Consider the following 144,179-nt stretch of genomic DNA (forward strand, 5'->3'; position numbering starts at 1 on the left):
CGGGATTAAGCATATATTGCGATATCTGAAGGGAACTAGCGATATGGGTCTGTTTTATACTAACAAAGGTAGTACAGATCTTGTTGGTTATGCAGATGCAGGTTATTTATCTGATCCACATAAAGCTCGATCTCAAACGGGCTATCTGTTTACATGCGGAGGTACTGCTATATCATGGTGATCGACCAAGCAGTCCATTATTGCTACTTCTTCAAATCATGCTGAGATAATCGCTATTCATGAAGCAAGTAGAGAGTGTGTGTGGTTGAGATCAGTGATACATTTCATCAGAGAAAGATGTGGCTTGAAGTGTGATACAAAAATACCCACAGTATTATATGAAGATAATGCTGCATGCATAGCTCAATTAAAAGGAAGTTTCATAAAAGGAGATAGAACAAAGCACATTTCACCAAAGTTATTTTTCACACATGATCTCCAGAAGAATGGTGATATTGATGTGCAACAAATCCGTTCAAGTGACAATCCTGCAGATTTGTTCACTAAATCTTTGCCAACTTCAACTCTTGAGAAGATGATATTCAAGATTGGAATGCGAAGACTCCGACATCTGAATCTTGGTCTTCGTCAGGGGGAGTGAAATACGCGTTGTACTCTTTTTTCCTTAACCAAGTTTTGTCCCATTGGGTTTTCTTGGTGAGGTTTTTAATGAGGCAGCTCTCAAACCGTATTTCTAGATATGTGCACTCTTTTTCCTTCATTAGGACTTTTTCCCACAGGGTTTTTTTTAATAAGGTTTTAACGAGGTACATCATCTATTAATGGACATCCAAGGGGGGGGGGGGGTGTTATAAATATCCCAAGTAGTGGATATCCATTAAGTTATATATCCCAAAATATCCCAAAATATCTCAAAATATCCCATGTCCTGTTGCTCCTATAAATAGGATGCACAGATGCAATGTTGAAAGAGCAGAAGTAATATAATCTGATATATCTCTACATATTTCTTCTGTGTATTTACTTCATAGTTTTATTTCATACTATTAGAAGACAATAAATATCACTCCCTCTATCTCAATTTATGTGATACATTTCCGTTTTAGTCTGTCTAAAAAAGAATGATACACTTTTATATTTTGAAAATAATTTAACTTTGAAACTTTTTCAATATCTCATAATGAAATGAATTAGAGCAATACAAAAATATATAACTTATTTTAATTCATAAGTTTTAAAAGTCTTTTTTCTTTAAATTTCGTGTCAAGTTAAACTACAGCGGAGGGATCAAATTGTCTTTAGATTCTTGTGATCGTAAGATAATTCAAGTGATAATGTTAAGTATCAAAGACTTTCTTTTCGTACAAAAGACGATCTTATTCTTATCGTTACTGATTTTCTTATGAGTTAGGTCCCCGTAATCGAATTTCTTGGTAAGCATCACATTCTTATTATTGAAGAGCCTTTAGAACTATTATACCTCTTTAGTTTACCAAGTGCTTAACTATTTCTTGTAAATATTCCTGTCATAAATGGAATTTCTCCGGATTCTAAATTGCAAAATCCGCCACGTCACTCCAACTGGGTCCCACTCCTTATATAAAGCTGAAGAAAAAAACAAACATTTCAGCTTTCCTTTATTTCAGATTAGAGATCATCCAAACATGGCCTTCTCTTCACCGAGCCAAATAACTCCACCCCTACCCAACCCCCACCGTTTCTCCTCCTTATCCCAATCACAAATACCCTTGAAACTCATCAAAATTACGTCTTTACCCTCCAAGAAACCTGTCATAGCTTGTGTCCTCACCGGGCAATCAATGTCAGGTCAGGTCGCTCAACGACCCGATTCGTTTGGCCGGTTTGGGAAATTTGGAGGCAAGTATGTACCGGAAACCCTAATGCACGCTCTTGATGAGCTCGAAACTGCATTCAAGACTTTCAGGTGTTTGATTTAAGCATTGTCGAATTGCTGGTTTGAATGAAATGGTGGCAAATTAGAGCGAAATGTATATAATGATTCATATAGCTAAGAAAATTTAGTTAATATTGTTGTATTTTTGACCGCATTGTGCATTATGTAATAAGATTAGATCTAATTGATTCGACGTTACAACAAGCTAGTATATTTTCCCAGGATTTAGCCACGTATTATTAGATCTCTGACTCTTTTTAAAATTTTCTTTTATACTTCGAACTATGAATAGTGAAGCTGAAAAAAAAAAAAAAACTTGTTCTTTTAGTTATTCAATCATATGAAATGATGAAACTAGTTTTCTAGTAATTTTTTTGATCTTCGAAATCTGTGTTTTTAAACGTGTTGAAAGAATTGAATGTGAGTTAACCAATTCTTTGAGAACTAGCTTCAACTGCAATTTTTTTGTTTTGTTTTTGTGTGTGTGTGTTTTAAATAAATGTTACATATCTGCCTCAAGCATAGTTTCTTTGGAAATTGCAGGAGCTAAAATTTTGTTGGAAATTTAGCACAATTGAAGTGTTTCTTCTGATATAAAGAGTTGTAGTTATGACTTATGTATGAGCTTTATATAATCCTCTGCTTTGTTGTTATATCACGTGTAAACCGGGTTTCCTTCTCCAACATCAATAAAATTATGTTACCTTATGAAAAATAAAAAACAAAAGAAACTTTTTAACCCCCCATTTTCTTTTTCTTTTTTCGTTTGCGTTGGGATTTAGAGAACTCCTAATTTCAGTAATTTCCTTGTAAGAGAAATTATTAAGTCTTCGAATGAAAGGGACTTGAATAGATAGAAAGGGATATAGAGGATTCATAAGCTTGACACCAAATGTTTCAGAATTGAGGCATAGTTGTTGGATTGATTAATTTCATTTGCTTTGCGTTATGAAGAGACTTGTTGACCCCTATAAAACTTCTAACTTGTTTATACACCATTTATGCGGACTGCAGAAGGAACTAGATGGGATATTGCGAGATTATGTTGGCAGAGAGAGTCCTCTTTATTTTGCAGAGTGACTTACTGAGCATTATAAACGTCCAGATGGTGAAGGGCCACTGATCTACCTGAAGAGAGAAGATCTAAACCACACTGGTGCTCATAAAATCAATAATGCGGTTGCCCAAGCTTTGCTTGCCAAGCGTTTGGGGAAAAAATGCATTATTGCTGAGACAGGGGCCGGTCAGCATGGTGTTGCCACTGCAACTGTTTGTGCCCGCTTTGGTTTGGAGTGCGTTATTTATATGGGTGCTCAAGATATGGAGAGACAATCACTGAATGTCTTCAGAATGCGACTGCTTGGAGCTGAGGTCCGTATCCTACATTATGGGTTGTCCTGTCTGTTCTTAGCTTACTTGAAGAGAGAGATTTCGAAATTTATCCAATGAATTCACTTATTAACTTTGTGATTTCACTGAAATCTCGGCAACCTTTTATTAACTGACTCAGCTACCTGCAATGACACTAACTTGTTCAATAAAATCGTGTGGTTTCTTCTCTATCTGTGATGGTACTATGTTTTTCTTGCATTCATAAATTCTCAATTTCAGGAGTGATTAATAGGTACAAGGAACAAAAGTTTGAGTGCAAAATATTACATAATTAGCAATTCCCCAAAATTAACATTCAGGTTAGAGCAGTCCACTCAGGAACTGCTACGCTCAAGGATGCTACTTCAGAAGCTATAAGGGATTGGGTTACAAATGTTGAAACAACTCATTACATACTTGGATCTGTTGCAGGACCTCATCCTTACCCAATGATGGTTAGGGAATTCCATGCAGTGATCGGTAAAGAAACAAGGAAGCAAGCTTTGGAAAAGTGGGCTGGGAAACCAGACGTGCTTGTTGCATGTGTTGGAGGAGGTTCAAATGCTATGGGACTGTTTCATGAGTTTGTTGATGACAAAGATGTGAGGTTGATTGGGGTTGAAGCAGCAGGTTTTGGTCTCGATAGTAGTAAACATGCTGCCACTTTGACTAAGGGAGAGGTAGGAGTTCTTCATGGAGCCATGAGCTATCTCCTGCAGGATGGAGATGGGCAGATAGTTGAGCCTCATTCTATCAGTGCAGGGTAATAACTTGAACTTTGCTTATTACTAACGTGCTTGTTTTGCTATTACAGAATCCTGAGTGGGTACACTTGACGCTACTGAAATAAGTATATCGTTCAAAATCAAATTTTACATCTCTTAACTGGTTCTACTCCCCTAATGGATTATTAGATTGGATTACCCTGGAGTTGGGCCAGAACACAGCTTTTTGAAAGATTTGGGGAGAGCAGAATACCATAGTATCACAGATGAGGAGGCTTTGGAAGGTGATAAATCATAAATGACTTCGCTTATCCTTAGTTCTAAAGCTTTACATATGATTTGGTTTCCCTTTGAAGTTATTATTTTCTAGTTTGTAATTGGCTCACTTTTGCTGCATGTTTATGATGTATCTTACAAACCCGCTCATGTTTCACTTATTTCTTCATGGTTGCAGCCTTCAAAAGGTTATCGCGGTTAGAGGGCATTATTCCCGCTCTGGAAACATCTCATGCTTTGGCATACCTGAAGAAGCTGTGTCCAACCCTACCCAATGGAACTAAGGTTGTGCTTAACTGCAGTGGTAGAGGAGATAAGGATGCTCAAACTGCCATTAAATATTTGAAGGTTTGACGGAATTCTTTGGTAAAGCTTAGCCTAAAGGATTCTTTGTAGTCTTACAAAGGCAAAGGCCGTGTGGAGTATTTTCTGTTTTATGGGCAGAACAAATTTTGCAAGTTAAATGAAGATTTTCCTAAACAAAATCGTTACAAAATCATCTTCACGCAAGTGTCTCGTCAGTGTTCGTTTAATACATTTCTCCAGGAAACGTGTGTTTTGTTCAGTTTCATACAAGATTCATGTTATCGTTTAGTTTTGGCCCTCAGACTATACCAATGCCAACCATGGGAACGCAAGCAAAACCAACCCTGCCTCTCTATTTGAGCCAAATTATGGAAGGTGTTATAAAACAAATCTGCATCAATGAACTAATTTATACCACTCTCAATCAAGTATTCAGTTTATTAGTACAGTCTTTGATGTCTCTATCAAGTTTGATGAATAGCAAAACAAGGAAACCAGCCTTAGTAACTCTATAGGATTTGAGTTAATTTTTAACCCATTATTGCTATCTACATACTCATTAAGTACACAAAGTAAGGGTAGACTGAGAATCCTCAGAGATGTTTTCTCAACACCTCACCTCAAGGTTTTCTTCAACGCCTGTATCCCTAATGCGCTATGCAAATTGCACTCTTCACTGTTTTGCCTGCATATGATTCGGAAGAGTTTTAAGTTAGTAGAGGGCCGCAATGAAAATGATGAAAACATGGAACCTTGGAACCAACGCAAAAACACGAGAAACAATATCATATACCTCATCTAAGTTACAGGATTATCAGGAGCAAGAATAGGTTTGAGACAGGAAATATTACAATTCTTCACATTTTGGAATCAGTTTTACCTTACCCTCAAGGAAAAGTCAAAAAATTTAGAGTTGGATCATTTTGATTTTTTACACAACTGGTGCTAACAAAGCAAATGGATCATTTTGATCATCTATAATGCAGTTCCTACCCCATCACAATACAACAAAAAAATTTGAATCCTGAAGCTAGCTATATGAATCTTTTACTATCCATTTTGCTCTATTTGAACCCATTCTGTTCCAATATTCAATAAAGAAGCTCTCTAATATATGCCTTAATCCCAAATTGCTCGGGGGCGCAGAACGCTTTATATTAATTTCACACTATTCATTTCAGCACTAAATCATATTAGGAGTTCTCTAAATCCTAAATTAAAATTAGCTTAAATATGAAGCGTGCACACAAAAATAGGAACTAAAAGATCCGAGCGAAGATTGGCATGGGAAGAAAAGGAAGACAGTTGTTTCTCATTCCCATTTTATAGTGGCGATAGACGATAGTTATCGATTCAATACTTTCCACCACTAAATGATAATAATTAGGGTTCTCTGAATCTTGATTAAAAAATAGTCGAACTATGATGAATCTTCCCAGTTCTTCCTTCCAAATCAAAAGTAGAACACACAGAAAAAGAGAGAACTAAAAGATCCAAGTGAAGGTTGATGTGGAAGGAAAAGGAAACCGTTATTTCTCATTCCTGTGTCTATAATGACAAAAAATAGTTATGGAGAAAAATTATCTTGCTTGCATGCATACTCGAAAGCAGAAAAGACTAAATAGGCTTCAGAAAAACATATCAAGGAAGCACAATCAATCACATCTGGTAGAGAAAGGCAAAAAATGAAATTATCACCTGTGAGTACAAGAAAGTTCCAAGAATTGCAATGGCAGCTCCAAGAGCGTTGACTGGCTGGACGGGTGTACGGAAGATGATGATGGAGGAGACAATTACAGATATACGTTTCATGGTGTTTCCAATACTAAACGTCAAAGGAGATATCTCATCTAGGGACATGTATGACACCTGATTGTAGAGGTGATAAAATACACTCTGGGCCGCCATCCACCTGTCATCAACATATATTCACCACATTAAACATTAGTTTAATTGGGTCAAACAAAATTAGCTCTGGAGCAGTTTGTGGACTTTATACTTTCACAGTGGTTGTAAAGTATGTGATGCAACTAATATCTTCCTTGTCACAATCTGACACAGCTCAAACTAATGGATTAAAAGGGAATCGATTCACTTATTCACATATCAGTTATTCTTTATACAACTAGTGTTACAAATGAAGTAAAATATATATTTCTCTCACACAACAAATTACGGCAATCAATAACAACAAATATGTCTCAATCTCAAGCAATTTAGGGTCGACTATATGAATTCTCACTGAACTTGTCACTCTATTTACCTAGTTTCTCTAGCACTAACAGTTCTCTACATTTTCAATCGACATATTAATCTCTAATATGATTAAAACTACTGCAATCAAACGTAGTACGCTCTCAGTTCCAATTTATGTGGTAATATTAGTATTTATGGAGTTAAATAGGTTCTTCCTTGACCACACCTTTCTTAAATATTTTGATTATTAACTATTAACGACATATAATAACTTTTATATAGTTTCCAAATATGTAAATTTTATTTCCAAAAGCTTAAAGACATTGTGTCGGAATCCACACCAAAAATTGAATAGTTTGACCCTCATACTCCGAACCTCGCCACATAAAGTGGAATGGAGGGAGTATTATTTAACTAGACCAATTTTTGGCAAAATGCAGATGACACAAAATGTAAAATAAGATAAGATGGCAGTCATGTAATTACCAGACTATTTGGGGTCCAATTGTAGAGACAGCCTTTTCAAATCCTAGTGCCCACATTTGTGGTCCCTCAACAGCAATGGCAAATGGTGTGAGAAGCAACAAAGAAAGCATAGACAAGCAAGCATAGTAGTTCATCCCACTAACAGACTTCCCCTTCATACCCTTCTTGGAGAATATATTTCTGAAGACAAATGCCACATTCGAGATCATAGCCCCCGAGAAACCTAACGTGGACAAACCAACAAAAACAGATAAAAATTTCAGCAAACAAATTCATAAGCAAAGTTTGTCTTCAACACTCAAAACAATCTTAATTGTCAAAGACATCACAAAATGCCAAAACCACTGTCACCTGATTAAACAAGAAACATGTCAGCCTAACAAAAACTCAGATGCTATTTCATCCACAAGGGAGGTCTCCCAGAAATATAAAGTGATCAAATGCATCACATAACAATCTTTCCATTAATCGGAGAATTATCAAACTCGAGAAGTCAGAATTAAATGATGCACTATACGGTGTAAGTAGAATGACGAAAGTCATTTTTCAGAAAAATGTGTTCCATGAATAAGTCAAATGCTGATATTTTGGGTTACCAGAAAATGTTGACAAAAGTCATTTTTCTTATAGCACTAAAGTTTTTTTTTGTGATAAGGAACACTATCAAAACTTTAACTTTATATCAGGCAGTTAGACATTGTTATTAAATCTTACTACCCCAAAATTTCATTAAAACACTCTTCGATTTACTAATTAAATATTTTCCATTCAAGCACTGAAAGATATTTTTCATGGAAAACATTTATAGAACACCGAACACAGTCTAATATTCAAGCTGTTACAGCTAGGAGTATAAATCATTTTTCTTATGCTACGAAAGATTTAGCCGAGGGTCTTTCGGAAACAGCCGCCCTACCTTTCAAGGTGGGGGTTAGGTCTGCGTACACTCTACCCTCCCCAGACCCCACATGGTGGGATTATACTGGGCTTGTTGTTGTTGTTGTTGTTGTACGAAATATTTGCCATCAAATTTTCAGAAAATTCTGTGTATACGAGTATAATGACATAATAAATGTCTTACCATGCAAGCGGGGAAGAGATTCAATACAAATGATGAGGAAATCAAGTCTTAACAACTAGTAAAAGTTAAGCTAATTTACCAATCCAGTTGAAGTTCAACTCTGTAAGAGCAGAAAGACCACAACCACCAATGATGGGAATAAGAGATAAGTAAACGGCCGTAGGGAAAGTCTCTCCCAAGAGGAACCTTGATACCAACACGCTAAATGCAGGTTCACCACTCTTGATGATGTGAGTGAATGAAACTGCCACCTTTGACATGCTCACTGTAGCTGCCACATGCCCAATTGTATGTGCAACGGCAACCTAGAATACAAAACGTGAAAAAAAAATAGAGACTGATTAAGACTCTATACTGCATAAAAAAACAATTTTTTTCATTATGGTAATATCGAAGCTAGCTTGTATTTAAGGCTCTATTCGGCACAACCAAACAACCTTTTTTTTTATTAGCTTGTGTACATACTATCTCTCACTAGCACAAGCAAAGATACCAAAATAACTCTGACCACAAGAAACTTAGGAAGAAAAGAAAACACTTAGCATTGAAGGTCTATAAACAAACAAAACTTTGTTTTCAGAAAACAATTGTTTGTACTCCAAAACCAATATTTTTGTTGTTTTGTGATCTCTATCAACAAACCCAGAAGATATTAGACAAAATGGGTAGGTAGGTTTTCTCTTAAATCCATGATTAAACCAAACCCATAGAAACCCAACAAAAATAACACCAACATACAGCTTGTCAGGCAGGTAATAAATTCACTATTACAAACAAGACTAGATCCCGGTAATTGAATGAAAATTTCAAAGTAAACCAAACATTAGAAAATAGATCACAAGTACCAGTAGCAACCTAAAAACAAGACATAAAAGACCAAAATTATGGCCATGAAGATCATCAAAAACAAGAAAATAAGCAAAAAGTTGTTGCCTTTCAGAACAAATATGGCCACAAAGATCGTCAAAACAAGAAAATAAGCAAAAAGATGTTGCCTTTCAGAACAAATATGGCCACAAAGATCAGCAAAACAAGAAAATAAGCAAAAAGTTGTCCATTTAAGAGCAAAGTTATGGCCACAAAGATCATCAAAACTAGAAAATAAGCAAAAAGCTGTTGTCTTTATGGCCACAAGGATCATTAATACAAGAAAATAAGCAAAAAGTTGTTGTCTTTATGGCCACAAGGATCATTAAAACAAGAAAATAAGTAAAAAGTTGTTGCCTTTGGCATATTGGGTGTCCTAAAATTCATTTTTTTCTTAGAAAATAAGCAAAAAGAGCAAATTGGGTATCCTAAAAATTCAATTTTCCTTACCGGGAATAAAGTTTTCCAGAATTCAAGATCAGTTTTGGGTGTCTCAGCAATTCTAACAGCCCAAGAAATCAACATAATAAGTGAACCAGCAGCAAGTGACAAAGTTGATGTTAACCAAGGGAATGGAAATGCATTCAACACTTTCTTATTATATATATTAAATATCACATTCAAGAACCACCATGTAGCAAAATAAACACCAATCTTCAACCTCCTTGCCACCTCGGTTTTCGTTTCCGGTCCCTCAATCGGGTCGACCCGATCCGCTTCATATGCCTTACACTTAACCAAACTACTCCTCCTCTTCTCCTCTTCAACCGGGTCGACCCGATCCGATCCGAAGCTTTCGATTTTAGAAACAAAAATGGGTTTTGACAGCGCTACGCCGGAGCTCCGGCGTGACGTCATCGCCGGTAACGGAGGGATAACGGAGAAACGCCGTGAAGAAGTCAAAGATTGAGACTTTGACCGAATGAAATCACACCCATTGATTGTAAAACCTGATTGTTTCACTGTTGAAATCATAGTGCAAAAAAATAAAATATTAAACTTTGAGCTGGCAAGCGAAAATTTGGGATTTTTTTTTGACTAAAACTTGACGAAAAAAACAAGAAAGATTAAAATATATTACTATTAGCAAAAAAAGAAAAACCCAGATCAAGATTTTGCAAGTAGAAACAAAAAGTTGAAAAACTTGGAAAGATCACAAATGGTATTAATATTCAGCAAAAACAGAAAAAAACCCCAGATCAAGATTTTAAAAAAAAAAAAAAAAATAGAAAACCTGGAAAGATTATAATACTTATCAGCCAAAACCCAAAATCAAGATTTTAACAAACAAATGGGTTTTTCAAGGCTCTGTCTACGTATAGAGAGCCTGAAAAACCATGCGCACTTCGTGAGAATATTTATGAGCAGAGAGAGAGAGAGAGAGAGAGAGGGGATTGAAATCTGAGTGCAAAAAGAAAAGATTTGATCAAAAAAAGGTAAGTAGGAAACGAGGCTTTATGGAAATTGGAATAGTAGAAAACTAGGGTGGCTGCCAAAAAGTAGTACTACTATATTATGTTACGGTAGAATAAGAAGAGTTTGTTTGAAAGTGGGGTCTTTTTAATATTGTTTTGTTCCCTCTATTATAACGCCTGCCCTATGATATTTCAACAAGCATATCAGGGTTTTCTATCCGTTTATGTTATATATTTCGACTAATTACGACATTTAAGAAGAAAAGTAACACTTTTAAAATTTATGATTTAAAATAAATTATAAATATTTATGTGGTTATAAATTATTTTATTAAGATAAAAAAAAAGTTTTAAATTGAATTATTTTATAAAAAAAATGTATAATATAAATTGGGACAGAGCAAGTATCTTTTACGGGTATCAATCAAGACTCGAACAAGTTGATAAAAATCACATACTCCTTCGTCCTAATTTATGTTGTCGTGTTGGACCAAGCACAGACTTTAAGAAATAAATGAAGAGTTTTTAAAACTTGAGGACTAAAATAAGCTATTTGTGTGGTTATAAATTATTTCATTAAATTTAAAATTAAATGAAATGTTTAAATTTAAATGAATTTTAAATAAAAAAAAAGTATGACTTTTTCTTTAATATACTAAAAAGGAAAGCATATTAGGTAAATTAAGACGAAGAAAATAATATTTTTGCTTCCATTATATTTGAATGTAAAATAAGTTGGAAAGAAAATGGGGAAATGGTGGTTGGTGCGATCCAAACTGTTCATTTAATGGGGTGTTGAGTATTGACCGTGAATTTTGTTCTGTGAATGTTTATGCACCAAAGTCTAACGTGACATGAGTGTGGTGCATTGGTAGGTAGATTGTGACCCTGTATTTCTTAATCATGTATTCTTTTAAGCTCTAAAATGGAAATCTTTTCGACAGGGAACAATTTAACCCTTCACTGGCTATCTAGCATGAAATCAAATTAAACTAATCGGGTCAAATAATTCAAGAACCTAGTTAAACTAGAAAAATATTTCAATTTATTGTTATTCAAAACGAAGTGCACAAATAGCCGTTTTTAGAATCTCTATTTAGAGAATTTTTTCTTGAGCGGACAGTCTATTGAAAATAGTTTTTCTACCTCCCAAAATAGAGATAAGATATGCGTACACACTACCCTCCTCAAATTCGACTTGCAGGATTACACTCATATGTTGTTGTTATTGTATTTAAGGACTTTTAAAATTTCATAATCAACTTCACTACTTCAAATATGCATGTCTGAAGTTTCGAAAACTTGATTATTGGAAAGGATGAGGTTCAGTTTGAAGTTTATCAAAATCGATTAAATTTTAAATAATTTTTAAATTTTTAAAGAGGAGTACTACAAGAAGCTGTTTGGTGTCATTTCTACTTGCCACTCACCTATGGCTTAACTCGTCAAAATAGAGAAATTCTCCCAACTAAGTTTAGGTGACATTTTCGTTTTTCTTTTGTGTCACAGAAGAAAAGATAACATCTCTTAGTAATTAATAATGGAGCACCTAACATGCTGTTGACTTCTAGCAAGATATAAAACCTTCTAACTTTGAAAAAAAAGTATGTACGGAAGAGGCAATACTTTTAAACAGTGTTTTAAAAGGCGAGGGCGTAAGGCGGGACGTTTTACGTCTGCCTCAATGAGGCGTAAGCCCCGTGGGGTTTTAATTTTTAGTATTTTATAAAATGATATAATTATAATAAATACTTTTAAATAGGTGAAATAGCATAAAAAATTGAAGAAAACTATAAATAAGTGATATATATATATATGCTCCACCCCCACAAAAAAACTAATTAGAACAATCTATTATATGCTACTTACAAGTACAAGTGACTGCTCGTTACTTTTTTGAGATAGTAGAAGACAAGATAAATAATTGGAAAAGAATATATATTAGGCATTCTAGCAATAAAAAAAGGTCTTGACTTTTAAATTTAATGTTCCAGTTCCTTTTTATAACATTTGAGTAATTACATGTTGACTTTTGAGAATTTGGGCATTATATTAAGGACTTATTTAACAAATTTTGTTTTAGTTTGAAGAAGTTTTCTGGGCTTACGCCCAAACAAAAAACTCGCCTCAAACGTCCGGGCGTACGCCCCGAATTGCTGGGCGTACGCCTTTGGAAACTTTCGTCCCGACTCATCGCCCAGGACATTTTTGGTACGCCCCACCCCGGGGCTCGCCCGAAAACGCCTTTTAAAACAATGCTTTTAACAACTCCAACAATTATTTGTAAGGTATTTGGATAGTGATTAGTTTAAAATATGATGTGATAAAACAACTCAGCAATTATTGGAAGGACTTGGGGAAAATAGCCTTCACCTTGAATAGAAGCCGTCCTGAAGGTAGTTTTTACCTGAATATAAATGATAATAGAAATCTCCTTAATTCATTTATGCGTGTTACTTATTAGATGACTGACTATTATTTCAAGAGAGCCGTCGTTATTCTTGTTGTTTACTCACACTTGATTAAATTTTTCATTTTGACATTGGAAGTATCAGGGTTCGTCACATTGCGTGAACATCTGTGAGAACTATTACAATGCTCTATTTTAATTAAACAGTTGAATTCCTCTTGTTCGTACCAATTCTGAGTTGGTTATTTGATGCCCAGAGCAAATCTCCAAAGTAACCGTTCTTTAGTCTATCCTTCGATCTGTAACATCCCGTAAATCTGATATAGGTGTGAATGTATGAAACTAGTATAAAGATGATATTTTAGCTATATGAATCCATTCAGGTGATAAACAGTCGTTTTGAAGTCAAACCAAAAAGTGAAGTTCTTAAGGCCTTCTAAATTCATCTAAGTCTGAGACTGTCTGTACTTATGACCAGTTTTTGGGTATTTGCGTTAGGAATTTGAGAAAACGCAAAACATGAAAGTTGTAGGCCTTTGAAATACTTTTCCATACATATATTATGGAGCTCAAGCAGAGATGTGTGTTATAAGTTATGACCGTTTTACTGGACGTTGCGCAGTCTGCGCGAAGTGCCCTTCAAGTGCGCGATCGCGCAGCAGAGGCAGTGTTACTGCCTTTGCTGCGCGATCACCTGCGCAAAGTGGGCCTCCAGCTGCGCGGCCGCTCACCGAACACGACCTATTAAAAGCCCAACTTAGTTATATTCATTCTCACTTCGTTTTAAACCATTCTTTCTAAAGAAAAGAACCCTAAAGAAGTCTCTCAAGCCCTAAGGACGAAGTTCTTCTCCTCCAAACCATTTCAAGGCATTAAGGTAAGTGTATTCCAATCCTTCCAAGTCAATTCTAACAATTATCCTTGTAATCTAAGACAAGAAATTATTGTCCTTAACTTAGGGTTTTCAAGAAAACCTAATTAAAGGGAATTCAGGACTAGGCTATGGCATTCTTCTTTCAAGTTCGGATTTTTAATACAAGTTGGACCATTACCAGGTATGTAGAGTTTCTATCCACGTGTTGGAACATCTTTGTTCTTCCCACGCCATTCTTCCATGATTGTATGCAAGTTCTCTAAAAACTAGGGGTTTAGCCATGTTCATGATAACCCTAGGTCCATGTACTATATTATATTAAACTTTGTGATATAATCTCGTTGTTGTGTTCTTGATATTTCATTTTGATTATTGAGAATTTGTCTGTAATCCATGAACACCCATATCTCGTATTCCATGGGTTCTTGCATGCATGTTTTTAAATAAAAGTGCTTATTTCATGAATATCCTACATGTCTACAAGTTTTCATTCAATTGTATTATATTATCTTCATGCCATGATTCAAGATACATACATGCGAAATACAAGTTATTTCATGAAACTATATTTACAAGTTATTTCGTGAAATCATGATTACAAGTTATTTCACGAAAATCATGGGCTTCTTAGCCAATTATATCATGTTTATGTTTTTGGGAATTGCACGAATTACCGAGAAGGCTCAGATAGCCTGAAACTACGTAGCCACTGTAGGACAAGGATCGCTCCTCCCAGTTAGGACGATTCCTTAATTTTACACTGAATAGATCCATCAGGCACATTACCACCTTATACCCTGGCAACGTATGGGGGCTCTGCTGGTCCGGCGAGGTACCAGACTCCACGTACCCACGTGGTGATATTATATTGTCGGTTTATGAAATGCTCTCCCTACTTACCATGTTTTACTCATGTTATATATATATATATATATATATATATATATATATATATATATATATATATATATATATATATATATATATATATATATATATATATATGTATGTATGTATCCATGCTCATGTCCAATTTCAATTCTTATCATGTTATCCCATGTCCCATGTTATTTCATTCAGTTGTTTTACATACCAGTACATTCAATGTGTTGACGTCCCCTTTCTATTGTCCGGGGGCCTGCATTTCACGATGCAAGTATTGATTTACAGGACGACACATTTACTCAGTAGGACAGCATTCGTATCAGCTTATTGGTGAGCCCCATCTCACTCGGGGTTTAGTCAACTTTTTTTTTGTGTTATGATTAGTTGTGCATCTAAGGTATGCTAGGGGTCTTGTCCCAGTAAGTACGTTTTCCAGTCAGACTCATGATAGAGGTTTCATAGACTAGACAAGTCAGTTATGTTATGTCAGACATTCGGAGTCGTATAGTCATTTTGGCTCATTCATGTTATTTCAGCATTCATGTTTAAACAAGTATTTTTATTAAGTATTATGACTTAGTACGTTTTATAAAGGCTTATCATGCATTCACGTTATATTCCGCTCATGTTATGCCTCATGATAATTCAGCAAGCCACGTGATTCGCTCGGTCACATGCAGTAAGGCACCGAGTGCCGTGTTTCGCCCAGGCTATGGTTTGGACCGTGACACGATCGATTCGCGGTGACCCAGTCTCACTATAGGAACAGCTCAAACAGTCTACCGACATCCCATAAGCTGGGATTGAGACCCATGCCCAACCTGAAAACAAATCCTTCTTCCAAAATTACAGGTTCATCTTGCGGACTTTGATTATTCTGTCAACCGAATTAACATATCTTTTATTACAAAGAAGTGAATAGTGTTATCACTTTTTTTTTTTTATTACACTTAGAACTATCTATGTTATCAAATCTAACTCCAGACAAAAGTTATATAGCTAAATTTTAGGTAGAATGGAGTATAACTTTAGATATTTATGTCTGAAGTTAAAAGTTATATAATATCCAAATAAGATACACCATCACAAAGACGACCCCTCACTATCAAAGCTTACCCACAAGTCTCAACTCTTGAAGAGCAAGGGGCACCCCATGTGTTCAGTTGAGTAGATTTAGTTAAGTGTTATGTATCATTAAAGAAATAGTCTCATTCTTTTAATAATGACGATCATAATGAAAGCAGCACTGGATTCAGTGCATCGTAATTGCTCTTGATAACGACAAAAAGAAACATAAATTTATAATATCAGTGCAAAAGTTTGACCATGTAGTATTAAGAAAAAGTTATCTGAATTGGCATATTCTTGTTAGATTATGTAAATGCTGTGCCATTTAATAAATGTATATCTGAGAATTTTTTGCAATTGTTCTCTGCCCCTTGTCTGGTTTTCTCTATGGGGACAGAACAAGTCTTATAAGTGGCTTTTTATTGGAATAAAAAGACATTTTTAGCCAAAGGGTATAATAACAGCCCTCCACAGTATTTATAAGTCAAGATGAAAAAAAAAAAGCTTTTTCGAGCAATTATTCTTTTCCTTTTTCTTTATACTTTTCCTCGCTCCCCCCACACAACCACCAAAAGTTTTACCCACTGAAAACGTAATATACTATCAGAACTTATAAACAGCTAACTACAGGTAACATTATTTAATACAGTGAGATTTGTACATAAAAAAGTAAGTTAAGTCACCTGCTATTACAGATTCAAATGTACTGATAGTGTAAAAACTCTTCAGGTCTGTGTATGAGTAAAATTTTAAGAACTCGTGTACAAAGCGAGGGCAATCCATGTAAATCGATCTTTTTCTTGCTCATACAATGAACTATTTATTGGCAACTTGGACAACTTATAACGATGTTTGTCCTGCGAGCTTCAGCCACGGAGGGTGAGCCAGGGCCTGAGATCAGGTCGAATCCGTAATCGATGGACAGTGAATATTCATGTAAGAGATAATTATCGGTGTAAAAAGAGAACAGGCCATGCCACTGATTAGCAATGACTTAGGAAGGTCCGATAGAACAATACTGAGCAGTGCGTACTAAGTAAATGGATAAATGGGAATAGAGAACTTTGTCCCTTTTATAAAAACTCAACCCCTCTGATATTTCTATTTTTTTATTTTTTTCTGACATTCTGAAAAGGACTTATCAGCAGAGTATCCCCGGTGTAAAAAAAAATAAAAAACTCAATTTCTCCAATTGTGAAATGAAACATAATGCATAAAAGTTTGAAGTACCACACAAAATAGCAGACATAGGAACTTGATATATGCATGTGCAACTTTCTTTCCCAAAAACCAAAATATCATACAATATTTTCCCTATCCTTGTTGTTCATATGCCTGAGTCAGCTATCAGCTATAGTAGATTTACAATGCTTGATTCCTTTTGAATAAAGAACAATCACAAAATCATCTTTCTAGCATCTATACCCATCCCCCACAAAATAAAAGACAAAAGAGGCAAAGGGTCCTAAGCTGAGCTAAATGTTTACCTGTTCCACTACAGTCAGATTCCACTACTTCAGAAAGCCAAAAGAAGTTCCAACTGATTTACATGAATCTGGAGAAGTCATTAGCAAAAATAACTGATCTATGAAGTACAAAAATTGTACTAAAGCATGGCGTTGCACTTGTAAAAGGAACCAAAAACTCATAGCCAGCAATCTGTCAGATCCACAGTTAATGCTTGCAAGCTAACTGCTTGTTGGAGACTGCATCACATAAAAATGTCATTATCAGGTTTACACACCAGCTTAAATGCTCTGTAACAGTCTATGACTCGTAAATGCAATACTGCAGCACTACCAAGTGTCTGGAAGCAGCAGCCATCATGTTGGGTCCAGCCCCTATTTTGAAGAAGAAAACATCTCCCTTATTTTAAGGAAGAAAACATCCCCCTTGATTTGAGGAAGAAAACATATTCTTTGTATTTGGCAAATTGTCAAGTGCTTGCTTGAGTCACTAATGACATCAATAGGTTCATTTCATCTCTATAAATAGGGAAGCTTTCTATCATTTGTAGACACACTAAAAATCTCATACAATACATCTGAGTGTGTAGTGATCTTTGGAGTATTTATACTCGTGACTACACAGTGTTAAAATTTCTTACTATAGTGATATTAGCTGCTCCTCTTGGAGGTGATTTTTTCCCTTATTCAGAAGGGTTTCCACGTAAAATCTTGGTGTCTTTATTGCTGCATTTTATTCTTACTGATTTAACCATAACTTAGTGTTCCGCGTTTATCACTAATACCGTGAATATTATTTTTGCGGGGCTATTTTATTCCCAACAAGTGGTATCAGAGCCAAGATTCTGTCTGAGTATGCTCTGTGGTTGCAGCACAGTCTGAACTTCCACATCAGAAAAGAATTACTTTGGTCTTCGAATAAAATAGTATTTGTATTTGTGATAAACGATGGAAGCCAACACTAGTAGAATGGTTACTTTGAGTGGCGTAAATTATGCCATTTGGAAGGGCAAAATGGAAGATTTGCTCTATGTCAAGAATTTTCATCAACCTGTCTTTGCAAATAAAAAGCCTGATAAGTGGAATTTATTGCATCGGCAGGTTTGCGGCTTTATTAGACAGTGGGTTGACGATAATGTGTTGAACCATATTTCTGGGGAGACATGCTCGGATCCTATGGGAGCATCTTGAAAGTTTGTATGCTCGGAAAACTGATAACAACAAGATGTTTCTGATAAAGTAAATGCTGGGTTTAAAATACCACGATGGTTCCGCAATGACAGATCATCTGAATATTTTTCAGGGGATCATGAACCAGTTATCTGCTATGGGCATTAATTTTGATGAAGAAATTTAAGGGTTGTTTCTACTTGGTTCCCTACCAGATTCTTGGAAAATCATTAGAACTTCATTATCAAATTCTGCTCCGGATGGTGTGATCTCTATGGATCTTGCCAAGAGCAGTCTTTTAAATGAAGAGATGAGAAGAAAATCTCAAGGTTTCTCCTCATCAGATGTCTTAGTGACCGACACTAGGGGCAGAGGCAAGAATCGTGGTTCTCAAAATAGAGAACATCATAGAAGCAAATCCAGAAGCAGACTTAAAGATATTGAGTGCTATCATTGCGGGAAGAAAGGGCACACAAAGAAGTTCTGCCGGATTTTGAAAAAAGAGAATAGAGAAAAGGAGGAAAAGAAAGAAGATGGCAATCATGTTGCCGCTGTCACTACAGAAGATCTTGTTACTGTCCTTGATGCGGATCTGATAAATATTGCTTGTGATGAGTCAAGCTGGGTTGTGGACAGTGGTGCCGCATCTCATGTGACATCAAGGAAGGAACTTTTCTCATCCTATACTCCGGGTGACTTTGGAACTTTGAGTATGGGTAATGAGACTGTATCTAGGGTGGCTGGTGTTGGAACGATTTGTTTGAAAACTAGTATTGGAACTAAACTAGTTTTAAACAATGTAAAGCATGCACCTGATGTTCATTTGCACTTGATCTTTGTTCGTGTTTTGGATGATGAGGGATATGTCAGTACCAATGGTGCTGGAAAGTGGAAGCTTACTAAAGGTTCCATGATTGTGGCTCGTGGCGAAAAGCGTCGTGGTCTATACTGAACTACGGCCTCTACCTGTGTTGATATGGTGAATGCAGTTGAGAGCAATAGCTCTTCAACGTTATGGCATAAGAGGCTTAGCCACATTAGCGAGAAAGGACTAAATGTTCTGGCCAAAAAGAAATTATTGTCAAATTTCGAAAGTGCTAAATTAGAAAAGTGTGAGCACTGCTTGGCTGGAAAACAAAATAGAGTTTTTTTCAAGTCTCATCCTCCTTCAAGAAAGACAGAGTTGCTTGAGTTGGTGCATTCAGATTTATGTGGTCCAATGAAGACAAGGACTTTGGGTGGTGCACTTTACTTCGCTACCTTTATTGATGATCGCTCAAGGAAACTTTGGGTCTACGTCTTAAAGACTAGAGACCAAGTGTTGGGTGTCTTTAAGCAGTTTCAGGTTTCAGTTGAAAGAGAAACTGGAAAGAAGCTGAAGTGTATTCGTACTGATAACGGTGGTGAATATTGTGGACCGTTTGACGAATACTGCAAGCAACAGGGTATCAGACAACACCAGAAGACTCCTCCTAAGACTCCTCAGCTTAATGGTTTAGCAGAGAGGATGAACAGGACCTTGATGGAAAGAGTTAGATGTTTGCTTTCTGAAGCAAAGTTGCCGAATTTCTTTTGGGGTGAGGCATTGTTGACCGCCGCACATGTTATTAATGCGGTTGCTTTGCAAAGTGATGTTCCAAACAGAGTTTGGTATGGCAAGGATGTCTCCTATGACCACTTGAAAGTGTTTGGTTGCAAAGCTTTTGTACATGTGCCTAAAGATGAGAGGTCAAAATTAACTGCCAAGACAAGGCAGTGCATCTTCATTGGTTATGGCCTTGATGAGTTTGGTTACAGGCTATATTATCCAATTGAAAAGAAGGTCGTGAGAAGCCGTGATGTTATCTTCGTGGAGGATCAAACCATTGAAGATATCAACAAAGCAGAGAAGATAAAATCTTCAAGTTCTGAAGGTTTAGTTAATCTTGATCAAGTCCCTCATACAAATGTTGATGACGTTAGTGGGCTCAATGACGATGGTGATGCCCAGAATCATGTTCCAGATCAGCATGTTAATGATGATAACGATGCTCCTACTCATGAAGTCGTGGATGAGTCAGATATTCCACTTAGAAGGTCCACTAGACAACATGTTCCTTCTTCCCGTTATTCACCTAATGAGTATGTATTACTCACTGATGGGGGAGAACCTGAATGTTATGAGGAGGCCATGGAAGATGAGCACAAGGATCAATGGATTGAAGCCATGCAAGATGAGATGAAATCTCTGCATGAGAACCATACTTTTGAGTTGGTGAAATTGCCTAAGGGCATGAGAGCTTTGAAGAACAAGTGGGTGTTCAAAGTTAAAGATGAAGAACACAGCTTGAAGCCCAGATACAAAGCTAGATTGGTTGTTAAGGGATTTGGTCAAAGGAAAGGTATTGACTTTGACAAAATATTTTCTCCTGTCGTGAAAATGTCCTCCATTCGGACAGTTCTTGGTTTAACTGCTAGTCTTGATTTGGAGATTAAGCAGATGGATGTGAAGACTGCTTTTCTTCACAGTGACTTAGAAGAGGAGATCTATACGGAACAACCTGAGGGCTTCAAGTCAAAAGGTAAAGAAAATCTTGTATGCAAACTTAAAAAGAGTCTATATGGATTGAAGCAGGCTCTCAGACAGTGGTACAAGAAGTTTGAGTCTTTTATGGGGGAGCAAGGCTACAAGAAGACTTCTTCAGATCAGTGTGTGTTTGTACAAAGATTTTCTGATGATGACTTTATCATCCTCCTGCTATATGTGGATGATATGTTGATTATAGGCAAGAATGCTACCAAGATTGACGAGTTGAAGAAACAGTTGAGTAAGTCTTTTGCAATGAAAGACTTGGGTCATGCTAAGCAGATTTTGGGCATGAGAATCACTCGTTCAAGAGATAAAAAGAAGCTTTATTTGTCGCAGAAAAAGTATATAGAACGTGTACTGGAGCGCTTCAATATGAAGAATGCTAAGTGGGTTAGCACACCTCTTCCTGGTCATCTGAAACTGAGCAAAGAGATGTGTCCTACAACAACGGAAGAAAAAGAGAGAATGGCCAAGATTCCTTATTCCTCTGCCGTCGGAAGTTTGATGTATGCAATGGTATGCACTCGACCAGATATTGCTCATGCAGTCGATGTTGTTAGCAGATTTCTCGAAAATCCAGGGAAAAAGCATTGGGAAGCTGTGAAGTGGATACTCAGGTATCTAAGAGGAAGCTCAGATGAATGCTTGTGTTTTGGAGGATCAAATCCAATTTTGAAGGGCTATACAGATTCGGATATGGCAGGTGACCTTGATAACAGAAAATCCACTACTGGATATCTGTTTACTTTTACAGGGGGAGCTATATCATGGCAGTCGAAGTTGCAGAAGTGGGTCGCACTGTCTACAACTGAAGCGGAGTATATTGCGGCTACTGAAGCTGGCAAGGAGATGATATGGCTCAAGAGATTTCTTCAAGAACTTGGATTGCAGCAAATGGAGTATGCTGTCTATTGTGACAGTCAGAGTGCAATACACTTGAGCAAGAACTCCATGTACCATGCGAGAACAAAACACATTGATGTCAGATATCATTGGATTCGTGAACAAGTGGAGAACGAATCATTTCAGGTCAAGAAGATTCACACGAATGAAAATCCTGCAGATATGATGACCAAGGTGGTTCCCAAAGAAAAGCTTGAGCTTTGTATAAAGCTCACTGGTATGAATTCTACCTGAGAAGACTGAGATACCTCCTTCAGGTGTATGGGTCTGGAGGGGGAGATTTGTTAGGACCAGCCCCTATTTTGAGGAAGAAAACATCTCCCTTGATTTGAGGAAGAAAACATATTCTTTGTATTTGGCAAATTGTCAAGTGCTTGCTTGAGTCACTAATGACATCAATAGGTTCATTTCATCCCTATAAATAAGGAAGCTTTCTATCATTTGTAGACACACCAAAAATCTCAAACAATACATCTGAGTGAGAGCAAAGTGAGATATACCATAGACTGTGTAAGAAAATAGTCTGTGAAGAAAAATAGAGTTTGAATGATATTGTAGTGAGGTGAGAAAAATCAAAAGAGTGTTTTTTCTTTTTGAGTGTGTAGTGGTCTTTGGAGTATTTATACTCGTGACTACACAGTGTTAAAATTCCTTACTATAGTGATATCAGCTGCTCCTTTTGGTCGTGATTTTTTCCCTTATTCAGAAGGGTTTCCACGTAAAATCTTGGTGTCATTATTGCTGCATTTTATTCTTGCTGATTTAACCATAACTTAGTGTTCCGCGTTTATCACTAATACCGTGAATATTATTTTTGCGGGGCTATTTTATTCGCAACACATCAGATGATCGAATTGTCAACTAATTTCATTTTTAAGCGAGCACAAGACTTTAACTACTGTAATCTTGCAGAGCAAACATGAGTTTGATATCGAAATATGTGATGTTACTTAGTACATCAAGAAGTTTAAGTGCAACATGAAACTCTTCAAAGTCCAAGTTAAATAATAATAATAATAATAATAATAATAATAATAATAATAATAATACATACATACATACATACATACATACATACATACATACTTAAATTGAGGAAAATCTTGGCCAGCTGAAAGAGAAGAAAAATCAAATTTCAACAGGCCCAAGTAGATTTGCATATTGAAATCACTCTTGCCGCCTTTAGCTCCTTGAGGAAAGAAGAAATTCTTTGATGTTTCCCGTCATAAAAGTCCAAAGAGGTTCTAGTTCAACAATTTCTTAGCAACACTGCTTTTTAAAATAAGAAACTCCGTGAATGTGCATCCTAAGTCCTAACTAGAGAAACCAGATATTCAATAAGAGATTACCACTCCCATTTAACCATGTTATAATAATGGTAGTCTAATTTAATACAGAGTCTCATGTGCAGAAGTTCAGTTAAGCTGCTGAAAGATGGAAGTTGATGGAACAATTGGGTCTGGATATAGTTGTCCAGTCAAACCTTAACCAACGCGGTGAGCTTTTAGTGCAAGCATGCGTAAATCTTTAAAATACAATATAAAGAGACATTTTCATTTGGTGACCATGGATACACAAAATTAGGAGTGTTATAATAATGGTAGTCTAATTTAATACATAGTCTCATGTGCAGAAGTTCAGTTAAGGTGCTGAAAGATGGAACAATTGGGTCTGGATATAGTTGTCCAGTCAAACCTTAACCAACACAGTGAGCTTTTAGTGCAAGCATGCGTAAATCTTTTTATACAATATAAAGAGACATTTTCATTTGGTGACCATAGATACAAAAAAAATTAGGAATAAGTGAGAGATCTTATTTTGAGCTGGATAGCAACTAAAAAAAGTATTATAAATGAACTTTGAAATGTCGATTAATAGGACAACATATGTGTACTTCTATGTGGTTTTCAAGCACTAGGTACTAAGTTAAATCAACTCCATGATAGATGTACTTCTATGCTATTCTGAAACATGCATAACCTTTCCTCTTTTTGTATTCCCGACTTATAACTAGCTCCTTGCAACTTGCAAGTAACTCATGTATAGTCCACGGAAGACTGACCATCTAACAATGACGAAATATTAAGCATTCTTCATGCTTGCTTAGTAAAACTCAAGTTCATATCTCAAAGGGAAGAATCTGATATTTAAACTCATTACCGTACTCAGCAGTCTGATTCAGATACTTAGCTAGTAAATTGAATGATGAACCAAAGCAGAAGGGATAAAACAGATGCCACAGTTTTGCATAGAAAGAAAAATAACACGAAAAAGCTAACTAGCTTCTTGATGGAAAAGGAACTCACATGTAAAAGCTGGTTTTACATAAACTTGATAGCACAAGACACTGATCCTCCATGCCGACTCTGCAGTTGATCTTTAACTTCCTTTTGCTTCTTTGGATCTCCAAAAGGTCTCTTTGAACAAACTATGTTCAGCTCCTCCAAAACTATTGCAATTTCCAGCAAATTTCTTAAAAAAGATATTTCTGTATCATTACCATGAAAATTGCTGTATTTCACTGTCTTGAGACTAGACAAGAAACAGGGTGGTACAGATCTCAGGTTCCAGTCATCTTCACAAAGGTGCATGCAGGGTTCAAGTCCCTGAATGGAAAGAAAAATGAGAAATAGGAAAGAACTCATGTGACTTGAAAAGAATTTATAAACAAGTCCACAATGCCAAAGGTTCTACTTCTACCTCAGAAAAATGAAGCGATTCCAACTTTGGCAGACATTGAAGCAGTTCCTTCAATGGTCCAATGGTATGATTTTCAAGTTCCATACTCAACTCCAAATGCGTCAAGTTATAAAATATTGGAAGTCGGTCTTTCCCTATTTCTGCGATGAAGAGAGACTTTGCCAAGCAACAAGTGGGATCACAGAAAGGAAAAAAAAAAAATCAGTACTGCATATTTAGACATTCAACATTCTAGACTGTGAGGTTCTATAACTAATTTCCATCCTGTTAGTAATTACCTCAATAGCTCTGCTAGATATTCTTGCAGCGCTAATCTTGCGCAGCCCTCTAAAGAGCTTAACAGCACGAAAAGCAATTTGATTTCGCTTCTCATACAGAATGGGTATGTGAATTGATGCATTGACTGAGGGGGATATATTATACAAACATATCTCATTTGAGAGATAACCACTGTACTTAAGGAAACTAAGACTTGCCGCATCAATCTTGATTTTGCAGCCATTTAGATCATCGGTGGAGCCAAAGAAAGGTAAATCATCGATTATCAAACTGTTTAATGAAGAGATCGAAATCGCAACTTGCTTCAAGTTCATCCATTCACAATCTAATATAGCCAACTCTCGAAGCATAGGGCAGCCAGAAAACAGCCTCTGGGTTGAGCTATCATCCCGAAATGTGACAAGACATAGGTGCAAGGTTTTAAGTAAAGGAAAATAAGTAGTAGAAGGTAGTTCCAGAACACAATTCATTTCAAGTTTTAGAGAAGTAAGTGTCTTGCTACTGAAAACACATTGAGGCAACATAAAAGGTTCTTCCACAAAAAGACAAAGATCAAGATCTTGAACATTATGCCTAATAACAGCTGCAAGCCATGAACAAACATGAGAGGCACTGAAGCAGACACGGCAGGAAAGGCGAAACTTTTTTATGTCTGATTGTTCTCGGAGTTGAAGAACTCTGTGGACAAAGTGCATGAAACAAGTGACCTTCATCGGATAACCAAAAACCCCACTTGAGTAAAGAAATGAATCATCAAAGTCAATGTTTTCAATACAAGTCCAAAGATTCTTCCACCTTGTTGATAGTATACATGTCCCCACAACATCTCTGGTAGGAAGACATGAAAGAATGTGAAGAAGAATGGAATCAGGTAAATTGCTGATCTCATCTTCTCCAACATCAGTGTTATGCACTTCCAAAGCATTCTTCCGTTTGAAGCTGCTAATTGTGTGCCACCCACTACCTGGGCAGGGAAAAAAGCAATTAGTAGGTTGAACTTAGCAGTAAAGAAGTAGAAATGGACAAACATCTATACAAGTTGAAGCATAAGATTCTCGTATGCTAACGTGTTCTAGCCAAATTAAAGAAGACTTGGATCTCTAACACCATAAATGATTTATTTAGCGCGTAACAATCAAAGTACTTACAAGTTCGTAGAGACATCCAAATCCTACCTTACATGAAAAATTAGACGAATCCATAATCAGCCTAATGCATTAGAAGTCTCACTAATGAATTATGCCCTTCAAATGAAATTGACCCTCTATCCCAACAGAAGAAGGAAATAATATGGTTGATACGTCATAATATTGACATTAAAAGAAACCCACTTGGCCATTGTTCGGCCGAGCTTAGGGGTAGATCAATCGATCCAAGACTTCAGCTGAGACAAAGACCAGTTCAGCCGAGCCGAGTATCAATTCAGCCCAAACAATGAGACAAAGGCCAGTTCAACCGAGTTGAACACAAAACCTCCGTACCTACGTGAGCCAATCAACTGGATAACGATTTTGGTCTTAACTATGACAGGTTAAGCTTAAAACGGGTCTGAGTCAATTACATTAGCATGAACTAAGTCCAAGGAGTTATGCTTGAGAAGCAATCAAGGTCCAAGTTTCCGTGGAAGAAATTACTGTACTTGACCAAGTCCAAAGAAACTTACAGGCAAAGGATCTAGTTAGTAACCAACTTCCCAAGGAATGAGGAACAAGGAACAAACCAATTACTTGATACAATAACTATCAACTATCCCCATAATATGTGGGCATGATTCACTTATACAAAACTTAAGGAGCAAGTATAGAAGAATATGAAAAAAATAGTTAGTGTAGCATAATTTCCATTGAATATACAAATGACAACTACTTTTACAGTAGGTAATCAGGCATCCAACACAACACATCCACCAACTCTAGTTATCCTTTTTTGTCAATTCAATTCAATACAGTTTACTTTAGCTCAATTATCGTTTTCATATTATATCCAGGTTTTACAACTTTTTAAGCTTTCCTGAAAGTTAAGTTCATTCCCTTAACAACGTCAATTTGCTTCTACACAAGTGTTGGAACTTTCACTTGGTAGTATTTACCATTAAGAACTCTATTAGAGTTTCAGGAAATAGGTCATTGTCACTCATGAGCTATTTTTTTTTTTTTAGGGTTGAGTTAAACCTAAGATGATTTTCTTGTCAGTTTGTCTAATAAAATGTCACATTTCTTTTCAACTCATGGATTTTACCTTTTACTCCCTCACTTTCTTTTCAGTTTGTCTAATAAAATGTCACATTTCTTTATTTAAAAATAATTCTTACAGCATAAATTTTCAAAAAAAAATTCTTTTCTTATTAAACTCCATGGATTAATATAAATTGAGACAGAGGAAGTAGGTTATAAGCTATTTTAAAAAACTCAATCGAAACACCCTCGAAATCAAGAAGAGTAATATGAGGAAATGGAACATTAAGAAGGCAGTTAATAAAGGGAGAACTTACTAGTGATCATATTTGAGGAAAGATAAGTTAAGCAAAAAGCAGAGAGCGCTATGGGCTTTGTTACCGGCGAAATTTGGTCATCGGACAAGTAGTGAATATGGCAATATCTGACTCGGGTCGTGTGTGTATATAAGTAGTAAATAAAAGCAGCCAGTAGCAATGATGGGAAGCACGAGCTTGTCACGTGACCCCAAAATCGTGTGTTGTCAAATCGCAAATCCTACTTTCTACGTTTGGATGGAGCGGATTTGGTATTCGTTTTCTTTTTTTGTTTTTTGGGTTTAGTTTTTGTCAAATTTAAGGCCCGTTTATTCATAGATACTAAAAAAAAAAAAAAAAAAAAAATGGAATTTTGGAGTTAGAGTTGTATTTGGCTATAATCTTTTAAATTGTAATTTTTGGTGATATGTAGTTGTAAAAAAGTGAAAAAAAATGATTTTTTTTTTTGAAAAATAAGTTTTTTGAGTTTTTGGTATTCCGGAATATAACTTCAAGTTGTATTCGAAATTTTCATGGTCAAACGCTGATTTTGGAAAAATGTGAAAAAAAAATCCGGAATATAGTGAATAATTCTTACGGCCAAACGGGGGCTGAGTTTCATGTTTGGATTTAAGACCCGTTTGGCCAAAATAATTATTCGCTTTTTGGGAATTTTTTTCATTTTATTTGAAAATTAGCGTTTGGTCATGAAAATTTCAAACAGCTAAAACCCCATTTTTTTTTTCACTTTCAATGAATTCAAACAACCAACTATTTTTTGCAAAAACTATAACCAAACACAACTCCAACTTGAAATTCTAAATAAAGTTAAAAAATATTTGCCTTTCATAGCCAAAGGCCTACTAGTTTTTCTCAAACTTCCATGTTTGGATTTAGTTTGGGAAATTCGCAGAATTGCCCTTCTTTTGGGGTGGTCTTTAAATTTTGCCCCTCATATTTGCGCTCTTTAAATTTTACCCCTCATATTTGTGGTCTTTAAGTTTTGCCCTTAGCTTGAATATCTGAGGTTCTGGGTTCGAACCCCCGCTCAGGCATAAAATAAAAAAATAATTTCGCAAGGCAGGCCCGGAGGGAGTGTATGCCGGATCCGGCATAAAGTCCTTAAGGAAAAACTAAAGTTATGCCGGAGGGGGCGTAACTTTTCCTCAAGGCATAATTTAGTTATGCCTTATGGGGCAAAAATTTTCCTTAAGGAACTATGTCTTATGGAGCAGACTTTTAATTAAGGCATAACCAAAAGTATGCCTCATAAGGTAAAACTTTTCCTTAAGGCAAACTTTTAGTTATGCCTTAAGGAAAAGTTCCGCCTTATAGGGCATACTTTTAATTATATTTTATGGGGCACACTTTTAATTAAGGCATAACTAAAAGTATGCCCCATAAGGCGGAACTTTTCCTTAAGGCATAATTAAAAGTTTACCTTGAAAAGTAAAATAAAAATAAAAATATATGTCTCAAGGCAAAGTCTGTCCCCTCCGGCATAACTTTAGTTTTTCCTTAAGGATTGTATGCCGGATCCGGCATAAAGTCCTTAAGAAAAAACTAAAGTTATGCCGGAGGGGGCATAACTTTTCCTCAAGGCATAGTTTAGTTATGTCTTATGGGGCAAAACTTTTCCTAAGGAACTATGTCTTATGGGGAAGACTTTTAAGTAAGGCATAACGCCTTATAAGGCAGAACTTTTCCTTAAGGCAAACTTTTAATTATGTCTTAAGGAAAAGTTCCGCCTTATGGGGCATACTTTTAGTTATATTTTATGGGGCACACTTTTAGTTAAAGCATAACTAAAAGTATGCCCATAAGGCGGAACTTTTCCTTAAGGCATAATTAAAAGTTTGCCTTGAAAAGTAAAATAATATATATATATATATATATATATATATATATATATATATATATATATATATATATATATATATATATATATATATATATGTCTCAAGGCAAAGTCTACCCCCTCCGGCATAACTTTAGTTTTTCCTTAAGGATTGTATGCCGGATCCGGCATACACTCCCCCCAGCCCTGCCTTGCAAAATTATTTTTTTATTTTATGCCTGAGCGAGGGTTCGAACCCAGAACCTCAGGTATCCAAGAGAAGGGCAAAACTTAAAGAACACAAATATGAGGGGCAAAATTTAAAGACCACCCCAAAAGAAGGGCAATCCGTGCAAAAAAATGATTTAGTTTTCTGATATAAAAGGGACCTTGATATGAGAGTGTGGCGGTCGAAGATTAAGGTAGAAGATTAATAGGTAGTCGAGCGTCGTTCTTTTCCATTCGTAGAGTACATACTAACTTTTATCCTTGGATACTTAAGAGTTTTGTCAACACGCAAAATAAATTTACTAATGTGAGAAATTTGAATAAGAATGATTTTGATTTATTTTTTTGTTGATTAGTTAATTCAAAATTTAAATTATTTGCTCGCAACATCAAAGGAAAAACATATTTTTTATTAATTCAAATTCTTGATATTATTTCATCCCAAATTTTAGATAATTGACTGTTATTTTGATTTTAGTCCATCAGAATTTCATAAAATCTTTTTACATGAAAATTGTTCTATTTAAAATCAAATCGCTTATATCCAAAAGTAAACTCTTACTCTTTTAGTCATATGAACAATTTTTAAATATTTTATTGCATCCTATTAGTTGTGGCAACTTCAAAAATAATTTTACTAATAACATGAATGTGTAAACGATTGAATTGAATTCTTTTGAACTGAATTTTTTTTAATTCAAAAACTTATTGGAGCATGTCGAATTTTATTTATTTAAGTGAAATTAATAGTTAATCTAGTAAGACTTGTATTTTCAAAAGGTAAAAGAATCATCATCATTTAGTTTTGAATCTATGTGTTTGCCTTTGATTCCCCTGAAATCCTGGACTCTCGATGTTAAAGTGTCTCCTCCAATTTAATCTCGGTTCGTAGTAAAGAGACAAACTCTTTTTAAAAACAATCATTGCAAACTTTTTGGTCCTTACCCTCATTGGTTGTTTGATTGTTAGCTAAAATTATCCCGAGATTATAATGCCGAAATTAATTTATTCTGTATTTTGGGATCATTTTATCCCATCTAGGAGATGGGATAAAATAATTTCAGGATAAGTGGAATAAGAAGAGATATCCCAACTTATACCATGAGATTCATTTTATACTTTATTTGGTACAACTTACAAAGTATAAATTTATTTCAGGATAAATTTATACCTTCTACCAAACATGGTACAAAAATAAGTGCTGGAATATCCCAGCTTATACCATGCACCAAACGACCCCTTACTGATCTATAGGGTCTTTCAGAGAATTAGATATACAGAGGAAACAATCAATAAAGTATTAATAAATATTAAAACAAAGAAAAATTTTATTACTTAAAATTTAGTTAATTTCAAAGTCCTAAATATAGCGTAGTAATTAAATGACTATTTTATCTAGTGTGAAATCTAGTTTTAAAAGACAAAAAAGACGAATACTAAGGACCTTCATGCTTTATAATTGAAATTAGTATTTTGGTTGAAAAATAAATTGGAGCAAGATTTTGCACAAAGGCTTTAGAAGAACCAATCAATCATAAACAACGTCAACATATAGGAGTGTGAATAATAACTTATTATTTTGGTTAAAAAACACAAGTCTTCTCCGGCAGATAAATTAGAACAAAATTCTTGCACAAAATTACGGTTTTAGAAAAAGCAATCATAAACGTCACAAGTAGGAAAAAACGTCCAATGGACAACTAATAAATTTTGAGCTTTAGAAGATGAAATCCCAATGTCTCGTTGAACGTTTGATATTTGTAAACAAAGAAAACAAACAAGAAGACAAAAGGACAAAATTGCTTCAAGCAACTCTTGATTCCACGGCTTTAGCTCTAGTCAGTGAAGAAAATTGTGTTCTACGAATTAACATTAGGGTTGGACATAAATATCGAAAACCGAAAATTGGACCGAACCTAACTAAATTTTAAAAAATCAAAATCGAAAGAATCAAACCGAACTGAACTAGTTTGGTTCGGTGTTCGATGTCCACCTTCAAAAAATCGAAACCGAAATAGTCGAACCGAAGTTTGATAAAACCGAACGCACACGGAAATTAAATACATTATCCAAAAAAATCCAATTGTAACAAGCCCTCTTTTGCTTTTGTATTCCTAATTTTTCACTTCAAATGAGAAAATCAAATATCCTTAACAAAGTAAGGTGACTAGAATATGTCTTTAGGATTAATGTATGTCCTTTATGTGTTTTATTAGTTATTCTTACTGTATGTATATAACACCTAGTAATCCTATATCATGGTTATGGTTTTCTGTTCTTGTGTATCCGGTTTGTTTGATTTTGATTTCAATTTATCAGTTTTATTGCTTTTGAGAATATGAATTAGTGTAAATGAAATCGCTTCTAATATTATATCAAAAAAATAAAAATCGAACCGAACTTCAAAAAACCGAAACCGAAAGAACCAAACCAAATTAGTTGGGTTCGGTGTTCGATGTCCACCTTCAAAAAATCGAAACTGAAATAGCCGAACCGAAATTTCATAAAACTAAACCGAAAAACCGAACGCCCACCCCTAATTAACATAGCCATCCTTATGACATAATGAGATTGTGAATTTTTATGCAATTAAAATCCAGGAAATGGTATTTGTATTAAACTCTATACCATATTTGAGTTCTACTACTGATCTAATTAAGGTAATAACATCTGTTATTAATTACTTGTATGATATTATTTCGTATCTCCTTAATTAAAGATATTTTTGAATGTTGACATTAAAAGACTTCTATTTTCAGCACACTTCTTACCAAAATAGCGTATATTTTTTTCTTTATAAAATCATACATATTTAATATTTAAGTAAACGATTTTTTTGTCTATTATAGAGTCTTTTAATAAAGGGCAAAAAGTTCAATCAACATTTCTAAGACCCTTCATACTTTTAATATAGTATAGATATAGATAATGCATTATCCAGCTAAACTCCTAAACATATGTACCAGTACAAATCAAGAAAAAAAAAATCTTCCTAAAGATTAAAAAATTAAAAAAAAATTGCAACAAAAAGGAAAAATACTGGGCAAAAGTGTAATTTTGACAAACTACAATGATTAGGGTACTATGATACCACTACACCAGATGCGCCTTCATGTTACACCTGCTATGTTACGTTGTAATTATATAATTACGAAGTAACTCACTAAGTGTTTATCAATAGTTCTTTTTCTTGTTTAGTCAAAAGTGGGACGTGCACACTTTGGTAGATACAGAAATTTTTGATACTGCAGTTTGAGTATTGCAGTAGCTGATATGCATTTTATGAAATTCAGTATTTATCTTGGTGTTTAATATTTATAAATTCGTACCGAATATCGTACCAAAATATTTAATTGCATATGCAATTCATATATATAATATCATTAACAAGTATATAAAAAAGTATCAGAACAAAGCTACACATCTCACTTAGAGCCCGTTTGGATTGGCTTATAAGTTGCTTATAAGCTGTTTTCAGTTTTTTTGAGTGTTTGGCTGGTCAGCTTAAAGTCATTTTGTGCTTAAAATAAGCTCAAAAAAATAATTGGGCCCATTTGACTTAGCTTATCTAAAGCAGTTTATAAGCTGTTTGCTTATAAGCCAAAAAAAATAAGTTAGACTACCCAACTTATTTTTTTTAGCTTATAAGTTGTTTGCAGCTTATAGGCATAAGTCCATCTAAACAGGCTCTTAATGGCATTTTGTATCTAACAGAGGATTGACTAATGTTGTTTAGACCTTGTAACTTTGATTACTCTATCTTTATTTTGACTGAAATGTCATTTTTGTGTAATTGATTAACGAACGGAATTGTTTGCACCTTCTTTTGAATATTTTATAAAGACGATTAATGGTTATATTATCAAAAAAAATAAGATAGTTGTTATGGGGTAATTTTCACAAATAGCGTAATGTTATAAAGATGATTGTTGTTGTTATAGGTAAAATGTTATTATAGAGGATTGAGATATAACATGAAAAATCGATTTTGAAAATACTTAGCTGGTATAGAAATGTGATGTTATGTGGGTAGTACCGTAGTAGAGTTGTCGTTACACAAGGATGTTGTTAGAGAGATTGTTTTTCATCCAACTGTTACATTATTTTATATTATAAACATATGGAATATAAAAGTAACATTTGCATATTTACGGGATAAATATATTGCATAGAAAATATTTTTCAGTTGATACATGGTATATTTTTATTTACGGTATAATATATTTTTGCAAAATTGCCATGTGTATATATATATGATATAAATATATATTTCGAAAATACCAATGTAAATTTATGCTGTAAATATATTTTTGCAAAAATACCAAGTATATTTATGGTATAAAATATTTTCGAAAATACCATGCATATTTACGCTAATTCCTCCTTTTCTAGTGTTTTTTCGAAGAGGTTGCAGATCAGCTTTTTGGCATTTTCGTAGAAGCTTAACAACCATGGTTTGTTCTCTCACTTCTCCATTTTTTTTTTTTATTTTGCATGTGTTTTTTTATAATTATTTGGTTTAGACTCTGTTTAGGTGTTGTGATCAGAGTCATTTTTAAGTTTATTCGCCTCTTTTATGGTAAGTATTGGCTTGACTTGTTGATTGGTTATGTTTTGTGGAGTAACTGCAAATGACAGTGACTTAGGTGTGTCTTTATAGCCGAATTGCGGGCTAGTTTTAATTTACTGTTCGTTTTGAGGTTATTTTAAGAAATATACAGCTTTTGAAAATATTTGCGCCACATAGCCTAGTATACAATATTATACAACATTATATCTAGGGGAAAAACATTATACATAATATAACAACCTTGTATAAAATGTATGATAGTCTATAAAAAGTGTTTATACACAAATATGATGAAAATCGGGTGTTTATACACAAAGTATGATGGCGTAAATGGATTAAAAAATAGACATAGAGCGTGATTTTCCCTTTCAAGTAAGTGTAAATGGTATTAAGTTGAGAATGCTAGTTCCCTCTAATTTGCAAACATTGTAGAAACAGCTAGCGAAAGCCGAAATGGTTAGTGGTTCAAATTTGATATAGTTGTCACCTTTTAGAGATCAAACCGTCATCTTTTCTGTCGAATTTTCTTTAACTTGAGCTGCAGTTGTACTACCTTTTAAGTTATTGTTTCGTTAGCTATCTCTGGAACTAAGTGTTTATGCATTTTCCATTTTCAAAATTCGTTTATAAACTAAGATCAATTTATGCTACTACTCCATTATGTTCATGAAAACCCATTAAGATAATTAACTAAAGGGCTTTGCGTATATTACTGGCAACATATATGAATGCATAAGCCTTAATTAAATAACACCACATCTTTAGCAGTTTAGCTTTCCAGTTCTTGTAAACGATTTTGTCAGGTTCTTCCGTTCTAGTCCTCTACTTCTCTATTTTGTAGGATATCTATTGAGAGTAAACAGGAGAATGGACATGCTTAGGAGAAGAGGAACCAAGAGGGAGAAAGATGTGTGTGGTTCTTCCTGGGGGGTGGAAAAGGGAGGAAAAAGATTTTAGATAACTGACTGTTATTTTGATTTTAGTCCATCAGAATTTCATAAAATCTTTTTACATGAAAAATTGTTCTATTTAAAATCCAATCCCTTATATCCAAAAGTAAACTCTTACTCTTTTAGTAATATGAACAATTTTTAAATATTTTATTGTATCCTATTAGTTGTGGCAACTTCAAAAATAATTTTACTAATAACATGAATGTGTAAACGATTGAATTGAATTCTTTTGAACTGAATTTTTTTTAATTCAAAAACTTATTGGAGCATCTCGAATTTTATTTATTTAAGTGAAATTAATAGTTATCTAGTAAGACTTGTATTTTCAAAAGGTAAAAGAATCATCATCATTTAGTTTTGAATCTATGTGTTTGCCTTTGATTCCCCTGAAATCCTGAACTCTCGATGTTAAAGTGTCTCCAATTTAATCTCGGTTCCTAGTAAAGAGACAAACTCTTTAAAACAATCATTGCAATCTTTTTGGTCCTTACCCTTACTGATCTATAGGGTCTTTCAGAGAATTAGATATACAGAGGAAACAATCAATAAACTATTAATAAATATTAAAACAAAGAAAAAATTTATTACTTGGGGTCGTTTGGTGTGAACGATAAGCAAAAATAGTCCCGGGATAAAATTTTAGTGTCTCCTTATCCCATGTTTGGTTGAAATAAAAAACCGGAATTAGTTATCCCGGAATTGTAGGCTTATTTTATCCCACCTCCACAATAATTAATCCCTGGAAAACTTATTCCGGAATTAGTTATCATGAGATAAATTGTTTCCCAACCAAACGAGCTCTTAAAATTTAGTTAATTTCAAAGTCCTAAATATAGCGTAATAATTAAATGACTATTTTGTCTAGTGTGAAATCTAGTTTTAAAAGACAAAAAAGACGAATACTAAGGACCTTCATGCTTTATAATTGAAATTAGTATTTTGGTTGAAAAATAAATTGGAGTAAGATTTTGCACAAAAATTAAGGCTTTATAAGAACCAATCGATCATAAACAATGTCAACATACATGCAATAAGAGTGTGAATAATAACTTACTATTTTAGTTGAAAAACACAAGTCTTCTCTTGTAGATAAATTAGAGCAAGATTCCTACACAAAATTACGGTTTTAGAAGAAGCAATCGTAAACGTCACAAGTAGGAAAAAGCGTCCAATGGACAACAAATAAATTATGAGCTTTAGAAGATGAAATCCCAAGGTCTCGTCGAACGTTTGATATTTGTCAACAAAGAAAACAAACAAACAAACAAAAATTGCTTCAAGCAACTCTTGATTCCACGGCTTTAGTTCTAGTCATTGAAGAAAATTTTGTGTTCTACGAATTAACATAGCCATCCTTATAACATAATGAAATTATGAACTTTTATCCAATTAAAATTCAGGAAATGGTATTTGTATTAAACTGTATATCATATTTGAGTTCTACTACCTATCTAATTAAGGTAATAACATCTGTTATTAATTACTTGTATGATATTATTTTGTATTTCCTTAATTAAAGATATTTTTGAATGTTGACATTAAAAGACTTCTATTTTCAGCACACTTCTTACCAAAATAGCGTATATATTTTTTTTTTATAAAATTATACTTATTTAATATTTAAGAAAATAATAAATGACAATTTTGTCGAGTCTTTCAATAAAGGGCAAAAAGTCCAATTAACATTTCTAAGGCCCTTTGTGCTTTTAATATAGTATAGATAATGCATTATCCAGCTAAACTCCTAAACATATGTACAAGTACAACTGAAAAAAAAAATCTTCCTAAAGATTTAAAAAAAAAAAAAAAAAAGAAGATATTTGCAACAAAAAGGAAAAATACTGGACAAAAGTGTAATTTTTACAAACTAAAATAATTAGCTGCGCATCCAGGGAATCGAACCCTGGTCAGTACCGTGGGAGGGTACTATGATACCACTACACCAGATGCGCTTTGATGTTACGCCTGCTATGTTATATTGTAATTATATAATTACGAAGTAACTCACTAAGTGTGTCACCAATAGTTCTTTTCTTGTTTAGCCAAAAGTGGGACGTGCATACTTTGGTAGATACAGAAATTTTTGATACTGCGGTTTGAGTATTGCAGCAGTTGATATGCATTTTATGAAATTCAGTATTCATCTCGGTGTTTAATATTTATAAATTAGTACCGAATATCGTACTAAAATATTTAATTGCATATGCAATTCATATATATTATATCACTAACAAGTATATAAAAAAGTATCAGCAATTTTGTATCTAAAAGAGGATTGACTAATGTTGTTTAGAACTTGTAACTTTGATTACTCTATATTTATTTTGACTGAAATGTCATTTTTGTGTAATTCATTAACGAACGGAATTGTTTGCACGTTCTTTTGAATATTTTATAAAGATGATTAATGATTATATTATCAAAAAAAATAATATAGTTGTTATCGGGTAATTTTTACAAATAGCGTAATGTTATAAAAATGATTGTTGCTCTTATAGATAAAATGTTGTTATAGAGAAATAAGATATAACATGAAAAATTGATTCCGAAAATACTTAGCGGTTATAGAGAGGTGATGTTATGTGAGGTAGGAGAGGTGTCTTTATACGAAGATGTTGTTAGGGAGATTGTTTTCATCCAACTGTTACATTATTTTATATTATAAACTTAAGGAATATAAAAGTAACATTTGCATATTTATGGGATAAATATATTACACAGAAAATGTTTTTCAGTTAATACATGGCATAAATATATTTTTTGAAAATATATTTATATTTATGGTATAAATATATTTTTGCAAAATTACCATGTATATATATATATGATATAAATATATATTTCGAAAATACCAATTTAAATTTATGCTGTAAATATATTTTTGCAAAAATACCAAGTACATTTATGGTATAAAATATTTTCGAAAATACCATGCATATTTATGCTAATTTCTCCTTTTCTAGTGTTTTGTCGAAGATTTTGCAGATCAGCTTTGGCATTTTGGTAGAAGCTCAATAACCATGGTTTACAGGTTTGTTCTCCATTTTTTTTTTTTTTTGCTTGTGTTTTTTATAATTATTTGGTTTAGATTCTGTTTAGGTGCTGTGATCAGAGTCATTTTTAAGTTTATTCGACTCTTTTATGGTAAGTATTGGCTTGGCTTGTTGATTAGTTATGTTTTGTGGAGTAACTGCGAATGATAGTGACTTAGTTGTGTTTTTATAGCCGAATTGCGGACTAGTTTTAATTTACTGTTCGTTTTGAGGATATTTTAAGAAATATACAGCTTTTGAAAATATTTGCGCCACGTACTCCAGTATACAAATATTATACAACATCATACCTAGGGGAAAGCAATATACATAATGCAACAACCTTGTATAAAGTGTATAAAAAATGTTTATACACAAATATGTTGAAAATCGGGTTGTTTATACACAAAAGTATGAGCTACGTGGCGTAAATAGTTTAAAAAATAGACAGAGAGCGTAATTTTCCCTTTCAAGTCAGTGTAAATGGTATTAAGTTGAGAATGCTAGTTCCCTCTAATTTGCAGAAATTGTAGAAACAGCTAGCGAAAGCCGAAATGGTTAGTGGTTCAAATTTGATATAGTTGTCACCTTTAGAGATCAAACTGTCATCTTTTTTTGTTTATTTCTGTCGAATTTTCTTTAACTTGAACTGCAGTTGTACTACCTTTTAAGTTATTGTTTCGTTATCCATCTCTGGAACTAAGTGTTTTTGCATTTTCCATTTTCAAAATTCGTTTATAAACTAAGATCATTGTATGCTACTTGATGACGTATAGCATTTCATAGTTTTGATAATTTGACAAACGGGCAAAGGACCAAGTTCTCCATTAGGTCCCCTGGGAGCACTGCACGGGACTTAACAGCTGTAAAGCTGCTGCACTGTTTGGCAGAACTGCAGCAGCACAGCTGTATGTGTGTCCATGGTCACATGCTTCTGACATGCTCTCTCTATTGGTCTCATAGTTATACAACATGTTGAGCATTATTCAATTCAACACTTGAAAACCTAAAAAAGATTAGACTTATACAAGTGCAGCTGCCACAGTTCTCCTTGGCGCTTTCAAGAACAAGCTAAGACATATTTCAAGGACCAGATCTCAACAACGGAAGATGTTTTGAGTCCTGGAATTGTCTAGTCTTTATGATCTCTACATTGTAAACCTACACTTCTTTAAGAAGAGTTTCGTAGGTATTTTGTCTTTATCGAGCTTTTGTTGTAAACACTTGGCTAGAGTTAGTCATAGTGGTGTGAGGGTTCAACTAGAGTTAGCTGAATTAGTTTGGTGTTTGACTAGAGTTAGTCAAAGAAGGTACTTGCAATAGAGTTATTGTAAGGGGAGGGATTAGTGGTCTAATTTCTAGCTTGCAAAAGCTTGTAATCTGAAACATTGCTCAGTTTAGTGAAGTTGAAAATCCTACTGAGGTAGGTCGTGGTTTTTAGTCCCTTGAGCAAGGAGTTTTCCACGTAAATATCGTGTCTTGTTTATTTTCTGTTTTTCGCTTAAGGGAACTGATAAGGTACCTGGTACCTTATCTATTTTGGTGGACGCTTACTTTTTAACTACTCCATTATGTTCATGAAAAACCATTAAGATAATTAAATAAAGGGCTTTGCTTGTATTACTTGCAACATATATGAATATATAAGCCTTAATTAAATAACACCATATCTTTAGCTTTCCAATACCATCACATTGTTAGTTTTGTTCTTGTAATCGATTTTGTCAGGTTATTCCGTTCCAGTCCTCTACTTCTCTATATTGTAGGATATCTATTAAGAGTAAACAGGAGAATGGACATACTTAGGAGAAGAGGAACCGAGGGAGAAACATGTATAGTGCTTCTTCTTGGAGGGTGGAAAAGGGAGGAAAAGGATTTAGCTTGATTGCATGTTATGTTAGAGTAATTAGTCGTAGAGGTCAAAGATCACGAGTGAGAAGGAATTTTCACTCAGCATTCTACGGAATGTCTATGTGATTATCTGGTCGGCTAGTTAATATGATTAGAAATGTGAAATATCAGAACAAGTCAAATAGCTATCTGTGACCTGTATATGATGGAGGCTGCGATATTGTTTCTAAAGCTCAGGGCTCATAATCCATGGATAAGATGTCACATCTGCTTATAATCCATTGTTCTATCTGTGACCTATATATGATGGAGGCCGCAATATTGTTCCTAAAGCTCAGGGATCAGATGTGCGGCTTCTCCCCTCCCAGCTGCTGTAGTGTTTTTTTAGTTTCTCTAATATCTGAACAGTTTGCCGGGATAAAAGGGAAGGAGATTTGGGAAACCAGTTTAACTCTGGCATCTTCTGATTTCCCTCTTGTCTTGTCCTTGGGAGATGCAGAGTGTGCAAGTGACGTCAGTTGATTGGCAAAGACCTGATCCTTCACATTAGCATATGGTCACGTAAAAAATGGAGGCAAGTGCAGGAATGGTTGCTGGATCACAGAGGAATGAACCGGTTCAAATTCACTATGACTCTGATACTGGGGTATGTTTTTCCAATGTTCTTCATTTTCAGCTATACAATTTGTTCTCTCTCTTCTTTATCCACTTGGTGTTTTGATCTAATGTGTATTAGTGAGATTTCTAATAAAGTTAGGATCTTTACATCCCATCAGGACAGTCTGATAGTGGGATATTGTTTTTGGCAATAGTACTCGAATTTGCTTCTATCTTCTTTATGAATGTGCTGTTTCGATCTAATGTATGAATGTGTAATAGTGTGATTTGACCTTTGAGCTGAATTAGGAGAAAGACTTTGTTCATCTTCAATTTTAAGCGTTTAAATTAGTTATCTTCATTCTTGACAATCTAAATTCGCAAATTCTGGTTATACGATATCCCTTGGTGAAGCTTAGTGTCAACAACAGGGCTTTGTATGATTTGATGTAATTTTTGATGTGATATTCTGTTGAATGAGACTGAGATTTAGATTGAGTATTTTTTTTTCATATATGAACTTGATTCTGATTTCGTTGCAATTATGATCTTTTAACTGTTTAAATGTATTCCAACATTTCTAGGATACATCTCATTGGTTTTCACTTTTTGCTGTCAATTCATAATATTCTCTGAGAAAAGGTAATATTTGGTGAAAGATGGGCATCTCTTATCCTTAATTTTAGGTTGGATCTACTTATATAATACTATTCAGCATGATTATCATTCTGAATGTAGTCTTATATTAGCTGAAAATGCAACAGTTCTTTCCTACGAGATTCTGATTCTTGTCATGAATTAAATTTTAATATTCCAGTTTTATTATTGGATCTATTTGATGAGATAGTAGTTTTTGGCAGAACTAAAGTCACTTCACCTAAGAGGAATTTTTGTTCACCAAATGGTTGAACCCGTCCTTCCAGAAATCAGCCTCTGCGTTCAATTGATAATGATTTATGGAGTTGAAGGAGTGTGGGAACTTATTGTTAATTCATTGCATTCCTGTTTATTCTAGTTGATTGTTGTGAATGCAGCCGAAAACCATTAAGCCTCTGGATAGTTGGGGGTCACTACCCAGTGTAATCCCACAATAGTGGGGTCTGGGGAGGGTAAGATGTACGCAGCCTTACCCCTACCTGGGTAGGGAGGCTGTTTCCGATTGACCCTCAGCAACCCTCCTCCTTTATCATCCGGGCTTGGGACCGGCAATGTGAGCGAGCTCACACAGGCGGAGTTAGATATGCAAAATTTGTGGTGATACTGGATAGTTAGATATGCAAAATTTGTGGTGATACTGTCGGATTGACTGCCAACGGTGATGTATTTGTTGCTTGTAATGAGTGTGCATTTCCTGTTTGCCGGTCATGTTACGAGTCTGAACGCGAAGATGGAGATCAATTGTGTTTCCATTGCAAGACAAGATACAAGAGACATAAGGGTGACAATTCTTGAATAAGATCTTTTTGCTGCTTCCCTTGAGTTCTTAATTTTGTTTCTAAGATGAATATTAGCTAATTGGTTGTGCATGTATTAGGGAGTCCATGAGTTGATGGAGATGATGATGAAGATGATGTCAACGACATTGACAATGAGTTCAATTATGCTCAAAGCAATAGCAAGACTACACGCCAGTGGCAGGGAGAAGATGCTTAGTTGTCTTCATCCTCCAGACATGTCTCTCACCACTCAATATTTGAACCTATCAAGTGGCTACTGTTCAGTTACACCTTTTATTCTAATGAAGTAATGTTGCTTTGGCGGTGAGGTTGTCACATTTCTCTACTTATATTATGCACTGAAATTGAATAAAGTCTCTCAATGTTTTTTAGCACTGTATATGGTAGCTTCTATATAGATGATTTGACATTGTTTTTAGATTCTGCTTTTGAATCTTTGCGTACTCTATTGTCTTCATCGTCCACCGCATGGCCCGTATAGATTTTTTTTTTTTGGTTGATAAATAACAAGCTTCTATAGATACAACAATAAGAGAGTGCTTAGTTGCTTATATATACAAAGTGCTGTTATAAAACATTTAAAAGTATCCTATAGATCCTGTAGAGTGTGAAGGAACTCCAAAAGGACATCGATATTGTGTACGTATTTCATTTTTGTCGTAAAGGCTACTACATATGCATATTTGTACTGAGTTTTTACTGCCAATGATGAAAAGGAGTAGTTGTTCTGACACCATTAGATTGTTGTCCTTCAGATAAGGATTGTAGCTTGGAAGACCTTCTCTTGTTTTATGCTTTTCATTTTTATTGAATGAAATGCCTTTTTATGTCCTTATTCCTTATCTCAAGAACTACGAAATGTTATTGGATTAAAGAAACGCTATATATGTATGGGATTGTCCTTATTCTTTTCTTTGTTTTGTTTTTGAATTTATTGAACTTCTCAAAACATGATTGATTTGGATATCTTGTGAAATTTGGAGTGCCACGCCAGACACACGATCTGTGGGTAAATGCGTCATAAATTTCTCTTCTCATTTTCTTTTATTTTTGAATTTATTGAACTTAAGAAAGCATATCAGATCTTAGGTATCTGGTGAGATTCCTAGTGCCACGCAATCTGTAAGAAGTATGTCGGGACACTTGGGTCCAGGAGACAAGCAGGCATCCTTGCCTTATGTTGATCCTAGATTGCCAGGCATAAGTTGTTTCAATATCTCCATTAAAAGATCATAATGAATTCCTTTCATTCCTTTTTCTTTTGAGACTATTTTATATGTTTTTCCAGTTCCTGTGAGGATTGTGGATCCCTCAAAGGACTTGAATTCGTATGGGCTTGGAAGTGTTGATTGGAAGGAGAGAATAAAAGGCTGGAAGCTAAAACAAGAGAATAATACAACACACATGAACAACAGAAACACTGAAGGGAAAGGAGACATTGAAAGGACAGGACCAAATAGAGAGGAATCCCAAATGTGAGCAACTTATCTAATAACTGGAAAATTGAGGGAACTATGAGAAATGCGTTTGTCTTCCCCGAGAAAGATTTTAACAATTGTTTTTGTACAACTGTTTGGAGTATCCTTTAATTACCAAACCTTATTCTACTTACCTTCTTAAAAATAATAACAATGCAACTTGACTCCTGTGTATCAATCTCTTGCATGCATTAAGATACATATGTGACTATTTTTGTTTCCACCTTGGACAGGCCCGATGATGCTCGCCAACCTCTTAATCTTGTGGTGCCTATTCCTTCGTCCCACCTTACCCCATATCGCGTTGTAATCATACTCCGATTAATTATCTTGGGCTTTTTCATGCAATATCATCGAACTCATCCAGTGAACGATGCTTATCCTTTGTGGCTAGTGTCATTTTTATGTGAAGTTTGGTTTGCTGTATCGTGGCTTCTGGATCAGTTTCCAAAATGGTCGCCCATTAATCGTGAGACATATCTTGACAGGCTGGCTTTGAGGTTAGTTGCTAAAATACTCTCAAAATACTCTCGTGGTGAAATTGTATCAGCATGAGGTTTCCAATGCTTGTCTAGTCTTCATATACATCTAACGTGTCTTTCTTGTTTTATCAGATATGATATAGAAGGAGAAGCTTCACAGTTGGTACCTATTGATGTTTCGTCAGTACAGTGGATCCAATGAAAGAACCTCTTTTAATTACTGCGAATATTGTGTTGTCCATCCTTGTTGTGGATTACCCTGTTGACAAGGTCGCATGTTATGTTTCAGATGATGGTTCTGCAATGCTAACTTTTGAAGCCTTTTCCAAGACTGCAGAGTTTGCAAGGAAATGGGTTCCCTTCTGCAAGAAGTTCAACATTGAGCCTCGGGCCCCTGAGTTCTATTTGCTCAAAGGATATATTATTTAAAGGACAAGATTCAGCCTTCTTTTGTGAAAGAGCGCAGGGCAATGAAGGTAGGCAATGAGATTTACACGTTTGTTAATTTAGTAACTTGGAGCGTGTACGTCCAGAGTTGCTTAGAGATATTATAAGTTGTAATGTTCTAGAATTACAACTTACACCATGATTTTCTTGGCTTTAGAAAGCTGAGAAATTACTTAAAGTAGAAGCTTTTATTTGATTATTTGAATATTCAATACATCAATAAGAAGCAAAACTGCAAGTCAGGGAAAATGCCAAGCCTCCTCTTAACTAGGATTTTATCTGGATGACACTGCAAACCATTTCGTTTCACTGTAATAATTCTGAAAATCTTCTTTGCAGAGAGAATATGAAGAGTTCAAAATTCGGATCAATGCACCTGTTGCAAAAGTACAAAAAATGCATGAAGAAGGTTTGACAATGCAGGATGGAACCCCTTGGCCTGGAAATAACTCTAGGGATCATCCAGGAATGATCCAGGTACCGTTGACGTTTATGATTGATTGAAGTTTATGCTCCTTCCTACTTTTCCAGTTTTCAATAATTTGTTTTCTGTGGATTACAGGGCTTTCTGGGGCACAGTGGAGGCCTTGATACAGATGGAAATGAACTTCCTCGTCTGGTTTATGTTTCTCGTGAGAAGCGTCCAGGTTTTCAGCACCACAAAAAAGCCGGAGCTATGAATGCTTTGGTAATCAATTGATGATCACAATAAGAATTATTTGCAACTATTTTGAGCTCAATGTTCAGTTTATAGCTTGATAGCTGACTATTATGATTTACATAACTGCTATAGGTGTAATACATCATATCACATATTGATTATGTTGCAATTCTTATAACATCTGAAACAATTTAATTTACATTTTGAAGGTTTTTCCACGTATGCACCATTTTTTATTTTTCTACAGATCAAAGTTTCTGCCGTTCTTACCAATGGAGCATATCTTTTGAATGTGGATTGTGATCACTACTTCAACAACAGCAAAGCACTTAAAGAAGCTATGTGTTTCTTCATGGATCCTGTTCTTTCAAAGAAGACATGCTATGTTCAGTTCCCTCAACAGTTTGATAGCATTGACTTGCACGATCGATATGCTAATCGAAATATTGTGTTCTTTGATGTAGGCGTCGCTTAAATGTTCACCATTTTTCTTACTTGTTACGGTTGCAAGATTGCTTACTTTAATATGTTATTGTTTTCTAGATCAACTTGAGAGGGTTGGATGGTCTTCAGGGTTCAATGTACAGGGAGCTGGATGCTGCTTTAACAGGCAAGCGTTGTATGGATATGATCCTGTATTAACTAAGGCTGATTTGGAGCCGAACATCATTGTCAAGAGCTGTTGTGGCTCACAGAAGAAGGGAAACAAGAAATACACTGATAAGAAGAGGGCAGCAAAAAGAACTGAATCTGCTATCCCAATTTTCAATATGGAAGACATTGAAGAGAGTGTGAAAGGTATGTCCTTACACTTAGAGAATTGTTCTTTACTCTCTAGTAAATGATTGTGACATGGTTCTGAAGCTTCTAACTACCCAAACTGTTACATCCCGTATTTTTGAACGTCGGATTATTTGTAAGCTGAGGTGGGGCCCACACGTCAAGATTTTTTTTTTGGGACATGTGACAAATTATATGAATCACATATGTGAAGTTAAACACAACTCAAGAAGAACCCTTGGGCCAAATCAAAGTGGAAGTCCTCCAAACGAATATTTTTAAGAAAACGTTTTCGGGTGACCTGACTTTGGGGGGCAAAAACGGTATTATATGTTTGGAATTTGGAAAAATACCAAGAAGTAGAAGTTGTAGATAATTGAATTATCTTTCCAACCATAGGTCGTGGGTTCCCAGGTGACGTCGGTACAAGAAGATATGGACGTTTTAAGGTCGAAAGGTCAGTGGGCTAGGCCCAACTCGTGACCAACCGGGTTGGCCCAAAAAAAAAGATAAAAGGGGAGAAAATTTAGGCCCAAAAGAGGGGTGGCCGGCCATATGGCCCAAGCCCATGGTAATTCATTAATCCATGTATTAAATGAGACATTAGACCACAATTCTTTCATTTTCAAGAATCTTCAAGAACAAAATTGAGAGAAAAAGAAGAGCAAAAACTTGAAGGACCACACGGCCAAGACCTTGGAAAATTAGCTCCTCAAAATCTTCCTCCAAAAATTATTAGCTTGTGGTTTTCCTACTCAATTAAGGGTCCTTTACAACTTGGTGTAGTTGTTTTGGAAGAAGGAGCACTTATTTCTTCAAGTTGACAACTTGTTCAAGTGAAGAAATTTGTAGAAAAAGGTAAGAATCAATTCCTTTTTCTTATGTTATGAAGGTTTGTTTATGTTGTAGTATGTAGAAATGAGTGGAAATTATGGAAATATGGAAGTTTGCAAAGTGGGTATGTATGTGTGTAGAAGGATGAACCAATTTTATTTGTTATGTTACTTGTGTTGTTGAAGCCTTGTAATGGAAATGGAAGGAAATGGTTCAAGTTGGTATGGAAAATTGTTGAAAATGGTTATAGGAAATTATGTGATTTTAATGTAGTTTTTATGAAATTATGGAAGTTGAATGAAAATTGGATGAAATTGGAAAGAAGCCATGTTGGCCGTGTGGTATATGTTGTTGAGATAATGTTGGATTTATTTTGTTTAACATGTTAGTTGTGTTATTGTGATCTTCACAATGCAAAGGAAGATTATATGAGTGAAGTTGACATGAAAATGGAATGTAGAGAATTATGACACATTAATGTGATTTTATGATATTAAGATAATGAAGTTGTTAAAGTGTAGATTGTTGTTGGAGATGAATTAGTAAGTAGAAAATGTGTTGGAATGGTTTTGTTGCATATATAAGAATTTTGGATTGAATATGGAAGTTGATGGAATTGTTGAATATTGAATATATAGCTTGGAATACTTTTGGTTTATGTTTGAATGGTCTTATATTAGTATGTGAATATGAAAATATTGATATCGGGTTGTAAGTGCAAAGTTGGATTTGGAATTGTCGCATTATTTGGAAAATAAGACTATTTACGCTAGAATGCGTTCCTAGTCGATTATTGATGTTGTATATATTGTTGTTGGTATGGTTGTTGTTGTTTTAGCCGAGTTTTAACCTCGGGGATGATATATATATAGGGGAGATGCTGCTCAAATTTTTATAGACAAGAATTGGTTAAGGTTGAAATTTTAAGTCTTATGAATAGTAAATTGGTAAATGTGACCATTTGTAGGTTTTGGACGAAACGGGATTTGAGTTTTGGCAAGCGTAAAGGGCAAGAAAGGTATGTAAAGCTATCCCGATTCTTCTCTTGGCATGTCCTAGATGTACTAGGCTTGGATTTACGCCTCGGGGAATATTCTGTCCATCGGAATCCGCGTTTGAAATCGTCGCTTTTTCATTCAATAGAATTGAATTCCTTAAGTATGCTTTGATGAAAAATTATGAAATTTTTTCCCAAATTGCTTACAAAGTTATGGAATGTCCGAGAACCTTTGTAGGTGACCCCATAAGCTTAAAAATACGTAATTTGAGCCCACCGCTTCATTGGTTCCGAGGTGGGCCCACTATTTCCAATTTTACCCTTTATGTGTCTATGACTTGTCTTCGAGCGTTTTCGTTAGAGATACTCTAACTACTCCTTTATCTACTAAATAAAAATTATTTTAAATATTTCATTAAGTCTTATAAATTGTTTTGAATCTTGAAAACGATCTCGGATAGATTATGCCTCCGTAACCCGTTATGACATCTAAATTTACTTACTATGTTTCCGTCTGATTTCATTGATTTGATTTGACATTCGATATGCCTCATTGAGTCTCTGGAAATATATATATATGGTATTTTTAGTGTATTTAGTTTCTCACTACTCCGTTCGTGGATGCCTCAATGTTTCCCCCACTGAGCCCGGGCCAGGATATGTTGTCAAGCGTGATCCTTTGCATTGTTCGCCGTGCCTCGATGTGAGGGGGTAGGTATACGCGTACATGGGTTTGTGGAGTATGCTGTGCCATGTACGCTTGTTCTGATATGATTTGCTATGGCCATCTGATATGACATATTATGTTACGGGGTTATGCCCCTGTTCTGATTCTTCTGTGTTGTGGCACCAGCGTCGGGAGGGTGGCCACGTTCTGTCTGCCGAGTCCCTTGGCAGGGGCCGAATTTGATGTGACATATGTTTCTGTACACACTCTGCATGTTTTGAAAATATGTATCTGATACTTTGGGTTTTCTATTTACTTTCTGTACGTTCTGTACCAGTTATGATTTTGTTTCTGTAATTCAGGCTTTGCATATTCAGTACATATTTCGTACTGACCCCCTTTCTTCGGGGGCTGCGTTTTCATGCCGCGCAGGTACCGACGACAGGTTTGCTGATCCGTCCGCTTAGGATCTTATTCTCTTATTTTGGAGTGCCCTCTTATCCAGAGCCCATCTTTTGGTATAGTCTGTCACTACTGTATATATATATTCTCGTTCATGGGTACGGCGGGGCCCTGTCCCGTCATATGATTCTGTCGGTCTGTTTAGAGGTCTGTGGACATGTTTGTGGGTTGGGGTCTTTCTGTACAGATGCGTGTATATGTTATGTTTCGGCTATCTCATTCGCCGCGGCGGCCGGTCCGCATATGTTTAAATGTTGCTTCGTTGGCCCGGTGTGGTCTTTTGTTGGTATTTTCTGTGCGCAGGGTTATTTTGGATAGCCTGTAAAACAAAGGAAACTCTGCCGAAATTTTTCTGGAAATTATCTAACTTTGAAATATAGCCTTGTCGGCTTCCGCTATATACTTGAATGCGTTTGATAAAATTTGAGATAACATTTGATAGATGTGTTCGGGTGCTCAGATCGGGCACTAGTCACGGCCTATGGGGGTTGGGTCGTGACACAAACATACCCAAGGTAAAGGTAAATGGGGAGACCTTTTTAAGATTTAAAAGTCCTTTCTTGGTTCCTAGGGTCTGCACCCATCAATCTTTCTGATCGTTTAAACCAAGTGCATCGGTGGCCCTTGGGATCTGTTGAAATTCTGTTGAGTAGGCATTGCCATATATGGTATGGCTATAATGGGAAACTGAAGCTTCTGGAGAGATTAGTATATATTAACACCATTGTTTATCCCATCACGTCAATTCCGTTGCTTGCTTATTGCATTCTTCCTGCTATCTGTCTTCTAACAGGGAAATTTATTGTTCCTGAGGTAAGTGAAAAGTTCCGTTTTTGCTTGAGGATACACTTATTAGTTTCTAATAGCTGTACCAAAAATAGGTGAATGAAGTAATTACTAGTCCTACTAATCCTATTAAAAAGGGCTGAATGTACTTGGTTCGCAAATCGACAGCTATTGAGCTAACGATTCCCTTGGGAAGGGTTTGGTGGTGAAGAATAAAAAAGTTGAACACAGTGAGGGAAAGTAAGTAGAATACAATTATTTCTTTCTCACACTGTCTTCTAAACTTCTCTTGAATTTTGAATAATCTAAAAAATAATTGGAACAGTGAGGGAAAGTAAGTAGAATACAATTATTTCTTTCTCACACTGTCTTCTAAGCTTCTCTTGAATTGTGAATAATCTAAACAATAATTTTTCTTAAATTCTATCCGTGTGAGCTTGTTCACATTGCCTATCCCAAGCTCATAGGAGCATGTCGATGGGTTGACAGCCAGTATAAAACTAGTCTATGTTTTTTTAATTAAGTAATGAATTTTAAATAAGACATCAAGAAGATGCAAAATTTACATTGCAATAGAAATACAACAAACCTATGTTAGCTCTATTACAAAAGGTCTAGTCTAAAGTTAAGGAGTTAACAAAGTCCAAAAAGGCTGCAGGGTAGCTAACACGACAATGGTTGCTCCAACTACAAAGAGTTGCTAAAAATCTAGCCTTAAGGATGTAATTTGGAGTTGATGTGCCATCAAACTGAGTGAGGCATGATTCATAGAGGGCTATCTAGCTAAAGCAAATCGCTTTTGGGGTAACTTAGTCTTCCAAATTAACTTCCATTGACAATTGACTACCATTTCAGTTTGAGCACATTGGGAGGAGTATCCTGCCTTCATAGAGTATTTGTCTATCTTCTTTCTCACACCAAGTAAGCCTGTCTGGTGTTTGGTCATCGATTGAAAACATGTCCTAGCCTTTCCAATAGTCTTGTATGTTTCTCCTGAGTTGAGGATATCAAGTTTTATCAGTTTTGTTTTGTGAAATGATTGAATGTTGACTTGTGGATATTGGATAGAGATTAGGATAATCATTTATTTCCTTCAATTTATGTACCTTCTCTAATAGTCCTTCAAAATTCTGTATTAGTGCATCTGTTTCAATTATTTCTGCAGATAAGCAACTATACTGGTATGTGGTTCATTCTTCTTTTCCTTTCTATTTTCGCAACTTGTATATTGGAGCTTAGGTGGAGTGGTGTTAGCATTGAAGACTGGTGGAGAAATGAACAGTTCTGAGTTATTGGTGATGCATCAGCTCACCTGTTTGCCGTCTTCCAATGTCTGCTAAAAGTGCTTGCTAGGATTGACACCAACTTCACAGTCACGTCAAAGGCATCTGATGATGATGGAGACTTTGTAGAGCTTTATTTGTTCAAATGGACATCTCTTCTCATTCCTCCAACTACAGTCCTTATTGTAAACATGGTAGGAATAGTGGTTGGTGTTTCATATGCCATTAACAGTGGGTATCAGTCATGGGGTCCTCTCAGTGGCGGAGCCAGGATTTATGCCAAGGGGGTTCAAAAATATAAAGAAGCCATAAATGAAGAAGCTAAGGGGGTTCAACGTCTACTATATATACATAAAAAATAATTTTCACCTTGTATATACAGTGCAATTTTTCGCCGAAGGGGGTTCGGACCCCCTGGGCTCTTACTAGGTGCGCCACTGGGTCCTCTATTTGGAAGGTTGTTCTTCGCTTTTTGGGTCATTGTCCACTTGTATCCTTTCCTCAAAGGCCTGTTGGGATGAAAAAATCGTACACCTACCATTGTTATTGTCTGGTCCGTTCTTCTTGCATCTATATTCTCATTGCTCTGGGTGGGCATTGATCCCTTCTCATCTGACGCCACAAAAACTGCTGCAAGAGGTCAATGTGGTGTCACCTGCTAGTAATGTTTGATGGTCATTTTATTAAGTTAAGATGCAGTTGTTGCTTACCTTGGTGTATGTAGATTAAAAGGACTTAAAGACACTAAAACACATGCAAGGCCTTATAGGAATGCTCTACCATTGTTCAATTGTCAGAAGTGCGATGGATCAAAGACACGCGACGCTTCTGTATTTTTTGCATTCTTTCTATGCCTCAAATGTACAGGCAAGTCTTGTAGATTAGCTAGAGAAGTTTTAGTATTGATTTTGTTGTCATTGTGCAGCATTCCTTTATTTTGGGGCTGGTCAATTTCTTCAAAAGATGATGAAATCATAATTTATGAGTACATGAAATTCAATGTCACTTTTATCTCCTTATTTCTGGATGTATGTCGTCCTGGAATCCAATGTTAGTTTATCTCTACGCTGTCAACTATGGGGATACATGAGGCAGTTTGGTTGGGTTTTTATCAAAACCTAACGGAACCAACTATATCGGATTGGTTAGTTTTTTTGATTTCTTTTGTCACGTGAATACTATTTCAATCTTATTTATTTGGACTTATAGATAAAGTTTTAATAAGGAGAATTCTAATGTTGTATGGGATCTTGGAAGCTTATACATATGATTTTTATTGAGGTTAAGCTTGTCATGTTTGGTGAGGTGATATTTTCAATTGAGAAGGTTTGTGTAAGTTTACTTAATTGGTTTTGCTGTTTGAGAAACTTTAATTTGGCATGGGTTAAATTACTGTGATGTCAATTTGTTTTATGATTTTGTCATTCTTCAGTCCTAGCAAACAAGAAATTGTGACTATCTAGCATGAGGGAAAAGATAAATCTGTGCTGGTTACTACATCTAAGATCAAGAAGCAGAATAAGCCTTCGACTTTGCTGAACAAATATGTGATGAAGAAGGAAATTAACAGAATGGCCAGGGCAGTAACAAACCAGGTTGAGTTTTGATTCACTTTATTGACTGCTTTATTGGAGTATTTTTTTATGCAATTGTTTTGTAGTATATTGTCAAATATTTGTTTGATTGCATGTGCTATACAATAACTCATCATCAATATTAAAGTTCCACAGATATAATATTTCAAGGAATGTTGATGATGGGTTATTTTCAGACCTAACACACATAAGTCTCACAATAACCCATCATCAAAATTGTAATGCAAGAAAATGTAACTATAAATACAAATATTATTTTTTTGGACAAAATCATTAAAAACTATAATTGAGCACCTCGACACCTATACGAAAGCACCTATTAATCAAGGCTAAGTGCACAACCAACGGTTTCACTGCGCTTCAAGGCTTAAGCTCGCGTTGAGCAAGCCTTTAAAGACACTAGTTATTGTTCGTCTATCTTCCCATGTAATTATTGTAATAGTTGCTCATTCTAAGTAACCCATTCCGTAGATGGATATATTGAAATTTCTCAGCTTTGAGTTTAAAACTTCTTCTTTTCGAGAACTTTCCACTGTCCTCTTCTGTTCATGCTTAAGGGCTTTCTTTTGTTTGATTTTGTAATATATTGATTATTTATAGTCTACACTTGTAATTACAAGTTATTGATAGTAGCTGTGAGTAGTTGTTGGTTGTTAGCTTTAAGATTTAGCTCTCTTCTTTTTAGTGCTAAATTGACTATTTTGATTACTTGAAGAGATCAGTTGAGTAGTTCAAACCAACTTTAATGATCCAAGTGGAATAATGACGGCAGTGCTTGATTTTTTAAATCACACAGGGATCATTTTTGACTGATTTGCTATTGTTCTTTCCCGTTTACCTTTATTTTTTCTTCGAATATACTTGAATTTTCTCATTCTTAGTTCTCTTTCTGATAAGTCTTTCTAATTTTGGAGCTAAAGATGTACAATTGGAAAATGACCAACTTCTTGTGGCTAAAAATGGATTTCTTCCCTTGCAACTTGACCAATATATAATACTCCAGGGCTCTGTTCCAGTGAAAACTTTACTGTTATAACTGTTTCATGTGTTATTTTAAATCTCTTGGTTCTATTTGACGACTATAGTACATCTGCAAGGAAGGTCCTGTAATTCTAGGGCTGCACATTGTACCACCACATCTTTTATCTATATCTAACCCGTCTATATTTCTTTAATTAAGTTCTATCTCAAGTATAGTTCTACTTCTACTAAAATCTAATATTAATAGTTATTTATATGACGAAGGATATAGTCTATACACACGTGGTTACTATGATACCACTACACCAGATGCACCTTCACGTTATAGCAGTTCTGCTTATATATTCATAAACGGAAGCTTACAAATAGTTTGTCCTACAAAGATAGAGGTAAAGTCTGCGTATATCGCACCCTTCTCAGACCCACTTGTGGGATTAACACGGGGTATGCTGCTGTTGTTGGAAGCTTACAAACAGTTTTCAAGCACAATGCAATCATCATTGTTTTTGTTTCTTTTTTGGCCAAAAGTTAGTCTACATGCAAAAATGGAATAAGATTTTAAGTAGGTTCAGGTATATGGGAGTTGTCGGATGACCTATCTACTTACGACCATACTTGTTTTAAGTTCTTTACCTGACTAATTATCGTCCAAATCACCTCCACTAAGAATTGTTCTTTGATGTCAACATTTATATACAAACTATTTTTTTTTTTTTTTGGTAACTTACAAACTAAAAGTTTAGTGTGTTAAAGTGTTAACAGTAGTATGAAGCTGGGCAATCTGCAGGATTGCTCTTCGCTGGGGTGGTCTTTAATTTTTGACCCTCAAATTGGTGGTCTTTAATTTTTAACTTTCGCTAAAAATTCTTTGATTTAGGGTCAGAATCCCCGCGCAGTAAAAAATTTTAAAAAAATTCGCAAGGTAGAGTTTGGATTTGCAAGGCAGAATTTTCCCTTCAAAATTCTGCCTTGCGAATTCACACATCTGTCTTGCGAAAATTCCTTCTTTTTTTACTGAGCTGAGGTTCGAACTCAAAATCTCGGGGTATTAGGCGAGAGCAAAAATTAAAGACCACCCCAAATGAAGGGAAAAAAAAAATGTATGAAGCTAGCGCTCCCTGTGTAATAGGCCGAGATATATTCAACATGTTACAGCATCCAAAAAAGGCCATTATAAATGGCTCAGCAACCTATACGTATTTTGTAACTTCTATATTCAACCAAAGTCATAGATAGCAACATAAAAAGTAATTCCAGGTCGATGAAAATCACATTCTTCATTAATCTCGATATCATATAGATTTTATTAAACCAAAATCCTGCTGCCTCATTGGCATGTCGTTCATCGCGAACTAGCATCTAGAATATGGTATGAGCCGAAAGGAGAAACGAAGCTTCAATTTATACGAGAAATACTAATTGGTTGCAACTGTTAGGGGTCATTTTGGTGGTGGGATAGGAAATTTTAAACCTGAAATAAATTGTGGGATTATTTAGGAAAAACATCACTAATTGCCCGCTCAATCCAAACTAATTACCCGCCCATGCCCCTTCTCAAACTATTTTCGCTTCTGCCCAGCCCAACCCAAACTAATTACCCGACGTGCCCCCGCCCAAACCTCTTCTTCCATGATATCATCACAGTATATTTATATATTATGATGGTATCATGGAGGACTAAGAGAAGGACTTCTCCATGATACCGTCTCAATATATTTATATACCATGATAATACCATAGTCCTGAGAAGTGTCTCATTGAAGGACTGAAGCAGTCCACCATGATACCATCACATTACATGTATATAAGATGATGGTATTATAGAAGTTTTTTTTCGAGAAAAGTGTGTCATGTTTAGTAAATGAACATGATCATTCATACTACTGTCTCAATATACATGATGATATTACAGAGGACTAAGAGAAGGACTGAAGCATCTTCCATGATACCATCTCAGTATATTATATATACCATGTTGGTATCATAACTGGGGAATATCTCGGTAAAATACTTTTGATTTTCTCTTGGGTACGAAATTAATAGGGGTATAAGCGGGTAATTATTTTGGTTTGAGCGGGCATGAATGATGTTTACCCCCTCCCCCCCCTCTTTTTTTTTAATCCTATTATTAGTACAATATTTAACTCTCAAAATCCGAATAATCTCTTACTATACATCAGTGTACTACCATCCCTACGGAGGCAATGGACGTGATAAACGCGGCCATTTATTAATTAGGTCCCTCTTTGGATTTGTGGGGACCAAATTTGCACATTGATTAATAACCCGACCCAATACATTTGCCGGGCCAACCATCCACTAATTTCGGGTCATTGACACTTTTGTCCCCTATTTTGTGCTGGTTTTTAATTTTTACCCCCAAAAGAAATACTAAATTTATATTCTTCGCATCACAATACACAAACATATCCGGCACTCTTAAAGAACTTATGCCCCGTTAAGCATAAGTTAGTAACCCGTTTGACAATGAAAACTATTCACTTTTTTCCAATTTTTTTTTTCACTTTATTTGAAAATTAGTATTTGGCCATGAAAATTCTAGGTATTTGAAATTCGGGAAATGCCTGAAACCTCACTTTTATTGTTTTCACTTTCAATGCATTCAAATAACTAAATGTTCTGTGCAAAAACTATAATCAAATACAACTCCAATTTCAAAATTCCAAATAAAGTTCAAAATGTTTGGTTTTCATGGCCAAACGGCCAAACGCCTATTCCACAAATTATGTCCTGTGCATGCTGTGCTTAGCATAAGTTTAAATGCTGAGGACAAAAATTAACTATCAGTCCATTCGAAGGGCCAAAAGTGCAATATTTTTCCATTAATCTTTTGCAGATTTTTATTAATTTCACTAGATTCAGCTAAAGTCACAAAATAAAAAGAAAAAGGTCCCCAAATAAAAAATTGCAACACACACACACACACATAGTGGCTGTACCGAGATTGTGACTGTCCCGCTCGAAACGCCTGCGGGAACACATATCTATTCTATACTCACAATTAATTAAATCACATATCTAAATTCCTTTCTTTTTTAGTGCTTTTTTCGAAGATTTTGCAGATCTGTTGATTGAGCATTAGCTTTAGCATTTTTTTTTTGTGGAAGTTCAATAATCATGGTGTCCACCTCTAAGATCAAATCCGTTGATTTTTACAGGTTTCCTCTCATTTTTTTTTTAAATTTTGCTTGCCTTTTTTATTTAGATTCCGTTTACATGATGTAATTAGAGTAGTTTTTTTTTTTTTTTTGGCGTCTTTCTATGGTAAGTATTTGCTGGACGTGTTGATTAGTTAAGTGATTAACTGCAAACGATAGTGAATTAGGTTGTTAAAGGGCGGGCTAGTGTTAATTTACTGTTCGTTTTGATGATGTTTTGAAGTGAATTAATTCAAGTCAAGGAAAATGTTATTAAGCTGAGAAGGCTAGTTCTAGTAATTTGCAGAAATTGTAGAAACAGCTGGCGAAATGGCCGAATCTTGGTAATTGTGTCCTTGTTGCCTAATGGCGGCCTAGTGTTAATGTACTGTTTTGTTTTAATGGTTGAAGTGAGTTAATTCAAGTCAGTGAAAATGGGATAAGCTGGCATTATACGAATGTGAGTTCGCGGTAATTTGCAAAAATTGTAGAAACAGCTGGCGAAATGGATAGTGGCTTAAATCTGATATAGTTGTCACGTTTTAACTTTTTTTGATCAAGTAATAAGATTTTATAAACAAAGGGCATAAAACACCCGCATACAAGGAGTATACCAAAAGTAGAAATCTTACAGAAAAAATATGATTTTTTACGAACGACACCCAATTTTTCTATACCTACAGGGACCTCATGGGTGCACCAAAAGGAAATCAGGGATAAAAGGCTATTTCTTAGGCGTATTAGTCCTTCTCTATGCTATCAAAAGCTCTCGCACTACCTTTTAACTTATTGTTTCATCATATATCTCTGAAACTAAGTGTTTATGAATTTTCCATTTTCAAAATTAGCTACTATTATGTTCATGAAAACCCATTAAGATAATTAACGAAGGGCTTTTCTTATATTACTGGCAACGTTTAGGAATGCTTAAACCTTAGCTAAATAAAGCCATAACCTTCACCTTCCAATTTCATCATGTTGCTAGTTTTGTTCTTATTTTCCTATCGTAATCCATTTAGTCAGATTCCAGTCCTCTACCTCTCTTTTTGGTAGGATATCTATTGAGAGGAAACAGGAGAATGGACATACTTAGTAGAAGAGGAACAGAGGGAGAAAGAGGTGTAGTGCTTCTTTCTGGAGGGGGTGGAAAAGGTAGGAAAAAGATTTAGCTTGGTTGCATGTTACCAATAAAAGAAATGGTTGGATTTTATGTTAGAATAATTAGTCGTAGAGGGCAAGGATCACAAGTGAAAAAGAATCCTTCACTCAGCATTCTAGGAAAATTCAATGTGATTATCTGATGGGTTAGTTAATATGATTAGAAACGTGAAATATCAGACAGGTCAAATAGCTATCTGTGACCTGCAAATGATGGAGGCCGCAACATTATTCCTAAAGCTCAGGGATTATAATCTATGGATGAGATGTGTGGCTTCTCCCCTCCGAGCTGCCATAATGTTTTTAGTTTTCTCTATATCTGAGCAGTTTCCTGGGACAAAAGGGGAAGAAGATTCGGGGAAACCGGTTAATTTTGGCATCTTCTGATTTCCTTCCCGTCTTGTCCATGGTCAACCCAGCATGAAAAAATTCTGCAGTTTTCCGTTAAAGTTGATGAACTAACTGGGTTTGGTTTTGGAAGACTATGGGATGGGAGATATCTCTTGCTTATGAATGCCTATATTGCATTTCTGATCTACAGGATCCTCCAATCTCGCAATTCTGTTTCTAGCAACTTTCACTTTTCCATGATACGGAGCAAATGATCTTGTGTCCTTTTAATAGAATTTTTTTTTTAAAAAACATGCAGTGTCCTCTTAGGTTCTGCCTACAAATTTAAGCTGTCTACATCATCCAACGCTAGAGGTTGGTCTCTGGAAGGTTCAAGTCTGTATACTAACAAGTCTTTCTTCTGTTGTCTGGTTTGTTCTAGAAATTGTATTTAGCTTTTTTTTTTTTTTGGTCGTATCTTATTTAGAAGGTCTGCGTACACTCTACCCTCCCCAGACCCCACGTTGTGGGATTTCACTGGGTCGTTGTTATCTTATTTGGAAAAGAAAGTTCTTTCACGTGGTCTCTAGTTAATTGTTAGTGGTAGGAGCATAGTTTGTGATGTGTGGGTTAGACATAGTTTGTGATGTGTGGGTTAGACACATATCAGGGGCTCAAACCCTGCCCGGTGACAAAAGCCTGGGATTTCTCGATTATCAAGAACAAAAAAAAAAAGAGTTAATTGCTACCGCACAACTTTTCAAATTATTGATTCATAATCGAGCTTTAGGCCTTTTCAATTTCAAGATCTCTTAATAAATAAAGATCACTATCTACACAGTTAATGTTCAAACATGCGATTTCACATACATACTGTAAGTGCATCCTGAATTGGGTGAATTCTTGCATGACGATTCTCGAAATTTACTCCTTCAGATTGTTGCATAAATTTATTTTAAATTTAATTGCAGGAAAATTCCCCGAGATTTAACGGAGGCATCATTATCTGGTGCTGGATTGTCCATCATAGCAGCACTGTCCATGATGTTTCTCTTTGGAATGGTAGGAACTCAAAATGATTATATTCAAAGAATAAGTGGTAGAAGATAGTGAATTAAGTGGAATTGTTGAAGCACCGCTTTCCACTAGCTTTAAGATAGATATGTAATCCTAAAATTCTGGTACAATATTGTATCTTAATACTGGTATTGTTTTTCCTTGTCTTATTACGTTTGCTTTTGGGTCCTGTTATCAGAAGCGATGGTTATCAGTGGTTGTCATTTGTCAGCTGTCTTGTAGCTCCTCATCGGGGTAGTAGTTTTAAGTGTATCTTGTTTATAACTTGTAGGAACTGAATAATTATTTGACATTGAGCACCACCACATCCGTTGTTGTTGATAAGAGTTCTGACGCTGAATTCTTACGAATTGATTTTAATATGAGGTAAGATTCTAAAACATTTTGGGAAAGAATATTCAGTTTCCCTTTTCCCTTCTTCCTTCTACTTGATGCATATGCCAAAGATTGATATTATCCATTTCTGGAATGGAGGCGCTTTTGTTTAACATTCTTCCATACTTGGCTTTTTGAGCTTTGTTAACACAAATGATGAGACAACAACAACAACCCAGTGAAATCCCACAACGTGGGGTCTGGGGAGGGTAGAGTGTACGCAGACCTTACTCCTACCAAGGTAGGACGGCTGTTTCCGAAAGACCCTCGGCTCAATAAAAAACATAAAAAGAGGTCAGATAAGTCTAAGAGATTCAAAGCGGTATGGAAATGAAGTAACGCAAGCGACACATATAACATAGAATAATCAAAGCACAGGAAATAACAGATAATAGCATAAATCAGAGCACAGAAAATTATACTACGATAATGCGACTACTAATAAGACAGGATAATGGGACTATCTACTAGCCTTCTACCCTAATGTGGGTCCTCCAAACCCTCCTATCTAAGGTCATGTCCTCGGTAAGCTATAACTGCGCCATGCCGTGTCTAATTACCTCTCCCCAATACTTCTTTGGCCTACCCCTACCTCGTCTGAAACCATCCATGGCCAACCTTTCACACCTCCGCACTGGGGCATCTGTGTCTCTCCTCTTCACATGCCCAAACCATCTCAATCTCGCTTCTCGCATCTTGTCTTCCACCGAGGCCACTCCCACCTTGTCCCGAATATCCTCATTCCTAATCCTGTCACTCCTGGTGTGGCCACACATCCATCTCAACATTCTCAACACAAATGATGAGACTATATATGAAAAAAGTAAACTGGTTCATAGCAAGCAGTTGATTACATAATAATGGAGCGCTTTGCTGGATTGCTTATGTCAGCATAATTACAACTCTTTGGGAATCTTTTCTTGCAGGATTAAAAGATATTGCAAGTTTTTTTTTTCCAGATTGTTTCAAGATGTCTCATGGTTTTCCATTTGATTCTCTAGTCATGCATTCCCTTCTATGATGTCGTATTAACTAATCAAACCATTTCTTTAAGTTTATCCATAATACTTTGCTAACCTGTCTTGCAGTTTCCCGGCACTGTCTTGTGAATTTGCATCAGTGGATGTGAGTGACATCTTAGGAACAGTAAGTTTCAACTTGTTTCTTATGGACTTCATTATGTGACTGAAAAAATGCTTAAAGTAATTAAACTATCTAGAAATTTTGTAAAGAGCTTCTTAGGAATCGCTTGTTTGAGAAAATCTGTTCAAGTTTTGAAAAACGTGTCTTCAAACTTCTTTTTTCTCTTAAAAAATTTCATTGAAGAAGTGCTTAAATGGTGTTCTCATTGAAAACTCTTCTACTCACAAATCTTTTACACACACAATTTTTTTTTTTATCCAAACGTATTTTAAATATCCACAATCTTTTTTTTCTCAGAATAATTTTTCCAAATATTGTTTAAAGAGCTCCGTAATTCTTTTGGTTCAGTTCCTGCCTGTGTTTTCTAGAATTGCTTGTGATATACGTATGCCTAAACAGCAATATGTGTACTCTATGTTCTCAGTGTGTATTTTGAAGGTAGCTAAGATTGTTGATCTAGGATATATTTGCTTATCGTTAGCGAAGAGAAGATGGCTATTTGGGGCTGGAGTTAAGCAGCTAATGCGACACTTGCTTTTCTCAACTTTTGCTTTCTTGAGATGGTTTTGGAATGAATAAAATTCTTGTTTGACAGTCTGTGGGTATTCATCAAGAGGAGATTTTCTTAGGGCCCATAGGGGATGTATATCTTATGTCGATATTCTGCAACTAGTGTTCAAAGATGCTTTCAATACTGATCAGTCGTCACACTATTCCGCTATGAATCGCCTATAACTATTGACAAATGATGCAAGAATTGTCCAATAGATTCTAGTTGTGCATGTCAAAACATCATGCAGTTTGATGTAATTAGCCATTAGCTTTTTGTATCTTCCAAAAGGTGTTATTGTTTAACAGATTTGTATATATTTATCTCAGAATAGGCTGAACATAACCAAAACAGTACGGAAGCATTCCATTGATAAACACATGAGGCCTACTGGCTCTGAGTTTCATTCGGGATCAACTGCAACAGAACTCAAACATGATGAGGAAGATGATGAGGAATATGGTGAAGGGTCTGTTTCCCTAAATGGACACAGTTTTGATAGAGTTACTCACCAGTGAGTTATTAGCTATACACCTTAGTCATCTGTTTTCACATCGTTAATGTTCATCTCTGTATTCTTATCACCACTCTTTTTGCAGCTACCCAATTTTGGTTGTAAATTTCTTTGCTCCTTGGTGCTATTGGAGCACCCGACTGGTATTTATCTATTTCAACCAAACTGATACTTTCCTCTCTTCTTGTTTCTGGTTGTAGGCTAAGTTAAGAAAGTTTTAGATATACATGATTTGCTTTGCTACCAAGAAGTGTGGATTTGCTGTCTGAGGGTGGATTATTGATAATCTATCTTTCTCATAATGATCTAGGGAATGAGCTAATTTCAGGGTTTTGTGTATCAATATGCACTTACCTGTGTCTGTATATGCTTGTTTTGATATATATGCCTAAATGATGCAACTAACAATCGGATTGGGGTAAGCTAGCATACTATTCATATAAGAATGAAACCAGATTACTTAATTAAATAAAAAAAAAGAAGAAAAGAATTATACAGTAGCTCAACCAGCTAGAGTTTAAAAAATGGTATTAGATTTGGAGAATGGTTTTGGATCTGTAATCTGGTTGTACGGACCAAAAGTTTTCTTTTGTTGCCTCTTCTAGTCCTAAAACGATGCGGTTTTGCTTTTAAGATCTCTTGTTGTGGTTAGGTGGTGGTTTTTGGTGCATATCGCTAGCAGCACACCAAGCAAAGTGAGTCTAATGAACTATAGCTCTTCCTCCATGTAGCGTCTTTTAGTTTGGGTGGAACAAGCTCATGGAAAATATAATATGACTCATCCAAATCCTTTTTACACCATAGAAATGTCACTCTGTTTTCATCTCTAGTGGTTTTCCTCTATGCCATCATATCTATGTTCATTATGCAGAGAATTATCTTGTTTCTTATCAGAGATGGAATTTGCTATTTATCAAAAGCAATTGGAAGATTGGGTACAGCAGTGGCCTTTTCTGTGTCTGCAGTTGTAAATCTTGGCTTCTAGACTCGGATGTTCCACACATTTCGTGTATTTCTACTTCATATCCTTGTGAAAATAGTAAATTCACGCAGTAAGGCAGTTTTTTTGTCTGCTCTACGCATGTCTATTCCGGCTTAAACAATCAGACTATCTTCTATAGAACAAATTATGGCAGTCCTCCAGTTGAACTAAGAATTGCTTAAGCTGTTCATTTTGCTGCAAAATAAGAAGTTTTCACTCTATAGAATAGCTAATATTCTTTTTCCTTTTCTGAAAATAATTTCCTATTTTGTCTCAGAAACCTTCATGGGAGAAAGCAGCCAATATTATAAGAGAGAGGTCCACTTTGTTGCTTTTTTACTTTTTACAACTTTTACCGGAAACAGTATATGCTAAACTCCGTCTCATGTCCGAAATGGAGCTTCTAGCAATCCCCTTCTGATATGCTGATTCTAAGTTCCATTTTGCAATTATTTTCAGATACGACCGAGAAACGGATGGGCGTATTCTTGTGGCAAAAGTTGATTGCACTGAAGAAGTTGATTTGTGCAGAAGGTATATTTGAGTGAAAGATTTACTTGTTTAGTGGAGGTTATTCCTGTAGCTGTTTGGCAAAACCTTTATTTGACCAAAAAATTACACCTTCGGTTTTGTTGTCTTTGTTTATAATTACTAGAAAAGATGGTTAATCTAATTGTTTACTCACAAGCTTGAAAATGGAAAAAAGTAACTGAGCATCAAATCATTGAATACAAATTTTGTATAGATTCTCAAACTTTGAGAGGCCAGTTAGTTTTGGGAGATAGTAGTAATGTTACCTCAACTGTCACAGACCTAATACTGAATTTACCTCCTCCTTCAATTCAATTTCTTGACTGCTGCAGTATTGATTGGTTGGACCGTGATAGTGAACTTGCAAAAAATAAATATCACCTGAATAAAGGAGAAGATTAGGTTGGACATTTCATACTTTATGCTTTAATAAGAGGGAGTCCATGTGTTTCCTAATTGATGGAGTGCTGAGAGTTGTCTTGACTAATGTTTCGTTAGTTTATGATTTTCTTGCTATGATTTCATTTTTATCCTTATGCCTAACAATCATCTAATAATAAATGTTCAGGAATCACATACAAGGGTATCCCTCCATTCGCATCTTCAGAAAAGGATCCGATGTTAGGTAAACCATTAATTTATCTTTATCACTTCTGAACTTGCGCTACTACTATTTTTTTTTTTAATGTTCTTCATATTATTGGTTTGACTGTGATCCCAAATCCTCTCAAATTCAAAAAGGAAAAACTTGTTAGGCTAGGATTGTCTAGCATGATAACCGATGCACTTGCCATATCTTTGATCCCTTTCCGAAGGTTTTGGAACCCTATCAGTGCTACTTTTGGCCACAGAAAATGTACTGAAATTCCACTTCTTCATCATTCTATCTTCTGCATTTTATTTTAAGGGAAAAGGTGCAAATATGCCTCTCAACTTTGCGATTAGAGCAGATATACCCCCGTTAAAAAAGTGGTGTATATATACCCTTGCCGTTACAAAATGGTGCAAATATACCCCTACCCTTACACAAATAGAACAAATATACCCTTTTCGCTAACGGGATTTTTTTTAAAAAATCATTTAGCTTATTTTTTAATTAAAAAAATGCCACGTGGCTTTGAAAAAAAGTCTACCCATTTTTTTTAGTATACATTTTTCTAACGCCACATGGTAAATTTTTTTCTGGTGGGTCGGGTCTGATTCGTTTAAGAAAATATCTCCGTGGATTTTAAAAGTCTACCCATTTTTTTAAACGAACCAGACGTGATCCACAAGAAGAAATATTATCATATGGCTTTAGAAAAATATGCCTACTCAAAAAAATGGGTAGACTTTTTTTTTAAAGCCACGTGGTATTTTGTTTAATTAAAAAATAACTTAAATGATTTTAAAAAAAAATTCCGTCAGCAAAAAGTGTATATTGGCACCATTTTGTAACAGCTGGGGTATATGTACACCACTTTTATAACGGGGGTTATATCTGCTCGAAATCGCAAAGTTGAGGGTATATTTGCACCTTTTCCCTTCTTTTAATCTTATTTGTTTCTACTTTTCATTCTGAAATTTTGAGGAGCATGATAACTTTGTTGAAGTTCATATCTTCTACCTTTTGTTGTGAGTTATAAGCGTCTTAACCCTTGCTGAAGTTGCTATCAGCATTCCATTTTCTGAATAATTAGAGCTGCACATTACCCGGTGTTTGGATAGTGGAGGTAAAAACTAAAAAGGGAAGCGAATAGGTTAATTTATGCTCGTCTACATCTTAATCCTTGATTTTCTTTTTCTTGATAAAAAAAAATGTTAGTTAACTTACTTTGTTTAACCTTGATAATTGGCCCATGTACTTGGAAGTTTAATGAATTCAGTTTTTAGCCTTAATCTAATTTACATGGTTCTAATTGTGTATTTATTGTTTACTATGTTTACCGTGCAGAGATGATCATGGACACCATGATCATGAGTCATACTATGGAGATCGTGATACAGATAGCCTAGTCAAGGTGAGAAGTCTGAGAACATAGTTGGTGGATAAGGAAAAGAGGAAAGCATGAAAAGAGGAAAACTAAAGGACGGTTAAGATTGAGAAAGAACACAGAGCTGGTCCCCATAATGCTGCCTTCTTACAATCACTGGGCACAGCCTTTTGAACTAATTTCACAGTGCCCATGCCTGGGGCACTTGTGTGGCATTAGATGTTATTGTATCATGCCATTACGATGACTGGGATATTTATTCTTCTGCAGATGATGGAAGATTTGGTTGCACCTATCAAGTTGGAGTCTCAAATGATTACTTCGGATAATTCGTCTACCAAGCTGGCAACTGGCATAAAAAGACCTGCTCCGGTAACTGGAGGATGCAGAATAGAAGGTTTTGTACGTGTTAAGAAGGTACGCAAATTATTAATGGGAGCCTGTAAGAATAGGTGGACATTTCTTTGTTTTAAAAATATTCTGGTGTGTTAATACGGAGAAAAGGACATGATGAGGCAGCCAACCCAGTTGGAACCCTTCTTAAGCATCAGATATGCTTTTATCCTTGGGATCATTGCATCTCCTCATACTTCCCCCCCTCCTGCAGTTGCAACCAGGTCTAAATCAACACAAGGATGATGGTGGAGATAATGAGAAATATGATGTGTTTTAAGTTTTTTAAAATCTATTCCTGGTATTAAGATTTTTGAAGAGCTCATGCATTATTATCTTGCTAATCTTTTAAAATTTCCAAAAACTAATATATCAGTTTATGTTATGTACTGTTCAGATTCCTGGCAACCTTGTCATATCAGCTCGTTCAGCAGCTCATTCATTTGATGCTTCTCAGATGAACATGTCACATGTAATTCACGGCTTTGCGTTTGGTAAGATAATAACTCCGAAAGTTATGAGTGATATCAAAAGACTGCTACCACATTTGGGTCAAAGCCATGATCGGTTGAATGGAAAGTCATATGTTACTAATCCAAGAGATTCCACAGAAAATGTTACTGTAAGCTTCCTACTTGCCTACTGCATTCCTTTTTTTTTTTGGGTAAGTAATTGTTGAAGAGTGACCATTTCTTCTATAAAGCTTAAACTGTTACAGAGAGCACATTTTATTACTTAGTTATATTCTAACGTGCAGCCTTGATTCTTTTTCATGGCCATGCACGTGGAATTTTTTTAAATAACGGGTGACAGTGAGACTCAAACCCAAGACTTTGCCTGCTTTGATACCATGTTGTAGTGTGTGACCATCTCATCTAAAAGATTAAGCTGTTAGAGAGAGCAGACTTTTATTTACTTAATTATATTCTCAACATTTGAGTTCCCCACATCGGGGGTGTTAAGGGTGATTGGTCTCTTTATAATCTTAGGCAATCACCACCTCTTGAGCTAGCTTTTGAGGTTGAGTTAGGCTCAATGTCCATCTTCTTATCACTCATATTTTATAAATTGTAAAACGACACTCTGTTAAAAATTACCAAGTGTTCAAAGCCCCGATCATATCTAACACGGAATATACATCATTTACAAAGGCCGTGTTGCACCAAAAAGCTATTAAAGAGCCTCATTGTATTTAGATGTTACTGTAACATTGCATGGAAGCAACTTCTACAAGCATGATTGCAAACTGTCAGAAATCAAAACCATTACGGTGACAATGCCAATAATTCCTTTATTAGGATGTCCAACTTACATACTTTTCTGAATCACTAGAATGGTGCATGTGATGATTAAAAGTTATATTTAAAATTTTACATTTTTGCTGTTTTACCGGCTCCAATCTATAAGATCTTACAAAAGTACGAAGAAATTCTCAATTCTCGGTCATGCCTTGATCCACTTTTCCACAAGTTTTGGGTGCTCTTTTATAATATTTATTCAGCTGGTGTGATCATAAAGAATTCCAAGGATAACGAAAAAAAACCTAGCTCACCTTATTATCTTTTTTTGACCTGTAATTTGCAGATTGAACATTTTCTTCAAGTGGTTAAAACAGAGGTGATGACAAGATCTTACAAATTAGTTGAGGAGTATGAGTACACAGCGCATAGTAGTTTGGTTCATAGTCTCCATATACCAGTAGCAAAATTTCACTATGAGCCATCACCAATGCAGGTTTTGCATCAGTTCATTTCATGATTATGTGATAGAGCTCATTACATCCGTTATTTCGGATTCTTATTCTTATTGTTTGTGCTGTGCTGTCAGGTCTTGATTACAGAAAATTCCAAGTCCTTTTCTCACTTTATTACCAATGTCTGTGCTATTATTGGTGGTGTTTTTACGGTCAGTTTCTCCTACTTGCCTCTCCCGTTGCTTCGCACCTTCATTCCGGCTAACGTTTTTATCTGGGCTTTCTTTTGTGTTATCTTCATTGAAATACCCCTACATTCATTCTTTTTGGCTGTTACAGGTTGCCGGCATACTGGACTCGATTCTGCACAACACGATGAGAATGGTGAAGAAAGTTGAGCTAGGAAAGAATTTTTGAGGACATAGTAGACTGATGATAGAAATTTATTTATGCCATATATTTAAGCTGGATATACGATTGAAAATTATACTATATTAGATATTCTCTTTGTTTGCAGTGAGTGTTGAAAGCATTTTGCTTCCAGCAGGAGTTCTGCTGATCAGCATTATGTGATATGTCCAGTTAAATATGTAGAATGTGGTTTTGTTTTAGGTTCATATTTCAATAAGTGCACCAGATCCTTAAACTAGGAAACTAGTATTTGTGGATGATTGAATCAAGGCGGAAGACCTGTAAAGCTGTTCTAATAAGGGGTACTCTATTCTATATCCACACAAAATAAACAGAAGAATATTTATTTCTCTTTTTTGTACATTCGTCTTACAATATTGAGAAATAAACCACGCAAAAACTATACACAACATTAAGATTTATTCATTTTCATCGTAGAACCAAACAGATACAAACCAATCTGCCCTTTACTCCGAGCTACATTCACCGTGAGCAAAGTAGGAAAACCATGAAATATAAAGCCCAAAAATGAAAAACAAAAGAACAACAATCAAATACAAACAACTCCATCAACTCTTCATCAGAATCCTAGAATGATGGAAGAACCAATAAAAGCTGCAGTGGATCCAACAAAGCTCAAGACCATTGACGAAGCGCCATTCTTAGAATGAGGGGGCGTTGATTCTTGTGAAGGTGCTGCAGTTGGGTTGATCTCAACTGAGCCAGTGGGTGGTGACGATGGTGCCTCCTCGCCGGAGGGGGCCGGAGACGGAGGAACATTTGCTGATGGAGAAGGAGGTACTGTTTTGTTAAAATTTGCTGATGGAGAAGGAGAAGATGCTACTCTTTCGTTGCTTTTGCTTCTATTTGCCATGACAATAACATGCAACTTTTGATTCTTGACACAGTTGTCATGAACCCCACTGATGAAATAGTATGGCCCAGAGTGGTCAAATTTGACCACACTGTGTCCATCACTGTACTTCTCAATAGGTGAAGCAATGTTGCAATTGTCAAAGTCTGCCTTGTTTACAAGAAGCACTGAGTCTTTATCAGCAGGGTAGTTAAAAGCTGCCAAGGCAAAATGAGAAATGGTGTCAGAAACAAACTTGTGCACGGTCCAGTCCGAGGTGAATCCATGATCTAGAGTTAGTGGATTATGAATAAATGTAATCTTATTCAGCGTCGGATGTAGCCGGAGGCGGATCTAGGATTTAAATTCTAAGGGTTCAACATCTCAAATTTTTAGCACTAACCCATTATATTTCTAAAGTTAGGGGTTCATATCTACTATTTATTATAATTTTAGTAATTTTTTACACATAAATTTATACCCTGCATCGAAAGTTTGGGGTTCAATTGAATCCCAAGCTATAGTGTTCCATCCGCCTCTGGATGTAGCCTTAGTGTTACGGGTTCAACTGAACTCACAATATTTTTGACATGAAAGATTGACATGTTAATATGTGAAGAACAACACTTTTTACATCTAAACTCATAATTGTAAAAGTATAATGAGTTCAATGCTAAGAATTTTAAAGACCGAATCCATCAAGAATAATGGATTTGTCTCTAATCTTATGATATGTATTTATTTTAGAGTTTCTTTTTTATATGCATATATAATTTGAGTTTAAAGTAATGTATTGACGTGTGAGATCTGCCTTTGAGTCAAGAGAGATCAAAATTAAAAATACGAGGGTAAGAGGCTATCCCAAAACAAATATGGGATCTTTTCACAAATACCGGCCCGATTTAGTAGAGTATTCACTTTTTCGAACCGATATACATAGATTACAATGATTATACACATGCGCCTGCTATTTTTAGTTTAATTGATTGGGTAGACAGCTATTTAAGTTAATTCAACAAAAATATTGGAGCTAAAGTTTGGGAGTGAATATAAAGGTAAAAAATTGAAATGGAATTTAAACCATTTTTTTGCGTGGATTGCCCTTCTTTTGGGGTGGTCTTTAAATTTTGCCCTTCAAATTTGTGGTCTTTAAAATTTGCCCCTCATATTTGTGGTCTTTAAGTTTTGCCCTTTGCTTGGAAAGGTGGGCGAATGCATGAAGTTCTAGGTTCGAACCCCCGCTCAGGCATAAAATAAAAAACTAATTTCGCCAGGCAGGACTGGGGGAGTGTATGCCGGATCCAGCATACAATCTTTAAGGAAAAGCTAAAGTTATGCCGGATCCGGCATAACTAAAAGTCTGCTCCATGAGGCAGAATTTTTCCTAAGACATAGTTTAGTTATGCCTTATGGGGCAGAATTTTAGTTAAGGCATAACAAAATTATGCCCCATAAGGCAAGAACTTTTCTTAAGGCATAAGCTTTGCCTTATAAGGCAAAGTTTAAGTTATGCCTTAAGGAAAAGTTCCGCCTTATGGGCATACTTTTAGTTATGTCTTTGGGGCACACTTTTTAGTTAAGGCATAACTAAAAGTTTACCTTGAAAAGTAAAAAAAAAAAAAAATATATATATATATATATATATATATATATATATGCTTCAAGGCAAAGTCTGCCGGAGGGGTAAACACAACTAAAAGTCTGCCCCCTCCGGCAGACTTCTAGTTAAACACAACTAAAAGTCTGCCCCCTCCGGCAGACTTCTAGTTAAACACAACTAAAAGTCTGCCGGAGGGGGCATAGCAAAATTTAAACTTTGCCTTATAAGGCAAACTTTTAGTTATGCCTTAAGGAAAACTTACGCCTTATGGGGCATACTTTTAGTTATGTTTTATGGAGCACACTTTTAGTTAAGGCATTATTAAAAGTTTACCTTGAAAAGTTAAAAAAAAAATACGTATATATGCTTCAAGGCAAAGTCTGCCCCCTCCGGCAGACTTTTAGTTAAATATGACTAAAAGTCTGCCGGAGGGGGCATAGCAAAATTTAAACTCTGCTTTGCAATTTTTTTTTAAATTTTTGATTGAGCAGGGGTTCGAACCCGGAACCTATGGATTTTAGCCGAAGGGCAAAATTTAAAGACCACAAATATGAGGGACAAAATTTAAATAACACCCCAAAAAAAGGGCAATTCGCAGAATTGCCCAATTTAAACTTACATAAAGTGTCATCAATTTGGAATCGACTCCTCTGGGCCCATTGGTCGTAATTATTGGCATTTGGATCCATAGGGACACTCCAATCTCCTGAACCTCCAACTTTGTGCTCATAACAATTGGCATTTTGTAACAACATCAAAATATTTAGCAGGCCCAAAATACAAAAGGCTTTTCTATTTAATCTTGAACTTGTTTGAGCCATTGGAGAAAATGAAAGAACACAAAAAACTAACTACGTACTTAATAAAATTGCAATCAAGATCTTAGCAGAAAATGTTGAATGAAATATAAAACTATTTGGGTGATGAGAATGTAGAAAAATGAGGGATATTTGTAGGTGCAATTTGAATGTAACTTTACAAGCTGTGGCAGTGAAGCTTTAGCTTCTTTTTGTTATTCTTCACCTTTAGATTTCTTAACTACTATTGCAAAGCATAAAGCCAAAGAGAGGAACTTCTTGTTTTTGAGCACTTTTTAGTAACTTATTTTGGGTTTATTCTTTCCTTGAACATAATCAAGAATTTTCAAATCTTGTAAGTTGAGTTGTGGAATATGCCAAAGCAAACAAGTCTCTTTTAGCACATATATGAGAAAAATTTATTGGGATCACAACGTTGGAAAAAGAGAGGTGGAGTATATAGGTAGACGAAGTATTTTTCTATCTAAAGGTCTGTCTAAAGGTGTGTTTGGTACGACCCAAAAATATTCCTGCGGATAATGTTTTATTTATGTACGCCAAAGTTCGATTTCTTCTTTGCCGCTACACAATCAAGGAGAGAGGGAAAAATAGATTGATTGCTCAGATGAGTTATCTAACTTGGGGCTGCATATCAATCGGTTCGGTTCGGCTTTAAAAGTTATCGATTCAACATATCGGTTATCAGTTTGTAGACATGTTAAACCGTTAAGATATCGGTTAATCGATTGTTGTTTGTTATCGGTTCGGTTATCGGTTTAGCTGTTAAGATTTCACACAAAAAAATTCAAGAACAAAGAACCCATTTTCAAAATTGAAAGTAGCTTCAGCTCCTAAGACTATGCCGAATAAAATAATACAATTGAAATAGAAGGACGTAAACAAAATTGGACCAACTAAAGATGTGATTTTATCAAACTTGTCACTGCAAACACCGATGCATAAGGGAAATAAGAAACATTCTTCAGGCATTTACATAACATCAGTTAGCAATAACTTGTCTAGCACCACCAGAGTAATACAAAAACACAGAAACAAAGAGTGAGAATTGAAAGCAATGTAGATTGTAGAAGAAGTAAAAGATAGTTTACGTTGGGCTTGAGTCTTGCGAGTTGGAGGAGAAGGGTTTCTGAAGTTGAAATCGCCGCTTGAGAGACTGAGTTTATGAAGTGGAAATCAAGTGAATTATAAATCTAGTCAAGTGACTTTATATATGGAAGGGTAGAATTATAATTAAATAAATGGTTATCGGGTCATCGGTTCACCCGTTAACAAAATTGACCAAACCGTGACCCGACCTGTAGCAACCCCTTGGGAGGATGCTACTAATCGAAATTTATCCATACTAATTAATTTAAATATTCCTCCCGAAAGTATTTTTAGCAAAATAGACTAATAACTAAATTTAAGGATAAAATTTATTTGACGACATGCTCACGAGTAGAACAAAATAATAAATGCATATGTATTTGAGCGTACCACAAAATGTAGAAGAAACAAATTTAAAACAATGAATTTATCATGTGGTAACGGAAATAGGCCCATATGAACAAGTTTCCAAATACGACATTTCAACATAATAGGATCTAAAAGAAACCTAAAAAAAAAAACAAATAGAAATATCCAATCATAAAAATGGACAACACCTATTTTGAGTTAAGTAAACACTTTAGAATTCATCAAACACGTAATAGAGAAATATTTTTCATGCTACAACATCCAAGGCTCATACCAAGCATGAAATTCAACTTCCAATCTCAAATACAAACTAGTTAAATTCCCAAGTTCAACACAAGTACTGAATTTAAAATATTACAAACTTGGGCATGGAAACTCCCAAAATAGTCAAGTCATTCATCAAAACCAAGTTACAAAATATTAGCATCATGACCCAAATTTCATTTAAAAGTGCATATCTAAGTGTATCACATGGATCACGTACAAGTCCCCAAAAGTATATAAAATGAACATGTTCATGCAAATGTGATCTTCATCTAAGCATCCAAAGAGTCTACTTCAAATGGTCATCCTCAAGTCTCTTTCGGTACATCACCTACGATAGTAACAAACTATCGCTAAGCATAAAGCTTAGTGGCACATAGATTTAACTAACATTTAATATAAAAATATAATGTAAGGAGTACAAGAAGAAATTTGTCACGTCCCAAAATACCCCTAGACGTGATTGACACCCAGCACACACCACCGGCCAGGCGAACCATATTTTCATATCTTAACCATTTACGAAAGCACTAAAAGAAAATAAGTGCAGGTGCAATAACGTTATTAATGATAAAAATGCGAAATAGTCGCCCACCAAATCCATAATCGATTTATGAAAACCAATCAACGCTACAATAAAAAAAAAAATCTCTAGCCCACATCCCACGCTAAGACCATGGAGCATCTAACAGAGTTACATGAGTTTGAGTATAGGGCATGTAAACCCAAAATAAAAGAAATAACTGGAAATAAACTAGATAAAGCTGAAATGACTGCCTCCACGAACAATGCGGTGGCTCACCTCAGCAACAAAATCCACTCATGAAGTCTTCAATTACCAGCCTCGTTCTCAACGACAGTATCTGCATGGACATGCAGGTAAGGAGTGAGTTATACATAAATATAACCTAGTAAGATCCTCGACCCGCCACTTCAAATACTCCTGGAACAAGTGTTAGAAAATACAAACACACAACAAGCACAAAAAATATCATGCACATGAATATATCATTATATAATAGCAACCAAGGTTCAAACCACTGTTTATCAAATATATTATATATCTCAACACAATTTACACTACGAACCGTCATAAGTGGCAGTTAAATAATTAGTCAACACTATGAATCCACGACAACATACACAATGTGCCAAATATGTCAGGAAGCATACACAATGCTAAGGGAAGCATACACAATGCCCCAATATCATCAAGAAGCATACACAATGCTAAGAGAAGCATACACAATGCCCCAATATAATCAAGAAGCATACACAATGCTAAGGGAAGCATACACAATGCCCCAATATCATGGCTCACAGCTATATCAAATCACAAAATAATTTATAAAGAGAGTTTTTAGATTATTTGAAAATAAAGTATATGCGGTTGGCCTTAAGGACCACCGATTCTGCCAAGCACACGCTCGCCCCAACACATGAATCAGGCAGACAAAACATATTTTTAAAACGGATTTTGAAAAGCAAGTACCCAAAGCTTAAAGTCTCACTTACCTCAAATTCACAATTCAAGCACACTTCTCAATAAATCAAAACTACGTTCTTGAGTCTCCGGATTGCCTCAAACTACACAAAAACGGATTTAGAATGGTCAAAACCCTTAGGGTAAAACACTTCTATATTTTTAGAGGCTTAAACGGTTAAAGTCAAATTTTAAAGGACGAAAACGCCCTCTGGTCAATGTGTTCAAAACCCGACAAGACTTATGTTTTCGGAAAGGCCTTAACGAGAGGATTCCAACGATATATAGAAGTCTAAAATCCGACGCTATTTGCCCTTTCAAATCAATGATTTTGGTTGAAGAACCCTAAAGATAAACTTTCTCAATTCCTCAAAATATCCCCATGTTTTCACCATAAAGATTCACCCATAATTATGTAATAAACTTAAATAAAATATTAGAGTCATTACCTTGATGATTTGGGATGAAAGTTCTTATTTTTATCCCCTCTTTTTCTTTCTTTTTCTCCCTTTCTTTTCTTTTTTCATACAGGTTTTTCTTTTCCTCTGTTGCTAGTTTCTTTTCTTTCTTTGTGATGCTTCAGCTTTTCTGATTTCTCACGCTGCCATCTCCCTTATTTTTATCCCCTCTTTTCTTTCTATGTATTTCTTTTCATTGGGCTTGGCCCATTTATCTCCCTTTAATTCCCTTTTTTTTTTTCCACACTCTTATTCTCCTTTTCTTTTATTTAATACCACTTAATTCTTCTATTTTTTTCTATTTTGATTAAATACCAAAATAACCCCTAATTTAATATGGGTTATTACAAAATTCTAGGAATAAGCTTGTCAAAATCACCATCAAGAACTAAATGAAGGTACAATCCTTTCAAGGAAATAAAATATCAAATATCAAGTTATCAATATTCAAAATCTCAAATATCAACAAGCTTTCCAAAGCAAATCCAAGAAAGTTCACCATTTGGTTAATTTCGCCCAACACATACATCATGCAATCACATCAAAGCACAATCGAATAACAAGAAGGACCGGAGTCTCAAATCAAGTAGGGTCGTCACCCAATAATCAAGAGGATCAAGAACCATGTTGAAAGTGGCTTTCCCATTTATACTTAAGATGGACCAAGATCCATAACTAAGATGAAATGTGAATCCAAAGTCAAGATGGGACAAGATCTGAATAATCTCAAGAGGCATGCCAATATAAGTGACAAAGTCACTATCACAAGAAGGACAAAGTTCCAACGAGAATGCAATAATGCTCAAGCAATCCGTATATGTGGGCGAGTTGGTTTGTCTTATAAAAGCATTCCACATGATACGAAATGATATTCAAAGTTGCCGAGTGACTCAAAGTATTCATACTCAATTAAACATAGGGAAATAAGTATTTAACTAGCAACAACCGAATAGGATAGCAAATTAAAGTAAAGACAAGTTTTACCCAAGCTTAAGATATTCAAAATACTTCAACTAAATAAAATGTGAAATTCAAGAATATGTGCAAACCTTGGAGCTTTAGTGCCTCTAAAGCTCAAAGAAAAACACCAAGAAGTTACAAATCCCTAAAGCAACGATCAAGCACTTATATCGACTTCCTTAGCTTTTACAAGAGCTTTTTGTACCACAAGATTGATTGAACTTCTTCACAAACCTAAAATCTAGGATTTTTTAAACAAGGCTTAACCCGTATTGATTCTTGATGGCAACATTCCAAAATATATTCAAAGCATGACAACTAGAAAGATCTTGATGATAGTTGGAGAGTAACTTAGGTGGATTGAGATTTCTAATGGAGGGTTAGGACTTAGGAGAAGAACAAGTAGAAAGTGGGGGTGAAAGAAATGATCTGTTCTTTTTGAGATAGAAAGGTAGTACCCTTTTTTATCAAATGGGTCCAACTAATGAGCTTCAACATCCAAAAAAATATGACAAGTCTAAATTTTTATTTTTTTTCCAAACAAAAACTAAAATTTTAAATTCAAGAAAAATAATAAAAAATATTTACTACAAGAGCAAGATTATTTAAATGTCAATAATAAATTTAGGGTGTTCCATGACCCAATAAGCCAATAACCAGAACGCACCACCCAATACTCGAACCAGTATCCCATTAACCCGAACCATTAACCTAATGGTTCGGGTTATTGATTTAACCGTTAATATACACAACCCTAATCTAACTAATGCAAATTGTGTATGACAATATATTTCTTTCTTTTATTACAAAAGGAAAATCACTTTGTTACTTATATATCACCCATAAAGCCGTCTTAGGCGAAAATTGATATTTTCAACATCATTTAATGACGTGGAAAAAATAAAAAATAAAAGCATAAAAACTCACTCAGGTGTACTAAAGTCACTAATGTTAGGGTTTTGCTCTGATTTGCTTACTATATTTGAGTTTTACTTTTCACTTGAAGGAAAGTCAAAGTATAACCATAATTGCTTTACTTTTCCTGAAAGGAAAATATAATTCTTTTCCATATTTGGCTAGTCCTTTTCTTGGAGGTAAATGTTTGGATCTCTATATATAGAAAAATCTCTCTCATACAATAGAAAAACACAACAGCATCCACAATGTAGTCACTAAAGAGTCTTATTTATGGGGAGATTATTCTCTCCATAGTTTTTAATGCTTTCTTTTAAATTAGGTTTTTTAATATGTAGGTCACTTGACCAAACCCTATTAAAATATTATGCCATTTTAGTATATTTCCATTATCTTTTGATTTATCGTTGTTCAAGGTTTTCAATTATAAGCTTCCGTACGACGTCCTGATTATTTCGATCCCAATAAGTGGTATCCGAGCTAATGGTTCAACAATGGTTCAACGAGGTTGAAGACAGGTACAAGGTGGATCAGCTCAAGTTGCAACCAATTCGACGATAATGAAGATTTTTGTCCCAAAAAAAAAAAAAGATATCTGAAGTATTACATGTGGAGACAATTTTCAACAATCCTGCTGCTGCATATTTTTAAAACAAAAACAACTTTTAACTCATGCTTACTTTAGCGCATGAGCTCCAACTCATGCTTACTTTTAACGTATGAGCTCAAATTTTCAACCTTTGCTTACTTTAAACGCTTGGGCCAATTTCAACCCATGTTCACTTTTAATGCATGGGCTCCATTTTTAAGGCACAAGGCTCAAATTTTTAACCCATGTCTACTTTTAACCATAGCAAGCAGCAGTGATGAAGATTATGTGAAGAAGACGGATCAACTTTTGTCAAGAAAATCCAGGCCAAAAGGGGAAATTTGTTAGGGTTTTGCTCTGATTTTCTTACCATATTTGAGTTTTACTTTTCAGTTGAAGGAAAGTCAAAGTATAACCATAATTGCTTTACTTTTCCTGAAAGGAAAATATAACTCTCTTCCATATTTGGCTAGTCCTTTTCTTGGAGGTAAATGTTTTGGATCTCTATATATTGAAAAATCACTCTCATACAATAGAAGAACACAATAGCATCCACAATGTAGTCACTAAAGAGTCTTGTTTATGGGGAGATTATTCTCTCCACAATTTTTAATGTTTTCTATTAAATTATATTTTTTAATATGTAGGTCACTTGACCAACTCCGATTAAAATATTATGCCATTTTAGTATATTTCCATTATCTTTTGATTCATCGTTGTTCAAGGTTTGCAATTATAAGCTTCCGCATGACGCCCTGATTATTTCAATCCCAACAACTAAATGAACCAAAAAATCAAAACCTGATCCATTCGATGGCTTTTATTTAGGTTGAAGTTAAATTGAAAAAGAATATTAGAACTTGAAGTTGTACACTCACATGAAAATAAATTGAGTTTTGTGAGTGAAAACTTGAAAAACTCCTAAAACAATATGCAAAATTCAAATTTTTAAAATAAAAAATAGAGATAATGAGTCAATTTACAAACAAAAACTTATTCAAAATAATCTCCAAATATTATTTCAAATCTTATTAGTGGTAAAACGGCTTTGTAAGAATTAGAATCAATAGAACAACTCAGTGGAAATTACTACTTCCATAAGAAAAAACAATAAAAGAAACATAAAAGCCAAAAGGAAAAAGAACAAAAAAGAAAAGAAAAGAAAGGAAAGGTGATTGGGTAATAACACAGTTTCATTTTCAGTTGAACAGGCTTGGACAAAGCAGTCCGTATAAAAGGAAAGTTCTTTCACTTTTGAGTTGTGGGCCAGTTGACTGCTACCTATAATTGACACAAAGTCCTAATGATTTCAGACCAATAATATCGTGGACCATTTCCTACCCCTGCCCCAATCAAATTGACCAATTCATGAACACCTGCCAAATTTCGAACCCATAAAAATAATGTTTACCAATCACTTTTCCATCATATATTGAAGGGAAAAATACCCTCTACTTTGTTAAAAGAGCTAAAAATATAATCCCTTACAAATTTGGGTAAAAAATATCTCTTCTATCATTAAAGTTTTCAAATATACCCCCATCTTAATAGAAATTCCCAACATATTCCGATTGTATTTTTAAACCCGACTCAACTAAATAAAAAATTCATATGAGTTACCCGCTCCTGTGCCTAGTGGCTCCAGATGTAGTACTTGGGAACAAGTTGTTCGCATATGAGTTTTTTATTTAGTTGGGTCAGATTTAAATAGAGCGGATTTAAAAATGAAATCGGGTTATGTTGGGAATTTCCGTTAAGACAGGAGAATATTTGAAAACTTTAATGACGGGAGGGATATTTTTCATTCAAATTTATAATGAAGGATATTTTTAGCCCTTTTCCCAAAATAGAGGAGCATTTTTTTACCCTTTTCCCTATATTGAAATATAATCATTATCGTAAAATTTTAAATTTTGCATGCGTGAAACTTGAAACTCCATGTTTTTTTTTAATTACAATAGTTGAAAATGATTATTATTTATAAATTTTACACGTTCAAATACTGACTCGGGGCCTGAGTATAATGCTGAGTCAATTCGAAACTCGAATCAACTTATTTGGATTAGCTTGATTTTGATTTTTGATCAATGTTTGGTTTGATCCATGGCAATTCGGGTTATACTTAATTAAAGCTCGGTGGAATGAAGACTCATGCTTCGCTCGACATGACTCTTAAAAGCATAAATATTTATTTCACTTGACATGACTCGTAAAAGCATAACTCTTTATTCTTTCATGTAGTGCCGAGGTTACTTTTGCACCATTTTATAAATAGGGACAAAAGTACTGCAAATAATCCTATTTATGCAAATCACATGTCAAAATTTCACCAAAGTTTGGCTCAATCGAGCTCGAGCTCTACCTCGATTGGACTAACTAAATCGGCTCACTTGACTCGTATAATGATTAACTTAAAATTAAATTACATTGATTAAACTAGTTACGGAGTATTAAGTAAATTAATAGTATGTCAATTTAATAATTGACTCAAAATCTTAATGATTTAAGACCAAACCTATGGTAGACCATTTCTAACCCCTGCCCCAATAAAATTGACCAATTCATGAACACCTGCCAAATTCAACGCACAAAAATGATGTTTAATGATCACTTTCCGATCATACACGCGAATCAACTCATTTGGATTAGCTTGAGTTGGATCAGTGTTTGGATTGATCCATAATGATTCAACCTTAAAAGCTAGCTCAAGAGGAGATGATTGTCTAAGGCCTCATTTGTTTGCACTTAATAGACGTCTGAATCTGAATGGTTCAGACCTTAGGCCATTAAGTGCATTTGTTTACATTAAGATATAAGCACTTATTTGATCTGAATAGGTCTTAATCATTAAGATCTTGAACAAAGTCTTAATATCATTAAGAGGTACCCACTCTAAACCTCCCACCCCCCACCACCTACCCCCTCCCCCCTCACCACCAACACCACCCCAACCCTCTCATCCCCACCTACCCACCACCCACTCCACCCCCACCCTTACTCCCACCCCACAACCCATCCATCCATCCAGCCCTAACCCTACCCCTACACAACCTCCACCCACCCCCAACCCTACTTCCTAGACACCTTCCACCCACCCCCTAAGACTACCCCCACGCACCATCAACACCACCCCAACACCCCCCATCCCCACCTACTGACCCCCAACCTTACCCCCTACACACCCTTCACCCACCCCCAACCCTACCCCCTACACACCATCCACCCACCCCCAACCTTACCCCTCACCCACCATCAACACCCCCCACCCACCACCACTACAAACATTTCATCATTACTAACAAACATAAATGTTTCATTTTTTTATCAAATAGTATTTTTATTTTATTAAATTTGTATTTATTTTCTAATATTTAGTTACTTTCTTATTTGAATTATATATTTATTATTTTTAAATAAATTCATTATGCACATTCAGATGTCGAAAAACAAACAATCTTAATCATTCAGTGTTCAGATCTAAGGACAACATCTTAATCATTCAGATGTGCATTCAAATTTAGATGTTTTAATCTTAATGAAAACAAATGAGGCCTAAGTTCATATAAGCTAACCAGTTGTCCGTTCCCAAATAAATGTGAGACTCTAACCCACTCTAACAGTGCAAATCACCCGTCGTAATTTCATGAATTCGGTTTAATTGAGCTCAGGCTCGACTGAACCAACTAAACCAGCTCACTCGAATCGTGTAGTGATGACTTTAAAATTATATTACATTTACTAAGCTCATTATTAAGTAAATTAATAAATATGTCAATTTAATAATTGACCCAGAATCTTTAATGATTTAAGACCAAAACTATGGTTGACCATTTCTAACCCTTAGCCAAGTCAAAATTGACCAACCCACGACTAACCAGCCCAATTCAGACACTATTCCTTCTTATTTTCTCCAAAAGATCAACAGATTTCAAACACACGCGCCACCGTCAGCGCGTGTCATAAAATAGTTCCAACAAATAAAATAATAATCCACTTTTTAGTAGTAGTTGCTCGATCCCACGTCTTTCTCGCTAACTCTGAGAGTGAAATGTCACCTCCATTACTCATTAACTACAACAACAATTATTCAACTGTAAACACAAATACCTACCAAAAAAAAGAAAAACATTTAGCCAATTATATGTAAATTAGAAAAAAAAAATACTTTTTTTTTTTTTGATATTTCGTTTGTTTCTTGAATCTCTGTCAAATGGGTAGTCACAAAAGCAATTATATGATCTGGGTATGTCACATTTTGTTCTTGTTGTAACTCTGATTTGGGTTCTTGAGCTGCAGTTATTGGGTTTCCAAGATTGAATTTTTTTTTAGTTAATCATATGGTAGAGTAGAAAAAATTACTTTTTTTGTTGTTGATATTTTGTTTGTTTCTTGAATCTCTGTCAAATGGGGGTCCCATTTTGTTCTTCTTGTTGAAACTCTGATCTTGGTTCTTGAGCTGCAGCTATTGGGTTTCCAAGATTAAGTTTTTTTTGGTTATTTGAGGAGTTTTTAAGTTAGCAAGTTTGGATATTTTCAAGAATGTGGAGGGACCCTGGAGCTCCAGCTGATTCTTTTTACCAGGTTCGCCCTGAATGTACAGATGTTCCAAAAACAAGATTCAGAATCAAGGTTAGTAAAATATTCAATTTTGATGCTATGGGGTATTGTATTACATTTTGTGTTTTTGAATAGATTTTATGGTCTTATGTTAGAAGCTTTTCACTGGGTATGTTGTATGATAGAAGCTTTTTCTTATTTTATTTCGTATGATCAGTGGCGGAGCCAGGATTTCCGCCGAGGGGGTTCAAAATATAAAAAAATAAACATACGAAGAAGTCTAAGGGGGTTCAACATCTACTATATATACATAAAAAATAATTTTAACCTTATAAAAATAGTATTTTTTTCCGCCGAGGGGCTTCGGATGAACCCCCTCGGCATAGTGTGGCTCCGCCACTGCGTATGATGAAGATATGAAATAAGCTTATATGAAGAAGTTTGGGATTAGTATGGCCAACCGTTTGGGATTGAGGTGTAATTGTTGTTGTATGTTAGAAGTTTTTCTTGAAAAATTAGTCATTAGTTGATGTATTGTCTCATGTTGTGGGATATATAGAGATGATTGAAAAGATCATGTGTTTTGTTGAGATAAAAGATGCTTATTTATCAGACCTTATGATTGGGTTCTAAATGGGGATCATCAACTGCAATGAGCCAAGATTTCAACTCCATGGGTTCTGAAATTTAGACTGAAGATTTCAAGTGCTAATAACTGGGTTCTAAATTTAATATGTGTACATATTTAATGAATTTATTAACATAAATACACTATTTGAGCAAAAGCTACTGGATTCAGTCGAACTTGTATCTGGGCTTCCACCTCCACCCCTGGTTGTGAAGACTTCCAATAATGCATAAACGTTTTCCGTATGGTTTGCTCCTCAGTATTTGATAGTGACATAAGGCATTATTGTTTGAAACATTTTTCAGTTTGCATTCAGATGGTATAGTTGGGAGTGGAACTTGGTCTAAGGTTACCTGGTTTTGAGTTGGGGAAAAGGGAATATTCTCCTGAATTTGCTTTTACATGTTTCAGAAGCTGCTACTGACATTAAACTATCTGTTTTTCTATTCCTTTAATTCCAGACAAATAATCCCTTTCTTTCTCACTCCTTAACCTGGCGAATCAGTGAATTCAATTGGACAACACTTCCGGGTTTATGAAATTATGAGGCTGGAGTGCAACATTTAATGAGTAACTTTGCATGATGATTTTCATATAACAATAGTTCCCTGTTTGTTCCATAACGCTTGTGGACAGATGGTTGTTCAAAAGTAGTGCTTACATTTCTCTTGAATAAGTTGAACTCCTTAGTTACACCCCCACCAGCAACCCCAGTATTTGTGTTGCTAGATATATATTATCTATTGATTTACTTATTCAGGCTGGGAAAACCTTAAGTGCAAGGAAATGGCGTGCTGCATTTACATCAGAAGGTTATCTTGACATTCGCAAAACACTAAGTCGAATTTATCGTGGGGTAAGTTTGACTTATTGGTGTCAAAATTTGTGTAGGATCACGTGATATATGATCCTTTATAGTTCTATTCTACGGTTTTATTACGCTCACTGATTTTCTTTTTTCCTTTTTCGGTCTTTGTGGTACTGATTCAATGAATCCGCATTACATATAAATTTGTGGCAAGATGATTAGCATAGTAGTCTTTTAACTATCAAGTATCTAACACTATAGGGGATTCATCCATCAATTAGAGGTGAAGTTTGGGAATTTTTACTGGGTTGTTATGATCCAAAGAGCACATTTGAGGAAAGAGAGCAGATACGGCAACGGAGGAGGTAATTTACTTTCTGTATTGCCTAAGTTTGGCAAATGTATCGAGCACTTGAATTTTTCCATTTTACAACACTTAACTATTACTTTGAGAAGAGAATCATTGGTTTGACTGATGAACTACGTGGGAAATAGACCTTCTTTCTTTGATTTGAAGCAAGATTTCTCTTCCCAGTAGCAGGCGACCCCTCGCATTTTCTTCTTTGAGTTGGCCTATCAGAAAGAAAAAAACAAGTGGATGCGCTAGATTTTATCATTTTCATTGCAAGCTAATCACTTGATTTTAACAGAGTAACATGGAAGTTTTTTACTGTTGGAGGATAATTTACCATTCCTGAGTATAAATTAACACTGATCCATATCCAATTTCCATGCCCTATTCTTGACCTGGATTTCTATTGTGTACATTCAGGTCCCAGTATGCTGTACTGAAAGAAGAATGCCGCACGATGTTTTCCATGATCGGAAGCGGTAGTTTTATTACTGCACCTGTAATTACTGAAAACGGTGACCCAATCCTTGATCCTATTACTCTCCAAGAGGCACAAGCAGCAAAGGAATTAAGTTCCGGTGGTCAGCAAAATGGTAATCCTGGATGTGAAATGGTAAAGGAGCACGACAAAAGAATAATCCAGTGGAAACTCTCATTACACCAGATAGGTTTGTTATTTATATAGATTGCATTTGCTTGTTAAAGATTCAATATATTTTTCTTTGTATCCTTCTCTGAAAGTGTTTACCTACTGACATTTTTCTGGTGGCAAATCAAGTACTTGTTGGTTCTCTTTCTCTTCAGGTTGTTTGAATAGTAACGATTCAATCTGGTATATGTGTTTATGCTAGGGCTCGATGTTGTTCGCACCGACAGGACACTTGTCTTTTACGAGAAACAGGAGAATCTAGCCAAGCTTTGGGATATTCTGTCTGTGTATGCGTGGTTTGACAAAGATGTTAATTATTGTCAAGGTGGGTTGTCATATTATCTTTGAGATATGAAATTTTTCAGTATTTTACCTCTCTTTGATCCGATAATTGCTGACCACAGGGAAATGGCTTTTATCTGTAACAGTTCAAACTTAGCATGTGTTTGTAAAAGCTTTTATACTAGTTTCAGTTATCTATTCCTTGTTTTTACCCTTTTGGCTATGTCTCATGCAATATGCTTATGGTGGGGATCAATAGGTTTCAGGCATAAAGAAAACATTTGCATGCACTTAATTTTGAATGTTTCTCTCTAGGTCAAATGAATGCATATTTGTTGATAAATTATTTTAAAAAGGTGAAGCCAAGTGATATCATCAGCATTATCTATATCAAGTTATCAGCTCATACAATAAAAAAATCCTCCAACTAATCAAAAGAGAAAAATAAAAAAAATAAAAACAGCATTTGTTCTATATTCTTCTTTCAATGCATTAGAGTCTCCTTATTCTTTTTGTTTTTTGCAGTTGTTTCTCATTTTTCTCTACTGAATATTAAGCTCTTGATAATGCTGTGCAGGAATGAGCGATCTCTGCTCTCCCATGATTATTCTTCTTGATAATGAAGCCGATGCATTTTGGTGCTTTGAACGCCTAATGAGGAGACTGGTAAATATTAAAATTTCTGTACTCACAGAACCTGTTTCATCATTGTAATGGCGTAAATCATATTTTCCAACATAAGATAAAGAGTATCTTGTTCCTTTTCGAAATATAAAAAGTATCTTGATATGGCACTCAGGTTGTGTAAAAGATAATATTTAAAAATTAGAATCACCAAAAAGACATTTTCCAAATACTAAAAAGAAGAAGTACTCGATTAATATGGGATTAGATTATTTTCTAAAAAAAATTATCCGAAGATTATGCCTCATTTGTAAAGTGGAAATGCCATACTCCAATAGCTATATTTTGAGTTGCACCTTCAATTATTGGTGTCACTGTATGGATTATGCTTTTTGCAGTTCTAGTGACTAATATCAAGTGTTGTGTGAAATTTTAAAGAGAGGAAATTTCAGATGCACCGAGAGATCTGTCGGGGTGGAAGCGCAGCTAAGTAATCTAGCTTCAGTAACACAAGTTATTGATCCTAAACTTCATCACCACTTAGGTATGATCTTTCCCCTTTAATATATACGTACAGATTCCAGTAAGCAGACGTCGTCTCATTTCTTCTTGAAATACTAACATTGGATCTCATTCTGATCTTGCCCCACAGAGACATTAGGTGGAGGTGATTACCTATTTGCTATTCGGATGCTCATGGTTTTGTTCCGTCGAGAATTCTCTTTTGGCGATTCATTATATCTTTGGGAGGTAGGATTACTCTCTTGAATAAAATGAGAATTGACATAACTAGCCGCCCACCAAAATAACAGCCAACGAATGTATATTTTCTTGTATATTAGTGTATAAAAAATATATTAATGTATAATTTACATAAAATACACATTTTTGATACATAATAGCGCATATTTTTTGTACATTTGGGTAGCGAATGTAATTATTTTTGGCCGACCGGCCAAAAGTGTAACATCTGGACCTGCTAGTTGATGGCTTTTCCATTTGGTTGTCTGAAAAGTAACTTTTGATTTGAATTTATCATTCCTTCCTATGATGCGCATGTATACACATATATGATCTTCCTATTATTCTTTTATCATGTTTAAATTTTTAATTTCTCGGTCATCACCTTTTTCGCAACAGATGATGTGGGCCCTGGAGTATGATCCCGACTTGTTTCTTATGTACGAAGACCCTGACTCTGCTGAAAAATCTGAAGGATCAAAAGGAAGAGCAAAATCGACACGCCAGTGTGGGAAATTTGAAAGAGAGAATTTGAAAAATGGAGGCAAAGGTGCTGAAGCTCCCCTCCCAATTTCCGTTTTCCTAGTAGCTAGTGTTCTAAAAGACAAGAGCACAAAGTTGCTGACAGAAGCTAAAGGACTGGACGACGTTGTTAAGGTTGGTTTGAAAAGTACATAAATTTAACTTTCTATTGTGATCTCTTACTTGAGAGTCTTTCTGTTCTAACCTCATTTAATGGAAATGTGCCGTTGATGGAAGAAAAATCTTTCGAATATTATTTTAATAATCTGTTTTAATTATAACAGATACTGAATGACATCGCCGGAAACCTGGACGCCAAAAAGGCTTGCACGGGTGCAATGAAACTTCACAAGAAATATCTTAAAAAGGTAATATCCCGAAGCAGTTAATGGATACATGTAAAATGTCCATCTAACTCAGTTGAAACATTACAAGTATTAACTCCCTCCCGTCCTATTAATTTGTCACATTTGCTAAACATAGTTCCAAAATACTTGTTTTTAGAAAATCAAGGAAGAATTAATTTCTTTTTTCAATTTTAACCTTACTACTCAAATAAATACTCTAGAAAAAAAAAAAGATCGTGAGATAGCTTAACTAAGAAAAAATTAGTCAATTAACTCTTTATTATTAATGTTTTCTTAAAGGGTGTTTAAAATGCTAAAGTGACAAGTAAATAGGACTCGGGCGGAGGAGTATAAAATTATAAACATTGCAAGATTATCTGCAGTATCATTTCTTGTAGACCAATTATGAATTTTCATTTTCTAATGATGATTGCTTAAAACAGGCGGCCAATGGCAACAGGTAACGAAAAGAAAAGCCAACACAAGCGCGCTACGCAATTCATAAGCCATGGAGCTCATGTAAAATAACATTTGTGATGGTACTTTCCCTGTTCTCTCCAATGAGCTTAATGTTGCAACAGTATTGTTGCAGGGTAAGAATGCTATCGTGATTTTTGATATACGGATTTTTTGGCCATGTTGAGGAAGAGTGACTGCTTTTGTATACATACTATGGCTTGATTTGTTAAGGGGCAATGCAAATTTCCATTTGTCATCCAGCCCCAAATTGAGAGTCGTCTTGTATACTAAGACACTCTTCCATAGGTTGTAACATAACACTTTTTTTTTTACTAGGTTATAATGAAATTATTATAATTAGTATAAGAAGCCAGTTACCCAAGAGACAAAAGAAGTGGTATTGCTGAGAAAGAGCAGAAGACAGTTCTCCTCCATGTTCTTTTTTATGATAAACTGACATAAATAACCACTCACCCAAAAACTAGCCGGCAAATGTATATATATATGCTAGCAGATTTAAATATTTTTGGCCGAGCAGCCAAATGTGTAACTTCCAACTTTTTATATTATAGAATTACAGAGACAAAGATGAAATCATGCATAGAAATGGCTACACTGACGAAAAATTATCAAAAATGAGTTAATGGAACATTATTGTCCTGACTCAGATTCTATGATAAATCTTTTGGATACAAAAAAAAAAAAAAAAAAAACCTTCAACGTGTTGTAATACGTTGTACATGAGAGAAAACCGGTCCTTTAATCACAGCGTTAGCACTCGTAGTTTGTTAGCATAATTTAACTTGTTATACTAAGTTACTATATCAGACGGCATATGAAAAGTAATACTCCTTGTAGGTCAAACTTTTAACTCGAGAAACAAAGTGAAGAAATGCATAACTATGGATTCATTTATGGGATTCTTAAATAAGGATTACAAATAATTAAATTTAGTGAGGATGATTCCGTCTATAATTAAAAGATGGTAGATGGTATGTTCCTACAAGTGTTGACAGCGTCCTTAGTCTCCGGATAAATATAAATCACTAAATCTTCAAATGATGCAGTGTCTAACAGTGTTTACTACCCTTTTGTGGGTGCTGCTAGCTCTGATACCAATTTGTGGGGTCCAGACCCACAATTTTTGACTTTGCCAAAAGAAGAAAAATTTGGCACCGACCAAATTGCAGAGTTTGTCAAAAAGTGATACCAATTCGTGGGGTCCAGACCCACAATTTTTGACTTTGCCAAAGGAAGAAAAATTTGGTACCGGCCAAATTGCAGAGTTTGTCAAAAAGAGTTGCAAAAAGGTTGAATTTGGCACCGGCCAAATTAAATGCAAGGTTGAAGAATTGGCACAGGCCAATTAATGCCAAGAGGAAAAATTGCACACTCCATCCCTATAAATAGGGAGCTCTCTTTCAGTTTAATTACACACACCAAAAATCTCAGACAATACATCTGAGTGAGAGCAAAGTGAGGTATACCATAGACTGTGTAAGAAAATAGTCTGTGAAGAAAAATAGAGTGTGAGTGATATTGTAGTGAGGTGGGAAAAATCAAAAGTGTGTTTTTTCTTTTTGAGTGTGTAGTGGTCTTTGGAGTATTTATACTCGTGACTACACAGTGTAAAATTCCTTACTATAGTTATAGTGATATCAGCTGCTCCTCTTGGCCGTGGTTTTTCCCTTATTCAGAAGGGTTTCCACGTAAAATCTTAGTGTCATTATTGCTGCATTTTATTCTTGCTGATTTAACCATAAGTTATTGTTCCGCGTTTATCACTAATACCGTGAATATTATTTTTGCAGGTCTATTTTATTCCCAACAAGTGGTATCAGAGCCAAGGTTCTGTCTGAGTATGCTCTGTGGTTGCAGCACAGTCTGAACTTCCACATCAGAAAAGAATTACTTTGGTCTTCGAATAAAATAGTATTTGTATTTGTGATAAACGATGGAAGCCAACACTAGTAGAATAAATCCATACATCATATCATCATATCATATTATTATAAAAGGGAGAAGCTCCAAACTCAAAAGTTGAATTACTAAAATGTCCATCAAAAGTTGATGGACCTTTTTACCCTTTAATCAAAATCATACTAATTAAATGTTCTACATTAATATTGTACAATAATGTAGAGGATGTGCATAGCCATGATAAGATTGTTGAGCTTCTCTTACCCCCTACAATACGAATGGAACTATAATGTACAATGTATTTGGTTAGGATTTAATGCACAACGTACATGATACTCATTATGATTTGGAATGGTACATAGTATTTTTCAGAATCCATAAATTATCAGACTTTAATGAGTCCTGAGTGGTTCTCATTTGTCATCTTATTGAATATTTTCTGAATTATATCCCACATATGATTATGAAAGCTCCCGTTTCATGTCAGCCATAATTTTAATGGCATAATACATAAATAGGCCCTTAAACTTGACCTCAGCTGGCAAGTATGCCCTCCAACTCTGGGTGTGCACAAGTAGGCACCTCAACTTGTATAAAGTTGAACATGTAAACACAAATGCTGACGTGACATTGACTTGGCACTGACATGGCCCTTCAAAATTTATGTGACACGTCAGTGTCATGTCAGCATTTGTGTTTACATGTTCAATTTTATATAAGTTGAGGTGCCTACTTGTGCACACCCAAAATTGGATGACATACTTCCCAGCTGAGGCCAAGTTTAAGGGTTTGTTTATAAGATATTTGTCATGTATTTGCTATATATTACCTTAGATTTAGTTGTAACAATAAGCAATCTTTCTTTCTTTCCCTTCTTTTTTATAAAAGCATTATATTTTTTACGAACTTCATTATTTTCTGAACAAAAAATAAAAACAGAAAGTTCGCTATAAAAAACTTTTAGTGAACCAAAAATTTGAGAGCCTAAAACTTTACAAGCCTTCTCGGAGCCTCCCTGTTTCCCACGTAGATGACATCCTGCAAATCCATAAACATGAGAAAGTGGGCAACAACTAAACCTGAACTTAGAAGATAATCGAAACATGAGACTTGCCAAATGGTGACATCTGTTTCTGTTGAGAGCATGATTAAATTAAATAAAAACAAGTTCTCTCTAATAACTTAAATTTTCAGATGAGATGTTCACACGCTTCATTATTTAATGGTGACATCTAATACTCAATTTTCAGAGCAGACAGAGGTCTTGGATTTTAGTCTCTACGCCATTATTGTAAAAAGATTTTTTTATGTGCTTTGCCCATTAAGGGGCGTATTGAGAAAATGCGAAATTTATATTTTGACTCACACAACTAATATTATAATTGCGTGCAACTTCTTTTGTATCACCAAAAAAAAAAAAAAAATGAAAAGTATTTGTGCATCCTGATATTTTTGCTATTTTGAGGAGTAAGAGGTGAGATCAATGGTAGAAAAAAAAAAAAAAAAGAAAAGTAAATACTACTAACACTTTTGGATTTCGATTTTAGTTATTTCGATTTTAGTTATTGATAAATTCTGACTTTAATCTATGACAATTGATCAAGTGCATCTAATCTTCAATTACTTAAAATTTACATTTTTTATCATTTTGCTCATAAATATTCATAAATTTATCAATTATTATATTGTTCCAACTCTTAATTACCCATATGGTATGTTAAATTTATTCAATTACTTGATATGTGATGGTAAGAGAGTCCTAAAAGTGGTCCAAGTAGATCTTTTAGGAGTAAATCAAAAGTTCCAATCATCTTCTTTTTTGCCACCGATGCTTTTTTTTTCTTTTATATTTTTTTTTAATTAAATAGGGGGTTAGGGGAAGGGAATTACAACTTGTGATTCAAACCCTTACCAATAAGATGGAAGTTCAGGTAGTCAACCAACTGAGCTACTAGATTCCTACTGCCACTGATGCTTAATTCATCGGGTACGGTTAATTTTGCATATTGGGTTAACTATGCTAATGCACTTCGTTTATTAATATTGCAACTGAATTTTCATCAATATAATAAGAATTTTAAATCGTGAAGTTTAATCACAAAGAGAAAAGAGGAAAAAAGACGGTTGAAACCTAAAAAGAAGGAAAGAAAAAAAAAAAAAAAAGGAAGAAGAAAGGAGAAAATAACATTAATGCTAAGGACTTCTTATCTTTTCCTTATTTTAGACCGACCAAGAACTAAAAGACCCAATTGAAATTTATTTTGTTTTCTCCGTATTTATAGTCAATTCGTTCCTTCCTAATTAAGGGAAAATCGCTTGCAGGGAGGGACTACAAGAATAATAGCGTTGTTCTATGTAGTGTATTTTGATTTTTGATTTATGACACAATCATTCAGCGCATTTTATGGTATTACCAAAAAAACCAAAAATACCTACACAGATTTATATAGTTAAGCTCGTTGTTTTAAGAAAATGAAATGAAAATGAAAAATGTATCACACATAAAATTAATTTTAAATTGTCAATATGTAGTGTTACCGAGGTGTTATTATGTGATAGAAAATGTCTATCAAAGTAAAAGATAAATTCTAGTATAGATATGACCGGCAATATTTATAATAGTGAATATTGAGTTGCTAACGTCGAACATCCATTCAAGATGTATATAGATGTGCGGTCATGCTAGGTTAGATAAAATTAAAAATGATCAAATTCACCGGAAGCCAGAAGATGCAAATAATTAACTAGCACATATAGAGGATAAAATAAGAAAATGTCACTCGACATGATTTCGTCATGTCCTGCAGATACATCATTTGGTCTAGAAGGTGTTATTGCAAAGATAATTTATCCGATCTATAAAAAAAAAAAAAAAACACTACGCCTGTAGATAGAAAGTTATAATTCGGATGCAGTAAGGAGGTGGAAACAAGACATTTTATTCATATTAAACGAGCAAGATCTGATCTTACATTCATGGTCACCATTTTATATGCCATGAAAACATAAAACACTAGCTAGACAAGCAGATCTCTAATTAAGCTAGCTAGCTCACACACGATGATGTGTGTTTTTTTACTAACAAACACTATAGCTAGCTATATTTGTTCGTCCACCTTAGAAATGACACTGAGTAGGCTGGATGTTGCACATACGGGGAAGGTAACGAGCTCTCCCTAACATGTGCTCCGCCTGTTGGCCTTGGGTGCCGCGCTCTTGCGACACCATCCTCCTAAGTGCCTGACAGCGGCATTGAGTGTCCATGTTCCTCAATTCCTGGCAGCACTGTTGGAGATGCTCCTGTGCTTGGTTGCTCTTGTCTTCATCTGTCACCATGCTCAACTCATATTGGCGGCTTCTTGAAAGGTACATCCTGCAATTAGAGACGAAATTCAGGATTTGAGTTTTATGAGCTTGAATTCATTGGAATATGTTATTCGTAATTATTTTGCAAAATTTCAAACACAAGTCCGAACTCCATAACGGGTACACTACATCCGCCCATGCATGTTTGTAATTAATGATGTAGGCAAAAAATTTATGAGAATACTGTCAAGTTATTGTTATTTCCTTTGTGTTAAGAAAAAAAAAAGTAATAAACATTTACACAAACCTAAAATATCTAATATTAGTCTTGTGACTATATCTCGTTTAAGGATAAAATAAAAATTTAAAGTGAAATTAACTCTAATTAATCAAGAAAAGTAACTTGAATTCTTTTTTCAAGCCGATAGAAAAGGAAGACGAAAGTATGACACATAGATTGAGACATAGGAGGTACACTTCTGACTTGTAATATTGGATTTGAGTAAAAAATTATTATTATTATAAAGACTTTGCTTTCTGCCTCAAATTCATATTCACCTTGTATGACTGATCTACTGTGTGTATGTAAAAATAATATATTTACACAGTCACACACACATATATATAAATTAATTACCTGCAGTGGTTGAGCCTCTGCCTCTGGATCTGTTCTTGGCAACTTTGTGACGGATTGTCGATATCGTCCTCCGTCACGGTGATGGTGAAGCTGTTAGCACTTGCAACGGCTAACAAGCACAGCAAAAGAGCTGCAGCAAGTGAAAGCTTGGCCATTGCAACCGTACTGAGATGTGTTTAAATCTTTTGGTGATTAATTAATTGCCAGTGCAATTGTGATGGTGAAGTACTCGGTTTAAGGTTGTATTTATAGCAGATTCAATGCTTTGCATGACAAGTACGTGTTGAATGAAAGGTAAAAAGGCAATTGGAAATATTTGTATGAGAGGAAGACGTGTGCAGCCCCAAAGAAATGCTTCGACACGTTTGTAATTTACATGCAAATAATAATGCTCATTTTGAATATTCTTTTGAAGAAGCATTTGAGTAGTGTGGTTAGCGGTTACATATAGAGCCATCTTCATTTGGCTTCTTCTGCGAGGAGTACGTATGACTCGATCGATTTAATTTCTTGGAGATCTCATTCATTAAATTAAATAATTCATGTGGCTTATATATAGGTGCAAAATATATACATAACACACATGAATGAGACTACTGTTAGCATGATAAATTCTTATAACAAATATGATACTAGGAAACAAAATAATTAAAGATTAGTATTTAGTAGGGTAGAACAATGTGCCTGTTTGAGCCATATTGAACTGTAGACGGACTAAATCTTCCTCTCTATTATCCGATCTCGTTATGGCAGCGTTAATTATACAACAACCTCACACCTTTTGGTATATTTCAAGTGATGATACAAATACGCCAAATAGAGGTGCCTTATATAAGGGTTAGTTTGATTTCCTTTCTTAAATGACGAATCAAACCCAACATTCTCGGTTTTAGTAAAATTGAAAATCAAATAAAATAAATTGATTATTATGCTGGTTTCATTCGGTTTTAAATTTGGTTAGACTTTTTCGATTTTTTATTAGCACCTTTATTTGACGCCACTTAAAATTGTCGATATCTTAGTTGGGTTTCTCGAACCACCAATGAAACAGGGTGCATGCAGGTACCTGTTAGGATATGTATACACCATTATGTTTTGTACACAGTTAGTAAATACATTTTTACATCAATAAATTAAATTCACATAGATATAGACTCATCTAATGAAGTGAAGAAGTATAAACGGCAATGTTAAAAATGTTTCGTCGTCTCCATTACTCATTAGCAATATAACGTCGTACTACTAGTTAATTTCTACCATAAACGGATACGGAATTAACAAGGAATTGACAGGGTTAACCAATGTAACATGTCAAAATGGAATAATCAATAACATGATTAGATTAATCTTTCACCAAGTGTTTCTCGGCGTTAAAATTTGATTATCATTTGCCACTGCAAAATAGATTAATCACATAGTATTGTTTCAATTTAGAGTTTAATAAGTTATATGTACTATTAGTATAATTTTACTTGTTATTAGAGAGACTTTGATTTGTTTTCAAGATTATAACCCGACATTTTAAGTAAGCTTACCTGTAGATAGTGTAATAGAATCTTTATATATATTTGATGCCATTATATTAGTCGGTGGCGGAGCCACGTCTATCCTAGGAGTGTTGACTCAACCCGCTCGAAAGCTACCCAAAAAATTGATGCCATTATATTAGTCGGTGGCGGAGCCACGTCTATCCAGGGAGTGTTGACTCAACCCGCTTGAAATCATGTATATATTACTATGTGTTGTATTCATAAATTCTTCGTAGGTTTACTTTTCAAATTTTAACACCCATTAATAAAAATCCTCATTCCGTCATATTAGTGTGGCCGAAACCTCTGCTAAAGCAAGATTTGTGAGTAGCCGTTATATTCGCGTTTCGCGTGCATGCAGTACTAGAATGAAGTCTATTAAGAAAAAGAAAGAGAAATTTATTTCATACAAAACGAGTCTCCTTCATTTCATATCCGCCTTTACATAATACTTGAAACTTTCCATAAGATAAAATTAACCAAATACAAAGCAAATTAACTCTGGCTTACATACACACGATGGTGTGTTTATTATACTACTAAACTCTATTTTTATACTCAGCTTCTATATTAATTAGAAGCGGCACTGAGTAGGCTGAATGTTGCACATACGGGGAAGGTAACGAGCTCTCCCTAGCATGCGCTCTGCCTCATGGCCTTGGGTGCCTTGCTCTTGTGACACCATCCTCCTAAGTGCCTGACAGCGGCATTGAGTGTCCATGTTCCTCAATTCCTGGCAACATTGCTGGAGATGCTCCTGTGCTTGGTTGCTCTCATCGTCATCTGTCACAATGCTCAATTCATATTGGCAGCTTCTTGAAAGGTACATCCTGCAATCAGTAACATACGCAGAATTTTATGTAACTTTGACTCATTGTCAAAATTGGACTAGTAACAAATTTTTAGTTTGGGGCGGGGAGGTTGTGCTTGGGTTAAGCTTATAAATTGGTTGGTACACTAATTAAAATGCTTATAATTTCAAGTGCTTATGAATCAAAATCAATCAAAGTCACAAATTGATCAGTCCTAACTTATAAATTTAGAAGTACGTTTAGTTTGACCAAACCTTTTATGATTTTATCCCTATCTTTTGTAATTTTCTAAATACTCTTCCTAAAATATACTTCATAGTAGCTTTTAGTTCTCTCTCTATTATATTTTCGTCATTCTTTCTCTTTTTATGTGAAAATACTCTACGTTTGTACTTTCTAAAATAGTTTCAAGGACATTTTAACGTTAAAAATGCTTACCAACACCTATTTACCAAACGGGTTAATCGCTTATTTTCAGTTGTAGTACTTCAATCCAAACATATAATTGTTTATTTGTAAATCCACATAACTAATCCAAAGAGGCTGTCAGTCTAAGACTATATGTATATTTTAAAATTCTAATTTCTGTCACAAATTTACACACAAAATTTAACCTGCAGTGGTTCAACCTCTGCCTCTGGATCTGCTCTTGACACCTTTGTGACCCCTGATTTTCCATATCATCCTCCGTCACGGTGACTGTGAAGGTGTTAGCAGTTGCAACGGCTAACAAGCACAAAAGAAGAGCTGCAACAAGTGAAATTTTTGCCATGGCAACAGTGAGATGTGTTTAATTAATTGTTTTTGGTGATTAATTGCTAGTGCTTCTGATGGTATTGGTTTTAAGGGTTGTTTTATAGCTAGTCCGATGATTTGCATGGTAAGTACGTGTTGGATAACTTCTAATTAATTAGGTAGATGAAGAAAGTTAATTATACGTGGCTGGCTTCAACCTTCCTTGTGTCAGTTTTAAGTTTTAACATGCAAATGCTGCCGAAAAGCTCTTTGTTTGAATTTTACAACTTTTTATTTTTTATTTTTATGAGGTTCCGTCCATATACATATATCATCATGTTCATCAGTGTGGTTTTGCAGATTGTCCACTTTCTCGATTTATTTATTTTTGTAAATTAATGATCCAAAAAACAAAATTGGGAGTCTTCTTGAAACAAGTAAGTTTCTAGACCTTAAAAATAAAAAAAATTACTCCGTATCATCATAAATTGTGCAAGGATTTGTCTATGTTTGATAAGGATGAATTGGTGACCCAAAATCTTTAATTTGAGGGTCATATTTACTGTCACTTGTCAAATAAAGACAACTTTCAAACACAAAATGCATAGTTGTGTGAGGCACAAAATAAAGCTTCGCGACGTTTATATGCTCTAAGAATGTCACGCGTTACACTTCAGGTATTTAATTGATTGTCGGCTATGTATGTCTTAGTATATCTTTTTGAAAAACATTGACTTGAATTGTTCTTATATAATCAGTATACTATTTTTAATAGTAATTTGGAATTCTTAATTTGTATTAAGGGTTTAAATGGATACCCTTAATACAATCTTACGTTGTCAAACTTAAACAAATGAAAAAGCACAAAGAACATATTGAATAAGCAGAAAAAGATCTTACACTTACTATTAGTCTATATATTGTTTACTGTATTGTTTATTATTAAAATACCACTGAAAACTAGTATAGTCGGTATGATCAAAATTTAAAGCCTATCATCCACATTTGAACTTGTTTTAATAATGAGTCAACAATAACCAACTAATTAAACAAGAAAAGCGATGGACTTTCATTTGAATAATAAATTTGAAGAGATATAAACGAGCAGATTCCTCTACGACCATACAACATCATTTTCTTTTTCGTTTTCTTCTTTTGGTGTCTCAAATTGATTACAGTACTCAACTTCAGAGTCATGTAATATTGGTTTTCTTTACTTCTCCCATCTCTTCATGGCCATTGCCACTAGAAAATGTGTGTAAGAGAAACCTTGTAGTAATATATAAAAGACAAAAAATCAGTGCAATATAATGCTATCATCAAGAAAGGAAAAAAAAAAAAAGGCAAAGGCTGAATTATATACTTCCCGGTTAAGCACCTCCACCCACGACCGGTAGGTCCTGGGTTCGAGTCACACTGGAGGGGAAGTGTGGAAACACTATAAATCCTCCTAAATGGGAGGGAAAAAAAATAAAAAAAAATACTTCCCGGTCCCATGGTGGTGTTAACTTAAAACGTAATTTAAGAAATACGGAAAAGATTTGATGCATATGCTAAATATATGTAAAGTACCAAAATCGCTTTTACCGCCAACAATTAATAAAGGGAAAAGGATAAAAAATACTCTTCTGATTTGGGAAAAGGGCTAAATATATCCCCCATTATAAATTTGGGTCAAAATACCACTTCCGTCGTCAAAGTTTTCAAAATACCCTTGTCTTAATGAAAATCCCCAAAGTCACCCGATTTCATTTCTAAACCCGCTCCATTTACACCCGACCCAACTAAATTAAAAAAATCCATATGGGTTATCCACTCTTGTGCCTAATGGATCCAGAAGTACAACTCGGGAACAAGTTAGTAGCATATGGGTTTTTTATATAGTTGGGTCGGGTTTAAAAATGAAATCGGGTTACTTTGGGGATTTTCGTTAAGACAAGGATATATTTGAAAACTTTGATGACGGAAGAGATATTTTTTATTCAAATTTATAATGGGGGATATTTTTAGCCCTTTTCCTGAAGTAGAGAGGCATTTTTGACTATTTTCCCATTAATAAATGATGATAAGACTCTACATGTCCGTTCGTACTTCTCTCATGAAAATGTGAAACTTTTATAAACATTAGTCCCCCAACAAATCATATCATTAAGATCTTAAAGTTAAAATTATAAGATTAAATAGTTGCTGATACTTGACATGTACCCTATATCTTCCGGGTCCATCACAAGAAAAATTAAAACCAAGATTTGCGTTATCGTATCAAACGGGAATTGCAAGCAAATATACACAACACCAACCCTTCATATTATGTATACGATTAAACATGCCAACTATAAAAAACTTATTAGACATACAAGACAAGTGGACAACGAATCAGAAATGTCATGAAATCCCCTGCTATTTGAATATGCCCTCAGCGTCGACGAACATATACTAGGGTGTATGTTCGACTCGCTTAGATCATAAGCTGGCACAAAAGCAAGAAAACAACTTTATATAAACGTGACCATTTCTCTAACATAAACTAAAAAGAAAAATGTGTCACATGAAGTCAAAAAGACAGAGCAGGAAAAGTACACGACAAAGTATATTAAAGAAAAAGCCGTTGGTTTCGTGATTTGTGATCATACCAGCTCGTAATTAAGGTGGAGTTATGATCAGTGTAATCCATCAGTCAAAAGAAAAAAAGTAAAGAGAGCAAGCAAAATTGCTGACAAAAGACCAATTTGGGATTTCAATGCTGCAGTGCTTTTGGGAAACTCAGGTGGAAGAGCACATTCTTCCCCATTGAAGAACACCTTAGAAGGGAATCCATCACCAGCTTCAATTTTAATATGTGGTGTATCCTTCTTTAAAAATGAAATAACAGATTGTTGTTTTCCAGGTACTCTTGGATCCGTATTAGGATTACTCCCATTAACCTCTCCCACCAAGAAATTCAAACCTTTCAAACCTTGCATAAATATAGTGTTATTCCTTTCATGTTGCAGCCTTGTACCATTGAATGAGTACACATTTTCATAGCCTTTAGCTGTATCTTTCTTCATTGTTATCGCCGAAAACCAGTCTTCAAACGCGTCATCTCCCCAGTTGAACAGTGTTAGTCTGGCAGTCCATCCGCTGTTGTAGTTACTATCCACATGCCAATTGATGCTCACCCCACAATTATCAGGACAAGGTAGTTTCTTGGGCAGAGGACCTAAATGTTTGAGTTCGCTCCAAGCTCTCGCCTTTTCTTCCCTGTTTTCAAAAGGGATGAGAAGTGCTTCCGGAGGAAGGAGCAGAGGCTTTCTGTTCGCATCACATTTAGACGTCTGTTCACAGCCGCAGGCACAGGTGTTGCAGGGGATAACAGACTCGGAGTAAAAAGCAGAGAAAGAAACACAACATTTGGCTGCTTTGGGCTTCGGACGAGTAATGTTACAAGTAATTTGCCAGCTAGCCACAGCAGTAGTAACAATTCCAATTCCATTAGGATCAGGGAAACCTGATGGATCAACTCTCACTGGAGGTCCACATGTATAAGACGGGTTAATTGTACCCTCAATTTTCCAATTCTGAGGCGGATTTAAGGCAGTTCTGTTTAAATCAGGAGGAAGTTTGAAAACTTCCATCTGGAAAATGGACCTTGCTTCGGTCTCATTCATGATAGGTGACAAAAGAGTCCCGTTTCTGCAACAATAAGGTAACTTGCCAATTTTATCATCGTCTGCTTTCTCCTTAGGCAAATCGGAAATGACTGGTTTCTTTTGGCAATTTATCACAGTGGTGAAATCGAAATCCTTGTAATATTGTCCTTGAGGTCCGTAAATGCATTCAGAAGGGTCTTTTTTGTGAGTATGGGCACCTTTAATGTTGTAAATGAACTCGTTCCTCATCCACTCCCACGTTAAGTTCCAGTGATCAAGACGACCCAAAGGATTGAGATTGTCAATTGTGACTTGGGCTTGGTACCTGTTTGTGTATGCTGATAGAACGTCGTACGTTATGGAGAGGTCTCCATAGCGGCGAGGCATGAACTTTGTGGTCACATTCTTGGGCTTGAATTTAGGATCCCTCTTGCAGCAAACTTGCTGGTAACTTTCTGCAAAAGAGTTAAACAGGTCAACCTTCTAGCAGTACAATCTACATGCAAAAAGCAAATACACGTTTCTTTGGAAAAGGAGGGAGAAAGGGAACGGCGTTAGATGTTAAAAGAGAGAAACAGAAATTCAGAAGTAAACAAGGAAGAATCGCAGAGCAGTTTGCATGAGAAGGGAGAGACAGAGAATTATCTGATGATCAGAGAACCACGACATTATTTGCGTCTTTTTTCTTACAAAAGTTTCAATGCCTTGGTGTTATAATGTAGATAATAAGCCTTACTGTACAAATGCTTCCTAATTTGTTTAGGCTTTCAAATGCATGTCATTGTTACAAGAAGTTTATATAAACACATAGTTCTTATGTTAGGTGGAATTGTTGGGATCTCTCTACTCTTATCTGAAGGTCTCTGATTCAAGCCCTGAGAATGGAGAATTTCTTAATACAAAGTGTTTTACTCCTCGTATTACACCAAACTAATGGATGCATAATATGTGTTTGAAGATATATGATTATCACTTAATCATGATTTATTAATGTATATTCTTTGACCATATTGATTTGGTATAAATACGTGATGCATGTAAATATTTACCAAAATGAAAAGTACCCCCAATAAGAAAGAAAAAGACATACGTACTATAGCGCTTAGGAGCAGGACATTTGTATCCCTCATTAACAAGCTTGATTGTTGAAGGCATAGGATTTGATTTCTCTTTGAGACCAAATTGCGTCCCCTTAATACTGATTTGTGCAGACATCTGTGTAAAATCTCCAGCAGTATCTATCGCGGTTTTTAAATCGGACTGTGGATATCCTGCCAATGTTGTACCATTTTTACCCACTTTTACAGGAAATCCATCTCCATCAATCGCAACAGCTCCATCCGCGGACACCAACAGCTCTTTATTCTGAAATCCTATGAAAACTTTCCATGATTTCAGCTCGTAAAGCCCTGTATTCAACACCGTTAACATGGACTTAAATGACCATGCCTGTGCTGATACGTTCTTCACCAATGGATATACCTGAAGGAAATTAATGTATTCATAAACGCTGTGAATCCCTGAATGTTGTCTACAATCTCCATACAATGAAAATAGTTAGCAGCACCACTATTTATAACAGTATGAAAACTACTTTGACTAAAAACAGAAAAACTTATTCTGGTTCCTACAACTTTGAATTATTTTTTCCGACCATACCTTTTCTCGTCCCTCGAAACTATACGTGACAAAGATTCCATCGCAATTTTCTTGCTCCGGTGGCGGTGCTGCCGGTTTTGTATCCTCCCCGCCGTAATCTTGCCCCCTACATGTCTGAAAATTGTATGCAATCAACACTAATGCGATCCAAGAGATGGACCTCCATGGAATTTGCATTCCTTTAACCATGGAGGTTTTTTTTAATGATTTTGTTGAATATATTTGCAGATTTTGGATCACATTTACGAAAAACAAATCAGGGAAAGAGGAAAAGCCCGTGAAGGGGAAATGTATCGATCGATCACCACCAGCTGATGCCGTGTGAAAGGACACAACGGCGCAGGAGGTGGTAAGGGGGGGAAAATGGACGACACAGGAAGAAGAAAAACTGACTTAATAATAGACAATATTGTAAGACTATTTCAACTTTGCTCTCTTCCTCTAATTTTAGCTATACTTGCGGAGAACACATATACAAATGTAATAAACTTCTATGGATGATATTTGTTTTACTGGTCATTATATTAGAGTATGCCAATCATATATATATATAGAAATTGAACATGGCAATATTTATCTTTTGTGCAGTGCAGTCAACAGAAAATACCAGCTTCATGCCTTCATCCAGCTACTCAAAAAACAGGAAGTTCTTTCATCAACTGCATATTTTCATTTCATCATCTGCGTTATATAAAAACATGCAGAAGACTTCTTGCTAGATCCATGAAAATTAAGTCAGGATTTTATATACACTGCACTGCTTATTGAAACGTGCTTCCTTTTACGTCATTTTTGTATTATAATTCGTCTTTTTGTGTAATATTTCTTCCACATGTCTCTAGTTCCCCCAGCAAGATATTGAAGCTTCGCATGCTACAATCTTTAGTTTTCAAATTTTTCTCCAATCAGAATTCTGCAATAGAACCCCAAAGGACATACATACTGCATAATTAAGATCAGTTTCACTTCGTATCATTAATGTCTCAATAAAATTAGCAACGGACAATGCTTAAATTACAATAATATTCATGAAGATCATCATGAGTACCGAAGAGATTCTTTAACTTAGGCTACGGATCTCTCTTTGATAATCTCACTCTATACGACTATACCACATCAAAAACCTATATAAGTATATTGTTACTCCATCCGTTCCAATTTACGTGCACTTTCGATTCCCGAGAGTTAATTTGACTAATTTTTGAAGCGAAATTGAACTAGATTAACTCAATATTTTAAAATAAAATTTAGGTATTCGAAAGTTATACCAAAAGTAATATAATTCGCAATTAGTCTCATGTCAATATAATAAAAAAAGTTACATTTTAAATTGTTAGATCAAATTTCACAGTGTGTGAATCTCAAAAGGTGAAAAATGCCCTGTATATTGGGACAGAGGGAGTATTAAATAGTGTCGTCCAACATTTTCTTTCATTAAATCAATGACAGAACATAAACAAGACTAGATGGCCTATGCCCGTGTTGCGCACGGACCCAATACTTTGAATTATAGTGTATATATGTGTATGTAGTTGTGTTTGGATAGTGATAATATATATATATATAGATATACACTAATAATAAACATACATAAGTTTGTACTGTTTTATGGATATATATATATATATATATATATACTATGTTCAAAACACAATTAATATAACATTATAGTTTGTGTTCCGTATCTAAAACTTTATTATATTCGTGTTTGCTATAAATACAAAGTCGGCAAAAATTTATTAATACTTTTTAAAAGAGAAGACTTGTTTAAAAGGAAACTATTTTCCTTTTTTTGAGATAAAACAATAGCAATATTTAAGCATCAGTTGATACTTTCAATTTTAATTCGATTAATTTAAAAGTGTAAAATACTTATTATTTTTTATAAAATTTTGATTTGGATAATTCTAATTCTAATTATTAAATTAATTTTACATGTTTAAAACGAAACAAAGTAGAAATTGATTTTCTATTTAAACGAAGAAATACTATTTTTTAATTTTTAGTAAATATTCTCGGTTTAGTTCATTTTACTTGTCATGTTGTCTTTTGCATGGTTTTTTAAGGAAACGTGAATTAGAATTATAATTTGACTAATTTACCTTATTCATTATTTGATCTCCATTTGATATTAATCTCATTTGAATTTGATTTTCTATTTAAATGAAGAACTACTATTTTTTAATTTTTGGTAAATATTTTTGGTTTAGCTCATTTTACTTGTCATGTTGTCTTTTGCACGGGTTTTTAAGGAAACATCAATTAGAATTATAATTTCACTAATTTACCTTATTAATTATTTGATCTCCATTTAATATTATTTTTTCTTTTATGACATTAATCTCTTTTCACATTTATTAGAATAAGGAAAAAAATGAAAAAGTGATTAAATTCTATCTTATTTTAAAATATAAGTATTTTAAGTATATTTATTTTAGTAAACATAACAAATAAATAACATGGCGGAATAGCAAATATAACAGTTCAATATCTAGATTACATCTCAGGCTAATATTAAAAAAAAAATTGTATGATTTGGCTACTTAACCTTTTGAAGAAAAGCAATAATATGAGGTTCATGTTTTTTGCTGTACAATAATTTTATTTGCTCCCACTAATGGGTTGATACGCATGTGGCAATGAATTCATCATTATTGATTTAATGAGATACTTTGGAAATTACATGAATATTGTTTGATTTTTTAATATGGGATGCACTTTTTTTTTTATATTGTTTGATTTTTTAATATGGGATTCATTTTTTTTTTATATTGCTTGATTTTGTTAATATGGGGTCTACTTTTTTTTCTGTGAGTTTGGAGATGGTGGGTTTCACTTTTTTTTAAAAAAAAAATATTGATTGGTGTTTAGTATGGGGCCCACACTTTTTTTTTTAATGGAGGACGGACGACGAAGAATGGGTCTAAATCCGCATGTGACAATGAATCCATCATTATTGATTTAATGAGATACTTTGAAAATTACATGAATATTGTTTGATTTTTTTATATGGGATGCAGTTTTTTTTTTACATTGTTTGTTTTTTTAATATGGGATTCACTTTTTTTTTTTTTGATATTGCTTGATTTTGTTAATATGGGGTCTACTTTTTTTTTTCTGTGAGTTTGGAGATGGTGAGGTCCATTTTTTTTTAATATTAGTTGGTGTTTAGTATGGGGCCCACACTTTTAAAAAAAAATATTAATTGGTGTTTAGTATGGGGCCCACACCTTTTTTTTTAATGGGGGACGGACATAAAACGCATCAACAACTACAACCAGACCCACACCGATGTCCACAGACCTCTAAGAGTAATGACCGTATCATATGGCGGGACAGGGCCCCGCCGTACCCGAATAAACACTTATATATACAACAAAGGAAGTTATACCACAAGCTAGGCTCCGGAACAAAGGAGCAGTCCAAAATAGCTGAATAGGTATCCTAAGCTGGCGGATCTCCAAAATGAGCGTCTGTACCTGCGGGCATGAACGCAGCCCCCCCGAAGAAAGGGGGGTCAGTACGGAATATGTACTGAGCATGTAAAGCATGAAACATAGTAATAGACTCATACTGAGGCAAGGTGTGTAGGACTCAATGCAACAAACAGAATTTCATAAAAACTTGCCTTTGAACATATTTCATCTGTATCGTTCTCATATCAATATCAACATAGTGTTTTGAAATCAAAGCTGCATAATCATTCTGTATATAACATGTATAACGTGTCCCGACCCTTTAATGAGGGACTCAGTAATTATAATCATAGCATCATAAACATAAACATATACGTGTCCCGGCCCTTTAGTGAGGGACTCGGTAATAAGGAACATATGTCCTCCTGGCCACCATCTCCATATCATCATATCATTACATTATCATATCATCATTATATATATATATAACGTGTCCCGGCCCTTTTATGAGGGACTCAGTGATAAATATAGTAAACATGCGCACGAAAACGTGTCCTGGCCCGGGACTCAGTGAAGGATATAGCGGTAGGCACGAGCAGAATAATAGGCAACCACATATATGCAATTTATCTTTTTGAGACTCAATGGATAAGCAACTAACCAGCTCTAAAGTGTCAAAATAATATTCATATTCAGTTCATTTTAAGTCTCACAACAACTATTACAAGGAACGTTTCAGATTTCATGTGCGTATATCACTTTAACATGGTGTAGCTTTTGAAAGTCAAGTATGTCTCTAGTTGTGCAATTCTTTAAGAATAGGAACTTTCATGCATTATTCATTAGTCACTCATATTGTAGGCACATGACAACAGCCTTAATGAAATATAGAATCATAAGTCATACATGGAACTAGAGAATAGAATTTACCCCAAGGTTCATATCGTTTCATACTTACATCTAGGACATGCTAAAAGAAAGAAGGAATAGGCTTTACATACCTTTAGCGTTTAGTTGTATTCTAACTTGTACTTGCTGCCCAAAAACACTTATCCTATATCAAGATGTGAAGAACTACAATTAGTCTACAAGGGCATTCAATACGTATTGTGACACTCACAATTCCTTTCTAACAATTAGACGACGTTTCGTTCGCATTCAAACCAACTACATACAACCAACCCAACATCAATAATCATATGTTCAATACCAATCCGGACAGCCCACATAACATTCCAAATAGCCCACATTCACAACATTCCATAACGATTCACATACGGCTACTACATTCTCAAGTTACTCCTAATAATCCGTAGCCTTAACGTTTTCGTGTAACAACTTTACAACAACCCAAACAACGTAAATACAATATATATTCTTAACTATCATTAGTATTTCCAATTTAAAGAATACAACATGTCCAAAACAGTTCCTAACCACAACACGTCCAAAACAGTCCCTAATCAACAACACGCCCAAAACAGTCCCTAACCAACAACACGCCCAAAACAGTCCCTAACCAACAACATAAAGGTGCCCGGAATTCTTGCAAACGTTTACGAACATACCAAGCAAACCACATATGATTCTTACACATTATTTCATGTCTTCATTACATATAATTTCAGTAAAATACGACCAGCAGTCACACGATAAATATATCACCAAATTCGTACGCAAATAGCTACATTGTCGACACTAAAACCTTACAACGACAACAACATGTTTAATGACATTACTTTCATGATTCTTGGAACTGTTTTAGCATCATTTCCATTCTTACAACAGCCCACAATTCATCTCAATTTCAACTTGAATCATTATGCTTCACTTCCACTAAACGTTCATAACAAGAATCAACACTCAACACATACAATTTCACCTCTAGCACTAAAACAGTCCACTGTTTTGGACTGCTTGTATGCTTCAACATAATTCATTTCTTTAACACCTTAATTCACATATTCATTATGCATACAATACACCATAATGTCCATAACAACAACAATCAAAATATGACACAAAACAGTCCACAAATTCCTCTAAAACAGTCCCTTTACACGGCTACAACACTACTCCAACAACTTCATGATTTTCATCCATTTATCCATACTACAACACATTCAATCCACTTCCAATACATGTTCAACAAGATTAAGCATGACTTCATTAGAATCTTCAACACATGGCCCATTTTAAATTCAAGCAAAAACAGTCCAATATCCAACATGCAACATCACAACCAAACTCTTACAATCTTTGTTCATTTATGTTAGAACCCGTATTTTTGTACAGTGGAATAATCTGGATTAATTACGATAAGTTAGGGACAAAATTATTTCGGGATACAAAGTCGGGATTCTTGACCTTCGATTTTATTTTGAGATATAAGTTGTGCATGAATTTATTGGTATGGATCAATTAGGAAAAATTTGGGACCAAAAGTGATAAAATTAGAAGTGGAAAGTCATCCACAAATTCCATGTGGTGCCCACACAATTTGGTGTCATCTTTTAAGTGGTCCAACTCATTTAATGTGGGCCAAGGGACAACAATGCACTTCATATTAGTTAAAAGATGACCATGTATTCATCTTTCTCACTTCCCACAAAAAAAAAAATATCTAAAAGTTGAAGGAGAAAACCCCCAACCTCACGGCCAAGTTGAAAAAAAAATCAAGATCAATTCTAGCCTTCCAAAAATTATTTCTTTGGCACAAATCAACTATATTGAGGTCCCTAAGTAGCGTGGAAGCATTGTGGGAGCGATCAATCCACTATTTCTCATCTTGTGGAAACCCTAGGCTTGTGGAAGTTGAAGATAAAAAGGTAAGATTTGATCTTGTTCTTGTGTTATGATGGTTATATTCATGTTGTAGTATCTTATTATGGTTAAAAATCATGAAATAAAGAATGGTGAAGTGGATGCCATATGTATGAGGGTTGGGCGTGTGATGGGTGTTGTTGTGTTGTGATTGAAATTATGAATTAATGTTTAGTTAGTTGATTATGATCATTGTAAGGTGAAGAACAATTGGGAATCATCCATATATGTGTATGTGTAGTGTTGATTGAAATGGTTCACATTATATGACAATGAGCGAATGAATATCGCTTAATGTTTTAATCGTCGTCGCTTTGAATTTTATGCTGGAAATGAATGTTCATTGGTTCAAATTGAGGTTGTAGATGTTGCGGACTGATTTGGGGGCTTTTGTATATTTAATGTAATTGGTATATGGGCGAGATAGTATTGTTAGAAGGTGAATTGTGAATACAAACCATAATTTGTAAATGAAGAAAAAGTTAGAGGGGCTGTTTCGGTTAGGGGGCTGTTTCGGGTAGCTGGAGAAAAATTTGGATTATTGGAAATGTTGTATGAATTGCTTAGAATGTCCTTAAATATTGTTGGTAGGGGCATGGGTTAGTATGTGAATGTATAAGCGTCGATTTTGGCTTGAAGGTAAGTTGTCGAATTGAATTTATGTAAGTTGTTGAATAGTGGAAAAAGAAAGCTATTGTTGTTGTATTGCTTTCCGAATTAGTTGTTGATGTTGTTAGGTTGGTTGTTGCTGTTGTTGTTGATTGATATGGCCGAGTTAAATTCTCGGGGTAGCCTATTTACAGGGGAAATGCCGTCCAAATTTCCGTAGAGTTAAGGGCGAAATTGGAATTTAATGCCCAAAAAGTCTTTAGCTAATGTTTGGCATTTTATGGCTTGTTTGTAGACCTTGGGCAGCCCGAATCATAGTTTGGACTTAGCTGGAGTTGGATCATATTGGAGAGCGTTTGAGGTATGTAAAGCAACCTTCCTTCTTTTGGCGTGCCTTAGTTTCACATAGGCTAGATTGGAGCTTTAAGGGAATTCCAAATTCGAGATCCGAGCATGTTATGATCCATATATATATATTCTTTGGCACTCTTATGTATGTTTTTATGAAATATGAACCATGATGTATTTGAAGTAATCGCTTTCCGAAATTCGCATGGAAAATGTTCGCTTTAAGGAATTTTGTAATCTCTGAATGCCATATTTTTCGCATAGAGGCTCGGATCGCTCCAATAATTTTTATAGGAGTTTGCTTGATGTATAATGGGTATGTTTTTCATAGGCGGACTCAGTTCGGGTCTATACTCGTCCGTGGGTCCCGCGACGCCCTTTATGTAAATTCGACAACTTTGAATCAAAAAGTGATAATTATTACTCCGATTTCAAATATGACTATTTTACTTATCCTTCGGATTTATAATAATGATTTTATGCATATGATTCCTCACTACTCCGCTCGTGCCTACTATGATATCGTTCGCCGGTTCCCGGGCCGGTTCTGTTGTCGTGCGCTTTTTGATACATTCCGGTGTTATGCTGTGTTTATGGTTCACCGTGCTCCTCGCTCGAGGGCCGGGTTCCACTTATGTTTGGCGTTATGCTGTGTTTGGCGTTATGCTGTGTTGTGATGTGTGACGGGGATTCGGAGATTTGAAACTTTCTGGTGTTATGCTGTGTTGTGGCGCCATCGACAGGCGGGCGACCACATTTTCCAGTGCCCTATGCATAATTTATACTTTGGAAATAAACATTTTGATATGTATTATTTTCTATATATCTGATTCGATTATTATTCAGATTTATTTCTGTACCTTCTGCTTTGCATACTCAGTACATATTTCGTACTGACCCCCTTCTCCGGGGGCTGCGTTTCATGCCCGCAGGTACAGACGCACAGCCTGGTGATCCACCTGTTTAGGACACCCTTTCTGCTATTCGGAGTGCTCCTCTCTTTCCGGAGCTTATACTTTTGGTATATATATTTATTAGTGCATTTGTAGATATTCGTTCATGGGTACGGCGGGGCCCTGTCCCGTCATATGATTCTGTCGGTCTGTTTAGAGGTCTGTGGACATGTTTGTGGGTTAGGGTCTTTCTGTATGGATGTATGTACATGTCGTTTGGGTGATCCCATACGCCGAGGCGGCCGGTCCGCATATGTTGTTTGGGCGATCCTATACGCCGAGGCGGCCGGTCCGCATATGTTTATATCTTGCTTGGTTAGCCCTGTGTGGCTTTTGTTGGTATTTTCTGCGTGCAGGGTATATTGGATAGTCCGTAAAACAAAGGAAACTCTGCCGAAATTTTTCTGGAAATTACTTAAATTTGAAATAAAGCCTTGTCGGCTTCCGCCATATACTAGAATGAGTTGATAGAATTTGAGATAATATTTAATAGATGGGTTCGGGTGCCCAGATCGGGCACTAGTCACGGCCTACGGGGTTGGGTCGTGACAGAAGTGGTATCAGAGCGGTTTGTCCTCGGAGTGTCCACAGATCGTGTCTAGTAGAGTCTTGTTTATCGGTGTGTTGTGCACCACATCTATAAACAGGAGGCTACAGGACATTTAGGATGTTGTCTTTTCTTCTGATCTCAGATCGTGCGATAGAACTGTGCTATTAGGATGATTCTGTTTTGATCTGTTGTTGTTTTTCTTTCAGTGATGCCTCCGAAAAAGGCGACGGCCGCCCAGAAGAAAAAGGGCGTAGTAGGAGAGACCAGCCGGGCTCAGAAGGGTACTCGGACCCTTGCTCAGATGATGCGTGATATTACGTCCCGGCCAGCCGACTCTGCTACGTCTTCATCGTCAGAGGAGTCTGGAGCAGCTTCACCATTAGCTCCAGGGGCTTCAGCTCCCGCGCCTCCAGCTCCTCAGCAAGGGGCGGAGGACAGGACACTGAGAGAGGCTGTGCAGTTATTGACCACTCTGGTAGCGGGACAGGCTCGCAGACGCGGGCGGAGAGATGATGATGATGACGATAGGCGTGACAGCCTGAGGGTTCGAGAGTTTCTATTATGTGGCCCTCCAGAGTTTTACGGGTCTAAGCCCGACGAGGACCCCCATGACTTTATTCGGGGGATGCGGCGCTCACTAGATTTGGTCAGGGCTTCAGAGACTGAGTCTGTTGAGTTGGCTTCGCATAGACTACGGGATGTTGCTGCTCACTGGTATGAGTCCTGGGAGCTATCCAGGGGTGAGGGTGCTACCCCAGCTACTTGGGACGAGTTCGTGACTGCTTTCACTCACCACTTTTTGCCCCCAGAGTTACGGCGGGCGCGGGTTGACCGATTTTTGCATCTGCAGCAGAGGGGTCGGAGCGTCCGTGAGTATAATATGGAGTTTGATTCTTTGGCCCGGTATGCACCTGCCATAGTAGCAGATATGGCCGATCGGATGCACAGATACGTGATGGGGTTAGACCGCTATTTGATTGATGGCTGTATGGCGGTGGCATTGCAGGCAGACATGGATATTGCCCGACTACAGGCTTATGCCCTAGGTATGGAGGACCGACATAGAGCTGATTATTCTAGCAGAGATCGGGACAGGAGGCCGCCCAAGAGGGCCAGATTCGCAGGTTATTCTGGAGACTCTCGAGGCGGACAGCCTCAGCAGCAGCAGTCAGGCAGACATCCTCCTCCGTCAGGCCGGGGTACACCCCCACAGTTTACCGGCAGGAGATCTGAGGGTGTCGGATATTCAGGGGCAGGCCCGAGCTCCAGGGCTTCAGGTTCACAGTTGAACAGAGGTTCCAGCAGTCAGATGAGGCCACCCAGACCTTTGTGTTCCTACTGTGGGAGACAGCACCCGGGAGAGTGTTTCCGAGCTACGGGTGCATGCTTTGTGTGCGGCCGTCAGGGCCATCAGATGAGAGACTGTCCGGCTAGAGGTGGTACAGGCAGTTCAGCTCAGTCTACCGGGTCAGCCGGTGGTTCATCTTCAGCCTCGGTGGCGATGCGCCCTGCGGGGCGAGGTACTCCAGCACCAGCAGGCCGCGGCAGGGGTCGTGGCGGAGCTTCGGGTTCTAGCGGTCCTTCGAACCGCATTTATGCTTTAGCCAGCAGACAGGACCAGGAGGCTTCGCCTAATGTCGTCACAGGTATATTACTGGTTTTCTCTCGTGATGTGTATGCATTGATTGATCCTGGTTCTACATTATCATTTATATCTCCACTCGTTGCTGATAAAATTGGGATAGAATCCGAACCGATAGAGCCTTTTGAGGTAGCTACACCAGTAGGGGATTCTGTTATAGCCAGTCAGATTTATAGAGATTGTTCCGTGATTATCTGTGGCCGCTGCACTAAGGCGGATTTGGTAGAGTTAGATATGATCGAGTTTGACGTGATTATGGGTATGGATTGGCTAGCTTCTTGCTATGCTAATGTTGACTGTCAAAAGAAGATAGTCCGATTCCAATTCCCAGGGGAGCCAGTTATAGAGTGGGCAGGTAATACAGTATCGCCGAGGGGTAAGTTTATTTCATACCTCAAGGCTGAGAAAATGATCAGAAAGGGGTATATTTATCATCTGGTCCGTGTTCATGATTTAGAGGCAGAGGCACCGACTCTTCAGTCAGTCCCAGTGGTTAATGAATTTGTAGATGTATTCCCAGATGAGCTTCCGGGTCTACCTCCCGAACGGGAGATAGAGTTTGCTATTGATCTGTTGCCAGACACTCAGCCTATCTCTGTTCCTCCGTACAGAATGGCACCTGCAGAATTAAAAGAATTGAAAGAGCAGCTGAGAGATTTATTGGAGAAGGGTTTCATTCGGCCTAGTGCGTCACCCTGGGGAGCTCCAGTATTATTTGTGAGGAAGAAAGACGGCTCGCTGCGGATGTGCATTGATTATCGGCAGTTGAATAAGGTAACCATCAAGAATAAATATCCCCTCCCCAGGATTGATGATTTGTTTGATCAGCTGCAGGGTGCCAGGTACTTCTCGAAGATAGACCTGCGATCGGGTTACCATCAGGTACGGGTACGAGAGGCTGATATTCCCAAGACAGCATTCAGGACCCGATATGGGCACTATGAGTTCAGAGTTATGTCTTTTGGGCTGACAAATGCCCCAGCAGTATTTATGGACCTGATGAATCGGGTATTCAGACCGTTCTTGGATATGTTTGTGATCGTATTTATCGATGATATTCTGGTTTATTCTCGGTCAGAAGCAGAGCATGCAGACCATTTGAGGACGGTACTTGGCACACTTCGGCACCAGGAATTATATGCTAAATTTTCTAAGTGTGAATTCTGGTTATCTTCAGTGGCATTTCTGGGACATATTATTGGGGCTGATGGCGTCCGGGTGGATACCCAGAAGATCGAGGCCGTAAAGAATTGGCCTAGACCTACGACGCCGACAGAGGTGCGTAGCTTTCTGGGATTGGCTGGTTATTATCGGAGATTCGTGGAGAAGTTTGCTTCCATTTCAGCGCCTTTGACAAGGCTGACTCAGAAGGGAGCTAAGTTTCAGTGGTCAGATGCTTGCGAGCGTAGCTTCCAGTTGCTGAAAGAGAAGTTGACTACGGCTCCAGTCCTGACTCTTCCGGAGGGTCCAGATGGGTATGTGATTTATTGTGATGCCTCTGGTATTGGTTTGGGATGTGTGTTGATGCAGCATGGCAGGGTGATAGCTTATGCTTCCCGGCAGCTCAGAAAACATGAAAAGAATTATCCTACTCACGATTTGGAGCTGGCCGCGGTCATTCATGCTTTGAAGATGTGGAGACATTATTTATATGGGGTTCACGTTGACATTTATACAGATCATAAGAGCCTTCAGTACATCTTTAGGCAAAAAGAGCTGAACTTGCGGCAGCGGAGGTGGTTAGAGTTGCTGAAAGATTATGATGTTGACATTCTCTACCATCCTGGGAAAGCTAATGTTGTGGCGGATGCACTCAGCCGCAAGTCTATGGGCAGCCTAGTAGACGTGCCATCAGAGAGTAAAGAAATGGTTCGCGATATTCATCAGTTGGCTAGTCTTGGAGTTCGCTTGGCTGATTCTGGAGATGTTGGGGTTTCTGTTCGAGGTATTGCTGAGTCCTCTATTACAGAAGATATTAAGCGGCATCAGTATGAGGATCCTATTCTGGCAAAGTACAGAGACGCAGCGCTGGCACAGGAGAAGACTCCGTTTGAGATTTCACCTAATGGAGTGTTATTTCACAGAGGCAGATTGTGTGTACCTGACGTTGCAGGGTTGCGGCGACAGGTTATGGGCGAGGCACATTACGCCCGATATTCTGTTCACCCAGGGTCGACGAAGATGTACCATGATATCAGATGCCTATATTGGTGGGACGGTATGAAAAGAGATATAGCAGAGTTCGTTGCTCAGTGTCCAAATTGCCAGCAGGTTAAGATTGAGCACCAGAAGCCCGGTGGGCTATTGCAGGAGATGGAGATACCGACGTGGAAGTGGGAGATCATTAATATGGACTTTATTACAGGTCTACCTCGCACTCCACGGAGGTATGATTCTATTTGGGTTATTGTTGATCGGCTGACGAAATCAGCCCATTTTCTTCCGGTTCGGACCACCTATTCAGCTGAGGATTATGCCAGGCTTTATGTCAGGGAGATTGTACGACTTCATGGAGTTCCGGTGTCTGTTATTTCCGATAGAGGTGCCCAGTTTACAGCTAGGTTCTGGAGATCGTTTCAGGAAGGATTGGGAACCCAGGTGAGCCTGAGTACAGCCTTCCATCCCCAGTCTGACGGACAGGCCGAGCGCACTATTCAGACATTGGAAGATATGTTGCGTGCCTGCGTTATTGATTTCAGGGGTAGCTGGGACGACCATTTACCGCTTGTTGAGTTTGCATATAACAACAGCTACCACTCCAGTATTCAGATGGCACCCTATGAGGCTTTGTATGGCAGGAAATGCAGATCTCCGATTGGTTGGTTTGACGTGGGTGAGACTCAGTTCATCGGTCCAGATGTGGTCCAGCAGGCCGTGGATAAGGTGAGACTTATTCGAGAGAGATTGCTAGCGGCCCAGAGTCGACAGAAATCTTATGCTGATAAACGACGTCGACCGTTAGAGTTTCAGATTGGCGATTGGGTGTTCCTGAAAGTGTCGCCTATGAAAGGTGTTATGAGATTCGGCAAGAAAGGGAAGCTCAGTCCGAGATATATTGGACCGTATCAAATTATTCGTACAATAGGCAAGGTGGCCTATGAATTAGATCTGCCAGCTGATTTGGGAGCGGTACACCCGGTATTTCATGTTTCTATGCTTCGTAAGTGTATTGGTGACCCTTCCAGAGTTTTTCCTGTAGATGATATTCAAGTCACAGAGGAGCTATCTTATGAGGAGCAGCCTATAGCCATATTGGATCGTCAGGTAAAAAGGTTGCGGAACAAAGATATGGCTTCTGTTAAAGTGCTGTGGCGGAACAATAACCGAGAGGAAATGACCTGGGAAGCTGAGGAGCATATGAAGAAGAAGTATCCTCATTTATTTTCGGAACCTACAGGTAATCCAATTCTCTATTTGACTTTGTTGTTTGATCAATAAATGTATGGTTGTGATAGTTGAGAAGGAAACTCCCCCAAATTGTTTGTATGACCCGTGAGATAAATCTAACATTCGCGGACGAATGTTCTTAAGGGGGGGAGGATGTTAGAACCCGTATTTTTGTACAGTGGAATAATCTGGATTAATTACGATAAGTTAGGGACAAAATTATTTCGGGATACAAAGTCGGGATTCTTGACCTTCGATTTTATTTTGAGATATAAGTTGTGCATGAATTTATTGGTATGGATCAATTAGGAAAAATTTGGGACCAAAAGTGATAAAATTAGAAGTGGAAAGTCATCCACAAATTCCATGTGGTGCCCACACAATTTGGTGTCATCTTTTAAGTGGTCCAACTCATTTAATGTGGGCCAAGGGACAACAATGCACTTCATATTAGTTAAAAGATGACCATGTATTCATCTTTCTCACTTCCCACAAAAAAAAAAATATCTAAAAGTTGAAGGAGAAAACCCCCAACCTCACGGCCAAGTTGAAAAAAAAATCAAGATCAATTCTAGCCTTCCAAAAATTATTTCTTTGGCACAAATCAACTATATTGAGGTCCCTAAGTAGCGTGGAAGCATTGTGGGAGCGATCAATCCACTATTTCTCATCTTGTGGAAACCCTAGGCTTGTGGAAGTTGAAGATAAAAAGGTAAGATTTGATCTTGATCTTGTGTTATGATGGTTATATTCATGTTGTAGTATCTTATTATGGTTAAAAATCATGAAATAAAGAATGGTGAAGTGGATGCCATATGTATGAGGGTTGGGCGTGTGATGGGTGTTGTTGTGTTGTGATTGAAATTATGAATTAATGTTTAGTTAGTTGATTATGATCATTGTAAGGTGAAGAACAATTGGGAATCATCCATATATGTGTATGTGTAGTGTTGATTGAAATGGTTCACATTATATGACAATGAGCGAATGAATATCGCTTAATGTTTTAATCGTCGTCGCTTTGAATTTTATGCTGGAAATGAATGTTCATTGGTTCAAATTGAGGTTGTAGATGTTGCGGACTGATTTGGGGGCTTTTGTATATTTAATGTAATTGGTATATGGGCGAGATAGTATTGTTAGAAGGTGAATTGTGAATACAAACCATAATTTGTAAATGAAGAAAAAGTTAGAGGGGCTGTTTCGGTTAGGGGGCTGTTTCGGGTAGCTGGAGAAAAATTTGGATTATTGGAAATGTTGTATGAATTGCTTAGAATGTCCTTAAATATTGTTGGTAGGGGCATGGGTTAGTATGTGAATGTATAAGCGTCGATTTTGGCTTGAAGGTAAGTTGTCGAATTGAATTTATGTAAGTTGTTGAATAGTGGAAAAAGAAAGCTATTGTTGTTGTATTGCTTTCCGAATTAGTTGTTGATGTTGTTAGGTTGGTTGTTGCTGTTGTTGTTGATTGATATGGCCGAGTTAAATTCTCGGGGTAGCCTATTTACAGGGGAAATGCCGTCCAAATTTCCGTAGAGTTAAGGGCGAAATTGGAATTTAATGCCCAAAAAGTCTTTAGCTAATGTTTGGCATTTTATGGCTTGTTTGTAGACCTTGGGCAGCCCGAATCATAGTTTGGACTTAGCTGGAGTTGGATCATATTGGAGAGCGTTTGAGGTATGTAAAGCAACCTTCCTTCTTTTGGCGTGCCTTAGTTTCACATAGGCTAGATTGGAGCTTTAAGGGAATTCCAAATTCGAGATCCGAGCATGTTATGATCCATATATATATATTCTTTGGCACTCTTATGTATGTTTTTATGAAATATGAACCATGATGTATTTGAAGTAATCGCTTTCCGAAATTCGCATGGAAAATGTTCGCTTTAAGGAATTTTGTAATCTCTGAATGCCATATTTTTCGCATAGAGGCTCGGATCGCTCCAATAATTTTTATAGGAGTTTGCTTGATGTATAATGGGTATGTTTTTCATAGGCGGACTCAGTTCGGGTCTATACTCGTCCGTGGGTCCCGCGACGCCCTTTATGTAAATTCGACAACTTTGAATCAAAAAGTGATAATTATTACTCCGATTTCAAATATGACTATTTTACTTATCCTTCGGATTTATAATAATGATTTTATGCATATGATTCCTCACTACTCCGCTCGTGCCTACTATGATATCGTTCGCCGGTTCCCGGGCCGGTTCTGTTGTCGTGCGCTTTTTGATACATTCCGGTGTTATGCTGTGTTTATGGTTCACCGTGCTCCTCGCTCGAGGGCCGGGTTCCACTTATGTTTGGCGTTATGCTGTGTTTGGCGTTATGCTGTGTTGTGATGTGTGACGGGGATTCGGAGATTTGAAACTTTCTGGTGTTATGCTGTGTTGTGGCGCCATCGACAGGCGGGCGACCACATTTTCCAGTGCCCTATGCATAATTTATACTTTGGAAATAAACATTTTGATATGTATTATTTTCTATATATCTGATTCGATTATTATTCAGATTTATTTCTGTACCTTCTGCTTTGCATACTCAGTACATATTTCGTACTGACCCCCTTCTCCGGGGGCTGCGTTTCATGCCCGCAGGTACAGACGCACAGCCTGGTGATCCACCTGTTTAGGACACCCTTTCTGCTATTCGGAGTGCTCCTCTCTTTCCGGAGCTTATACTTTTGGTATATATATTTATTAGTGCATTTGTAGATATTCGTTCATGGGTACGGCGGGGCCCTGTCCCGTCATATGATTCTGTCGGTCTGTTTAGAGGTCTGTGGACATGTTTGTGGGTTAGGGTCTTTCTGTATGGATGTATGTACATGTCGTTTGGGTGATCCCATACGCCGAGGCGGCCGGTCCGCATATGTTGTTTGGGCGATCCTATACGCCGAGGCGGCCGGTCCGCATATGTTTATATCTTGCTTGGTTAGCCCTGTGTGGCTTTTGTTGGTATTTTCTGCGTGCAGGGTATATTGGATAGTCCGTAAAACAAAGGAAACTCTGCCGAAATTTTTCTGGAAATTACTTAAATTTGAAATAAAGCCTTGTCGGCTTCCGCCATATACTAGAATGAGTTGATAGAATTTGAGATAATATTTAATAGATGGGTTCGGGTGCCCAGATCGGGCACTAGTCACGGCCTACGGGGTTGGGTCGTGACAATTTACATATGTTGATACATATTCAATTCATCAACAATACATGCAAAATGAAATCAATCATGACTTCACCTCACTCACGGCTAACTCTTTACTTCAACTACAACAACAATCCAACAATAACATGCATGAACTATACATTCAAATCGTCATACAACACATGAAAAAAATTATCAACTCTTACCTTGTATCTACACTTCAATCGGCTAGCCTTCACTTTCACTTCTTGGATTTTTTTTTTAATACTTGTTCTTGATATATCAATGGATGCTACACGTTAATATACCTTCAATGGAGTTAAATTGCTTGAGAAACTGAAATTTTTGGATCAATTTTTCTTCACCATTTTCGGCTAGCTCTAGCCGTGAGTCTCTCTTTCTCTCTCTAAGTGTTCTACACTTTGGAATGTTGTAATGAGTTGTGAAAATGTGGAGTGGACAGATTTTTTTGTCTCTTTGTCCCCTCCTTGCCTTGGACATGTGGATCACACTAATTTGGGTCAAGATTCCTTGACCAAGGCACTATAGTGCACGGCTACACATGGAGAAAAATGTGTGCAGATTTTTTTTGTTCCCAATCCCACTTTTAGTTAGTTTAATCCCAAAATTTTCCATTAATATATCAATGCCAAACGAAATTGTAGTTAAATTATGACTTGAAACGAAATCGGAAGTTAAAATCTCTACTTCGTATCTTAAAATAGTCTTGTCTTTAACTTGTCACTTTTAGTTTAAAACGTCCCAATGTATGAAAATATGGGATATAACACTTCATGTATTAATGGTTTTTGGTGGTGGTTCGGTATGGTTTTTGGAGTGGAAGAGGACAGTGGTGGATCGAAGAAAGGCGGCGGAGGAAAGAGGAGATTTTTTCCAGTTTGTTGTGGTGGTTCAGTAGGGTTTTTGGAGTGAAGCAGGATGGTGGATCGGATGAAAGGCGGCGGAGGAAGGAGGAGGGTTTTTCCAGTTGTTGTGGTGGTCGGTAGGGTTTATGGTTGTGGTGTTTCAGTATATTTTTGTATATTTTGCTATATTTCAATGTACAGTTTCAGTATGTTTCTATATATTTCAGTGTACTGTTTCAGTATATTTCGCTATATTTCAATATATTTCTAATTTACGAAACAGTTTCTGATACATTTCATTGTATACCATTGTATATACGCATACTACGATTTTATATTTCTTAAACAATCAACCATATTTCATTGTATTCCAGTGTATATTTTTCTATATTTGGAAGTATTTCTAAAAGTTTGGAACGGAGTAATTTGGAGAGAGAAACGTGGGTTGTTATGAAACTTCAACCGTTATGCGTGATACATGGTTGATTTAATTTGACTTACCATTTAAAATGAAAGAAGAGAATATGTTCCATAAATACAGCCTATTTTTACTCTGTCAAATTTTGTATTTTCGTGTACTTCAAAAACGCGAAATACAACAAAAATCAGCAAATTTTTTTTGAATGGAGTGATTTTGATAGAGAGACGTTGACTGTAATGGAACCTCATGAGGTTTGCGTGAATCATGGAACCATTAATACAAATTACCATATAATTTGAAAAAGATTTTTATTGCCATAAATATAGCCTTTTTTTTATTCAACAGTCACGCTGTATTTCACTATTTCAAAAACGCGAGAGACAACTGAAATACAGCCAAAAGCAGCTACGAATTGTAAATCTTCAACTTATAGCTATAACTTGTTAGAAGATGTTAAAAGATAGTTATTTGTGTAAGTTTTACTTCTTTTTTTAAATATTGATAGGTGTTTAGTATGGGCCCATACTTTTTTTTTAATGGGGGACGGACGACGAAGCATGGGTCTAAACCCATGCTTCTATATAGTTAAAAATATGCAAAACTTGAAAACAAAAATTAAGAACCGTGGCGAATAATTAAGTTAAAAACTGGACATTTAACGACAACGTCAGTTGTAGCTGAATTGTCGATTATGGCAGGATCTCACAAAGGCTAGTAACAGACCTTCCTTTTGTAAGCTTTATAGGCAAACTAAATACAGATACTACAAAAGCTCCCAGATTTTCAATTCAGATATGAGCTAGAAGTTAACCCTGCTCTTTGAAAATCAGAAACTACTATTAATTACCGGAACATGTCACTAGAAGTAGGTAAAGTCACAAACTCTAATGTGTCATCGTTAAAACTTTCATTCCATGGCTGCATTGATACAAAAACAAAGAATAACTCTCTGATTTAGGTCAAGGCGACTCCAACTAAGTGAATAACAAAAACAAATAGCTGCAGTAAGCAAGATAGATTTTGCAAACACCAGGCCTATACAAGATTTGAAGGAGAGTTCACATGTAATTCTAGGTTTTATGTCCAGAAACTACCGTTCAAAACATTATCATCCTAGGAGAACTAGAGAAGATAACGAGAAAATAACCAGAAAACTCTTTTCACTAAACTTCGTATATTAAATTATATACATCTTAAAAACTAGCCAACTATAGCCCCAAGGAGGATACTGGAAACAACAGGAAGTTATCCATTCCAAATGAAGTAGCTCGTCAGCATGAACTCAATCTCTGTGAATTTCCAAGTAAGGAATCTACTATAACACCATATACCTGAATAGATAGAGAAAAGCATCAAAATTGAGATAAAGCATATCATCAACTTTTAGCACTTGTTTCTCATAGAATTTTGTATTCATAATCATGGGAAGACATACTCACACTAAATCAGGCAGCAGCTATCTCCTCAAGGCTGACAACCACCTGCGCTTTTGATTCCAAGTCTATGAATTGATTAGATTTGCCAGCCAGGTGAGAGATACTAACCCTACCTACATGCTTGATATATTCAGCCACGGCTTTCATTTCTTCCAGTGAGATATATATGTATTTCCCTGTCATCCATGACACCAGATAGTGTCCCTGATGAAAACACATCCACATTGTCATTTTCAGTAATACTTTAGGAAGCAACTTGTTAACTTGAACGAAGCTGAGAAACAAGCATTTACCTACAATATATAAGTTCCATTCTGAATGTTTTCAATCAAGCAAGAAACCGCCAAACTCTTAGGTGTGAAACTAACTAACTTTCATTTCAGACAATTATTGGTTGAGAAGCAACAGGATTATGGAAAGGATGAGTGAACTGAAGTTTGAAGTATATTTGACATTGTAACTGTGATTCCCCAATTGATAAAGAAGTTAAAATTCATATTAATCATCTAATTGCTACGATGAGTTATGGGGCTTGTTAAGTTTTCACAGTTCTATTATATGCTAACTGGATAAGAGAGGACTTTACAACAGCGAAGCCTACCATAGTTCTATTATATGCTAGCTGGATAGAAGAGGATCTTGCAACAGCAAAGCGTATAATAAAATATAGTTTTATGGTGTGTGTGCACGTATAAGTAAGACAAAAAGAAGTTGTTCGAGCAGAAAACAGCAACCAATTCTTGAGTACAAGTGCACTATAGTAAAGTAAACTATATCCCAAAGATTGTCTGAGACAAAAAGTACAAAATTTACCCATTTCTTCTAGCGAGTTGATCCGATTGATGCACTCCTGTCAAATAAAAGATACAGGCTGTGATCAATAATAAAAAAAGAGAGAAGCAAGAATACTACATAGGTAAAACCAAAACAGCTTATGTTCCTATTCATGTAAATGAGCAATTTTATACAGTAATCTGTTAAAAAGTGTAACTCAAAATAAACTAGCTTCGTGGGTTTTCCTGCTAAGAACAAAACTGAAAAGCAATATTCTACCAAAGACCTGGATGGAGGAACCAACTTAGAAATGGTAAAAGCGGTAAAAGGTGCTTACCTGAGTCCTTAACTTGAATTCTGCAGCAAGATCCTCCAGCTGCACACATTTGTGTTTCTGCAACAGTACAGGAAAATATTAGACCTGCCTGCGTCAATGAGTTCCACTTAACCATAAATCATGTATTCTGAGGATCCAGTTATACAGAACATGCTCAAGCCATGTATCAAGATTTATGTCAGACTAGGTTTTACTAAACTGCAAATCATGTGTCATTACATAAGTTTCAATATACATGCACAAATCATACATTAACTCTGATGATTCTAACTAAACATTTGTTTGCAGAATGTGTACTGGTTGACAAGGCCATACATACGAAAAAGAGATGAAAACCTTCAAGTCCCAGGGCAAGAGGAAAAAGGGAGAAATATGTGAATCTTTGCTCTGACACAAGGCAACAGCGGCATAACAAAGATATTACCTTGATGTATTCGACAAAATCAAAAAGGAGCCCCTGGCTTCCATCTTGCACTTCATTTTCAGTTGTGCCTTCAGCATCCACAGAAAATTCACTTTTCCATTGTTCAAAATCTAATGCAGCAGCTTCTTCCTCTTTGGCTTGTCGAGCTTTGGCTTCTTCGTCCTACATAAATTATCTCAGATTTTGATGAAAAGGAAATGCTGCAGCTTATTAACTGATTAGTGAAGATACACATATATTCACCAGTGCTCGCTCTTTAGCTTCACGTTCCTCCTCCTTCCTCCTCCTCATTTCATCATAGTGGCTTTCTTTTGTATGCTTGGACTCACGAGCAGCTTCCCCGGCCTACAAGTCAATCTGAAGACATCATACACCAAATTCCAAATTCTCACTTTTTGAAAACTGCAAGAGGCAACAGATATGTGTATTCTGCACAGGCGATGGGCAGAATTCCTGGTTTAGAAGACCGATACTTGTACTTTCCTTTCTGAGCATCCACTGGTTGCCATGGGAAGAGTAAAAAATCCTCCATGCATGCTAAAACTTGAAGTTCTTGACATGTCAATCGTTACTCTTTATTCTATTTCTTTCTTTTTTTTCCCCCCTTAGCCGTGGAACGGGGGAGTTATTCGCTAAGTTGCGGGGACTTTTCACTTTCGATGCCGCACCTGTGTCAGATTCTCAAAAAATACACAACTTTTGGAGAATCCGACACGCACCCGTTGACATTTTTGAAGAGTCCGAGCAACATAGGTTATTCATGCTTTACTTAGTAATATATGAATAACAATGCCAATAATATGCACTAAAAAAGCGAGTTATATTTGTCCTAGAGGTTCCACAAGATGTGAGATAACATACACACATCGTGAATAAGGAAAGGGTTAAAGGCCAGTGGAGATTAGAAGTGTCACCAACAAAGAAATTGAACGAGATTAAACAGATTTCAGTTTCAACAATCTCTGCTCTGAAGTAACAATGCTGTTGCCAGCTAACTGGGGTTTCCCGAACCATGAAGCAATTTCTAATGGATCACCACAGTTGCTTCACCGTACTATTCTACATAAGTACATAGATTGCTTTATCTTATGTTGAAAGAGGCTTGCAGTCTTTACTTCAGCCATAATTTGCTGCTTGTGATAAAAGTAAGGCAGCATGATTAGACCTCTATCAGTTACTAGTTACTACTATTACCCACCTAGCCCAAAAACAAAAATGAGCAGCATGCACTTCTTAAGAATAGGAAAAATATGAGAAGACTAGACTTATATTTGTCAGTACTAATATCTATACATGCTAAAAACTACTTATTTACTGCTTAGAGCACAGGAAAACCATCTCACTCCAATCTGCAACTCTTTCAAACAGAGAAAGAGGTAAGAGTAGGAACCACTAAGAGTATTAGTTTTCTATTTTGTTTAACTTCTTTGTTAAAGTAAGAAAAACAAGAATCCTACTTAGTAGTTAGGACTTAATGTAGGTTACTGATAATCTTTCTAATGAACCAGCAAAACAACAAATAATCTTTTTCATGTCAAAGGGTTGAGCTGCTAGAAACCATCTATTGTCCTCCTCGAACTGCTTTTGGATCAGTCAAGGTCAGCAAATTCCATTCAGCTAAATGCCGATTTTCATTAATGCTTTGGAATCAGTCAAGGTCAGGAAATTCCATTCAGCTAAAGGCAGATTTTCATGAAGAGTAAAAACTTGCCCTGCTCCGTGACCCACTCATCTTATCTCTTGTTAAGATAATAATAGCTTCCATAATTAGTGTTGGACTGTTGGTTGCAAAGTTGCTTGAAATATTCTTCCAATTTTCCAAACATTGTTTAGTGCAAAGGTTTTGGAAAAAGAAAAAGAAAAAAAAAAGGAACTGTTTGTCCAAACTTTGAAAGAAAAAAAGAGAGAGAAATTCAACTTCATTGAAAAACTGAAAAATTACAATGAATTTTTTCCCCAAAAGGTTACCTTTTTGTAAAGCTTAGCAAACAAAGGAAGTTTGATGAAATACTCTCTTTAAAAAAATTGCAAAAACTTTTCCAAGCTTTTTTTCAGCCAAACTCAATTAATCTTCGCAAGGAAAAAGAAAGTGTGCAAACATGAGGCACGTGTCTTTGTGTTTCCCGCTCCTGACGCTTCTTTTCCTTTTTCTTTGATGATTTGGCAGTATAATATCCATCATCAACAGCTTCATCGTCACTCCCATCAGCCGTTTCTGCTTCACATTTGAAATGCAATGATACATCAGTGTCTACATCAAATGATCTAGTGCATCTAAAGCGAGAAGAGCAGCCTACGACATCTAAAATCACTCAGAAAATGGAAAAAGTAAGGAAGAAGGCGCATGGGCGGAGCCACCTTAGGCGAAGGGTGGTCAGGTGCACACCCTTCTTTGGAGAATTATGTTGTGTACATAGGTTAAATGTTAACTATTGTAGGTATATATTTAATTTTGCACACCCTTAACACAAGTGAGAAGCAAATTTGCACACCCTTCGCCAAATTCCTGGCTCCCCCACTGAGAAGGCGGGGAAGAAAGCACGCCCAATTTTTACAAAAAAGAAACAGCAAGAATGTTTTTTTTGTTAAAAAGGCAAAACTTTTCTCAGTTGATGCAATAAACTAAGCATGAAGTCGACACAACAAGAATGCAAGAAGAATGCAGTCTGTCCAATGAGCTATAGCTACTTAAGCTCATTGTGAATGAATAAGGTTTGAGATTCATGAAACTCCTATGATTTTTATCTCTCATATTTCACTTATGAAGCAGGTGCCCAGAGGTGAATATGATGAGCCATTTCTTTTGCCACCTGCAACTCAATATCATAATGAACGCTAAACTGATGTAGAGACTATAAACGACCACAAAGGAGACATTGATCAACTCATCCGAAGTAGAGAACTGGAGCTGGAGAAAAGAATACCATCCACTGTGGCAGCAGCTGAAGAAGTACTAGCAGCTGAAGAAGCTGGTCTTCTACGCATTCGACGAGCTCCAGTAGCTCTTACAACAGTTTCTCTCCGCTCAACCTGATATTTTCACAATAAAGAAGCATCGACATCAGCTTCTTACTAATTTTGCATGATGTATTTCATTCCTGTAGTGCCATCACAATAATATGTGCAGCCTATAATACTCATATTACATCTTCTGCTTGAGACCATGAAGCCAATTTGATACTCCCTCCGTTTCAAATTATCTATCGTGATTCTCTTTTACACACCCCTGAAGAAACATTAATTAGGAAGAGTTTTTAACTATTTTACCCTTCATTGGCATTTGACCCATAATTGAAGCGTTTGTAGTCTCTAAGAACAATAACTATTAAGGGTGAAATGGGAAAAATAATTATTTTTTTCCGACAAATAGTTTGAGACAACTATTTTTAGAAATCACGACATATAATTTGAGACGGAGCGAGTAATAATCTTATTTATCTATGATAGCTACTGCTCCTTTCTTTCCAGACTATTTTATCATGACTTTCTCGCTTTTGTTATTTCTCATTTTCATATTACTTTGATATGCTTGTCCTTATCTGACCTTATTGTTTTGTTTTCTCTTAAGCCGAGAATCTTTCGGAAACAGTCTCCCTACCTTTCAACATGGGGGTAAGGTCTGCGTACACTCTACCTTCCAGATCCCACATTGTGAGATTCCACTGGGTATGTTGTTGTTGTTGTAGCGAGTAATAATCTTCTTAAACCAACAGGGTGTGATGTCAATTTTTTATGGCCTTCACCATTTTAGCTTAGAAAAAATGTCAAACAGAAGGACAAGTAATCAGACGTGGGCTGCATCTACATGTTCACCAGGAGACTGAGAATTCTGGCGGCGCTTCCACAGATAAAGTGGAACTAGAGCTACAATCAGAAGCATTGACAGCATTGCTACAAGTATATCCTCCATATTCTATTTTTCGAATGTGTTAATGCAATATACAATGGTAAAATCAGTAAGCTGGAAATAATATTATCTGAACTCATAAAAGCAAATCACAAAAGTTAGAAATCAATTGTTTACTTCTTTTTATTTTTTATAAGGAGATTGATCAATTGCTAACTGCGAGGTTAAACAATTCATCTATATATCTATGTGGCCTTGTGATTGTGTTTTTCCTTGTACCCACAGAAAAATTAATGAGCGAAACTTTGATTAATAGTAGTTAATAACAAAACTTGCGATCAGCGGTATACATTCATTCCGTTTTATTCACACCATTCTTATTACTGGTAAAGAATCTTTCTTTGTAGACAAATAATTAGCATCAAGCATTGCAAGTTGCAAACGAATTCGTGGTAAATAGGTAAAAATAAATGGAAGATATGTAATAGGGTTCATATCTCGGTATAGAATAAGACGAGGACTTGGGAGAGCGACTGTACGCTTCTGACTGGCGCCCCTAACCCCCCGTTTGGATGGTGGTTTCCGGTGATTCATTAATGTATGGTTCTATACGAAATCATGTTTATTTTCATTATCCTTAAAATTATGTGGTATGGTGTTGTAAATCGTGGTTCATCCCATGGTTATATAATCATAAAAAGTCCCAATTTTTGTCACCACGGATTTGGTGATTTTTTCGTGGTTACATATTTCATTTCTCCATTATACCTCACGCTCCACCATCCACCCCACCCCACCCCACCCCCAAGCTACCACTCACCCCTGCCCCACGCTCCACCATCCACCCCACCTACCACTCACCCCCACCTCACCCCACCACTCACTCCCACTACACCTTCACCCTACCACCCACCCCACCCTCACTCCCAACTACCCCACTCCTCTGCCACCCACCCCCACCACCCCAACCACCACCCACTACCCCTCACCACCCCCTAACCCCACCCCACAACCACTCACCCCCACCTACCACCCACTATCCCCACCCCCATCCCCCAACCACCCACTCCTCCTGTTACACTCCATAATAATCCGTGCTACTGTGTTAAAACAAGAAAGAATGAGTTAAGAAGGTTCAAGGAAAGTTAATCGAGTTAGTAAGAATATCGTTATATATATGGTTGTCTTAAGTATCTCGAGGTGACATGGTAACCTAAAGGATTTGAAATCGCGTTATGAGTATGTATATGAGGTAATGCGAGTGACCTTTTAAAGTATTTGAGATTATTAGTAATGATATAGAAGATGGACAAAATATATGAACATACTTTTGCGATTGGAGTTTCGTCGAAGCTGTGTGAGTTCTCTAATTATGTTTAAGGTTATTGTGATTCTCTGGACCTTTAGAGATGTGTATATGGATATTTATTGATGTATACAAGTGTGTATATGTATGCATAAGAGGTTACATGAGGTTGGAAGAGGATTAGAAGTTAAACGAAATGAATCGGAACAACTTCAATAAAATCTCGGACCCGATTTTAGTCTATATTGTAGGAGGCATATCTCCTAGTATATGAGGAGTTTTAAGGTGTTTCAAAAGCCTAAAACGAAGTTCATCGAGTCTAGTTTTCAATGAAATAAACCTCTTGTCAAAACGATATCGGGGTAATGAGATATGGACGATGCAAGTTGGATGAGCGGGGATTAAGACTTAAATGTTCACAATTTTTCAATTGTGGCCGTGTGGGCCCCACAAACACAAGGCAAAAATCAGATTTTTGCCCATGCTCAGTTGGGGGAACGTGCAAGAGCCCTTGGGCAGAAAAATATCCAACTTTGTTGACCAAAAGTTGCATGCCAACTCATTTTTCCCAATGCCACAAATTGAACAAGAGAGAGAAGCTCTCATCTTCTCCAACTAGAGAAAGAGAGCCACGGCTATGGCAGCTCCTCCACCACAAAAAAAAAATCGGTTTTCTTCCTCAAATCAACTCCTCATCTAGTGTACAAGAACGTGTAGTAGTTGTTGGAAAGAAACAAGGAGGTGTAGCACCTCAATAGGGTTGAAGATTCGGCCAAAGTGAAGAACAAGTTGTAAGGTAAGAATGTTTATTGTTCTTGTGTTGCATGATGATTTGAATGTATAGTTCATGAAGGTTGTTGTTGGATTGTTGTTGTAGTTGAAGTAGAGAGTGAGCCGTGAGTGTTGGGGAAGCCATGGTTGGTTTCATTTTGTATGTATTGTTGGTGAATTGAATGGGTGTCAACATATGTAAATGAACAAAGATTGTAGAAGTTGGTTTATGATGTTGTATGTTGGTATTGGACTGTTTTGTGAGGGAGTTAGTGAACTGTTTTTACTTGATATTTTGATTGTTATTATCATGAATTTCATGATGGAAATGAAGGTGTTTAATGGTTGGAGTTGAAACTAAAATCGTTTGCGAGTTGTTGTAAGGATTATAGAAATGACGATGTAGTTTAGTTGTGTACGAATTGATGTTGTATTTGTCGTGTGGATAGCTGGTCATAACCTACTGAAAATATATGAAAAGAAGGCATGAAATAATGTGTAAGAATCATAGGTGGTTTGCTTAGTATGTTCGTAAATGTTTGCAAGAATTCCGAACATTGTTTAGGGACTGTTTTGGACATGTTATTGGACTGTTTTGGACATGTTGTGGTAATGGACTGTTTTCTAAAAAGTTTAAATGAGCCATGTGTTGTAGGCTTTAATGGAATCATGTTTAATCTCCTTGTACATGTATTGGAAATGGATTGAATGTGTTGTGGTTTGGATGAATGGATGAAAATCATGAAGTTGTTATAGTTGTGTTGAAGCCGTGTAAAGGGGCTGTTTTAGGGGAAATTATGGACTGTTTTGTGCCAAGTTTTTATTGTTGTTGTTATGAACATTGTGGTATATTGTATGTATGTTGAATATGTGAATTTAGGTGTTAAAGAAACAAATCACATTGAAGTACGCAAGCAGTCCAAAACAGTGGACTGTTTTAAGGTTAGAAGCAAATTAGTGAATGTTGAATATTGATTGTTGCTATGAACGTGTAGTGAAAGTGAAGCTTAATGATTCAAGTTGAAATTGAAATGGTTTGTGGGCTGTTATAAGAATAAATATGATGCTGAAACAGTTCCGATAATCGCATAAGTAATGTTGTAAACGTGTTGTTGTCGTTGTAATTGAAGTTGGAAAATTGCGAAATAGAAATTGTAGTGTTGTGTGTGCTGTTTGGCCGTGAGTATGGGACAGTTTTGAATGATGTATGGACTGTCCAAAGTCCCTTAAATCATGTTTATACAAGTTTGGATTGATACATGAAAGAATGACTAGCAATATTAGCTTGTAGCACTAGTTGGTTTGAATGCGAACGAAACGTCGTCTAAATGTTAGAAAGGGATTGTGAGTGTCAAAATACGTATCGAATTCCCTTGTAAACTAATCATAGCTTGTGATATCTTGATATAGGATAAGTACCATTGGGCAGCAATTACAAGTTATTATACGACTAAACGCTAAAGGTATGTAAAGCCTATTCCTTCTTTCTTTTGGCATGTCCTAGACGTAAGTATGAAACGACATGAACCTTGGGGTAAATTCTACTCTCTAGTTCCATGCATGACTTATGATTCTATATTTCCTTAATGCTATTGTCACAAGCCTACTATATGATTGACTAATGAATGATGTATAAAAGTTCCTACTCTTAAAGAATTGCACAAATAGAGGCATACTTGACTTTCAAAAGCTACACCATGTTAAGTTGATACATGTACACGAAATCTGAAACGTTTCTTGTTATAGTTTGTTATGAGACTTAAAAAAAACTGAATATGAATATTATTTTGACACTTTAGAGCTGGTTAGTGCTTGTCCATTGAGTCTCAAAAGATGAATTGCATATATGTGGTTGCTATTTATTCTGCTCGTGCTTACCGCTATATCCTTCACTGAGTCCCGGGCCAGGACACGTTCTCGTGCGCATATTTACTATATTAATCACCGAGTCCCTCACTAGAGGGCCGGGACACGTTATATATATATATATATATATATATATATATATATATATATATATATATATATATATATATATATATATATATATATATATATGATGATATGATGATGTGATGATATGATGACATGATGATATGGAGATGGTGGCCAGGAGGGCATATTCCCTATTACCGAGTCCCTTATTAAAGGGCCGGGACACGTCTATGTTTATGTTTGTGATGCTATGATTTTAATTACCGAGTCCCTTATTAAAGGGTCGGGACACGTTATATATGTTATCTACAGAATGATTATGCAGCTTTGATTACAAAACTCTATAACGATATTGATATGAGATTTATACAGATGAAATATGTCCAAAGGCAAGTTTTATGAATTTCTGATTGTTGCATTGGGTCCTACATACTTTGTCTCCTTATGAGTCTATTACTACATTTCTGATTGTTGCATTGTGTTCATTAATACAATACAATACAATACAATACAACACCATACTGTACCATACCATACTGTACATTAATGAACCACGTGAAACAACCATCCAAATAGAGGGTAAAGGAAATACGTATTCGGGTTGCATGTAAGAGTTTGAATTTAAAATTTTACCTGCAAATCCAAACTATGTCTTGTGATTTTTTTTTTAATTTTTACTAATGAGTTTTTAAACAAAAGACAAAAATTAAAGACAAGTGTCTTTGAATGGAAAGGTCAATTCGCAGGAATGCCCCTTATTCGGGGTGGTCTTTAATTTTTATCCCTCAAATTGCTGGTCTTTAATTCTTGCCCTTCACCTAGAATACCATGAGGTTCTAGGTTCGAGCTCCGGCTCAAACATAAAAATTAAAAAAAATCGCAAGGCAATGCTTTTGGAAAAGTATGCCTTATGCGGCATTAATTGTCTTAAGGCATAACTAAAATTCTGCCGAATCCGACAAAGGTTGAACTTTAAGTTATGCCTTAAGGCAACCTCTGCCTGAGACAACATAGATTGTCTTAAGATTGTCTTAAGGCATAACTAAAGTTATACCGGATCCAGCATACGTTGACTTATAAGACAAACTTTTAGTTATGCGTTAAAGCAACCTAGGCCGCATAAGATAGATTTTTCTCAAAGTCTTGTCTTGCAAAATTATTTTTATTTTTATGTCTGAGTGAGGGTTCAAACCCAGAATCTCAGTATTTTCGGTCACTTTCTCAAGCGATGGTCAAAACTTAAAGACCACCAATTTGAGGACAAAATTTAAAGACCACCCCAAAAGAAGTACAATCTGCGCAAAAAAATGGAAGGGAAATCGGCACAAAACAATGAATTTGCAGCATTGTCCTTCATTAGGGGTGGTCTTTACTTTTTGCCCCTCAAAATAGTGGTCTTTAACTTTTGCCCTTCAAGCAGAAATTTTGCCTGGCCTTACGGGCAAAATTTATACATGGCTAGAATTTGCAAATTTCTATCTTAAGGCTCAAATTTTGCCTTTTAAAATTCTATCTTGCGATTTTTTTTCTTTTTTTACTGAGCTGGAGTTCGAACCTATAATCTCAGAGTATTAGACGAAGGCAAAACTGAAAAGACCACCAATTTTAAGGCCAAAAATGAAAGACCGCCTCAAATGAAGGACAATCCACGCAAAAAAAAAAGTTGTTTACTCACGATTTGGGCTTTGTGAATTTGATATTCATCTGGCCCAGTCCTGCCTTCACGCGTAGAACTAGCAGTCACCGACCATTTATCCGCTATATCTTTAAGAAATAATCACTATCACAAAATTTCAAATGAGACGCAAGTCGACATTCATCTCCTAGTTGTTTATTCAAATATCTCACGATTTGGCCTTTGTGAATTTGAGAGGCCCATCATACACCTGGTCTTTAATTTTTATCCCTCAATTCGCTGGTCTTTAAGTTTTTCCTCCGCTTAAAAAGATGGCTGAAAATATCTCGAGATTTTGGTTTAGAAACTCAATAGAGTCAAAAATTATAATATTTTCACAAAAACCTATGTCTATTCGGACGAAGTTACATGGAATCTATGCCGGAGACGCCAGACTTTACCTTGTAAGGCAAACTTCTGCCGCGAGGATTCGAATCCAGAACTTCGATGTATTTTGGTCACTTTTTTTAAGCGAAGAACAAAAATTAAAAACCAACAATTTGAGGGCCAAAAATTAAAGACCACCCCAAAAGGAGGTCAATCCGCGCAAAAAAATGAATTTGAGATCCATGTGGCCCAGTCCTGCATTCAGGCGTAGATATAGCATTCAAAATTCTTGAATTTTACCTATGGGATTTAAAACTTCATGAAAGAGGCTATTTTTTAATTATAGGGGAAAAAGTTGCTATTTGTGATTTTACCCCTTTGCAAACTACGTGGGAAAAATTCACAAATAACGGCTATATAACACCTGTAATTGGAAAATAATAATTATCGTGGAGCTAGGGGATCATGAGGGGTTCATCGAAACCCCTTTGCCTAAAATTATACTGTATAAATAAGTTTAATTTTTTTTTATATATATATATATAGTCGATATTGAATCCCCTTAGGCCCTAGCTTCTTCTTGCATTTACTTGAAACTCCCAAGTTAATATTCTGGAATTACCTATGGATGTTCAGTGATTAGGAATTGTTCAAACTATTTCATCCTTTTTAATTAGTCATAAAAATAGCTTTATATTATAAATCATATTTCCATAAACAAAGGTTTTATTCATTAACTCATATAACTTCAAAATCAGCCCGAGAAACTTCCTACAAGCTGATATTTGGTTTATGCTTGCATCCAATATAGCTTATGGCACATTATATATTACTACTTATTTTGAGCTCTCTAGGGATGCTTGGACACATAGTCAAAGACTACATTAACATCAAAGATAACTTGATAATTCCTTACTCATCTAATCCTTCCACATACGCCACCCCGGTAGAACTCAACCACGATCCTCCCTGAATCAGCTCAGCCACCGTAAAAGGCATTGCCTCAGCAGGATCAGTAATGACATGATAACTGGGCCAGTTGACCCGCTTACTAGTACCAGCACCAGGTCCATTGTTCATATACTCCCCATAATATAATGTCTTCAATGCAAAATCTCCATTCCACTCAGCCCAACCCGCTGGATCAATGAGATTACCTAGGTATGATTGCATCACTACAGTTCTTGAATATTCTTTCCATGGCCTACCAAGATACGTTTTGAATTCGCTCTCGACTGGTTCAAGATCCGGACTTGCTATTATGTCACAGAATTGAATTGAAGTCCCCGTGGCCTGATTTGGATCCGTCCTGCCTTGTGCAGTAACCATGTTTTTCTGGTTTTTATCCGGTTTTCTAGGTACGAGTTGGCATTTTTGGAGTACAACGGCTGCATTACCAAATATGAAGTCAACAGTACCTGTAGAGATGGATTCAAGATTTAAACTTAGAAGATTCAATCTTTAAAATTCTTAGCACTGACTGTTAAAAATATTTAGTTCAATTAAATGCATAGCACATTTAGCGTAATCTGCCTCCTGAGTACCTGTAACATAGGAGTTTCTATAGAACTGCCTTAGAGAATGTGCATAAAGGGTATCTTGATAAGCATCGATACGACAACGATTTATGACGGACATATCAGCTCCGACTCGAAGTGCCACTGCTTGATGTTTCTCTGGCCCTGCTGTGTTTTGTATGCATATGTCCTGTAGTATAAATCCTTGGCCAACTGCAGCTGCAATAGAATGAAACTTAATGCATTAGCATATGTAAAACTTGTTCATTAATCAAGAGATGAAACTACAAATAACACCATCTAGTAACACATTTTAACTGCACCAAGGGGATTCAACATCTATCATATGTATTGAAGAAGAAAAATTGACCATCTATCATATGTATTGAAGAAGAAAAATTGACCTTGCAATATACAGTATGATTTTCCGTTGCTGAAGGGACATCGGATGGACCCTTTGAGCCCTTGGTAGGGGACCATATAGATGGAGGCCATGATATATTAATGCAGGCAACTCATAATCCGGTGGCTAGTTAAATATGGGCTGGACAGAGAGGAATTATAGCAAATAAGACTAATCATTTAATGCCAGTAAGTATGTGCATATCCAAAAAAAATTCCACATATCAAGTTAAACTAACCTACAATAATATGTAATTTGTCATATCAGTTCTGATATGGTGACCTGAAAGTGGAGTAATAACTTATTATAACCGGTTAAATAGACACTAATAGTATAAAGAATTTCCCCAGTGTAGGTGGTATGTAAGTTAGAATCTTACTCTTAGGATACAATAATTAACCAATTATGGAGATATTGGAGGATTAGAGCAAATGAAGAAAAGGGAATAAGTAGTCTGATAATACATACTAGGTGATTGCTTAATTTGCATCCAACAGTCCAAATTTTAGTGGACAGAGTTATCCGGTAGGCTAATACCAGTGCTACTGGAGGTAGCATGTACCTCCTAGAATTAGTGGAGGTGCCACGATTATTAACAAAAAAAAAAAAAAAAGTAGTCTGATAAAATTGAAGATTACCAAGAGTGGCGGAGCGGAAGGTGGTTGATCCATCCACAACATTGAGGCTACCAGTAATAATGGTAGAATTCATGCCATCACCAACAATCATCAAGTTCATTTTCTTCTTAGTCACCTCCACATTCTCTTTATAAATTCCCTTCTTGACATAGATCACATACCTCGTCTTGCTCTTATCTGGTGCTGCAGCAACTGCTTCAGCAACTGTTTGATAATCCCCTGATCCATCTTGTGCCACCACTGCATTTGCTTTAATGTCCTTACCCGAACTCTCCAACAACTTCCTGTCTCTAAAACTCACCCACAATGGCATTTTCCCTAAAAGCGGCATAAAAACTTTCTCGTTAGGAGTTGTTACAGACGCGAGCATCGCCAATGCAGCCTTAGCTCTCGAGACCAACTCGTCAAGAATTGTTCCATTTACAGTAGCTTTAGTAACGGAATTAAGCCCGTCTAAGCACGTAACGTGATTAGTGAGCACGCCACTTAGCCAGATTTGTGCATTGGCATGTGCTAAATCGCTTTTTCTTCTGGTACTAAGTGTTGCAGTTGAATCAGTCACTAAATCAACTGACAAATCAAGAAGCTCAAGACAATCAGTTAAAGCGCCTTGTTGAGTAATGTCATTGATCTGATTCTTGATCTTGTGAACCACTGGAATTGCACTGTTCATTTGATGGACATATTTCCCTAGGAATTTTTGCAGAACAGTAATTCCATCAGAATCTGAGGTAACAATTCCATTGGACACTAAATCAGAGACATAACTGACGCAGAGTTTGGAATCTTGTGCAGTGTCACATAGTTGTAGAAGTGGTACAGATAATAAATTAGAATTAGAATGCTTATTCTCAAATTGATGAGGAGCAACAAGAAACACAACCGAAAAAAGAGCAACAACAAAGGTTATGAGAAAAGTGAGGATCTTGAAGCTGATTATGGAATTTTGTTTGGGTGTCTCTAGTAACAGAGGTTGGTGAGGAGTAGCCATTTTTGAACTTTGTGATGTGCTATATGTTTTGAGAGACTTTCACTTACGATAGGAGTTTATATAATAGGTTTAATTACTACACACATTGATAATGTAAGTAATCAATACTGTTAGACATTTTATAATTGTCATTCGTTATAATAACATTTTACTATAACGGTCTAATTTTCTTCGAAATTAATTTTTTATGTTATATTTTACTTTTCTATAATAATATTCTACCAATAACAGCAATGACATCCATTATAGCGGTATACTCTTTGTAAAATTACCTCTCTGTAACAGCCATACTCAAATAGCGTGTAATAATATTGTGTAAGAAATATATTATGTGACAACAAAAGTGTCGATCAAGAGCCTCTCTGTTAAACACTTAGACAGCCTTCAAGGAAAAGATATTGAATTTCCTTTTGCTGAAAGTTTGGAGAAAATTCTTCATCAGTTCAAGCATTATATTATCACTACGAGACTAAAATTTACGAAGTAGCCTACAATTGTAGAGTTCTCACTTGGAATATTTAAATTCTCAATTAATTTAAAATGCATATGTTCCATAGATTTTAATTCTTTATCTATGTGGTACAACTAGTTATGAATTTAGTAGTAATTTATTAGTCTTTTCAATTTTTAACTTATGAGATATGAATATCAATTGAGATTTTAAAATTTACAAGTATATTATTTTCGTTTATAACATAAAAAGTATAAAAGTTAATTGTTTGCGTACTTTGGTTTATAACAGCTAAATGAGATCTAAATATCGAATGTCAGTATACATGCATAACAAGGTCTCACTAGAATAGTCATGAAATTTTCGGACAAACGATGTCACTATAAAGATGTTTGACGGTATAATTATCTTAGTAAAACGAAGCAAACATTGCCACGTCAGCTCGTTAATAGTGGTTCCTAAATCATTTAGAAGGCCGCATTTAATATTGAAAGGAAACTACTATGGCATCCGCTTTGTTAGATTTCAAACATGGTATTTTTTGCAAAAATTACATATTTATATTTAATCAGTTGTTGGTGTAGTCATTAATACAATAATAATTGATAAATACCACAGTCCACTTTTCTACTTTATTTAATGTCAACATTAACAAGGCTACTTGTCAATTAGACAGAATTTGCTGGAACTCCAGTTGATTAATGAAAGAGACACAGTAGTTGAGTTAATTTAATGAAACAAAAAATAATTTTGTGACTTTGTATTGTATTGGGTAAAGTAAGTGAAATTAACCATTTATCCATACTAAGTTTTGAATCCTTCATTACAAAAGAATAAAAAATGTAGTAGTTACATAAATAGTAGAAGTAATAAATTATAGATCTGGATCTAAACCGGCAATGTTGGTTTATAATTATATGTATAAATTTTTGTGTTGTCACTTAGATGCGGTGACTCACTGCAAGAGCTAGATCTCTTACATTAATGGAGGGATTACTGATGTCTGTCCTCTATTTGTCTGTAGATGCATATGTAAGGGAGCATTAAAAAAGTACAAACTAACCTTCTGTAGTTCTTTTCAAACTAGTCCTTCTGTAGTTCTTTTGTTTTACTTCGTAAAATGATTCTTAATTTACTGGCTCGATTAATTTAAAGCTGCACAAATAGGGTCTATTAAGGGGAAATCACTTTTTACGAAAGACTTTTTTTCATTTTTAAAACTCTTATTCCAGGCATTTAATTAAAAATAAATAATTTAATCATCTCATCATACTCGTTAGTAAATTACTGCCCCACGTAAATGGAAGAAAAAAATTGGGTACTAGGTGTGGTTGGTGACCCACTCACCAAAATTCAGTAACCACAAATATCTCCATTATTGTTCTGCCTTTCCATTTATAAGATCAGCAAGGACAGTGGAGGCAGTACATATGTCGGGTCAGTAGTGCGTGCTGATTTTGACAAAAGAAAGAATTGATTTGAAGCACAACTACTTTATCCAAAGTGAGTACAAAACAAAACTAGTCTTATGGAAGTCCGGAATCAAAATGACCTAAAAAAAATCTTTTGAATCAAAATATTTCAATAAAAAAAGAGTTACATGAGTATTTTTTTCGCAGTAATTTATTATTCTAAAGGACTTAATTGTAATGGGACGGTTAAGTCCTTTAACGCAGTAAAATACTGTGTTATAGAAGAGTAAAAAAAATTGGCTAACTTCATTTTTTGCAACACTTAGTGTTTTTTTCCATAATTTTTACTAACGATTAGTTGTGTGTCAAGATTCCGAAACGTCAATATTTTATATATAACCTGATATGTTTTTCTGCGTACAATAATATTGGCTCAATACATCAAGGATACGCAGACGTTCATATCGTCATTTTAGGAGTTAAAAAGGTGCCCGAAGTAAGTTTTATTTAAAAACTTTATATTTAAGTGTTCTATTTTTATAAGGTTATTTTAATCAACTTTATATGTCGAGAAAATTAGTCAGCTTTATTTTGAAAAATTGAAACCATAAAAGTGAAATTGACATTCACAGCTACATTACCTCGGGATTTTGACTTTGAAAACTATTGCGTATCATAATATTATAAGTAAAGAAAACTAAAAACTTCAAGCCAAGTTGGGGGAAATTAAAATTGAATAGGATATCAAGTGTTTTTTTAAAAATCGGCTCGGCCAAACTGCCTTCGGTTATTTGTTCACGTAGATCTCGAAAAAATACACAAGATCAAAAAGAAAATCACGTAAAACGGATATCCCGGCGCAAAGTTATGACCATCTAAAGTTTAACCACTTTACGACTAGTTTTTCTCCCTATATTTTTTAAAATTAGATTTATTGGGGTGTCAATGATTTTTCAACCGATTGAACCGTACCATACCGAACCGATTTCTAGGTTCTTTTTAATAAAACCGAAGATTTTAAAATAAATCGATAACCGTACTGAATAATTAGGGTGGGTTTTTATTTTATAAAAATATTGAAAAAATACCGAACCGAACCGAATAAATACATATATAGAAATATATTTTATATATCATAAGTTATAACACATAGCTTTAAATATCCTGGGGATAAATTTAAATGGAGAGGGTTATAACTAAAACTTAAACTTACCTGACAACCCTATAGAAACAAAATACATAAAGTCTTGAACATTACTACACAATAATATCATCAATTGCTCCAAAGGAAGAAAAGGTTTGGTTTCTCCTCCTTTTCTTTTTGTTTATATTTTTTTTAAATTCTTAAGTTCTTATTCCAGTTAGCAATGGTAGTAACTACGTATAACTTCATATTGCAGATTCTTTAACTAATTTTTTAGTATAATTACTCTTCCATAACTTTTTAATCTTTATTTTTTGTATTGCATTAGGTGACTTAAAAAAATACCGAAAATTAACCGAACTGTACCGATATCAAAGAAAAATCGATCTCATTGGGACGGTTTTCAAAAGTTTAATTTTGATTATATATAGTAGAGTAACCGAAAAATTGATATGGTATAATTTTTTGCAAAAAACCGGCCGAACTAAACAATTGACACCCCTAGTGATTTATATTCAAAATAAAGTTATGTCTTGATTAAAAAATAACACGCTTAAATCAAAACCTTAAAAAATAAAACGCTTAAACCTAAAGTTTCCAAACAAAACTTACTTCCAGTACCTTTTCAACCCCTAAAACGACAATCCAAACGTTTATGTATCCTTGATGTATTGAGCGTACATTATAGTACGCAGAAAAAAAAAAGTTCTATATAAAATATTAACGTTTCGGAGTCTTGATACACGACTAATCGTTGGTCAAAGTATGGAAAAAAACAGTAAGTGTTGCAAAGAAAAGATTTATTAAAATAAGATGTTGCGATCTTTTTATGGAAAATAACATTAAGTGTTCCTTAAGTGTGTTAGTTTTTAATGCGTAACTTTATTTCGAATATATTGCAAAAAACAATCGCGTAAATCGGACGTCCGACCGCAAAAAATCGCGTATATTCGAAATAAAGTTACGCTTTAAAAAATAACACACTTAAATCTAAACCCTAAAAAAAAAAAAAAAAACTTTAAGCTAATGATAGCAAGTCTCCAAACAAAAATGGACGTCTATGATTATAGAACACTTAAACCTAAAGTTTTCAAACAAAACTTACTTCGGACATCTTTTCAACCCCCAAAATGACGATCCGAACGTTTGCGTATCCTTGATGTATTGAGCCTACATTATTGTACGCAGAAAAAAAATATCAGGTTCTATATAAAATATTGACGTTTTGGAGTCTTGACACACGACTAATCGTTGGTCAGAGTATGGGAAAAAAAACACTAAGTGTTGCAAAAAATGAAGTTGGCCAATTTTTTTTTACTATTCCTATAACGCAGTAAAATATTGCATTACAAAAAAAAATTACTCTTCTATAACGCAGTATTTTACTGCGTTAAAGGACTTAACCGCGCCGTTACGGTTAAGTCCTTTAGCGCAGTAAATTACTGATTTACTGCGCTAAAGATACTTATATGACCTTTTTTTTTATTAGGGTATTTTGATTTAAAAGATTTTTTTTTTGAGTCATTTTGGTTCCGGACTCTCGTATGGACTACCTTGAATTTGTGCTAGTAGGATTTTCTTGAAGTGAGATTATTATGATAGATGGGTCCCTTCATTTTTAATTAAAATTTTCAGGTTCAAGTTCTAGAATGAGGAAATTCTTAATAAAAAGTATTTATTTTTTATTGGGTTTGCATTCAAATTAATCGGACCAATAAATATCTACTTACCTATTTGCATTCAAATGAATCGGACCAATGAGTATCTATTACCTAATAGTTACAAAAAAAAAAAAAAAATCACTTGAAAATACTATAACTTAAGAGTTGAATTGTCTTGTAATTGTCTGGAGAAATAAATTATAATTTCGAATTGAAGTTTCTGCCTATTGAATATGCGAGGAAATTAGAAATTATGCTAAAAAATTAATAGTCACAATTTTTTATATTCAAACAAACCAAACTAATAGTTTGATCTCCTCCTTATGCATGCAAGATGAAACATAATACTGATGGCATGATGAAGTTTCAAACTATAGATACGGCTTTTGGAGAGATCTTTAGGATGATCAAGCAAAATAGATATTCAGATATTCATTTAAGATGAAGTCTACTTCAACTCATTACAGAACTATTAAACATCAAATAAAGTCTCGAATTAGCAAAGAAAGAAGTTATAAAGAATTCGAAGTGGAGACGGACTTTGTACCTATTATCAAGCTTAGTCAAGAGGAGAACGAGCAATGTCATCCTCTCACCTATTTTTGAAGACTGTAGGTACGAATCCGCGATTTAAGTAGCACAAAAAAAGAAAAGTTGAATCAAAGTAGTACAGAAAAAAAAAAAAAAACACATAAATAGTATTCACGCACGAAATTCGTGGGTGAATGTAATGATGCCATTATCCTTTCCTTTTTCTTCTGTGTAGTACACTTCTACATATAATAATAAGTGATCCATAGGTTATGCATACATCCATTCTTCTTCATTATGCATTTTTATTACACCTTTTTTATTTAGACACTTAAGTTTTAATTTAACAAGTATCTTTTTATTTTTTGGGGATTGAATAAGCATCTTAACTATAGTTAAAAGGCTAAATTATTGAGAAGTGCTTTTAACTTTTGTTATTAAAAAAGGAAGAAGCTATCTCTCCACAATGTTTGGTATTATATCATTAACTACATAACAAAACACATATATACAAGGTTGCCACATATCCAACTTATAAGCAACTTATAAGCCAATCCACACGGGCTCTAACTCATTTAATACGTAATTTATGATTTTTAAAGGATTTTGAAAAAAACATGACATAAAATATGGTTACTCTAAAATATTTATTGCTATTTAAAATTCCAATCATATAAATCATATATTTTGGGTGGGTGAAAGTAGATTCGAATTTAGAATGTTGAGACCCGTACTACAATCATATACAGAATTAAATACAAAAAAAAAAAAAAATCTTTCAGCCCATCCTAACGCCCGCCCGAGTTTTTTTTTTTTTTTTAATAATAAAAGTTAAAAGTACTTCTCAATAATCTAGCCAATTAGAAAATGTAATTAATGATATAATACCAAACATTGTGGAGAGATAGCTTCTTCTTTTTTTAATAACAAAAGTTAAAAGTACTTCTCAATAATTTAGCTTTTTAACTATAGTTAAGATGCTTATTCAATCCCCAAAAAATAAAAAGATACTTGTTAAATTAAAACTTAAGTGTCTAAATAAAAAAGGTGTAATAAAAATGCATAATGAAGAAGAATGGATGTATGCATAACCTATGGATCACTTATTATTATATGTAGAAGTGTACTACACTGAAGAAAAAGAAAAGGATAATGACATCATTACATTCACGCACGAATTTCGTGCGTGAAAGGCTCAAAGTGTATTTTTTTTATGTGTTTTTTTTTTTTTTTATATATTACTTTGGTTCAACTTTTCTTTTTTTTGCGCTACTTAAATCGCGAATTCAGGTATTTACTGAAAGCGAAATAAAACCACTATCATACACATGTAGAGGGAAGCAGATCAATCTGAATTTTTTGACCAACGAAGGCCACAAACATAAAGAAGATTTGTTAATCTCACAAGACACGCTCAAGAAAATTAAAATTTATTCTCCTTGCAAACTTAAGCCACGTAGTTTACGAAAAATATTAAGAAATTCTTAATATACCAATAAAAAGAAATAAATTGTGATTGGTTGCGGAAAAGAGCACTAATCATCACCTAGATAAGTATCTTGTCTTGTCAATAAAATGAAAGAGTACAAATGGCATTAAAGCTTTCAGTGGTGTAAGTCAATATTTTGCCAAAATCAACCCTCATTACAATTTTTGAGTGGGTGGGGGGGTCCTAGGCTATACTATAATATTTACAATTGCATGCAATTCTATTATCGTCTGTCCATTTCATAAACTAGTATCGCTATTTATGAAGTTCTATGGTCCTTAATTACAATTTCTTAAATATCCTTTTCGTATTCTTCAATGTGAATATTCTCGATATGTCAACTTTTTTGGTTGTTTTTTCCCTGAAAATTTTCAACAATGTACCTAAAACTCTCTTTTATGACAAACGTAATAATATTTTTGATGGCAAATGCATTCAAGTATTGCAAATAGGTAATGTAGATTCCCTTTCGCTGCACTGTTTGGCTTGTCATTCAAATTCTCCCACAATGAAGGATTATTTGCACCATATGACCCTTTTTACGATCACTTCCATTAGTTTGTGAGTTAATTTCTTTAAAAGTGAATAATTCACAAGGTATGACCTCCTTTTAGAACCTTTTTTGAGGTCACTCTTCAAATACTCTCATGTTTATCCAAATGAACTCAATTTTTGCCTTCGAAAATAATTTGCTGGAACTAAGGCTACTTGTCAATTAGACAGAACTTGCTGGAACTAAGGCTGATACTTTTCTCATGGCACGACCAGTTGATTAATGAAACAGACACAGTAGTTGAGTTAATTTAATGAGACAAAAAATAATTTTATGACTTTGTATTGTATTGGGTAAAGTAAGTGAAATTAACCATTTATCTATACAAGTTTTGAATCCTTTATTACAAAAGAATAAAAAATGTAGTAGTTACATAAATAGTAGGAGTAATAAATTATAGATCTGGATCTAAACCGGCAATGTTGGTTTATAATTATATGTATAAATTTTTGTGTTGTCACTTAGATGCGGTTGAACCACTGCAAGAAATTGATCTCTTACATTAATGGAGGGATTAGTGATGTTTGTCCTCTATTTTTCTTTTCTGACACTTGTGTCACTTGGCTGTGCTAAGCCCGGGCTCAATCCGACATTAAAAATTCAATTAGTAGATATTTTTTTTAAAAAAATCTGCTCTTGGTTCTTTATTCTTGTAACATCAGTTTGATATTTTCAAAAGACCTCTGAAATATTACTCGTAAAGTATAAAAACGTATTTTAAAGGAAAACATTTTTCTTAGTTTATATATTAGATTTTTTAGGAAAAAAATCAATAATTGAAAGCTCTTCTAATTTAATTTTTTGAGATTAAGTCACGATGATCCAAATTGAGCTTTTCATATGTTAAAGTAATTTCATTTCGTTCTTTGAATTGAACTCATATTGGCTAACTTATTTTTTATCAAAAAATATTTTGCAAAATACCGGATAATTTTATGTTATATAATTTAGGACAAAATAGTTAAGTTTAACAGGAAAAAAATTATAACTCCTAAATTATATAAAATATATTATCTGGTTTTTACAAAATATTTTAATAGTAAAAAAAGTAAAAAAATATACTTTTTGCAATTGTCTAGTATAATTAATGTATCGAGATCAAATTAGATTTCTTTAAATACAATGTTTTTCAAACATTTTTAGAAT

At 35.6% G+C, this 144,179-nt stretch overlaps 10 protein-coding genes, 1 long non-coding RNA gene, 1 other non-coding gene and 2 pseudogenes across 13 annotated transcripts; 5 read left to right on the forward strand and 9 right to left on the reverse strand.

Moving 5' to 3' along the window:
- The first annotated feature begins 1,478 nt into the window (after positions 1 to 1,478).
- On the forward strand, positions 1,479 to 4,758 carry LOC132618724 (tryptophan synthase beta chain 2, chloroplastic). Its single transcript, XM_060333722.1, has 5 exons — positions 1,479 to 1,906; positions 2,891 to 3,247; positions 3,568 to 4,010; positions 4,162 to 4,256; positions 4,427 to 4,758. Exons 2-5 carry the CDS (start codon positions 3,182 to 3,184, stop codon positions 4,600 to 4,602), a joined length of 780 nt encoding a protein of 259 aa, XP_060189705.1. The 5' UTR covers positions 1,479 to 1,906; positions 2,891 to 3,181; the 3' UTR covers positions 4,603 to 4,758.
- A 188-nt stretch (positions 4,759 to 4,946) lies between these two features.
- Positions 4,947 to 10,685, reverse strand: LOC132618723 (glucose-6-phosphate/phosphate translocator 1, chloroplastic-like). Its single transcript, XM_060333721.1, has 5 exons — positions 9,635 to 10,685; positions 8,397 to 8,622; positions 7,237 to 7,459; positions 6,253 to 6,466; positions 4,947 to 5,239 (listed from the first exon to the last, which is right to left on the reverse strand). The coding sequence occupies exons 1-5, from the start codon at positions 10,157 to 10,159 to the stop codon at positions 5,228 to 5,230; spliced, it is 1,200 nt and encodes a 399-aa protein (XP_060189704.1). The 5' UTR covers positions 10,160 to 10,685; the 3' UTR covers positions 4,947 to 5,227.
- A 6,412-nt stretch (positions 10,686 to 17,097) lies between these two features.
- On the reverse strand, positions 17,098 to 27,645 carry LOC132618490 (F-box protein At4g22280-like). The gene is made up of 5 exons (XM_060333527.1): positions 27,415 to 27,645; positions 24,923 to 25,887; positions 24,645 to 24,800; positions 24,251 to 24,550; positions 17,098 to 17,542 (listed from the first exon to the last, which is right to left on the reverse strand). Exons 1-4 carry the CDS (start codon positions 27,422 to 27,424, stop codon positions 24,266 to 24,268), a joined length of 1,416 nt encoding a protein of 471 aa, XP_060189510.1. The 5' UTR covers positions 27,425 to 27,645; the 3' UTR covers positions 17,098 to 17,542; positions 24,251 to 24,265.
- A 9,217-nt stretch (positions 27,646 to 36,862) lies between these two features.
- TRNAG-CCC (transfer RNA glycine (anticodon CCC)) lies at positions 36,863 to 36,933 on the reverse strand. Its single transcript has one exon. It is a non-coding gene; the product is annotated as a tRNA-Gly (tRNA).
- Positions 36,934 to 40,432: 3,499 nt separating this feature from the next.
- Positions 40,433 to 51,872, forward strand: LOC132617604 (cellulose synthase A catalytic subunit 1 [UDP-forming]-like; annotated as a pseudogene).
- Positions 51,873 to 56,273: 4,401 nt separating this feature from the next.
- On the forward strand, positions 56,274 to 67,859 carry LOC132620284 (protein disulfide-isomerase 5-3-like). Its single transcript, XM_060334955.1, has 15 exons — positions 56,274 to 56,550; positions 58,989 to 59,079; positions 59,366 to 59,460; positions 60,558 to 60,615; positions 61,492 to 61,676; positions 61,762 to 61,819; positions 62,936 to 62,976; positions 63,118 to 63,192; positions 63,758 to 63,814; positions 65,123 to 65,189; positions 65,433 to 65,579; positions 65,953 to 66,177; positions 67,140 to 67,289; positions 67,383 to 67,460; positions 67,588 to 67,859. The coding sequence occupies exons 1-15, from the start codon at positions 56,510 to 56,512 to the stop codon at positions 67,663 to 67,665; spliced, it is 1,446 nt and encodes a 481-aa protein (XP_060190938.1). The 5' UTR covers positions 56,274 to 56,509; the 3' UTR covers positions 67,666 to 67,859.
- A 201-nt stretch (positions 67,860 to 68,060) lies between these two features.
- Positions 68,061 to 71,042, reverse strand: LOC132620285 (early nodulin-like protein 9). Its single transcript, XM_060334956.1, has 2 exons — positions 70,732 to 71,042; positions 68,061 to 68,730 (listed from the first exon to the last, which is right to left on the reverse strand). The coding sequence occupies exons 1-2, from the start codon at positions 70,931 to 70,933 to the stop codon at positions 68,240 to 68,242; spliced, it is 693 nt and encodes a 230-aa protein (XP_060190939.1). The 5' UTR covers positions 70,934 to 71,042; the 3' UTR covers positions 68,061 to 68,239.
- A 9,895-nt stretch (positions 71,043 to 80,937) lies between these two features.
- On the forward strand, positions 80,938 to 87,683 carry LOC132618164 (uncharacterized). The gene is made up of 11 exons (XM_060333225.1): positions 80,938 to 81,683; positions 83,000 to 83,095; positions 83,309 to 83,412; positions 83,820 to 84,067; positions 84,251 to 84,373; positions 84,908 to 84,996; positions 85,393 to 85,498; positions 85,607 to 85,704; positions 86,095 to 86,352; positions 86,502 to 86,585; positions 87,008 to 87,683. The coding sequence occupies exons 1-11, from the start codon at positions 81,594 to 81,596 to the stop codon at positions 87,026 to 87,028; spliced, it is 1,317 nt and encodes a 438-aa protein (XP_060189208.1). The 5' UTR covers positions 80,938 to 81,593; the 3' UTR covers positions 87,029 to 87,683.
- Positions 87,684 to 91,866: 4,183 nt separating this feature from the next.
- On the reverse strand, positions 91,867 to 93,114 carry LOC132617059 (2S seed storage albumin protein-like). The gene is made up of 2 exons (XM_060331932.1): positions 92,887 to 93,114; positions 91,867 to 92,316 (listed from the first exon to the last, which is right to left on the reverse strand). Exons 1-2 carry the CDS (start codon positions 93,039 to 93,041, stop codon positions 92,061 to 92,063), a joined length of 411 nt encoding a protein of 136 aa, XP_060187915.1. The 5' UTR covers positions 93,042 to 93,114; the 3' UTR covers positions 91,867 to 92,060.
- A 1,679-nt stretch (positions 93,115 to 94,793) lies between these two features.
- On the reverse strand, positions 94,794 to 96,040 carry LOC132617571 (2S seed storage albumin protein-like). 2 transcript variants are annotated; one of them, XM_060332614.1, is made up of 2 exons: positions 95,857 to 96,040; positions 94,794 to 95,245 (listed from the first exon to the last, which is right to left on the reverse strand). In XM_060332614.1, exons 1-2 carry the CDS (start codon positions 95,997 to 95,999, stop codon positions 94,990 to 94,992), a joined length of 399 nt encoding a protein of 132 aa, XP_060188597.1. In that variant the 5' UTR covers positions 96,000 to 96,040; the 3' UTR covers positions 94,794 to 94,989. The 2 variants fall into 2 exon arrangements, with proteins under 2 accessions (XP_060188597.1, XP_060188596.1); XM_060332613.1 differs by having other exon boundaries at positions 95,842 to 96,040.
- Positions 96,041 to 98,254: 2,214 nt separating this feature from the next.
- On the reverse strand, positions 98,255 to 101,614 carry LOC132617706 (COBRA-like protein 10). Its single transcript, XM_060332778.1, has 3 exons — positions 101,254 to 101,614; positions 100,689 to 101,076; positions 98,255 to 100,049 (listed from the first exon to the last, which is right to left on the reverse strand). Exons 1-3 carry the CDS (start codon positions 101,440 to 101,442, stop codon positions 98,623 to 98,625), a joined length of 2,004 nt encoding a protein of 667 aa, XP_060188761.1. The 5' UTR covers positions 101,443 to 101,614; the 3' UTR covers positions 98,255 to 98,622.
- Positions 101,615 to 114,663: 13,049 nt separating this feature from the next.
- Positions 114,664 to 118,061, forward strand: LOC132618759 (uncharacterized). The gene is made up of 3 exons (XR_009574296.1): positions 114,664 to 114,991; positions 116,593 to 116,658; positions 117,578 to 118,061. It is a non-coding gene; the product is annotated as an uncharacterized LOC132618759 (long non-coding RNA).
- A 2,294-nt stretch (positions 118,062 to 120,355) lies between these two features.
- LOC132618287 (DDRGK domain-containing protein 1-like) lies at positions 120,356 to 126,292 on the reverse strand (annotated as a pseudogene).
- Positions 126,293 to 132,951: 6,659 nt separating this feature from the next.
- LOC132616846 (pectinesterase 2.1-like) lies at positions 132,952 to 135,829 on the reverse strand. Its single transcript, XM_060331576.1, has 3 exons — positions 134,802 to 135,829; positions 133,788 to 133,979; positions 132,952 to 133,661 (listed from the first exon to the last, which is right to left on the reverse strand). The coding sequence occupies exons 1-3, from the start codon at positions 135,790 to 135,792 to the stop codon at positions 133,156 to 133,158; spliced, it is 1,689 nt and encodes a 562-aa protein (XP_060187559.1). The 5' UTR covers positions 135,793 to 135,829; the 3' UTR covers positions 132,952 to 133,155.
- Between the last annotated feature and the right edge of the window lie 8,350 nt (positions 135,830 to 144,179).

The sequence above is a fragment of the Lycium barbarum genome, chromosome 11, assembly GCF_019175385.1.
Source record: "Lycium barbarum isolate Lr01 chromosome 11, ASM1917538v2, whole genome shotgun sequence".
Taxonomy (NCBI): domain Eukaryota; kingdom Viridiplantae; phylum Streptophyta; class Magnoliopsida; order Solanales; family Solanaceae; genus Lycium; species Lycium barbarum.

Excerpts from the sequence above, each read along its gene's own strand:
- LOC132618723 (XM_060333721.1), bottom strand. The coding sequence starts at position 10,159 with ATGATTTCAACAGTGAAACAATCAGGTTTTACAATCAATGGGTGTGAT. Across the intron at positions 8,623-9,634 it reads TCTGGAAAACTTTATTCCCG|GTTGCCGTTGCACATACAAT; the intron begins GTAAGGAAAATT and ends TTTGTATTCTAG. Across the intron at positions 7,460-8,396 it reads GTTGAACTTCAACTGGATTG|GTTTCTCGGGGGCTATGATC; the intron begins GTAAATTAGCTT and ends TGTCCACGTTAG.
- LOC132617059 (XM_060331932.1), bottom strand. The coding sequence starts at position 93,041 with ATGGCCAAGCTTTCACTTGCTGCAGCTCTTTTGCTGTGCTTGTTAGCC. Across the intron at positions 92,317-92,886 it reads CAGAGGCTCAACCACTGCAG|GATGTACCTTTCAAGAAGCC; the intron begins GTAATTAATTTA and ends CTCTAATTGCAG.
- LOC132617571 (XM_060332613.1), bottom strand. The coding sequence starts at position 95,999 with ATGGCAAAAATTTCACTTGTTGCAGCTCTTCTTTTGTGCTTGTTAGCC. Across the intron at positions 95,246-95,841 it reads CAGAGGTTGAACCACTGCAG|GATGTACCTTTCAAGAAGCT; the intron begins GTTAAATTTTGT and ends TACTGATTGCAG.
- LOC132620284 (XM_060334955.1), top strand. The coding sequence starts at position 56,510 with ATGGTGTCCACCTCTAAGATCAAATCCGTTGATTTTTACAG. Across the intron at positions 56,551-58,988 it reads AAATCCGTTGATTTTTACAG|GAAAATTCCCCGAGATTTAA; the intron begins GTTTCCTCTCAT and ends ATTTAATTGCAG. Across the intron at positions 63,815-65,122 it reads AGAAAAGGATCCGATGTTAG|AGATGATCATGGACACCATG; the intron begins GTAAACCATTAA and ends TTTACCGTGCAG.
- LOC132617706 (XM_060332778.1), bottom strand. The coding sequence starts at position 101,442 with ATGGTTAAAGGAATGCAAATTCCATGGAGGTCCATCTCTTGGATCGCA. Across the intron at positions 101,077-101,253 it reads GTTTCGAGGGACGAGAAAAG|GTATATCCATTGGTGAAGAA; the intron begins GTATGGTCGGAA and ends AATTTCCTTCAG. Across the intron at positions 100,050-100,688 it reads TCCTGCTCCTAAGCGCTATA|AAAGTTACCAGCAAGTTTGC; the intron begins GTACGTATGTCT and ends ACTCTTTTGCAG.
- LOC132620285 (XM_060334956.1), bottom strand. The coding sequence starts at position 70,933 with ATGGCTCAAACAAGTTCAAGATTAAATAGAAAAGCCTTTTGTATTTTG. Across the intron at positions 68,731-70,731 it reads CCAAATTGATGACACTTTAT|CTTTTAACTACCCTGCTGAT; the intron begins GTAAGTTTAAAT and ends TTGCCTTGGCAG.
- LOC132616846 (XM_060331576.1), bottom strand. The coding sequence starts at position 135,792 with ATGGCTACTCCTCACCAACCTCTGTTACTAGAGACACCCAAACAAAAT. Across the intron at positions 133,980-134,801 it reads CTTCCGCTCCGCCACTCTTG|CTGCAGTTGGCCAAGGATTT; the intron begins GTAATCTTCAAT and ends ATTCTATTGCAG. Across the intron at positions 133,662-133,787 it reads TAGAAACTCCTATGTTACAG|GTACTGTTGACTTCATATTT; the intron begins GTACTCAGGAGG and ends CCATCTCTACAG.
- LOC132618164 (XM_060333225.1), top strand. The coding sequence starts at position 81,594 with ATGTGGAGGGACCCTGGAGCTCCAGCTGATTCTTTTTACCAGGTTCGC. Across the intron at positions 81,684-82,999 it reads AAACAAGATTCAGAATCAAG|GCTGGGAAAACCTTAAGTGC; the intron begins GTTAGTAAAATA and ends TTACTTATTCAG. Across the intron at positions 83,413-83,819 it reads CAGATACGGCAACGGAGGAG|GTCCCAGTATGCTGTACTGA; the intron begins GTAATTTACTTT and ends GTGTACATTCAG.
- LOC132618724 (XM_060333722.1), top strand. The coding sequence starts at position 3,182 with ATGGGTGCTCAAGATATGGAGAGACAATCACTGAATGTCTTCAGAATG. Across the intron at positions 3,248-3,567 it reads TGCGACTGCTTGGAGCTGAG|GTTAGAGCAGTCCACTCAGG; the intron begins GTCCGTATCCTA and ends ATTAACATTCAG. Across the intron at positions 4,257-4,426 it reads AGATGAGGAGGCTTTGGAAG|CCTTCAAAAGGTTATCGCGG; the intron begins GTGATAAATCAT and ends TCATGGTTGCAG.
- LOC132618490 (XM_060333527.1), bottom strand. Across the intron at positions 24,801-24,922 it reads TATCTAGCAGAGCTATTGAG|TCTCTCTTCATCGCAGAAAT; the intron begins GTAATTACTAAC and ends TGCTTGGCAAAG. Across the intron at positions 24,551-24,644 it reads AATCGCTTCATTTTTCTGAG|GGACTTGAACCCTGCATGCA; the intron begins GTAGAAGTAGAA and ends CTTTCCATTCAG.